Raw genomic sequence first — 144179 nt, 5'->3', positions numbered from 1 at the left:
GAAAACGAGGCAACAATGAAGTGACACGTCTCTTTAAAGTGAATAAAAAGTACAGCTCGCTCGCGGCGCCTTTTGCATGTTGCGCGCCTCGTTTCACGACGGGATGAAAGCTCGAGTTATGAATGTGTGTTGCAGAGTAGTCCAGCTGCAATATTCGTCATCGCCTGCGGCAATTGTTGCACGTGCTGTGCAACGCGCGCGCATAGTCAACACGGGCCGAAACTTTCGACTCGGGCGAATAAATGAATGTGCACTGTTTAGTCGGCGAAATGTTAACAACAGTTCGATTAATATTGCACGTGCAAATATATCCGTCGTATCGATCGAAACACTCGGCGATTTTTCTCGCTGCGACTTTTGTGACACGTTTGATTTGCTTGTCGACTACGTCGCGCGCGCTCGCGCGATTTAATAATTGTATATTCGCCCGATCAATACGCTATAACTTTTATCGGGACACGGGAGAAAGAGAAAAAGAAAGCGCGAGAGAGAGTGAGAGGGGGAGGGGCGGGTACATGCTGTAAATATCGTAACGAACGAGATATTTTCCGGAACTCGAGCGAGTTGCAATCGGCGAGAGAATTATAACTTCGCGTCTCTATTCAGTGGACACGATGGCGACGATTATCGCGGACCCCAGGAGTTAAAGCCGAACCTATTCAGACAGCAGAAATGGAGAGCCGCAAATTAGAGGTCTTTATCCCTTTTGTGGTGGCTGGCTCTTATTCTACATGCGGCGTACACAATCATCCGCGAAAATGCAGAAATGTGCGTGCGCGAAGAATAAAGAGAGTTCGCTTGTAATCATTCACAGAGGGGGCCCGGGGAAGGGTCTTTAAGATAAAAGATAATCCAACACAGCATCATATATGATATAATGCCAGATGTCATACATCGTATACATAATATGATCGCGTATCATATCTGTACGATAAATATATCAATATATATATTATATTACGCCGGATTAAAAAATATTTTTACAATTTCAACGGTTTCTTTTGTAATATCAATATGAAATATAATATAATACATAAGTTATGTTACATTGCACATAACATAATAATCTGAGAAATGGAATGGAATATGTAGAAAACTACCAAGCGACTTAATATTTCACGTGTCGGACGAAATCCACCTCCCTGTACATCGCGGTGAGAATTTCTAACCGCAATTACGATGACGACTTCCAGACGAACTCGTGGCGGAAAGTGAGGGCACAAAGGGGTTGCGCAGTGCCTCGAGGTCGCAGAGGCCACACCGCCCTGGTGCACCGTGGACAGATGCTGATTTACGGCGGTTACCAAGACTTACGCGGAAGCTCGCCCGAATTGTGGGCTTTTCATTTCGGTAACGATATTTTAGCTGCAGTGAAAAACTTCGCCCGAGTGCGCAACAACTCTAACTCGCTCGACGTTGCAGAGACCGAGTCCTGGCACTTGTTGTCGTCGAGCGAGAGCGGACCGGCGGCGCGACACAAACACTCGGCGGTACTGCACGGCGACGCGATGTACATCTACGGCGGCATGACGGACCTCCAGGAGAGGAACGACTGTTGGCGATGGGACGTCAACAGCGCCTCGTGGTCCATGCTGAAGAACAAACCCGGGCCTGGGCCGCTGCATGGCCACGCAGCGTGCAGACTGCCGAGCTGCATGCTGATCTTCGGCGGCGAGAGCGGCGGTTTGGCCACGAACGAGCTCTGGAGGTTTCATTTCGGTAGGTGTCGATTTCACGTGACATTTCTACATTTCTTCGTTTCCGGTGTCCATTTTTTTTTAATCGTCTATCGTTTATTTCTTGAATTATTATTAAAGAGGATATCCACATTTTTTTTATCAATATATCGCTTGAATATATCGGTCTCACTACATACATATACATGTATATACAGAGAACTCCCTAAAAAAATATGGAAAAATGTTGAAGACTTTGATGGTCAACAACAAAATGAAAATGTCAATTTTAACTTAAGTGAATAAAATTGGAGAAATAATATCGTTCCTATATTACCGAGCTTAATTAAAACAGAGATAAAACAGAGATGACCTCCCCTTCCACTGCGATATTTTCGTGAATTGGACGGTTTTTCCGAACGAGCACTTGTCCGCAGGCACGGAAACCTGGGAGAAGCTGTCCGTGCCGGGGCCGAAACCACAACCGAGAGCCGAGAGCGTCGCTCTCGCGGTGTCTGAGCTGCTGATTCGCGGCACCAACGTGGACAATCCGAAACCGCGACCGCGGGGTCAAAGGCCAAGGCTCTCGAGCAACCGGATGTCGCCGAACGAGGCGCCCGCTCGGCCGAGCTTCCTCAAGGAGATCTCGAAGCTGTCGCAGATCAATCTATCGCGACTCAGTCATCCAACCAAATGTAGCTACTCGGTACTGAGCGGACACGACGACAACGAGGAGAGCCCTCAGGAGGTACAAGGAACTAGACAATACACCGTGATTCGAATTCCGAAAGACCGAAAAAGGCGGGAAAATGCACATGCACACTCCTGTCTTCCCTTAATTTTCGTTTTCGCCTCGTTCGTCGAGACATGTCAATCGAGCCTGCGTGCAGGCGAACACGTATTATTCTTTTCAGCAAGTGGACGTCGAGGTGGTGGAACCGTCCACGGGCATGGTAAAGTCTCGCAGTGCCAACACATTGGCCAGGCGGAGACAGAAAGCGCCGGAGGGCACGCCGCGCTCGACGGCTGACGTCGTCGGCGGTGTCAGCAACGCCGTCGCCGCTTCTGGTATGACCAGAGATCCTATATCGGTGCCAAACTTTCGTGCTTTGACGTTACCAACACCTGTTCTCACGCCTGTAGAGGCCGCGCGATTAGTATTCGTAGACCCGGACGAGAACAGCGACGAGGAGCGCAAGGAGCCGCCTACGTCGAGACTGATCGAAGTGCAGGAGGAGAGGCGGTAATTACCGAGATATCACGCTTGCGATTCACACGGTCGGCCCGTTAAACGCGCAGAAAGGATGAAAAGATCTGAGTTTCAGGGTTGCGCCAATTTTGTAGCGTGATCGAATCAAATCGAATGAGGATCGAGTCGAATCAGCGCTCTGACGCGGGAATCTCAACTGCAAAATTCAGCCGACGGTAGGAAGTCGGACGATAAACGTGACCGATGACGCACTACGTAAATCGCCAAACTTTACATTTGCTTCATATAAAAGACCGAAATAAATATCGAAATTTGGCTGAGAGAGTTAAAAGAACGAAAGGAAATGAAAAACTCAAGAAAGGACAAATCTACAACCAATATAAATCTTTTTCCAAGGATCGAGAAGTTGATTTAACCGCATAGCATGGTTCGCGCAAGAGATCAGAACATGACGCAAAAATTGATCAACAAAATAACAATTAAATTAACAAAATAAAATAAACATAACTGGAAAATTTTCGGGACGGTCATTTCGCCGTGCACAACCTTGAAACTGAATTCTTTAAGCTAGACTCAAATTTCTTCGACATTAATTTCGCGCTCTTTTTTCCTCTTTGTACAACGCGTTCTCGCCGCGTCATACATATCATGTCCATCGCGTTTCTCTTCGCAGAGACTTCGCAGCGGTGCATCAAGCCTGCCAACCGACCCGCGGCGAGAGCTACAGCTCGCACCTGTACGAGGCTGCGCTACAGACGCCCAAGACCCCGACGACCACCAAGATCCCTACTTCCGCGTCCGTCCGATTCGCCGACCTCGAAGAAGGCGAGGAGTCGACGTCGGACTACGCGAGCATCGAGGCAAGGAGTCCAGGTGACCCGCTCGCAGATGACGACTGGGTATCTGGCAGGAAGTCGAAGCCGCACCGACCCATCGTCACCTCGTCAGCGATACGGGAAGGCCAATTCGGTTTCTGCAACCCGAACTACCTCGGCCTGGACGAAGCGAGGAGCCACCACCAGCAGCAGCAACAACAACAGCAACAGCAACAGCAGCAGCAGCAGCAACAGCAAGACGGCAAATACGCCAAGCTGCTTAACAGTCCGCCCGACAGCGTGCTCGAGGACGAGCCCGGCAGATCGGCCTCGCAGACCTTCGCCGAGCTCTTGGAGCTCCAAGAGATCCGGAGGGTGCCGCGAGCACCCCCCAAGAGCCTGCCTCTGGGCTCGCCCTCGAGAAGAGCGGTGAGCGCCTCCAGGGCCGAGAGGCAAAGGGCGAAGGTAGCGGCGGTGGATGTGTCCGACACGAAGACGCCCTCGTACGGGCCCGCGCCATTGTACGTCTTTTTGGTCGGCGGTAAAGAGAAGGGTCAAGTGACGGTGTTCGCGAGACCGGTCTCCCTGTGGAAGCTACAACTGGCGCCGCATATCTTCTAAGGCCATCGCGCATTCCGTTTCAATCGACAGTCGTCTACGCGCGTCAGTCGGCGATAAGGGAGAGCGCGAGATTACCGATGAGACAGCTTCGTGCTTTTCGTTGACAATGGGTTCGTCATGTTCTATAGCCCCGGCGGGAGAAGGATTGCGACAATTTCTTTCGTTCTTTTTCAACGACCTTCGCGACGGGTACTTGACGGGAGAATTGCTTTCGATAATTCTCAGAAGATATATTTTTGAAATTTGACGCTTTCAATCTGAGACTTTGAAACAAGAAACGTGTAAAGTTGCGAGTTTTTAGTTTGAATATTTTCAATTAATTTTCAGAAATTCATTTAACGTCGGATTTTCGACTCGAACATTTAGAATTTTCACGTTTTTATTGAATAACTTGCGAGATTCATCCATTAAGCGAAAGCGTATCGCAAGACCATTTCTCTTTCACCGGCTATATGTCTTGTTTTTTACCTTAGAATCATCGCTATTTATTTAATCGTTAACGACTCCGACGAGACGTGAATTTTTTATGTACGTGTTCTTTGTTCCTTCGTTCAATTTTGCGATTGTTGACTGTTCTCTTACGTTGAAGTTTGAGTTTCGTTATCGTTTCGCGTCGTGACCGCTTTCGTATGTTCTCACTCTCGAGGTCGCGAGGAATTGGAAAAATCGAAGTATCACGTGACACGCCGGACGTGCAGTTTTTTCCTTTTTTCTTGAGATGTGTCAGTGTGCAATTCAGAGGTACGCTTCGGAGAGCAGAAGCCTATCGCGAAAGATGGGTAGCCTCGCTCGGCAGAATGAGAAATATATAAAGGTCTTTACGTCTGATTTAATAATGCGCCGTGGGTAGGTAGGTCGATAGATAGACAACAGAGTATAAGCACGTATCTATAACGTAGACGTTAAATTCGCGCGAAAATTTACTCTATCGCGCCGTTCCTCCCACCGCGTTCTCGATTTAACAGTCGCGTTGCGATCTAATTCTTCATGACGACGCAAACGCGTCGTATCCGAGCAGCGCTGTCTCTCGACCTTTTTATACGAAAAAGATCGACATTAGTTTCCTCACATTAGTTTCGTGCAAAAGATTCGTCGTTTGTCTCCGTTAAATTCTGACTCGCGTAGGAAGGCGGTGATTGTGAAAATAAATTGGTAATGGCAAATCCTCCTTTTAGGCCGACATGTTTCTAACACGCCGAGAGTCCACGCTTGTTCCATTCATCAAAATTGTCAATTGTAAAAAAATACCAAAAATTATCAGATGGACCATTTTCTTGTAAAACAACAAAAAAATTAATACCTCGAAATTGAATATCACTTCGGATTTTATCTGACGGATGCGACCAAGCTTTTGCACCGACCTAACATTTTTGCCCGTAGAGAGATCGCGTTACAATACGTTGAATCATTCGCAAAGAAATATTCGTTGAATCGATACTGCTGCCGCGTGTATATGTGTGTATATGTATGGATGTGTGTATAAAACGCGCGTATTTTAAGGTGATAGCCGTGAAACGATACTTGCGGGTCGCGGGGTTCATATTGAACCCCAGCCGATTCGAGACGCGAGTGTTTCCAACATAAGTTTTGTAAAAACACAATGAATGTTTAAGCAGCAACGTACATCAAGTCAAGATGCCAAGGAGGCATATGTGTGTGTGTGTGTATGTGTGTGTGTGTGTGTGTGCGTGCGTATGTATATGTATGTGTGCCTGTACGTATGTATGTATACGTGTGTTGCATCGATCCTCCATTCTACTACCGATGAGAAAAATGTTTTATCGACAAACTGCCGCGTCGCAATCCTATTATTTATCACCATATCCGTCTTTCACTCTACGTAATAGGCGTAACTTATTTGTAAGATGATAAACCACAGACTTCCCGATTGCCAAAGCTTCGTGTTGTTCGCGGATAAAGCGTTAGAACCGGTTAGGAAAATCGACTAGCTTGATCTGCGCCCGACTGCCATCGTGATCATGACAGAGAAAAAAATAAAGAGAGACAGGGGAGAGAATGAGAAAGAAAGAACTCGACTTACGTGCGCGTAAAATATAAATTAGAGTTAACGTCGGTGCCGCAAGCTTAAGTGAATAATAGCGTCGAGGATATCGATCGAGGATTAACGGTCGATTCGCGGTTGTGTCCACTTTAGAGATTATTAAGTGATCGAACCGAGCGATTCTACTATTCTGCGCAGTAGGTAGATTTTTATAAAGGAATTTTATCGTAATCGTACTCTCGATACGAGAGAGAGAGAGAGAGAGAGAGAGAAAGAGAGAGAGAGAGAAAGAGAGAGAGAGAGAGAGAGAGAGAGATTTGTGAACTGTGACCCTTTAGCACCGAACTATCGTTCTTATGACTGAGATAGTTAAAGAGAACACGTCCGCGAAACCGACAGGCAATTTACAAACGCGTAATCAAGATAGGCATCAGTCTACATCCTTTGATAATACCTCGACAAATTAGTCCGGGAAAAAAAAAAAAGAAAAATTGCTCCCCACTGTTGTCCAGCCATTGTTTGTTCGAGCGTCTTCGAGTACTCTTTCGGTCGTACAAAAAAAAGTTCAACGAACAAAGTCTCAATTACTTCAACTGTACCTTAAAATGTGATACGATTGATTTCGAGCTATATTACGTTTATAATTTTAAGGAAACGAAGCACAAATTTTTTTCCCGCTTTCTTCTTTTGACGTATTCATTTCTTATGAGGCGCGTCAAGATCTGGGAATGATTAATGCATAGGGGAAGTAGAGAAAATGAGAAAGAGGGAGAGAGAGAGAGGGAGAGAGAGAGAGAGAGAGAGAGAGAGAGAGAGAGAGAGAGAGAGAGAGAGAGAGGGAGAGAGGGAGAGGGAGAGAGAGCGCGACGATTGTGTTCCAAGAGACTATAGTCAGCGTATGTACGTAAGCGTCCAGAGGTCTCGCGTCGGGTCGTTGCAGAATCGCGCGAATCGATGAAACCGAAAGTTTTTACCGCGATTGTATCTATACGATCGTGGATAAGTTTAGTCCGCGTAAGTGAAGCGTAATTTGTAAGTAGAACGAGACGAGACAAGCCGGGCCGTCGCCGACGCCGACGTCGACGCCGACGCCGGCGGCGCCAGAGGCGACCAAGTGGAAGGGGCGCGAGACGGAAGAGCTCTCTTGTTCGTGTGCGTAGAATTTTTATGTCCGTTAAAGGCCCGACACATGTAATCCATCCATAAGTAGCTGAGAAAGGTTGACGTGGGCTTATCATGGGCTAGATATTGAGAGATATCCTTCTTTTTCATTCGCTATCACCGAACTTCTCGCGGTGGATTTTTTGCCATCGTGGGTTTCATATCGTGCATTTCTTCTCCGTCAACACTGCCTGTCAGTACTGTCCCTCAACTATCATTTACCGTTACTAGAAGATAACCACACGCGAGGACTAACTGACGAACGGATCAAGTAACAAATAGACGATAACGAGGACTACGAAAGATAAGTTGAGTTGAGTTTCTCACAAACGCGTACCGGGCGAGTGCAATATTAGAAATTAACCCCGACATTGGGACAAGGATTAATCACGGTCTTAAACGAAAATTCATCTCGCGACGGCCTCTCTCTTCCTGCGACGACATGGAGCGGCGAAGAGAGTCGTCGCGCGAAATTTTGTACCTGCTACGATACGCAGTCGCTAGTTACGAAAGTTGGAATGCGTGAAGATAGAGAGGAAGAGATTATGAGAATGTGAGAGAGTGTGTGTGTATGAGAGAGAGAGAGAGAGAGAGAGAGAGAGAGAGAGAGAGAGAGAAAGAGAGAGAAAGAGAAAGAGGGAAAAAGAGAAAACGAGGTGTCGCCGCTACGGAAAAGGGTCTCCTGATATCTAGTCTCGAGCCTCCAGCACCCGAAGAAGGAGAATCAATATTTTCCATTTGTAGAGCTAGTCAATTACATCTCAGTGTACAAACAAAAAAAGAAGAAAAGAACTGTGAAGCTAAATGTTTCGTAATGACTTTGTCCTCGATTTGCCGCATATTTACCCTCATGTAGACACTATCATTATTATCATTCCACTATCCTCGAACGTATTTGGTTTCGGCCGCAGAGTCATCCACGTTACCGTGTATTTTAGGGGAGAAAAGCGTCCGCGACTTCGTTCCGCCGCCGACACATACACAGACATTCGTCTCAGCCAGGGCTGGGAAGAGAAACAACGATATTACACGTCAGGGCTATGAGCTAACGAGCTTGCGTCGTTTAGGAATTAAAAAAGCATGGGTAAACGCGAAGCTAGCCTGATTAGTTAGCTAACGTGTCCCCGCGCTTGCTGTGAGCTTAATAAATACGCCTCGCGTCGCCGTTGCGTTATATTATCGGCGATCATGAGAGGCGAAGTCTTTCCCGCAAAACAAAGTTTTTCCATATCATAAAGCGCAGTATTTTTCCAGAGACCAAACTTTCGAGTAGAGAGAAAGGGAAAGAATGAGTGAGAGGATGAAAGCGGGAGAAAAAGCAAGAATGTGTGTGTGTGTGTGTGTGTGTGTGAGAGAGAGAGGTGGAGAGAGAGAGAGAGAGAGAGAGAGAGAGAGACTCTTGTTCCGATTATTTCTATGTTTAATACCGAGACAATATATACGCGAGCGTGTCGCGCGGTAACGAAGCGTTGAGAATATTAACGGCCGAGTCGCATGAGAAAAATAATGTTGATAGTTTCGTAAAAAAACAGGAAGTGTGTGTGTATGTGTGTGTGTAAGTGTGTGCAATAACAAGACGTTCCTCCTGTTCCATCCATGGGAAACCAGGCGAACATGTTTCGTGCGATGTACACGCGCGCATGAGCGTTAAGTGTTACGCGTTGCTGTGTTCATTAGCTGTTTCCACCCACCCTGAGTATCGATGCGAAGGTAACGCGCGCCCCTGTACGACCCTCGGCCCTTCGGCTCTTCAGCGCGACCGATCCCCCAGATCGTCGGTCTCCGGCCAAAGTGTTTAATTCAGCCACATTGTAATTAATGTAACAATTATTAATGGGACAGTATTACTATGATTAGGAAATACAGTATGTATGCATATGTGATTCGGTAAAACACGAGAACGCGTCCACGTTCTTTATCATCCGACTTATCGCACGCACTTCCCCCTTCTCATTCTCTTTGCATTTCTTTTTTATCAACGTTATCATCGTTATCAATTTCGTAAAAAAAAAGCCAGAAGCGAACAATTTTTTCTCAGGTGTTCGCGGTTGGTATTATCGTTCTTGCTCCGGAGCTACCGGGGGACAGCTCGGTGGAAAGGTCAGTCGTACAAGACAAAAGAAACTGAAACGGTAATCTTCCAGCCGTAGCCGCTTGATTCCCGACAATAATTTACGACGAAACGTTCCGAGATGAAACGGTCAGCTAATCCTATGTTCGTTATCTCGCGATATAGCCGTGGTCCACCCTCGCAGATCTGAAACGTCACGCGTTCATAACGCTCGCAGCTACCGTCTGTATGTTACGCGTCCGAGCTAACTGGAAGCGGTTCTTTTCGCGTCAGAGAGTCTTCTCCGGTGATCAGATTATTATTACCATTATTATGACGAGCCAGGTAGTCTGGCTATTTAGTTGTGTAAGAGCAACGTATAGGATGTATAAATAACATAGGAGGGAGTCCCTATAGACATGACCTATAGACCTTCCTTCTTTTGTTTATTCGCCTTATGCATACACACTAAGAGCCGAATGAATAGTTCGAGGTAGTAAACACAAAAAACAATAGATAGCATAACGATAATATAATTCAGACGTCCGTCGGTGGAGGTCGAGCGGGATACGGAGACGCACTGAGTGCCAGAACACCTTCGAGTCAGGCTTTCGCGCAATCACCTCACACGATAATTGATTAAAAATGGCGGTCCGAATGGCTATACGCACATTCGAACCGCTGGCGGGCAGTCGGAAATTTCCAAGAGAAAGCGCACGAGGAAATTACCAACGTATCCCAGCCTAAAGCTCACCATTCAGCACCAAGAGGTATAATGGACATCAAGGGAAAGCGCACGAGATATCTTTCTCAGCTGCTGGCTCAGATCACTTAGGTCATACCGGCCCCCCTCCCCCCCCCGGAAAACGCACAAGCCCAGTCTGGTGACCAAGAAAGTCTGAATCGGTGTCGAAGGATAAACGCACGACGACACCGGTATTCGGAATCAAGAGAAATTAACTAATTGTGTAAGGGAACAATGCTCGACTCCGGTCACCCGATGAATATTAAAAAACAATGGTTTGATTAACACTCACCAACCTTCTGCACGAGCGGCGATGGCACGTCTATTTCGGGCGTCCAACAGCGACTAACTGCCTACCTCTATCGCGACATTGTTTTTATAATCCGCGTCTCTATCTTCGTAAACGTAAACACATCGTTTTCCCCACCATTGACCTCACTGTGATCGTTATTGTTTTTCAACGCTCCGAATGCCCATTTCGGATTTTCATATGCAATACTCACACCTCGTACGATATGAATGGTTAGGTATCAGAAGCAAGAATAAATTCAATATTTTTATTACAATTCTGTGCTTTTCTTCAAAGGTATACGCAACAGATCGACGGCATCCTTTAGAAAAGGAAAAAGGAAAAGAGGTGAAGAAGCAAGGAAAAAGAAAAAAGAAAAGAATATTTGTCTCACAATTGTGCCTATTTTTCCACTCAACAATGACTAGTTTTTCCAATAACACAACACTTATCGACTTTCCACAGAGTAAGGGTGCTGCGGACTAACGAGAGGTCGCAGCACCAGTTCCATCGACGCAAAAGAAAAAAAGAACTGGTGATAGAGGGTTTACAGAGTTTCACAGGCTTATATAGGGTAAACTAGGGTAAAGTGGTTATGACATTCACAATATTATTTCGAATAGTGTACGCACATGGATTATATTATAAATATCAATTATCTTTAAGGATGATTACAAAAAAACGCAACTAATCGTTATATACGCACAGCGTCGTTTCGAATTTCTTTTATATATTCTCTATTATATTCTCTCAAATATATACACACACACACAGTCTAATTTTCCTTTGAATTGTCCTTGACTTATACGATGGGGACAACTCATCTATCGGGCCGACGACTTTTTAAGAAAAGTTGAACAAAAGGGACGGGCCTGATTATCTGGCTACTTTGCGCGCTCGGCTTCTCAGAGCTGTAATTTCCAGAATTTAAGAGATATTGCTTTGAAATTTGAAATTACATTTTCAAGTACATTTTCAAAGAGTACTACTATCAATTAAGCCAAAAAAAATTTTTGAAAATTTTTGATTTTTTGAACTCTCTAAATCGTTCGCGTTTGGCGCATGCGTACTTCTTCTGTGAAGGCATCAGTCTCGTTATTTTATAGCCGCACCTCGTATAACGATTAGTTGAGTTCAGAACGCCGGCACGTTGCTATGCCTTTATAGACGCCAATTTATTTGTTTGTTTTATTTTTTCTTAATTGAAAAAATGTCAACATATCCGAAATCTCATGAAGAGCGACACCGTGCTTCAGAGCCACAAAAAAAAATTCACGGCAATCGTTTTATTAAGCAACGTGAAAGTGAAAATGTGATTTCGAGTGCATCTAAAAGAAAACTTAGCAGTGCTGATAGTCACGACATATGCTTAGGACGACATTGTTTCACCGAAAAAATCGTATTCTTAATTTTAGAAAAATTCCCTCTAAAGCTTTCTTCTAATCGAATATTGTAAAAAGTTCAGAATATTCCCCTCTAAAAGTCTTTTATTTAGAATAACATCTAAAATAAAGAAAATATTCTAAAATATATATATATATATATTTCGTCGCCAGTTGGTTGACGAACGACACTCGCGCTCGCGCATGCATAAACTATAGTCTACATATATACATATATATATACATATATATATGTAAATATATACATATATATATCTACATATATATATAGTACGCAGCTTTTATTGCGTTGTCGTATCGTGTCCTGAACGTGTCCTGAACGTGTTTCGAAGGAAGTCTAATCTAGTGATGTAGTGCTGAAAGGAGTGGAAGAAGTGAAAAAGTGGCTGCTTGAACATAATTTATCGGAATTAGTCTGCCGTTTTGAAAGTAAGTACGAATTGTTGAAAAAGTATATGAGTATTACGTAACTTAGACTGAAATGATTCGTCAAAATAATAGCGAAACAACGTTGAAACGATGTCGATGTTGTTTCGACAAACCGTTTCTGACTGAGAAGTACTGATGCATACTCAAACCTCGTCGACAGTCTATCCATCCAACAGCCGAGCGTGTGTCGCCACGTGAATACAACGTGCATTCCACGTGGATTCGACGTACTTTTTGTGAGGCTACTACTATTTATCCATGTTAGAGGGATATTCTAACTCTTATTAGAATATCTCATTAGAATATTTTCTTATACTTATATTAGAGGGAAATCCTCTCTTTTTTATAATATATACTTGGCGCGTATTTTAATGGCAAATACTCTATACTTTAGTTACTTTTCTATAATGTAGAATAAAATTTTTTCGGTGTTAGGAGGTCATACAAAACATGAACGAGAGTTTTAACTCTACGAAGTGGGGTCTTGTTCCTAAGCACTTGCATTCGGGCGCCAAAATAATTGAAATTGCTGTTTTTATTGCTGCTTGCATCTTGAATGAAAGATATTATTCAATATTGAAGATGATGAATGAATTAGAGATTAGAATTGGTCAAAATGCGAAATTTTTTGCTGAATTGTACGATGACTCACGTATCAAGAGAGGAGAGCGCCACAGCTTAAGCAACACCAAAGAGACTAAAGCAGCTCGTAGAATGGAATTGATCCAAGAAAACGAGTTCCACGGAGAAAGTGAGGGACTATTATATGTCCCTGGAATAGCTGATTAGTCTCAGATTGCTGTAAGTTTAAAAAAATTACTACTCTTCTTAAAAAAAAACTTTAGACGCGTTTTTCTCAAAACCGTATTTTTCAGTTTGGCGCCGGTGATAAAAAAAAACTACTTGACAGATTTAGTTGTTCCAAAAAAAGTTAGAAAAATTATTAAATTCTCTTCCATATGAACTAAAAAAATTCAGAAAAAAGTGTTTTTAAGTATGTTTCTTTACTAATTAAAGACAAAATTTTTGGGCGAAAATCGATTTTGTCTCTTTAAATCACTGAAAAATTATAAAAATGTTAACTTTTAGTTAATTTTTTTAGTTCATCTACAAAATATGTAATAATTAATATTTTACTTTATTTTTTTGTCAGACAAAATTACGCTCGCTATTACCGGCGCAAGCAGACACCGTGACTTCTTTTTTTATTGTCTTTTCCAGCTTTTCCTACATGTACAGAGTATCCTATTTTAAATAGGATACGGTAGAAATACTTGCAGTTCAATGTCTAAAAAATTCTTTTCTTTACTATTAAAAAAATTTTTTTTATCTTTCAAATGTTAATAAAAATGCTGTAAAAGATTCATGAATAGAATATCAACTTTAAGTTAAAAAAAAAAAATTCATGAAAAACATTTTTTTTGGCCTTCTAAACCAGGCTCCCGCCTTAAACACTGAAAAGGTTACTAAGTTTTCCTTAAATATCTCAAAAAATATAAGGTGAATAAAAAATGTTTCAAAAGTTGTTAAAATTAATTGACAGAAAAAGATGATATAATAAAAAGTTGGGATTTCCATTTAAGAAAAGTAATGATCAGTGAATATTTCAAAAATGGCGCCATCATAACCAAACTGATATATTTTTATTTTATGTCTCTCTTAAAACCATACAATTTTTGTCTGAAATGTTTTTCCGTATCTTTCATATTTTTCGAGATATTTGCCTGGGGAATTTAAAATAGGATACTCTGTACATGTAGGAAAAGCTGGAAAAGAAAAGAAAAATAAAACATCTAACGTGCGCGTTAGAACGATCGGTGATGTTCCTGCTTCGTTGCACTTTTCTCAAACGAATTAATAACCGTTTCATTTCTATTATGTTATTCATTTCGGCAGAATAGTCAACTACGGAAGTGTCGCCGTCGGCGTGAAATTCATTTAATTTAAAAAATGTCCCTTTTATACATAAAAGTGGAATGCGTAATATAATGTCCAGAATTCGAACAGAAGAATACGAGCGGCTTTCTTTGATCAAACTCTTCTCACGGCCATTGCAGCAGACAAAACCATTTCGATCAAACGACAATGCCCAAATCTATAATACAAATCTATACGGTCAATTGTTATCGTCGCTGTCCTCTGTCTCATCTTTGTCCGATGACGACGGCGGGTCTGCCTTTGCAGCAGGTCGTATTGTATACGAAAATATATTTCTTCGGAAATTGCCAAGCTATTCTTTGCAGAGGGACCCTTTAGCACAATTCTATCGTCCTAAACACGATCTATCTTATACAAGGACATCAACCGCCTACACCTCAACGCTTTAGTTATAATCCAGCAGATATTTCCTGAGCATTCGCCTGGCCGTCGCCCTTTCAGCCAGGATGATGTATTTTATAATATAAAAATTTATTTCTATGAACTTTATATAATTCTGATGATTTTCGTGAAGTTGTAGTTTTTGAAATTAGTCAAAGTTTTCAAGAATAGAATTTTTATAATTTTATAAATCTCATTTATTATAAACAAATTTCAATCGAATTACACATATTCGTGTATATTAAAATTTTTATTATGAGACCAGTTAAATAGGTAACACTCGTGTACCTGAGTAATATCCGCGTATATGTGAGTATTTGTGAATATCTAGGTAGCGCTTGAGTGGTAGCAGTGAATTTAAATACCAAGTAGATACACAGGTCAATATATCATTGTAGGAACCTAGTTTCTATTGACCTGGTTCCCATTGACAGCGCTGATGTGATTTACTGAATGTTTTCACACCCACTTGTTATCCAAAGAAATATATGTAAAAGGAACAACTTCCTGGAAGCGACATAATACAGTTGTTTACAGTTGCCTTCATCCAAACAGATTATCGACAATGAACACGAGACTTGACCCGAGTGATGCAAAATGTGGTTAAACAATTTGTTGAATGGGTCTCAAACAGCTGACGCTCCCTCTCAGAAAGGATAATAAGCGTCTCGCTCATTGCACAAATAATGACCGCAAAGTCCGAAACTGCTTGAAACGGAATCCAATCATCGTTGTCCGGAGAAAGGACTCGAGTTCGTATATCTTTTCTGCCCTTTGCAGCAATCTGACATTCATCTCTCTTTCTCTCTTTCTCTCTCTCTCTTCTGTTCTCGCTCCTACCTTTGTCACTTCTATCTCTTCCCGTCGCATAGTTTCACCATTGGCTTTTACACGTTCCGCCATATCTCAGTTGAAACACCACCGAATTAGGCGCGTCGCATTTAAAATTGATCCACATCAGGAGAAGAGACCCTTCGACCCTTCACGGCGATTTAACGATCCTTGAACCCTCATCAAAATAGAAAATAGGGAATGTCTGGCAATCGTCATTGAAGATACAGACATGCGGTTTTCTTTTGCCTTGACAAAACTACTCAATCGAAATGAAAATTACGAATATTTGTTGGCTCTGCAGGTATCTAAGGAAGAGTCAACGGGAGGGCCGATCGCAAGATATTAGATATGATAATCTGTACATGAATTTAACAGAAAAATATCTTAAACAATTCAATTCCGAATTGGAAACATCCGTGTTCCGCAAAAGTATAATAACTCCCAATTGCACCGCGAATCGTGCTTGAAGGAAATCAATGAAACAGTTTCCGCCAGTTTCTCTTGGCGAACTCGGGGCGAAGGGGAGGGAAGAATACAAATTATTACGTTAACAAAATAGAAAAGGACAGAAGTTGCAACGATCCTGACTGCCGTAGTATGGATTCTGAGTCGGTTTTCCGACTTCGGAGTTCGTACCATGAGCGGTCGCAGGTCCTTTGGACTTAGGTCCTTTGGATAAACTGGGGATAGCTGGTCCGGGCCTGTCTGATCACGGTACTTGTACCGCTGGTCGGACTGGGTCTGTTTGACTGGTTAGGGCCAAGGGGGGAAGGGGTGCGCAGACTCCAGTATAGAGGGCCATGGCATGTGTGCCGCGGGGGTGACGGAGAGATTCAGATGTCATAGCGAATTGACTTCGGTCAGGGCTGTTCCTGGATCTCCCTGTCATGAGCCACGCGGTTCGGCCGGGGGAGGTTTTAGTGGGTGCGAGTCCCACACTACCCCATGGTTTCTGCGCGGCCATGGGATGTGCGTAGGCATTTCCTCCTCTGTAACAAAAAAGAAAAAAAAAAAAAAGTTGCAACGATCCGACGACTAACTGATCGTTTCCAGTCCAGATAAATTCTGATTGACGGCTAACCGTTTAATCGCACTACCGAGAACATATCTACACGTTCCCCGGTCCACGAGAAGGAGGGTGGCAGGGGGAGAAGGAGAGCAGCCGGCCCAATGAAATTAAAAGTGTCCGGGCGAATGGACGGCAAGGAAAGAAGGGAAGGGGGAACGTAGGTATCCGTAACATAATTCTTCCCGGCCATAACAGTCTTTCGGCAGTCTTTTGTAAGCCGCGGGTCGTGGATCCCATGCAGCGTATAAATATGAGATTTCGTGTTTGAGAAACCGATACTCCCGGAAAAACCTCGCACTTTCCGAGAATGAGAGAAAGAGAGAAGATGTGTAACGACGAGAGAGAGGTGGGCAAGAAAGTTCGCCATAACTTAGACACATTTATGGTTTTGTTAGAAGTCGGCTTGCCTTCATGGGTCCCCCGTCGTGTCAAATGCCGCTTAGGGACCGCGGTTTACGCGGTTTACATTTGTTCGATAAAAGAAATTCCGTATCCCGTCGAGAATTGCCCACAAAGCAGACGAATAGGGCGCAAGTTAGTTAACATGGCAATTTTTGATCGCGCGCCCGACACGTGTGAAACGTTGGCACGTTCCGCGCGCGGCGTCCGGTGCGAAAGAGACGGAAAATACGCTGTTTGTGGGCTTGATTTTACTGATATTACTCCAAGTTGAACTACAAGTGAGGATCGATTTCATAGACAGACGCAATTGAGATCTCGACCTGGAAATTTTAATTAGTACACTTGAAGTAAAAAAATTTATCAATTCTTTCGTCTTCGTAGAATAAATCCAAAGAACCTAAAGCGATATCTTAATTAGCACTTCAGCTAAAATTTACCATCTCACTTTCGCGCGGTTGCAGTATTTTACGTACAATATATACGTCCCAATTGACGCTAATTTAATAAAACGCTCGCAAAGATTTTCAAATCGCGAAAGCACACGTCGAATGGTGCATCGGAAACATAAAAGTGACCCGAACAGCAAAAGTTAACGGCTTCTATTTCAGGATATTTGATTGTTTTGTGTGCGGTGCGAATGTTACAGTGAATTATATGTTTTCAAATTCGCCACTTCACACAAAATCACACCAATAATAATTCTGTCCTACTGTTGGCAGTCCACCTGACAAGTTACTCTGATTACAACAAATTCATAAAACGATCATCAATCAGATGAGGTGAAGACATCTTTATACGCATGACCCTCGCAGAAATGAAATGTGAGCGACTTCAGGTAGATACATTACTCGACAGTAACGAAAGGAGGACGACAGATGGTTGCAAAAAGCTTCATTCTTTACAGGGAGTCTATTACAGGGAGTGTTGCCGAAAATGTCATATTGTATATCAAATTTTTTTCATAAAATTGGAGACTCTCACGTCTCTTTAAAAAACATGAAAAGCTGGGAAGAAGGTAAAAAAATATGCAGATCCCATATCTATGAAGAGGAAATTACAAAGACAGAGAAACGTGGAGATTATCTTGTAATCCGACCGGACTTTCGCTTCCCGAGGAGATTGTTTCGTTCAAACTCGTAACTCGAAACAGTAAGCCGAAACGATGATTGCAAAACGAACGTTCATTGTCTGTATATCACTTACGAAAATAACAACGTTATCTTCGTAGCTTCTAAGTGAGTAACCGTATATGCGACACGTGCTTCGAAACCGAAAGTAAACGATTTTCCCTTCTACTCTATCGGAAGTCTAATTATCTAGAAGAAATTTTTTCAAATGTGGCTCGCACGTTTCACTTGTGCGATATGGAATATCATTGACGATGATTAATGATATTATAATTATACTCGTTTTAACACTTCCGAGATAAATACATGAGCTTCTTTATCGTAACCGAGATAAAATTTACCCGTTTCGTTGAACGTTCGAATTGCGCACGAGTCTCAATTTGCAATTTGTAATTGAATCAAAAGTATTTAGAGAACTTTTAGCAAAAGATGAAAACATTAAACGAACCTGACAAGTTTCCGATGCTTTTTCCACCGTAAACAAAATTTCACATTTTTCGACCTCTATCCATCCCCCGAGGATACCTGCCTCGTATATATTTCGGTTCCAACCCCTCTCCCTCTCTCTCAGAGCTTGAACTCCTATATAAGATCCTTATAGATCGTTCTCGCCCAAGGTAACGTCGTGCCGAGAAAAAGAGTAACAACCACAAGCACTTGCGTGCGATTCAAGGGGACAGGGGGGTAAGGGAGGCAAAAGAATAAAAGATAACATTACGTGTGATCGTCGTCGGCCACCATACGTAATTACACGAAGAGCACCGCGAGTAGGTGATACGAGCGGTGGCATTCGCATTTTTGGACGCAACGATATCGACCACGCGGGACCGCTAATTAAACCCAAAAGCCTCGTCCGCTAATTAAATCCAAACGATTAAGGCTGTTACCCCCCTTTTCCGCTGTTGTCCGTCGCTGCGTTGCTGTTTTTGTCGATAATTATTACCTACCGCGGGACATCACGACCGCTGTTCGAATCTTGGGCGGTCAAAACGCGAGGCAATCATTGCGCCTGCGGCATTGCCGCTCAAACTCGATACCGGAGCACAAAATTCGTTATTCTCCCGGAAGGAAGGAGGAGAAGGTGAAACCGTGAGAAAGGGGGAGGAGAGAAGGAAAAGAGGGGTGAAAGAGAGGATGGAAAGAGGCAGCGCAAAAGATTAGTTTGGTTAGTCCATACGTAGCGCTAGTTCGAAATTTCTCACACGCGGAGTGTCCGTCAGAAAATTATAATTCATTCTCAGGAAGACGAATTTCCGAAAGTTTCTTATGAGTTAATTATGAGTGTCGCGATCGTTGCGAGTGTAGTTTTGATTAATGCCTCATGAAGAAGACTTCGAAATTTTTATATATATCATTAGGTTATTCAATAAGTTCGTAAGAAGTTTTACGAAAAAGTCCAAGCTGATAACTCAATTAATCAGGCATAATTTTATCCTTCTTGTTTCTTTTTTTAATGATTTGTCATTGATCAATATATTATTGAACAAAATTATGCCTAACTAAAAAAACATCGGCCTCGAACCATCGCAGAAGTTCCTATGTTCGCTGTCTGGCTCGCTGTTCGTCGTCTGAAGCGAACTAGAGGCCGGGACTGTTCAGCTATGAACGCAGGGTTCCACAAGCGAAAGAAGACACCGCCGTTTTGAGTTTCGCGGGATCGTTCCCTTTTATTTCCTCCTCTTAGTAGATGCTCGTCGAAATGCTGGGAGGACGATCCTGGCTGATCGGCGATCACCGAACCCGCGATCCAATTTTTATTACAAAAAAAAATACAAAATAAACTTTGAAAATGCGGACGATCCTCCACCACGCACGTGGCACGTTCGGTTGTCGATTAAGCGGTTTGAGGCCGCAACCGTGGTTTCAGAAATCGGAGGTTCGACCTGAGCGGTCGAACAGCTGAGTGAACGACGGCGCGGAGCGAAAGTAATCTCTAATTGTAACCGGTCGTGTGCGAATTTTTGATCTGATCTGAGGGGTGAGGAGCAGAATCTAGCTCATCACCTCGGTCTTACAATGATTATATGTTTTTCGTTGTTGCTTGGCTCGAAGACGGGATGTTAGCAGCTTGTTTGAAACGTGATTAGGCCGTTAGAGATCATATACGGACAAACAGTAACGATAACAACGGTGTTTGTCTCGTTGCCGAACAAAGTCCGATCATGCGGAAGTCACGCACAATGTGTCGTCGTTTCGATGGTCCTCGAGTCTACCGAAACAATAAGCCGCGATGAGACGACGAATCGCGAACACCCTACATATAACTGTCTATACAGAGTGTGCCAAAAGTTCCGGAACAATAAAATATTTCAGAAATGAAACATAAAAAAAAAATGGTTTCATACAAAAGTTGTAGAATTTCAAGTGACGCATTACATAGCAATATTAATATGATCTTGAATAGTGCAATCAAGATCATTTAAGGTTACTTTGAAATGTTTAAATGGAAAGCTTCATTTTTAATTATATCATCTCTTACGAGGGCGGTCCGATAAGTACTTAGCCTCACCGCCCGATCGCGTCACTATCGCAAGAGAAATTTACTATCGTGTAGTATATTCTCGCAGACGGCTACTGTCGAAATTTCAGCCGAATCGGACTCGTAGTTTTGTTTTGACCGCGTGTGGAAGCGGGCGTGTCCGCGGATTTTAGAAAAATGGAGAAAGAGCAATATCGGTCGGTGATTCGATTCTTGTTTTTGGAAGGGAAATCGCGCAGCGAAATCAAAGAGCGCTTGGATGCTGTGTACGGTGACTCTTCTCCTTCGATGGCGACTGTCAAAAATTGGTTTAACGAGTTTCAACGTGGTCGCACGTCGGTTTTTGATGAGCCACGCCCAGGTGCCCCGAAAACGGCTACCACGGAGGATAACATGACAAAAATCCACGATCTCGTATTGGCAGACCGCCGATTGAAGGTGCGCGAGATAGCTGAGACAGTAGGCATCTCAAAAGACCGCGTGAGTCATATCCTGCATGAAATTTTGGGCATGAGAAAGCTGTCGGCGCGATGGGTGCCGCGTTTGCTCACTCCGGACAACAAGCGCAACCGTGAGACCACTTCAGAGCAGTGTTTGACGCTGTTTAAGCGCAATCCGAAGGAGTTTCTGCGTCGTTTCGTGACCGTCGACGAAACATGGATCCACTGGTACACACCAGAGACTAAGGAACAGTCGAAACAGTGGACTTCACCCGGCGAACGTGCTCCGAAGAAGGCGAAGACTATCCTATCGGCCGGAAAGGTGATGGCCACCGTTTTCTGGGATTCACAAGGTGTGATCTACATCGACTACCTGGAGAAGAGCAAAACGGTCACAGGGCTGTACTATGCTGAATGATTGGGCCGATTCAACGCCGAATTGTAGAAAAAACGGCCCCATTTGGCGAAGAAAAAAGTGCTCTTTCACCATGACAACGCACCGGGCTCACACCTCCGCCCTCGCCACGGTCAAATTGGTCGAATTGGGCTACAAACTGCTGCCCCATCCACCGTATTCTCCAGATTTGGCCCCGTGCGACTTCTTTTTGTTTCCAAACTTGAAAAAGTCACTCGCCGGGCAGAAATTTGAGTCGAATGTGGAGGTCATCGCCGCCACGGAGGCCTACTTTGCAGACCTCGAAAAAACGTACTTTTCAGACAGGTTAAAGAAGTTGGAGCATCGCTGGATCAAGTGTATCGAGCTAAAAGGAGACTATGTTGAGAAATAAATCGCCACTTTTCCAAAATTTTCGTTTTTCTTTTGTAGGCTAAGTACTTATCGGACCACCCTCGTATATCATCTTATTTTACTAATTAATTTGGACAACTTTCATTTGAAACATTTTTTTATTTACCTAATATTGTTTGAGATATTTAAGGAAAATTTGGTAATTTTAATATTTTATATCAATGCAATATATTAATGTTATATTAGAACATTTTCCTTTTATTTCTTTTACCACCATTAAACGAGTTATATTGTTGCAAAAAATATGATCTTAATCAAAATTCGAATTTGGGGTCTCCGATCTGTGCCAAATACTTTAAACTTTCACCATTCATTAATTATGCACAAGTTCATTTTACTTATTGTACAATAATGGCGAACAGTTAGTTTCACAAATGCCAGACATAGTTAGTATATTTGTGGTTCTGAATTTTCAGAAAAAAAGTGCTTCATGATTAAAAAAGAAACATACAAAGAAAAATGGTTCTCTTTATCTTCTTTTTTTTCCTTTCTGCTTTCAATCCGTGCAAGTTGATTTATGAACTAGGACGATAGAACAGGCGCATGCGTACGAACCGCAAATCCCTACTTTTCACAAAACCTGTGTCATAAGCTTTTCCCACTACTACAGAGATTCTTTCTCACTTCAAAATTAACCGACGAGACAGCAGGTCAGACCACACATTATTTCTTCGACGGAATTTTACTGCTTCGCACGAGCTGTGTGTGCTGGAAGAAAGAAGAGTGCGTGCCAACGCGCGAGTAAAAACGCTCAGTGGCGAACAGAGGATCACAGACAACGCACTGATAGTTGAAATTGGAGGAAAATTTCGAGCTAATAATCTCAGTAAATAATAATACAAAATTGTTTCATGCACGTGATTATTATTCTTGGAAAGATTATCTGGCATAAAAGACAGAAGCTGCATATTCTGATAACAAAAACAAAATGAGAGAAACATAAAATTTGAGCATACAATCGTTTTTTTTTCTTTGTTTCATTGAAATTGTGTTGAAAGTCGATAGACAGAAGAGACGAGATTACGCATACGCGCACGTGCATGTGCTTGTGTGTGTGTGTGTGTGTGTGTATATGTGTAAGTGTGAGTGTGTTATACGTGCGCATGCATGTTGCTTTAATTTTCAGTGAAATTAAAACGAAATTCAATAAAGATTCGATAAATAAAATAAAAATTCAATTCAAAAGGATCTCAAATCCAGAATTGAAGACTAAATGCATGGAATATCTGAATGTATTCAGCGAGAAAGTCATAAGGACACTTGTGGAACAATTTTCTCCAAAATCGCAAAGAAACCTCGTTATCTGCATGGAAACAAATTTGCATTGTTGCTTTATCGACTATCTTCGTGGTCCAGTTACCGAGTTTACTAATTTCGTAAATAAATTGTCGCATTATAAATCGCTCTCCGACCTTTAAGGACTGACTCAGTAGGCTTTTATCACTTTTTTATCTTGTATGTGTGTGCTTGTATGTGTGTTGTATGTGTGTTTATACAGGGTGTCTGAGAAATTTTGGACCAACCAATTTGTACAGGTAAAACAGGTGAAATTGAACAATAAAGTCATATACAATTTTCTAAGAATCGTAATAGTTATTGAATTATTAATTAAGTTATTAATTAGTATATCTAATAGTTATTAATTTGTCAAGTCCGATTTATCGTTTCCCGTGCGCTCATTGGCTCAGACGTTTTAATTAATGACTCAATAACTATCACGATTCGTGGAAAATTTTATATGACTTTATTTCTGTTCAATTTCACCTGCTCTACAAGTTGGTAAAAAATTTCTCAGATACCCTATAGTTTTCACTAATGTAGTATCACTTCGATATGCTATCTATTATTTTATCTATTTTATTTACGTATTTATTCAACGGGAAAGTACTTTTTTTTATACATAAAAGGAAGTAAGTTGCAAAGATGTCTGGATGTGGATAAATATGTGAAACATATGAGAAATATCAATGTATAAAGTTAGATCTGAACAGAGGAAACACAATTCTAAATTAAGTAAACTCTTGTCAATAGACATCGATGTCGATTTATATTGTAGATATACATGGCAAAAATTATAAATATAAATAAAATGAAAAAATTGCGGCACATACTAATATTAATAAGATAACATTAATAAGACTAAATAAATTAAGACTAAATATTCAATGTTCGAGTATGAACTGTTTATACATGTCATAGGGCAGACATGATACAATATTTATCGAGCAGTCAGACTTTGCAAGTATGTACGAAGAAGGATTGATAAAAGATTTCAGCTTGTAAGAAAGATATCTTACTCCTTAGGATGTCTTAGCTATCAGCTGATAGCGAGGGGGAGAGAGGGACGCGTTAGATTGCTATGAGATCCTACGAAGCAAGATATTCTTCTTACTTTTCTTGGGACACTATATATATTTTTATACAATATGTACGAAATAAGTAAATAAAACGTAGATAAACAGTAGATAATAACAATAAATCGGGATAAATAAGAAAAAAATTGGTATTTTGCTGTGGGTTATACTCATGAAACCACAAACGGCAAAATATCGAGAAAGAATACTTCTAATTAACTCTACGCTATCCACAGGTATTACAGCATAAAATTGGGCAAAATTGGGCAAAATTGAATAATCCAACTTATCTTACTCATTCGCCTATGACGCAGTCAACAAATTATTATACAAATCCCTCGACCACTTCTCTGATGCACTTCGCGACACCGTGCAACAGTTTGTACCACCAACAAAGCCAATGCAACGTACCGGGAGTTTTCGAGTGTGTGCAAATGAAAACTCCAATTACGCCAGCGAACAATATGTGTCACGTATCGGAAGTCGGCTGTCAAACACCTTTGGACAACAGCAATTATTACACCAGTCATCAGGAAAACTATTCGGGAAACTGTAATGTCGGATTGAGTGAGCCGTTCAATGGGGCGTTAACACCGACGCCGACGTATAACGCATCGCAGAGCTACGCGAATCATACGGTTTCTCAAACCAATTCAAATATGTTTCGAGCGCACTTGCCGAGAATGGCCAACTCACCGACATCGTCCTTCCTATTCGTTTCGTCAAACTGTGAGAGGGACGAAATACGAAACACGACGTTGCCCTGTTACGAGCCAACATGTTCGATGTATGTTCCATCGGTGGATACGGATGTCTTCAATGTGAATTGGAATAAGTTGAACAGAAGAAAGGAGAAATGCCTATGTATCAATTGCGTTTCTATGTCTCAATGCGACGCAGATGGCAAACGGTTACATGTGTGTCACGTAGAGAATTGCGGGAAAGTGTACTACAAGATGTCGCACCTTAATGCACACCTGAGGGGACACAACGGCGACCGACCGTTCGTATGCATGTGGCAGCAATGCGGCAAGAGCTTCACCCGCAGTGACGAGTTGCAACGTCATTGGCGCACGCACACCGGCGAGAAGAAGTACAAGTGTGACAAGTGCGAGAAACGGTTCATGAGGAGCGACCATTGTAAGAAGCACGAGAAGACTCACGACAATAAGAAGAGTAAGTAAGACCAAATAACGAACAAGGAGCAGAAAACGCCTATGTGTGGAGTAGCTATGCCATCGACATATATAAACGAATATAACCCTACTGGTACCGATTGCGGAAGAGTATCGGTGCAGTCTGAAAAGGAAATGAGGCATCAGTTCCCCCAGCTCCTCCACTCCGGTCCACTGGTAGAAGATTTTAGTCAGTAAGAGTCCGGCATAGTCTCCTCAAAGCAGCGAGGGTATCCATGAGAATTTCCCCCTCGTTAACAAAAGAAGATTACAGAGAATGATTAGTCATGTTTCCTTCATTTTTTCTCTGTTTCTTTTGTTAAAAGTTATAAAAATATTATTTCATTTATTTCTGTCAGAGGATCATAGGATTAAGGTGACGAATGTATTAACATTTAAAAAAATAATTTTCAAAAAGTTTAAAAAAATAATTTTGCTATTTATTATAGAACTTTGTTCTTGAAAGTGAAGAGCAATCTCGCTCTTCCTTCGACCAATCATATTAATTGGCCAGCTAGTCAATTAAAAATAGATGTATATTCATGCGCGAAACTAAACACATTTGTTCTGTCGAAATTAGTCGAGATTAGTAGGCTGTATGATCACAATTGTAATTATTTGCTAACTTGCGCGGTTATCCATTATGGCAGCAGCCCAAGTGACAATAAATGAAATATTCGACATATTACATCTTCTTCCTTATATCTCTTTCTTCCTTGTACTTCGGAAATCACTGATACTTCGATTCTTTGTTAAGGAATATTTTTGTCAAAAAACGATAAAGTAAATGAGTCGACTTCTTGCAAAACATGGGAGACAAAAATCAAAAATCAAAAATATTTTTTATTAAAAAAAATTTGAAGTATCACACTACTAGCGACTCGCGACTGCGGCTGCGGCTGCGATTGCGATTGCGACTCTTCCTCGATCAATCAGAAAGCAGCGACTCGCGGCTGCGACTCGCGACTATCGTTTATCGAAATATATAAAAAATATATATTGTGATACATATAAAAGTAAAAATTACATTTCATATTATTATATGGTACTATACCAAAGGTAGAAATATATGATTTATGTAAAAACTACATACCGGAAGTTTTTTTCCATAAATGCGTTTTTTCTGAGTAGATTGTTTTGTGAATCTCACAGAAAGAACTACTTTGGACGATCCTTCAGTAGAACATTATAAGGCTTTCATACTACAGAGGCGAGAAAAAGGGGCGTATACCGTAAAAATTCACATAATAACAAATCGGCATCCCCCTTCCCTCCCACTCCCTTATACTTACTCTAGATGCGCCCCTAGCGATTATTACGGCATATCGGGTTCATTCCCGACATCTTCCTGTCACTCGATACGCTCCGCCCGAGGGAAGGATACGTTGGACGGGATAAGTATTCTAGAAACATGTTTCTCCTCTCCCCAGTCCGAAGACGTGTCGTCTGGCAGGTGTTTTAACTCTCGCAACGTTCTCTCGCTCGGGGTGTTCAAGATCGCTGCGAGATCGCTCGAGGAACGATTAAATATCTGTTTTCTCCCATAGGACTCACAGATCTGCACAACCATATGCTTGTGATCATAGGAGAAACCACAAATCACGAAACATTCGTTTCGTTTATGTATTTTTTGTGAGGGGATCAATGGAGAAGGAATATAGCAAAATGTTCTCTTTTGGAGCGTAAAATAAGTATATAGGCCAACATATTATTAGGATATTTTAATCCTACATATGTTAATATTTTAAATGGTTAATATTTTTAATTGGTCTGGTATATCTGCGTTCTGAGGGACATTTCGCGATTTTTCTCGGACTCAGTCCTGCATGGACGAGGATATAATTATAACTGAACCTTGTATCTTCTTTTATCATTTCCGCAGGTTTCATGAAATGGATGAATTTATATTTGCAATGCGAAAGCAACCAGCTCATAAGCAAGCTCGTTGGACCAAGGTGGCAAAATGGATACATACAGCACTGTCACGTAAAACCTTGCTGCCTTCATCTGGCTGCCAACAGATGGAAGCACGGTGAATGGAACAGGTCGCCGGAGCGTTATTAAGGGGGCGGCGCGCTGTGCAGCCCCCTGGCCCTCCGCCTCGGCGGTGGATTCATGGCTGGCACGAAGAGGAAGAGGTACACGCAGGCGGACGCAGAGACAGAGGTAGAGATAGTGACGGTGGCGGTGGCGGTGGCAGTAGCGGAGGCAGAGACAGAGAAAAAGAGAGACATCGCAGGCAGGATGAACCCAGAGGAGGAGAAGGAGGAGGAGGAGGAGGAGGGGGCGGCGACGGGCGAGCGGGTGAAAAGGGGCGCGAAGGGTAGCGGCAGAGTCGCGACGACGGTAACGGCAACGGCGACGGCGGCGACGAAGCGGGGTAGAGAGACTACGAAAATGGAGTAAAGGGAAAAAAAAAGCCCGGTTGCCGGGCAAATTATAGGGAAAAACGAGGTGGGACGCAGCGTTGCGCCGCACGGAGAGGAGGCAGTCGCGGTACTCACTTCGTGGAGGAGGAGGACAAGCGGGAAGGGGGAGAGAGAGGGAGGAGGAAGAAGAGGAGGAGGAAGAGGAGGAGGAGGAGGAGGAGGAGGAGGAAGAGGAGGAGGAGGATGACGACGACAACGACGTGCACGACGTCGATGACGACGAAGACGACGACGAGGACGCGGAGTACGAGGTGGTAGAGAATGGCGGGGCCGAGAGGGGAAGAGATGGAGGAGGAGGGGTGGCGCCACGGCAATTCCGGACTGGCGTTCAACGTTCCCTGCGGAGTACCGAGGATACCCGCGAGAAGCCAACGCGCGAGGAGAGAGACTCTCGAAGAAGGCCCTGGCCAGTGGAAACTCTTCTCGCCGGTTGTCTTCCGCGCGCGCGGTAATTGACGAGAAAGTGACGAAGAGAGAGAGAGAGAGAGAGAGAGAGAGAGAGAGAAAGAGAGAGAGAGGGAGAGGGAGGGGGGAGCGCAAAGGAGCGAGAGAAAGAGCACGAACGAATGCAAGGTAGAGAGAAAGAGAGAGGCCGACGACGAGCGGATAGCGCGCGGAGGGCGAGCGCATGACGGGAGGGAAGACGGACGGAGAGCGAGAAAGAGAGAGAGACAGAAGGAGGGGGTAGACACACAAGTACAGTACGCACCTCTCTCTTACGTGTTACGTGCGGTCAGTGCGAGAGGCTGCGACGTGCCGCGAGCATGCGTCTGCGACGAACGGCCCTTAAGGCGAACGAGCAGCACGCCGACTCGCCGACGTCGCGATCGTCGCCTTCAACGTCACCGTCGCCGTCGTCGACGTCGTCGCCCTGCGATCACGCGTGTAGTAGTAGCCGCGAATGACCTTACCACCCACCAGGATATATCCATCAGGTAGCCACCTGCCGCGCCAAAGGAACCACGCTGGCACCACGAATGCACCATCATCGTCGTTGTCATCGTCGTCAACGTCGTCGTCAGCGTCATCATTGTCGTCGTCGTCGTCATCATCATCATCGCGATTTCAATTGACCAATCACGAGCAGCGGACAAGCGGACCTCGGGTACCGTGTCGCCAGTCGCTTGTCGTCCGGTGGTGTCCGTGAAAATTGATTGATTGACGTTCCGCGCCTCCTCTCTCACGGTTGCGCGCCTCTCCTCCTCGTCGCCACACGGTCGCGATTCTCTCTCTCTCTCTCTCTCTCTCTCTCTCTCTCTCTCTCTCTCTCTCTCTCTCTCTCTCTCTCTCTCTCTCTCTCTCTCTCTTGCTCTCTCTCTCTCACTCCCTCCCTCTCTCTCTCTCTCTCTCTCTCTCTCTCTCTCTTTCTCCCTATCAGTCTGTCGCGCGCGCGGGCTACTCGCTCCACCGCTGGAGCGGCCGTCAGTCAGTGGATATGAGAAGCCGAGAAGCCACGGCCGACCGCGCGGGGTGCTGCCGCACGTCGACGCTGCTATCCGCCGTGCCCCGACGAGAGCGCGTCGCGAGTACTGTGCGTATTACGTTTTACGAGTGCCATTCAGCCGTTCAGTGGCCAGCTAGCTCGTCGTCGCGTTCAATGTAACCGAATGCCGCTGTTGCTACTACTACTACTACTACTACTACTACTGCTGCTGCCCGACAAGAGTGGCCAGCGCGACCCGCGCGCCCTGAGCGCGACACGTTGACAGGTTGAAGCAGCACTCGCCGCTCATCATCGAGACCGACCTCGCCGAGAGAGCGATCCGAGGAACCGAGTCGGCCCGGGATTCAGGCAGCTTGAGAGAGCGCGTCTCGCCTCCCGGACGGGCAGTAATCGCGCTTCCGAATCGCGACGGGACGGAACTCGAGCAGCCGACGACGCGCGCGCTCGTCGCGACCGTCGAGATGGAGTCGTGAGCGCTTCAAGGCGCCGCGTCGTCGACCTTACGAACACGGCAGAGGCGCCACGAGATTCTCGTCTGGTCGGCCGGCCGGCGAATGTGTGACGCGCGTGCACCCGCTCGTCTGTCTCCGCGCGCGTTTTCAGCAGCGAGCGAGTGAGCGAGCGAACAGCTCCGACCTCGAGCCGCGACTCCAACTCCTCCGTGGGACCGACTCGGGAGTGGTCAGCTCGGCCGCACCGCAGCGATCAGGCGATTCGGCAAGCTGGACGCGGAGGTCAGCGGAGGTGGTGGCGGCGGCAGCGGTGGCCGCAGGGGTGTCAGTCCTCCGACACCCCTCAGCAGTATAAACGTGAGTCTCATTATCCACGCTGTGGAATCCCGTCGCGACGTAAGCCGGTCGCGAAAACACGACGTTCGTTTGTCGCAGGACTCGCAGGACTATCTTGCGCGGTAGACTTCCCCCCCCCACTCCAGCCCACCCCTAACGCCCGGGTCGCCGCTACAGGGGGTTTCATTCGCGAGAGTATCATCGACGTCCCGATGCGGAAGGCGAATCCTCGTGTCGCGCGAATCCGACAACTATCCGATGACTGTCCGCTCTCGCGAGGACTTCTCGTGGTCATTTGGCGGCGCCATCTTGAGCTAACGAAGAGCCGCCGACGTGATCGCGCTCGGGAAAGCACGATTTGACGGAAGATTTTAAGGAGGCCGTCTTTTACGGTCGACTTCATCTCCCGCGGGTTCCGCGCGATCGCACTCAATCGACCGCCTACTCGAGCCTGGAAACTTGGACTTCGCGAGGACCTTGCGTCGCGCTAGAGGATCGCGACCTTGCATTCTCTCGCTCCGATCTGACCAGAACTTGGCGAACCGAACGAACGAGCGAGAGCGAGTTCCGGTACCGAGATGAGCTTCACGCCGGCTTGAAAATAAATCTTCCCGAGGCAGAGCCTTCATTGTTTTCTCACTTCTGTGGGAATGCCAGCGCCGATTTTAATCCCGTTAATACGACTTCCGAAGATTGTCTTTACAGCCGCCGCCATGAGAATCCGCCGAGGACGACTGCTGATTGCGAATCGATACTCTCTCTCTCTCTCTCTCTCTCTCTCTCTCTCTCTCTCTCTCTCTCTCTCTCTCTCTCCCTCCCTCCCCTCCGTTCCTCTCTTTCCTCCTCGCCGTTTCATGTCTTCCCTCCTTCGCCTATCACGCTCCGATTACATAATTATATTCCAAAGGATTTTCGAAAGAATATATTTATCGCACACTTCGATAAGAATGTGCGTAATCGGCGGCGCCCTGTTACGCACGCACGCACGCAAGGAAGCGCCTTCGCGATGTATCCTGAGAAATTAATGCCGACAAGTGACACGTCTATGGCGGTGTGTCTCTTCACGCATCCGGCGGCCTTTCGTCTTCTTCTTTGTCGCGCGCACGGAGTCGCCTCTAGTTGAAACGCGACGCGACGCTATGCGGCGACAGCTCGTGCGAAAACGACGACGACCATCCGCGCCAGTGCGATCGATCTTTAGTCGTGGAAGTGACCCGCGAGCGAGCGAAACAATGGGAATGGAACATTCGTCGCGAGCGGCGTATCGACTACCTCGTTTACCTGCTTCGCTCGTTTCTCCAACAAATCGAACGAATCCGCTTCGACGGCGCACGGTAAAAGGGAGACTCTCCGCGAAAAACCGCCGAGCGTCTCTGTACGTGCAGACGTACTGACGTCGCCGGACTTTACAATGTTGTTCGTTTGCAACGACACACAGCTCTCTCTCTCTCTCTCTCTCTCTCTCTCTCTCTGTCGTCTCGAAGAAAGTCCTCTTTGTTCACTGCCTCGTGATCTCGAGATCGGCTTCGGTGGGATGTCTCTCGCGATACAACTGAATCGATAAATTCGCGATGAACGCCGTGCATCGGAGGGGCACCGCAAGGTCTCAGCACGTCCGGTCCTCCGGAGAAAAAGAAAGAGAGAGAGAGAGAAAAAGAGAGAAAAGAGAGAGAGAGAGAGAGAGAGAGAGAGTCAGGCAAGGTTCGCTAGACTCGCCGGCCAATGTAATAAACGTTACTATGTTGCTACGCCCCGTTCACGCCCCCCTGCCATACGTCGGTCGAGGAGCGATTTATGCGAACAACTATGCGTCGACGTACAAGATGTTCCTAAGACGGTCTACGGGCGCGATAAAAATCCGCCCGTCCGTCCGCGTTATGCTTTTAATCGTGCGAGCACATTGACGGCCAGCCGCTAACAATCTCGCTCCGAGAGGAGCAGAGAAAGAGAGAGAAGGGGGAGGTATTGTTCATCAAGGTTCCCTCAAGCGTCAAGCAAGTACAAAGGCGAGAAACCAGAGAAAATTTTAATAATATAATTGAGAAGGAAGAGAAGAAATTTTAGAAATATAACTGGGAAAAGGAAGAGAGAACCAACGATGAGAACGTCGAACGAAACGTTTCAACTTCAACGAGGGATCTCACCCCAACTTGTTAGCGGGCTCGCAAGAGACTAACATCTCTCTCTCTCTCTCTCTCTCTCTCTCGCGAGGATCGCGCGCGGGAAAGTTATTTAAAATAAACAGCGCACACGCGCGGAGAGCACGAGTTGTCGGGTGTGTGCCAGCGCGCAGCAACTCACGCCGGATTCCAACCACGCAGTGCTAAATCGTAATAACGATGTACTTGGAAGCGATTAGCACCTGTTCAGGTTGTAATTAGCAGCACGATGCAGCGTCGTATGAATTACATAAGCCGCGGCGCGATGATGTTACACGGCACGGAGCGCTGTCGCGCCGCCGCCCGTTGCTCCACATAGAGCGTGATCGCGCGTCGCAAAACAGAAAAAAATCGTCCTCAAAGACCTAGAAGACGCGGAGATGAGAGTGCGTGTGAACTGGCGGTAGAGGAGGCCCTGTTGCTACCACTACTACCACACACTAGCGCTATTATTACTGCTCCACCATCACTAGTAGCACGTATATCGAAGGCCGCGAGAACTGAAGGCCCTGCCGAGAATTATGAAACGAGCCGTAGCGCGACTTTGGCGAGCGAGTTCGGGCCAGGGTTCGACGGCGCGGCGGAGCCGAAGCGGTTCCCGAAGACGGTCGGAAGATGAAGAACGCCGCACTGACACCCGTCCGCGCACCTCCGCGCCGGTTTAATTAATTTATGGCTAGCGAGAGGCGCCATCGGACAGTTACGATCTCGAGGGCGGACTGAAACGGCGGGATAACATTGGCTCTTCGTTCATTGTGAACCGCGGGGGGAAGGAGGAAGAGGAAGGGGGAAGACAGAGAACAGAAGAAGTTCACGGAGGACACGACGATGACGGCGACGGATTAGCGTTGTCAAAGACGACGAGTTAGACTGTAGTGAGAGAAGGAGTGAAAAAGAGAGAGGGAAAGAGAGAGAGAGAGAGAGAGAGAGAGAGAGAGAGAGAGAGAGAGAGAGAGAGAGAGGGGCCGATTCCGACCAGGCGGACGTAATTAACCCGTCCCGCTGAAAATCCACGCGTGCAGGTTGCGTCCTCGCGAGGAAGCAGCCCTCATTAGCGGTCTCCCCCCGTGAACGTCATGAACTTTGCACCTGCGAATCGCCACTGCCTGTTCTGCCATTTGCGAGGGAAGTGCGCGCGGAGGAAAGTAGCACGGTCCTCCTCGCGAGGAAGGAAGGAAGGAAGGAAGTGGAGGAGGTGGGGAGCTGGAAATCAGGGTGCGACGGATAGAGTAGTAGTCTCGATCCGGCAAGGAGAGCCTCCGTTGCAGCTGTTACAGATTACCGGCGATACCGTCGGCCAAGGAGAAGATGCACCGGCCGGGTGCACTCAGACGGACGAGCGGAGGAGAGAGAGAGAGAGAGAGAGAGAGAGAGAGAGAGAGAGACAGAGAGAGAGAGTGAGAGAAAAAAGAAACGATGCAACGACGTAACGACGCTGGAAAGGTTATGAGCTAAACACAACGACGACGCGGAAGCTTCCTGCGAGTTGCTGCGAGCGCAGGAAGAAGTGTTGTGCGAGAGATAACAAGGATACGATATTGTAGGACACGATAACGCGCGAGAGAGAAACAAGGACGAGAGGAAAATCCTCTGAACCATCGGAAAACACCAAGGAGAAGAAAATGCAACCGCGTGTTCCTTTTTTGCTCTTTACTCGTCGCGGTATGATGCGTGTGCCGCTGTTATTATGAATGGACAAAAAAATAATTTATCCTGCGTGCCCAACGGCGCGACGCGGCGTGGCGCGGCGCGGCGCAACAACAACGCGTAATAATTCGTTTTTCCAACATCCAGCGAGCTACGATTGGTGAAAGATAGCGGTAATAGCGATTCTAATTAAAATGCCATCACCGATCACGCGCACAGATATCTCCCCCTCTCTCTTCCTTTCTCTTTCTCTTTTTCTCGTCTTGTCCTCCTCTTTTCCCAGCATTCCTGCTGCATCTTCTCGTTCTTGTTCCTCGCATCGGTCGTTTCCCATTAAGTTCGCGCTGGAGAGCGTCCTTTTTAATCGAAAGATCGTATCGATCGCGTAGGATCGTCGAGCGCGAGAGCAGCGCGAGTGCGTACGCGTGCGCGCGTCTATCGGGGAGAACGATCGTTGAATTTTGGAAATATCCGACGATAAGATTGATTAATAATTTGTTTAGGGCTACACCCTTCCCCCGCGCAGGAGCCTAACCACGACGGGCGGGTCGATCGGGGCACGCGCGTGGAATAAAACGACCGTATTATGCAAACGAGGATTCGATTCTGTCACTTTTGATTTATGAGATTTCTTACGACGATGATGACGAGGACGACGGTAACGATGGAGTCCCGAAAGCGAAGAAGGAGGCAGGATGCAAGACACGCGGGCAAAAGGCGAATAGACGAATGCCGCGAAATATGAGAGAGAGAGAGAGAGAGAGAGAGAGAGAGAGAGAGAGAGAAAGCCTCTCCGCCACGAGCGGAGAGACTGCTGACTATTTACATTCTCCGGATAAGTGCACTATTAACTAACCTCGCGCTAATATCTACGTTTTCTGCCTCATTATGTTAATTGTGGGATCAGCGACTCGCCACGCAAGAGCGCACCCTCCTCGCCGGTCCAGCTTCGCGGTGCGCCTCGTGTACGCGTTCCGCACGCGGTTCGCGAATCCGGCTGGCGGCATCGAGAATGTCACTTCACTTCGAAAGTGCAATTTAATCTCAGAGGATTCCTGTGAAGAATTCACCTCCAAGAGAATACGATTTAATTCTAAAAGATCTCTATGGAATCTATCAAGAGAGTGCAATTGAATTTCAAGAAATTCTTGCGAAGGATTCGTCACAAAAAAAAATGTAATTCAATGATCAACGAGGCATGCGAAAGACTCAAGAATCACATGACAAGAGTTTGCTATTCTCGCCGATTATTTTGCTACTCTTCCTGTCACGTCGCTACATATTTTTCCACGATCGTGCGTGACGTTACATTTTACGCGGAACATCTCGGCTCTTGGAATATTTTTGCAGGAATTCTCGCGTGACATCGAGTTATTTTCTTCCCGATCCAATTATATTTACGTCATAAGCTAATGTCCGGAGTGTCATGAGTAAGATGCAGGATGCCGGAATGCGATATCTCATATATTTCAGCACGGAGAAGAAAATCCAGTTTATCTAACAGACTTTCTGTTGCAGGAACGTAAAGATTCCTGTATGAGATCTCTGTTTAGTTTTCTATGCAGTCAATTATCTCAATAGAATTTTAACGCAGACGAATGTTTCCGTTCGCGATAACAAAGATATCGTTTCTGGTTATCGTCTGGTTCCTATTCTGTTACTTAAAACGGGATTTTCTCTTCCCAGTGCAGATATATAATTTTAAGTGGCGCAACGATACCAAAAAAAAATAACAGATGTTCTTTCCCCACGACAATAAAACAAAAAATAAATAATAAAAAAATTATGAGTTGCTTATGAATTGTCCCTTAGATAAAAAACAAGAAGTCGGAACTCTTCCCCTCCTCTTCAGGCTCTTTTTAACAATGGTCTCTTTAATAATGGGGGAATGTTTTGATGATGGGGGAAAGATTTGAAACGAAAACTTCCGCCCTCGTAAAGTTCTCTTTCATCGAGATACACAGCGAGAAAGAAAAGAAACAATTATTTATCCGCGATCCCGATGCGATTCTCCTCACGATCGAATGACCGCTCGCACTCGCGCAGGATGTCGCTGCGCGGTTTCTGCGAGATACAGCCGGACAGCATCGCGTCCGCGATAGCAGCCGGCGTGCAGCGAATACATGAAAACGAAAAGAGAGCGGCAAAAACGGCGCCTTCGTCGCCCCTGGCGAAGACTGGAAGCTGTTTCGTAATCGCGGCCTGGATCATTTTCTGCACGACTGCCCGGGAAATTAGATCACCTACCTCTCTCATCCCGGTAGCGAGAGATCTAGGCAGGTTTCATCGCGCGATACAGGAAGGGGTTTCTTATTCTCCTTTCATCCATTTTTCCTTCTCCCGCTTCGTTTTCTTCTCCTTCGATTCCCCGACTGTCTCCTCCACCTCCTCCCGACCGTTCCCGTCCGCGTCCCGTCCCGACTCCTTTCCGCCATCAGCACTTTCCATTGCGACGGTTTTCTCTTCCTTCCCGTCGTCGTCGTCGTCGACTTCCTACGTCGTCCTTCGTCGTCTTCATCGTCGTCGTTATCGTTATCGTCATCATCGTAGCAAAGTTGCTATTCAATATTACTTGACATCAACCACTTGTTGCCGCTGATTTAGCAATTAGCTACTACTAGGATTCTCTTCCTTTCGCTTCTTTTCGCTGCGTCTCTTCTCTTTTTCTCTCTCTTTCTTCTCTTTCTTTTCTTTTTCGCAGGATATCGAGCAGTGAATCGATACGCCGGTGTATACCTGTTTCTCGCCAATTTTTTCTATTCTCATCGCCGTCGTCATCTCTTCACGCCGCTCTCGGTGAATTCGCGATACCGTTAACACACGGCCCCGTTACCGGCCGACGAGCGTCGAGCGTCGAGTCGTCCGGACGACACTTCACGCACGGATCTCTCCCGACTACGTGTACATTGTCAAAAGAGAACAGATCGAGCGACGCGCAATCGCGTATACTCGGCAAATAAAATCGGCCGCTCGCGAGCGCGGGTTTCGCGCGGATTTCTGGTCGGCGGTCGTGTGTGACGATGATGCAGTCGACGGAACGGAACGACAATTAACGCGGCAACTTGCAACAAGTTAATGAAGCCAGCCCGCGGCTGAAACTCTCCTCGTAAGCAGAGACTTCCTCGGGAGCGCGGACAACGGCAGTGGCGGCATAGAGGCACGTCCGGAGCTGCTTCGCGAGACGCACTCGTCGAGCTGTAGTTCGCAGCGGGACAAAAAATATCACCGCAATTATCTGCCGAAGAGAACGCCGCGTCGTGCGGGCAAACTACTACGAACGCACATTATGCGCAAATTAGTTGGAATATCGAGCGGCCGCTGAATTATCGGATCGCGGTACGACCTATGAATGCCGCATTCTCACTCTCATCCGGTCTCTCCTTTATCGCCCTGCCCTTCCCTCTCTCACTCTCTTTCTCGCGAAGCTACGATCTGCAGGATTATAAGCGACTTAAAATCTCTCCTTCATCACTTCCTCCCCGCCGATCGCCCCTCGATCGATCCTCTCCTCTGCCGACGAATTCCGCTGCTTTTCTTCGTCGTCGTCTTCTTCTTCTTCTTCTTCTTCTTCTTCTTCTTCTTCTCCTTCTTCTTCTTCTTCTTCTTCTTCTCCTCCTCCTCCTCCTCCTCCTCCTCCTCCTCTTCTCCTCCTCCTCCTCCTCTTCTTCTTCTTCTTCTTCTTCTTCTTCTTCTTCTTCTTCTTCTTCTTCTTCATCTTCTTCGTCTTCGTCTTCTTCTTCGGCTTCGTCTTCTTCGTTCTCCTACTCTACCTCGGTTCTTGGGGTCCGACTTTGCTTTTGGCTCAGGTCGGACGTAATCGGTTCCCCGAAGCCAGTGCTCATTATCGACCCGCCGGCCTGGCAATTACCTGCGAAGCCTCTTTCGACTTCGTGTATGCCAGCCAGCGCAGTTTCCGACTCTACGCGAGAGAGACCTTCCGAGATCCGTCTCGACGGAAGTTCCAAGAGCAGGAAGAAGCAGAGCCGCGAGGGAGTTTGATACTTCGTATCGTCTGTAGTCGTCGTTGTTTGTTTCGCATAACAGTTTGTACCGACAATAAATAAAATACACGCCAACGGAATGGAGAAAGAGAGGAGAGAGACCAGAGAAAGAAATAACGCAGAGATTTCTCTGTAGCGAGTATATCTCGAGTAAATCTGGTCGCGGAGTATGCGCCGACTGCTCAAATAACAGATAATTCGTGGGGAATAGCCGCGTCCGGATGGATTGATCGACGAAGAGAAGCCGAGTAACACGGCGAGACGAACGCTGATAATTGCCGAACGAGTCCGCGCGCGCGGTACGCTATAATTGCGGTGGCGGCGGCGGCGGCGGCGGCGGCGGCTGCTGCTGCCAAGTTCGCGCCATTTGCGCGAAAGAATTTTTACGGCCGCGGCGCATAACGTGCCATCGGCGGACGCGTTTTCTCGCGGCGACCGACGCTGATCGCGGATCAGCCCACCTCGTGTTTCTCCGTTGGAGATGCACACGACTGTCAGACGAGTGCGCTCGCGCGGAGAACACGATTCGTTCCTTCGGCTTAGCCGCGACTCCCTTCGCGCGTTCACGCCGAGAACCTGCACACGCACGCACACATACATGCACACATTGCAACTGCAAACTGACATTCACGCTTTCGGCTGAGGAAAAGACGTAAAAGTGACACGCGGCGATGTGTGATCCCCGTCGTGCCTCGCGAGGATACAATGTTGCACAGGCAGCATTTCTCTCGATGTGATTCAAATTCGCCGCGGAATAATCAGGCTAAGCGCAAGTTACGCGAATTATCAGTCAATTACCTCCCGATTCATTTCCTCGCGAGATCGGAATCGCGAGGAAGGCAACTATCGGAAATTCAAGACGCGGCTCGTTTACATTGTAATCCACCTGACGGTAACGCAATGCGAATAGACGCACGTGGCGGCGGCGGTGATAAGCAAAACGAGAATGCTCCGTCTTTGTGGGATTAGGATAGAATTTTACGCTACATTGATCGTCGAAATGCGACGCGCACCACGCTTGAGTCGTCGGGATAATCCACTAAGCGTTAAGCCACTAAAGATCCGCTGCTCGATTTGTTTTCCCTCCTTTTCTCGGGTCCGTTTGATTTCGCCGCGATTTTCGCCCAGAGAGATTTTTCGTCAACCCGAGAGATGACACACTGGCGTGTGCACGCCAGTGTTGTTTTGCGCGTGTCGCTTTCTTGCCCGTGTTACTTTCCGCGCGCGCGCGTCACTTTTTGCGCGCAGTCGCTGCATAAGTCGATTACCGTACGACTTTCCAGTTTCCGCTGCGTCGCGGCGTCGAAAAACTTTACTCGGACGCGGCGGACGTTCCATGTTGTTCCACTTCGTGGAAGAGAGTGCCCGTTAGTTAAGTGGCCGCGTATCGCGCGCGCGAAGTCGTGAGAGCACGACCTCGCCGAGAGGAGCGAGCGGGTCGCCTTAGCAAACGGCAATTTCGTTGACAGCGAGTCGTCGCGTAGGGCCGATGAGCCGACTCCCGTCTCGCGTCTTCTGAACTTGAGTCGAAAGCTGCTCCTCGAGCGCGCTCATACGTCACCGGCAATCGGAGGGAAAACAACACCGTTGGAGGAAAGTTTCTGCAACTTGTTCGTTTGACACCTCTTAACTCTTGAACGATCGCATTTATCGAAGGTGCACGAGTTTCTGCTCGCCGCCGAAGGATTTCGAGATCTCGGTTAAATCGTAAATCTGAAAGGACGAATATCTAGCTCGGATTTAAAAATCCATGGAAATCTCTATCTCTGCAATATTGTAATCATCGACTTTTATCTACAAACATTTCTTCATAAAACGAGACTCTCCCTCATGAGTAGTGACATTTATTTTTCATGAAAGTCACATGTGCGTGACGGCGGCTGTCAAAGTGTTAAAAATGATGAGGCCGAACATTTTTCGTCATTCCTGAGCCGTCTTCAGGACGCCTGGAAGGTACCTGCGCGGAGGTAAAATTCTTATCAAAGTCGCGTGGCCGGCTTGGCGCGATAAAAGCGGCGAGGGCAGATCGGACGGAACAAGATGAAAAATGGAGTGAAACAAAGCGATGGAGAGAGAGAGAGAGAGAGAGAGAGAGAGAGAGAGAAAGAGAGAGAGAGAGAAAGAAAGAAAGAGAGAGAAAGAGAGAAAGGCAGCGATCGCAGATCTCGCGTGGCTATCTTACGTGTCGTTTCCGAGATTTCCGAGAAGTCGGCCGGAAGGGACAATAAACATAATCACATCGCAAACTGAATCCAGACTCCGGCACAGAGAGGCACGACCGCGCGCGGCTACGTGCGTACCCGTTACCGGGCCCGGTAATGACGTGTAATTACTCGCCGGAGCGCCTCGCGCGGCGAGTACAGAACCGCCGCTCGATTTCGTACGCGACGTCGTTAATTTGCGCGCACGGGGGATGTCGGCGTTTAATTAATACCGGCGCGAGTTCCGCGACACTGCGCGCGTCAAAAACGTAGAAACGTTATAAAATCGCCGGCTATTCGCGCACGAGCCGCCAATTCTCCCTGTCAAGGTGTTCAGAGAGAAAAAAAGAGAAGAGGGAAAGCCATTGTTAATATCGATACCACGATGCACGAATCTGACGTCCGCGTCGCGAGGGACGTTGCCTCAGCCAGGAGGAAAGAGAGGGAAAAGTCAACGCAAGTCCGCGTCACATAGCGACGCATTCACTCCTGCAGACCTACTCTGTAATTTTTCGACGTGTTGTGACGCCGGTTGGCTACCGGCGTCACAACACGCGCGACGTGACAATTGGTCTGTTCTTTTTAACTGCGCTACTGAACCGGTGCAATAAGTTAAAGTGAGAAAAAAATATAGTTGTCTCATTCTAACTTATATTGCACCAGTTTCGCAGTGCAGCTAAAAAGAACAGACTAAATATCTTTCGCGAGAGAACGTGAGACGGCGGAAATTCTCTCTCTTCTCTACGTCTGCAGTATCAAGGAGTTTGTCGCACATAATCACGTAAAAAAATACAAGGCTCCCCAAGTAAATCTTCTGGAGAGGGAGGGAAGCGGCTATTGTACAACTTTCCGAATTGGTTTCTGTTCGGGAAATTATTCCGTTCTTCGTAAAACGCGACGCGATAGAAATCTCAGGAATAATTCGAGCGATTTCCGCGATGGCAGACTTTTCCGGATAATTTCACGATTTCCGTCCCGTATTCTCTACATTCTGTAACTTTTAACGACCTTATCGTTATCGTTATTACACGGTCGTTGCGCAGGTGGGAAAGTACAACGAGGACAACGTAAGAGTGACGAATGATTGTCATTCAAATTTATAGAATTGCTCTACTCGTAGCGAACGCGTTAACCGCACCGTCATCGTTACATTGTCGTTGATCTGCGGTACGCGGATCTCATACATGGCGGAAAGGCCGCGCGACAACCACCGTAATAACGATAACTTAACGACGCGGTACTTACAGATAAGTCTATGTGTACAGCACGTGCGCAGCAGGATTCGCGATTCTCGCGACGCTTCATCGCCTCGCGATCGGCTGGTTCGACAGTTCGGTCGGAGGCGCCAGACGCGAGAGCACTCTTGAGAGAAAGAGAGAAAAAGAGAGAGAGAGAGAGAGAGGGGAGGGGGAGGAGGGAAAGGGAGAAAAAGAGAGAGCAAGAGATACAAGACGGTGTTTCTTAAAGCCTGAGAGACTTGGAACTACACGGGTTTCCCGAGAGGCCCGTGCTTGCGGTTAAACGTAGAGCCGCGCGGCGCAGCGCAACGAGAAAAGTGGCACCACGTTCCGCGGTAATAAACTGTGTAACTTGCGTTACACGGCGCGTAATACGCGCATAAAGCGGCCGCGTGTGTAATAACGCGAGAATAACGAGAGAAAAGTAGAGAGAGAGAGAGAGAGAGAGAGAGAGAGAGAGAGAGAGAGAGAGAGAGAAAGGGAGGAGAGGGAGGAGAGGGAGGCAGAATTGTACGCGAGAAGGCGGCAAACTCGCTCCTTGTCGGGACCGCGCGCCTCCGAAAGCGAGCGATCGATTCTTCGCACGAACGCGACGACGCCACTTCGATCGCACGCGAAATTACCGCGGACGTTGATCCGCAGTCTCGTCGCCTCGGCGTTATTGGCGATTTATCCTGTTTTCGGCCGGGCCGCGCACAGACCGACGCGAATCTCGCAGGAACACGGGCGAAATCGCGAAGGCGCGCGAGAGCGGAGGCGGCGAAGGCGGGAAGCGAGATTGGGTGTGGAGGAAGGCGCCAGCGGTTCTTGGTACAGCCGGATCGTGTTCCTGGTGCGGCAATACCGGTATCCCTTCATTCCTGAGTAATCGCCGGGCCCAAGGCACACACCACATTCGCCATTTTCTAAATGCGTCGGCTTAATGTAGGCGCGTTACGAGAGAGCCCGCCGCGCGCACACTCGAGTTTCCCGTCTCGCCGACTCCGACGGACACGAAGAAGAAAAAAAGACGGCGAAAACGATGACGAAGGAGAAGGACGAAAAGAAATTTTCCCGCGGCTTTCCGCGAACGTCGAGAAGTTTCCCCGCTCGGCCGGTCTGCGGCCGACCGCGTAATTATTATGCGCTCGCGGGAGAACACAGATCGGGGAAAATCGATTTCGATTACCGGTCGCGCGCCGACTTTCATGCTCCATAAACTCGCGATTCCGCGCGATCGTTTCTTCCTCGTATCTCGTTTTGTTTCGTCTCGTATTTGCACAGCATCTTTTCCGCATCGATGTCTCTCGCTCGCTCACCGTGCTTCAAGTTGTCAGTCAGTCAGAGAGAGAGAGAGAGAGAGAGAGAGAGAGAGAGAGAGAGAGAGAGAGAGAGAGAGAGAGAGAGAGAGAGAGAGAGAGAGAAGCGTCATTTATTGAGCGCTCTGGGACACGTCCCCTTAAGCGCGTCGGCAGAAATTACAAATAAGAAACATAAGTTAAAATTACAAAAAAAAAAAAAAAGAGAAAGAAAAAAGTCGTTAAAAAAACCACAATATACAACACGAGAAATCGGTTACAAAACCTCGAAATAAAATAAAATAAAAATAAAATAAAATAAACGTAAACATTACCAGACAGGTTAAGGATAATATAAGTGTGTATACGCATACATGATTATTCGCATGTCAAGAATATGCTCAAGATTTCTCAATTTCAAGGCAGTCGAGAAAGATGCCGGCAGCGTCGTCTTAGTATTCGCATATGTGTGGCGGGCTCACGCTTGGCTCCCTAGGAAGAATTCATATAGGACCGCTTTAAATGATTGGACAGAATTTGAATTCCTGACCACTATATAGGTAAACTGTTCCAGAGTGATGCAGCGGTAACTCTAAAGGAACGCTTAAATATTATTGTTCTGCACTGAGGAACCTGAAACAGGTCAGATGCCGTTCTCGTCCGCCTTTCCGAAACCTCTGCTCGTGAGGCGATCTCCTTAAACAGTTCTTGTGGATATTGTAAATTAATTAGTGAGAGAGAGAGAGAGAGAGAGAGAGAGAGAGAGAGAGAGAGAGAGAGAGAGAGAGAGAGAGAGAGAGAGAGAGAGAGAGAGAGTGAGTGAGTGAGTGAGTGAGTGAGTGAGTGAGAGAGAGAGAGAGAGAGAAAGAGAGGAGCGTGACACGTCGCCACTTTGTTCGGTAAATTCACGACGTTAATGAATTAGCTCGAAGCGACAAGCACAGGATTCCAGAAATTCAGAGGCCGAGGTTCCGTGCGGCGCAAAGACGCGGGAAGGATCGGTCGTTCCCGGAATGCGTTCTCGCGTCTAACGAGGCATCAAGCCTAATAATACTCTCGCGCGCGGTTTCGGCACGCTCCGGCGAAAGTAAAGCGCTCGAGATTAATGAATTAATTGCGCGCGTGCGACCACGCTCGCACGTTTCGCGGGGACCGCGCTCGGCTCGGCTGCTGCTCGTGGCGTCCGCTCGTTTCAGCGGCGGCATCGGACGGCTCACGACGTCGACACGTCTTCTCTCTTTCTCTTTCTCTCGGTGACCCTCCCCCCCGCGTGCCGCGATCTATCGCGGCACCCCCGCCCCGGCTCGCGTTTCATCTCGCGAATCATCCGCCGGAGGAGGAGTGTCTGGCCGACAATGAATGAGTGAATGAATCGAACGCGTAATTTCGTGGGAGGGTCATCCACCTGGCAGTGTGCCGGATATTATGACGACTAGGCGCCCTCGCGCTCATGTGCGAGAAAGAGGGCGAGAGGGAGAGAGTGTACGTGGCCTCTGATGGCGGAACTTAATCACGAGGGGGTCGAGGGGGATAGCGCGCTATCTGAGATAGCGCGGCGCGCTGACTACGCTTTAATTACTCGTCGCGTCGGACAGAATGTAGAATGACATCAAGATGACCGGGAGGACTGAAAGGACGCGGCGAGAGCACGGTGCATTGACCGGCCGTCCCGTGGAGGAGCGCGCTCGCTGCTTTTCCAGGTTGCTTTTAATCGCGACCCGATGCTCGTAATAGGGACGCGCGACAAAAGGAGACGACACTCTGGTGCTGATATTCAGCCGCTCGCCGATCGTTCGCGCGAGTTTTTCACCGCGCTTTTAGCCGCGGGAAATAAATTTCATGGCCTTTCCGAAAACGAGATCGAGCCACGTGTAGAGTGTGTTCAGCGAGTAACCAGCGTTATGACATTTGACTGACTCGTTAAATTGCACATGAAGTATAATTAACGATAAGATGTAAAAGACCAGAACTCCATGATAATTATCGATTGCATCTGAAATGTTGACTCCGGCTACGGAGAGAGAGATAAGAAGAAATATCACCGAAGAAATCGCACCGAATGGCAATCGTTTCTCTTTTAATCTAGTCATTATAATCAAACTCTTGTACGATTCATCATGTGGAAATCGGTCCAGCGACAGTTAGTTAATTACCGTTGCGTGAAACTTGCCTCCTGTAAGATATTCGTACTTGAATTTAGGAGTGTGTGAATTTTCCTGTCGAGCTGCATTTACAAATATCGCAGCAAGCTTCAATTAACTCGACGTTTATATCAAGCGAAAACCCACTTAAACGCTCATACCGTGTCTAGATATGCGAATGAATTATGATCGCTGATTAGCCGGCCAATCCATCATTTTGACAATATGACGTATCAGACCGTATCAAATCACATCGGACTATATTATACGGAACACATCAGAGTTTTATCGAAGTTTAATGCATGCCGTACGATTCAAACGAGAAAAAAGAAAACTCCAATCTGTCTGTACAATTCGGACCTGAGTATCTCGCGAGTGAGACGATTATCAGCCCCGAGAGTCTCTTCGGGCGAATCGAAACGGCCTCGCGTCACAAAGTAACACGTCCCTGTGGCCGGACACGTCCTAGCATTCGACTACTTTGAAAAAAAAATATTTACTATTTATTTTAACAATAACAAATGAAAGTAATAATTACTGTAAAAAGAATTCCGATATTTGACGATTAGTGGGAAAAAAAATATACCTAATTTGATACTTTTGTGTTAAAATAAAAATTAATTAAATAAGTATGCACGCACCTATGGTTTGGCAAAATACTGGTCAATCGTTAATAAATTCACAAAGAGATAGCAGCCTATATTTATATTACTTCCCATTAGCGCATACTTATTTTCTAATTGCGGTCAGACAAGCTGGGACCAAAATATCCGAACATTGGACCACAACCTGTTTCAACTGTCCGGTCACTGGTACATTAATGCGCTTCATTACTTATGTAAATATTTCATTAGTAATAGATAGTATATGTTGGTTTAAATCATTTCTCTCTCTCTCTCTCTCTCTCTCTCTACTCAAGAGAATCTGAAGTTTTCGAATAAATGCAAATAGTTTATATCAAAACTATTCTCGATATTATATATTGTACTTTTTGTGACGACCAACGCTTAAACGTCCGGTTACTGGCATTTACCTCACCGTCGCGTCGAGGATCACAGGATCGTTCGATTCGCGGTATCGCGCACGGATGGTCCTCGGCGTAGCGACGCTCCTCGCCGAGCACGCTGGAGAGAGCGTTCCGACGTTTCGAGAGCGCGTCGCGCCACCGGGAAGCATCGGGGAGCCCGAGAACGAAATCGGCGGGCGAGATCGCGTGAAATTACACGGCAAGGGGGAGGCGGCGGAGGACCCGGCTAGATAGCCGCGGCGGAAGTGCATATCGGCGAAGTATGCAACCGGCCGCGTACAATTACCTCGTTTTCTACACGCCGCGCGCGAGAAGAGAAGCGTTTTCCAAGGAGATTGACGGTAGCACGGAACCGAGCGCGGCAGCTAAGACGCGCGCGCACGCGCGTGGTGCAACAAGGTGCACATATAAATACACGTGTAAATATGTACACGCACACGTGTAACGTACGCGGAGAGCCATGGCCGGGTATTAAGTAGCGGTATTTACGGGGGCACAATTATCCTCGTTTTCATGCCGATGATCCTTCGACGTAGCGCGCGGCTTCGGACTTGGACTACGTGGGAACTCGTCTCGTCTCGTCACGGAGCCGAGCGACGCGGAAAGAGACTCCTCGCCGTGCGTTTCACGGCGTGCGCGCGCTCGCGTTTTCCACCATTGCCACCTCGCCGTTATCTGCGAGCTGTGCAATTATCATGCCTCGCTAGCGGAGAGGTCTCTCTCTCTCTCTCTCTCTCTCTCTCTCTCTCTCTCTCTCTCTCGAGCTAGTACAACGTCGAGATCTACGACGAGTCTACTCGTCGCTTTTATACCGCTGTACGTTCGTGTATATGCGTGTGTGTGTGTGTGTGTGTGTGTGTGGAAGGGAGAGGCGGGTAAGGAAAGTTCGTGGAATTTGGAGCGAAAGGGGCAGAACGATCTCTCGCGAGTGAGAAGACGACGGCGGGCGGCGGGTCGAAGCAGTCGCACGAAGTCGAATTTAGACCTTTCCATCGGCTTAATCGCTCCAAGGTCGCCGCGGATGGACACGCGATCTCTCTCGCTAAGCGAAGTTTTCAGGTAGAGCGACGACTCTCGTGCCGGCCGAGATTAAGATGATGCTCGCGCTCGCGCTCGCGCCCATCACCGGCGACCCCAGAACAAGTCGAGGGGGAAAGAGAGGAGAAACCGATCCGCGGTCGTGTATCGCCCGCGTTTCGCAGCCCCCGAATTCTTCCGCAAGTATCGTGAGAACGATCGAGGGGAGGACGCAGAGGACGCGAAGAAATTCGCCATATTCTCAAGTCATTCTTGCGCGAGGTGGTCGCGCGCCATCGGACCTCCCGTGTGCTCCATTCATTTCAGAAAGAAGTCCTTTTTGTTCGAGAAAAGGCTCAAGCTGATTAAAATGTTTGACTACCGGATATTTATTCGCTTATCAGTCACTGGATGTAACTCGCTGTATGTAAAAATTGCAAAAGAATATTAATATCTAAGTCAAAGGAAACGTTGTGTTATTCTATTCCAAACACGAGAGAGAGAAAGAGAGAGAGAGAGATAACAAATACGTCGAAATTTACGAGGAAGTGAACTCTCTTCGCTCTTATCGCGACCACCTCGGCATGCTCGTCAGGGAAAATAAGTCAGGGGTTGAAAAAAATTCCAATATGGGTTAAAAGAAATCTCAAGAGCCGTTGAAAAGTCATCGACCACGATATCTGGCGATCGCGAGATTAAGAGACAAGCAAATGTGAGAGAGGAAGAAACGACAATTCTTTCGCGTCTCTCTACATGAAAGAAACTCCGGTACCGCTCGACGAAAACGAGCAACATCGAAATAATATGTATGTATATGTGTGTGTGTGTGTGTGTGTGTGTGTACGTGGGAGTTACGAGGATTAAAGAAATTACACGCGTCTACAATTTGATGCGATCTCAATCGCAGAGATTAAGCGCGGAACATTTAATCGCTGTCCGCGTAACGACACATCTCGCGGCATGGGCGAACGCGCGCGACGCGTCAGGGATTATTATTAACCGGTTCGAAGGTGTGTTGTTACATTGAGCTCGATTTACGTAACAATCGTAGTCGCGAGTCGTTTTTTGCGCACCGGTCGAGCGGACCTGCCGCCGCCGCCGCCGCCGCCGCCGCCGCCGCCACCGCCGCTGCGGTTAGTCGGCGCAGTAGTCCGTACTAGCGTAACGATCTCGCAAACACCACGATCGATATCGCCAGTCGACGTCGGTTGCTTGTTACTTTTCTGCCTTGTGCATGCGCCGGAGAGTTTGCCGAGTGAGAACTCTTTTCTTTCATTTTTCCTCTCTCTTTTTTCCTTTTTTACTGCTTCTCTCTGGGAGTCGCGCGGATAATCGCGTGTTCCAGTTACATTTCCTTGGCAGTCGAGATATATAAATAAATATAACTGGTTCCATTAATAATGTCAATGCAACATATGCGAGCGTGATTTCAATGAGACAGAGCGAGGGGGGAGAGAGGGAGGGGGAAGGAGAGAGAGAGAGAGAGAGAGAGAGAGAGAGAGAGAGAGAGAAATCGCTGCGCTCCGGTATTCGCTTCCACTGAGACGCGACAAACTTCGCGGCGCTCGCCGAAAGTCTGTCGCAAGACGCGGAGGAAAACTCCTTCCTCTTCGGCGAACAGCGGTTAAATTTCGAAATTTGTCGGAGAGAGAGAAGTTTCGCTCGGAAAGTAAGATACTTCCGGTCGCTCGGATTTCATTATTTCCGCCATTGTTTCTAAACTGTCGAGTTGATATCTTCGATCGAAACCGAGCAAGCAAACTAACATATTTCACGATTGCGAACACAAAGGCACTTGTGTGGAATGACAACACACTCAGGGCTTGAGCGAAATGTCCACTCTAACGATCTCAACAGACCGGACTTTCGACTATGGCTTCCGATGAAATCTCCATTCGTTTTGCGCGAGAGATTTTTCACTCCAAGAGACTTGGAGAAGAGCGCGACGACGGATCGCCTTCATCATGCTGTTGAATTCCGAATCGCGAAGGCGACACAAACTTCCCAATTGCGGATTTCATTTCAACGTGACCGGACCGAGAACGATATGCGGGCTCTATCGCGGGGAAACAGACATAAAGATTATTCCTGTGATTGCGTTCGACTCTGCGCGATCATCGCGCGGGACCGGTTTCCACTGAACGCAAAGTAACGCATACGTGTCCTCTTCCTTCGAGGCGGCAATTGCCTATTATCTTTCGCTTGCAACTATGTCGACCGATTACGGCAGGTAATACGAAAAGATAAGCGGCGGTAACGGCAATGGCCGACGACGAATGACGGAATAGTGACAGTCGACACGAGGCAGGTTCGTTCTGAGCAACTTCACACGGGAAAACGTCGCGTATGAAGCTTTCGCGAATTTTTCGGGTCCTCGTCCTTTTCGGGTTGAAGCAGATTATTACTGCGTTGTTCGTGGCCTTGCGTCGTCGCAGGGATCGCTCGAGTGAACGTGGACGTCGATCGGTGCTGATCGGTGCTGATCGGTGCGGTGCGGTGCGGTGACAATCCGTTTCGTCCACGCGTGCTTCTTTCGCACGGTAGGTCGAAGAACGAGATAATGCCAACGCACGTATGCAAGATAGAGAAGTTGATCTTGAGAGCTGAATTTTAATATTTATGAAGATTCGACTGCGGAAACATCAAGCCGCGATCAAGCACGACCGAGAGAATGATAACGAGCTTCAGCGAAGCATCAATTATTTATTATGTGCTCGTTATGATGATGGATAAAATGACTGGAACGAAAGAGACGGCCGAGACGTCAAGATCAAGATACATGCGCGCTCGTGTTCTTTTTTTTTTTTTGCGGAGAAGAATATCGCGTCCCACGCAATCTCCGACCGCGAGACGAAGTGAACAATTAAAATGAAACACGTTGACCGTCATCGCAGTCATTAGTGATCGGAGCTGTGATGTCGCCGGATCTCGCTGTTCTTCTGTCTGATTAGAATTTCTTTTCGGAGCGGGCAGAGCGAAGTTATTTGTGCGGACGAATCGTGAACGAACGAATGTCGTAAGAATTCGAAGCCACAGATTCCAGTTAACTCATAAAACGTAACCAACGACTGCACATAAAAAGTTAAATACAATCGCGGATCGCATTTATTCACGGCGTACTCAGCGACTGAGAAATCGCAGTGGAAATCGGTGCGGTGCCGATTCAACGACGGGCCGACGGAAGGAGAAGCACGTGAGAGAGCTCGTGAGAGATGGTGAATTCGGGAAAGAGAGGAACTACCGAATACCTGTGCGAAGAAGAAGGTGGCTTCCGCGTAACTGAGCTACCAACCACCACCCGATCGTGACGCTTTGAAAAGAGCCGACTGAAAACGTCGTCATTATACACTCCGAGGCTGCGTGTGTATATCGACGAGCGGGAACTTACAACGAGCACGCAATCTACGATTCTTCCGTGGCGTCCTTGGAACGCGACTAATTCCCACCCTCGGTGTCGGTCACCTACGGTCTCTCGCCCCCTCTCTCATTCTCTCTTCCTAGTTTTGTCTCTGTCTCCTGGCTTCTTGTCGGCGACGACGCGGTTTCTGGGAATTAAGATTACCTTCCACTGAGCACTTTTCTGCCACCGACTTACGCAACGTCGCGAACGAGTGAGCGAGCTGAACGAGCAAACGAACGAGCGAAGGAGCGAAGGAGCGAGCGAGCGAGTGGAAAAGCGCGGGAGAGGAAACAACGGTGGAATTCGTGACGGTGGGCTCCCATAACGACATCGTTAGGTGTCTCCCGGTATCTCCGAGCAAGAGATCGCTATCACAGCCGCTGAACACAGCGGCAGCAGGTGACGTACAAAAAAAGGTCATCTTTTCTCTGTCTCTCTTCGAGGCTCGGTTGATGATGTGCAGTTTGCGTATTAACACCTCCGTGGCAATGCGTAGCGCGCGTTACGACGAAAACGCACGGCGGGTAAGTCGCAACTCGGTGAGTGAGGTAAGTGAGAACGCAGCTCGCACACGGAGATTCGCGCGGACTCTTTTGAGTGATGCACACGCATGACATCGCGTGATCGTCGTTATGAATACTCCCCGACGCGACCTATAGCGTGCGACAAAACGACGAGGTCGTGGAAGAAACGACGTGGGCGAAGAGCATGCGGGAGAGGAGAAGGACCGAGTCGCGACTCGCGATGACGATCGAACGACGGACGACAAGATCGCTGGCCATCCACGCTAGCGATCTCTCGATAAATAACGATCTTTTTGATGAAAAGATGCCACGTATGGATTTTTTTGCGAAACAAGATCGAGATTCAGTGTGATTTCCCAAAAAGATTGCGGGGAATTGTCCGGGAAAGCTTTTCCAAGTTAGATTATTCGGTTTAGAAGATCTTCAGCTTGAAAGTGTAATGTTTCAAATATATGCGCGAATTCAACTGGGAAATTTAAGTCAATTCCATCCGCCCTTCTTAATATTTTCCTAGAGATTTTTTCCTTTAATTTCTGCCTATTTATTTCAGTCTTTGCTTACTTACAAGGAATATCCGCGAAGTGTATGTGTGTGTGTGTGTATGTGTGTCTCCGATTTCGACGAAACTTGGCATATTTGTAGAGTAGCTAAAAATAAGAGAGCCATATCTTTTTTATCAGCAATGGCTCAGGTTTAAAAGGTGAAACTGCCTCGCCAAATTTCATCCCCTTTATGCTAATTCGATAATTACTACAGATAAAAAAAATTGTTAAACAAAAGTTGTACGGTTTTTTATGCCCATATATACATTCTGTTTAACAAATTTTTTCCTATCTGCAATAATTTTTGAGATAACATAAAGAGAATGAAATTTTGAGGGACAATTTCACTCCTTAAACCTGAGCCATTGCCGATAAAAAAAATATAGGTCTCTTATTTTCACCTACTTTGCAAATATCGTCGAAATCGGAGACACACACTTCGCGGATGTTCCTTGTTAGTCCGATTTTTTATTTACTTGATTGATACCGATTTGATACCGATGATTGATTTACTTTAGTTTCCTCCCCAGATATTTTTCTGGTTTCTATTTATTTAATATAGTTTTTATTCATTTATTCTTGTTTTTACTGGTTGGTTCCAGCTTTTATCGAGTTTAGCCTTTTCCCAAAGATTTTTCTCCCTCTACTTTGCATTAGCATCGAAAAATGCTTACAAGTGACAAGGAGATTTCGCGGCGGTGCTCGGCGAAATATCGCGTAACGCGCGGCCGGTCGTGCCGTTACCGGTGCGTGTTGCAGTTGATAACGCGTTTCTGTTCTTCGTACGTAGTACGAACCAATCATATGCGATTGCCTAGAGTCAGAGTGATTAGCATAATTGTCGTTATAATTTGATACGGTTGCTACCAACCAGCTCCGACCAATCGAACGGCCAATCGGCCGGCCGGCTGGTCGGCAGCGTGATTATAAAACGATCGTGGATAATTACGTTTGATTATCGGCAGACCATTGCGAGTTTCGGCATCGTTTCCTCGACACGCTAATCGCTCGTACGCAGGAATGCAGCGGAACGAGGTGACAAGGTTCGCGATCGCTGGCTGCGATCGATCGAATGACGCGGGTGCGATACGAAAGGAGAGTGACTGGTCAATTTTCACAATAGCGTACGACACGAGCGATCCTTCAAGTCGATCTCGGAAAAATCCTATGCGTGTTCGCACGAGCTTCGTTAGACTTATCTTACGGAAGAGATACAACGAGACAAGTATGGTGGGCAAGAGGAGGAGAAGGGAGGGAAAAGAAGAAGGAGAGCGCAAACACGATAATAAAAGTTCTACTTTGCGTTACGGCAAGGCAAAGGCAGCACACACAGGCGGTGAGCGTGTGAGAAGAGGGGAAAGATACCGCCAGCGGCGAAAAATAAAAGTCCACTCGAGTCCCAGGAGTGATATACGGTGTTCTCGATTTCCGCGCACGCGTCCGTCCCGCCCTCATGAATTCCCATCGACTCGATCTTTCCCCGAAAGCACTCTGCCGCGATCAGCATGAATGAGGCGAGGAGAGTCGCGCTTAACGTTTTGCGAATAGAGAGAGAGAGAGAGAGAGAGAGAGGGAGCGAATAAAAAGAGAGAGACGTCTGACGCGAAAACTGGAGCGTCGAGACTGCGAGCGAATTTGCCGCGCAATAATGAAAAAAAAAAGAGAGGAAGAAGAGAGTCAGAAAATTGAGGAGATCAACGCAAAGCTGTGTGAGAAACCTCGCGATTCTCGGCGGAAGCTCGTACGATTTTTCGCGCGCTCGTCACGTCTCATAACTTGCCTCACGCCTCGTAAACGCCCGACCAAGCAAGCTCGATATAAACCCTCCGGATGGCCGATACAGCGACGGCGGCCAGGAGTCGCGCGACGAGCGAAAACACCGCGTCAGCAACGGCGCGCACAATTTACCGGAATGTCCGCATCGATTCCCGCAGTCACGTCGCTCGCAGAGAGAGAAGAGAGAGAGAGAGAGAGAAAGAGAGAGAGACCTCTTGCTCTCTTTGGCTCTTCTCTCCACCTCGCCCTTTGCCCCTTTCTCGACCCCTAACCGCAACGAGATCGAGCCCTCCACCGCCATCCGCGGACGAATCCACCGCCACCGCCATCACCACCCCCGTGACACCCGACGGCATTCGCCGACTCAGTGCCACTCAGGGAAACCATGATGGTTACCGCGTCAGCACTTGGAGTCTTCAAGGATAGTCCCGTATCCGCCCGCGGTAATATACGCCGAGCGATCGCGGTAACCTTATTCGCCGGCGCTCGCAATTTCGCTGCGGCGAACGATGCGCGCGTGCTCGCGACTTCATCGCCGAAAAAAGAAGAGGAAAGACGGGAAAAAACGAAAGGGGAAAGAACAGGGGGAGAGACTCTATCGAGCAAACGAGATCTCGGCGTGTATACGCACGGTGAAATTTTTATTTCGCGTTTATTCAGTCCCCCCGCGGATCCCTTCGATCGGCCTGGAGAAGACGCGGATTTCTTCACGGACATCGAGTAACTTCTTTCTCTCCCTCTTCCCCTCCCCCCCCTCTCTCTCTCTTTCTGTTTCTCGCTCGTTCGCTCTCTTACTCGCTCTCTCCAATCGCGCGACCACCCCGGTTAGCAATAAAGGAGCGATCAACGGCTCCAACATTATCGCCCGCCGTTCATTCTTGCTCTCAACGCGTGAGATCCTTCCTCGAGAGTTAATTTCTTGGGCAGGAATTTAATTTGCGAGCTCGTCTGAATTTTTCCCCGCACGTTCGCGCTCGCAAGACTCGACGCGACGCCGAAAATTCGTCACGTCGAACACAAAGGAGGAAGGAGGAGGACGGCCTACACATTATCGCTCGCGTAGTCTCTTGTTCTCGACGGGTGAAACCCTTCACCGAGTTATTTTCTCGCTCGAGGATGTGACCTGCGAGACGAACTTTTCCCCTTTGTTCGAATTTTTCTTCGAACATATTCACGAGAATGAGAAAACTCGCGGAATCGAACGAAGATCAACAGCTGCAGCGTTGTCTCTCAATACACGTGACCTCCTTCATCGAATTGATCCTTCGCTCGGGAGTTTAATCGACGAACCAACTTTTTTTCGTCTTAATTTTTCGTCGATTGCATCCGCGAAATTCGCCGCATCGAGCGAAGGATGAAGGAAATCGGCGACCGTGTCTCCCAGCATCTCCTGCTCTCGACGAGTCAAGTCCTTCCTCGTGTTGACTGCTCGCACAAAAATTGTATTCACGAACCGAAATTCTTCTTGCCTGATTATTTCCTCGAGCGAACCGCGATCGGAGACGCAGCACGATGCTGAAAATTCACCAGGACGAGGCGGAGTCACGACGGACGAAGGACGAAGGAGAGCGACACACGCTCTCGCGGGATAATCGATCGAGCCATCCTTCGCGCTGCCGCGTCTTCTCTCCTCTGCCGGCCCAAGAGGGAGACAGAGAGAGAGAGAGAGAGAGAGAGAGAGAGAGAGAGAGAGAGAGAGAGAGAGAGAGAGAGAGAGAGAGAGAGAGAAAGAGAGAGGAGAAGGGAGAAAGAGAGACGGAATACACGGCGAGGATCGATGCCGCGCGCATCGCTGGATGGAGCGCAACGAAAAGCGGTCGCCGGGGCGAGGCGGCACGGAGGGCCGTTAGGGGGCACGGAGAGGAACGTTTAGGATAGCTCTCTCCGTCGAACGGCCGGATAATAATCCGTGCCGTGTACATCCTCCGTTACCGCCGCGGCCACGCTACAGCCAATTAATCCGGCAATCACGAGCGGTTCTCCACTGCGCTCCACCTGCTTTATTTGCCATTAAGAAGGGAACGGGTACCACGCAGGGTACCACCGCCGCGCCATTGCGTCCATCGACGGTACGGGCCGCAGGTACGAAGGATGGCCGAAGGAGCGGGAGCAGGAGCAGGAGGAGGAGGAGGAGGAGGAGGAGGAGGAGGAGGAGGAGGAGGAGGAGGAGGAGGAGGAGGAGGAGGAGAATGAAGAAAAGAGCGAGAGAAAGAGAAAGAGGGAAAGGCGAATGGAAGGGTACACTCTGGTCGCCGATACCATGAACGATGGGGGAGGGGGGAGAGTAACTAGCGAATTTCGGGGATAAAAAATAGCGACTGGAAAATCGGACGTCCCGAAGCCGCCATTTCGTACAATTCCAGAGAGCCCCATTGTGCACTTTCTTCCTCTCTCTCTCTCTCTCTCTTTCTCTCTCTCTCTCTCTCTCTCTCTCTCTCTCTCTCTCTCTCTCTCTCTCTCTCCCTCTTTATTTCGCTTTCTGCCTCTCTTCTCTCTTGCGTCCCTCCTTTCACTCACTTGGCTTCTCGAATAACCCTCCTCTGCTTCGTTTCCTCGTGGCTCGTTAACTTTCTTCCTACCTTCTCTCTTTCGCGGCCTTCCTCCCCCCGCTGCTCTTCTCCCCGCCGCGCACTTCTCCTTTTTCTTTTCCGCGATTCTTCTTCCTCATCTTCCTCTCCTCTCGCCGGTTTCCTTCGCATCCTCCTCCTCCTCCTCCTCCTCCGTCCATTTCGCCCGGTCTTCCACTCTGGTGGCCGACCAGTTGCACAAACGAAGCTATCGCGGTGCTATGACGCGCAAGTGGAACAACGTGCTCTCGAGGGCCGTCATTCATCTCTTCCACCGCGTCGACCCGCACACCGCGCCGCCGCGGAGATCGCCATCTCTCCATCCGACATCCTCGGAGGTTTTCTCAGCCTTAACGCGTCATATCCGCGGCATCTTCACCCTCGCGGCGAGCCGCGTGCTCGACGAGTTACGATCTCCGTAGCCATACGGCAACTTCGACGAGAGGCAACTCCGCCGCGCGGCGACCTTATCGCGCGCCTCATTAGAGCAAATTAACGCACCGTTACCCCCGCCGAGCGTTACCCATCACGATCGACGTCTCATTCTGTATTTTTCTGCGACTTGCCTATTCCCCTCCCCTTCTCCAAGGTGCCATCCTCCGGGGGGGGTGGATCGTGATCCGCGGATCGCGATTCGCGACAAACGGCTCTACGTGTGCCGGCAACAATGACGTATCCGTCCGTCGTTCGAATACGAAGTGCGCGCGAGCGCGCGCGGGCAGCCGGGCCGACGGTAATTTTCGCGGCACTAATTCGGCCAAAGCTTCATTAAGCCGACGTCGTGCCCGGTACTTAGGCGACGCGGGGGTATAATCATAGTTTAAATTCGGATCCCATCCATTGAAAATCAGTGGCTCTGACCCGCTTCGCAATCAGGATACCGGTTAGGGTGACGGTGGGTGGAGGCTATCATAGGGCATTTGATCCGCGGCGGGTCATCAATATTGCATGAGGGGAGCCGACGAACGCGCGTACGATCATGCCAAATGCTGGGAATCAAAATAGTGACGGAGTTTATAGTTCATGAGAGGGGAACTGCGCTCGCTCTCTCTCCTCGCCGCCCCCCTCCCCCTCTTTCTCTCTCTTTCCACGTCGCCCACCTCCCCGCAATTGCGAGAGTACCAAGTTTGGACTCGGAGCCGTACGTCGCTCGTCCGAATCGAATCGAGCTCGAGTGCTGGATACGCGCGGTAATGGTGGCGGTGACGACTCTCGCCCGCCAATTCCAGTCGCGAAACTTCGATACACACGCCGACGCTCACGCGGCAATTTTCCCAACGCTCGTTAAACTAGCTCGCGAAGCATCGCGACGTAGAACCACGCTCGCGCTCCTTCTATCCTCTTATCTCCTTCGCACTCTGCGAAGGAGAAAAAAAGTGTCCGCTTTCGCGACTGTATAATCACGCGGTGAAATAATTACAGCCGGCAGACCTATTCTCGTAGCGACTATGTTACTATGACGCTGCCGATAATAACTTTATATAAGCATTATTACTATTACCTTTTTGCCGAGAACGACGAGACTGCATGATAACGGTGCCGAAAATCACTATAATCTGCAGTGAAATTAACACGTTCGCCGGCACGCTGATTTCTATCGGTCGTACAAAAAGCTAACTGACAATTAATGTCTCTGAGATACCGTGAGGTAAATATTATTCGACATACGCGTGTCTTCCGTTTCTCTCGCGCGTTGCCTCGCTCACTCGCAGTATATACAGATAAATCTTACAGACGCGTTTAATTATATTTTATGCGTGACTTAATAAAACACGGTAATGTGAAAATGCCGGTCATATTGCTGATTAACGTGAGCTTTGATATATTAACAATTTCCTTTTTCTCTCTGCATCCGGGCGATATATGTATATGCGAAAATAAGAAAAGGAAAAGTGTCTCACTCGACGATTTGTTCTGCTCGTTAGCTGTCTCATTTCCACCCCCCCCCCCTTTGATCACACCGAGTGCGGTTAACTCTTTAACGGGCTCTTTCTGCTCTCCCTCCCTCCCTCCCCCCTCTCTCTCTCTCTCTCGCGTGCGCGCGTTCACGAAGTGGATCGAAGAAACGAATCGCGTGACAATGCGACGAACTGGTCGCTCGTTCTCGCCGGAGCAGTCAGTTCCAGAAGCTGTCCTTTAATAATTTATTAGCGAGCTCGCCCGGCCGCGGAAGGGGAGCTCCTGATTGTGTCGTGTCGTCTGTCCCCTGCAGTGTCGGGACGACTCGCGGCGGGTGGTCCTTGACACGAGCCCGGCTGCTTCGATGCTGTTGCTGTTATTAATATGGGAACTGCGAATCGATTATTCCGCTGTATCTCCTCGTGGCGCGACATTTTTCTCTCGGCGAGCACGTGGCAGCGATGACGATGACGTTGTCGGTCGATCGCGGTTAGTTCGTTGCAAGAAAGAAAGGAGAAAAGAAAATGCGCTCTCTCTCTCTCTCTCTCTCTCTCTTTCTTGTCTATATTAGTTTCTTCGAGATTTACATTTATGAAGACAGTCGAGTCAGTCAATCTCAAATGAAGAATTCAACCTAAGAGTGACTAAATTTCGATTAAATTAATCGACAGCATGGCCAACATCAGTTTTTATATAAATTCCGCTGTCCAACAATAAACATAAAATTAATGCACAATAAAATAGATTATACTCGATTGACATAAATTATAAAGAGGAAACTTTCTCCCTCGGCAAATTTCTTATCCGTTGCGGCAGCATTCGATGGTCACAGAGTGGACAAAAGTCCACTGTAAACTTGAGCGGAACATTGAGCGGAACGAGACGGGACAATTGTCCAAGTGGGGACATTTTCACCGACGGCGACGCCGCGAGTGTGAGTTTCACTCCGCGAAATTCGGAGAGCTTCTCGCACCTGGCTTCGACCGCTTGCGCCAACGAAGCGCGGCGGGATCAGCGGGGATAATCCGCTTCCGCAGCGGACGTCCATCATCGTCCCGGCCACCGTTATCCACCGCGGCGATCGCCCTTCGATCGCGCGGTGCGACCGAGTCTCGCGTTAATTCGGAACGTCGCGAGAGGTGGCTTAACGCGAGGTTAACGATCGATGAGCCCCGACGAGGCGAGTCGGCGAGCGAGCGAATGGCGAACTATCGGGCGCGCGCAGCGATTGCATCACCGATTATTTACATCGAATGGGCGCGCGCGCGCGCGCGCGCGCGAGAGAGAGAGAGAGAGGGGGGGCGAGCGTTAATAACTATTTCGCGGTATCTTTCGCACTTATCGCACATGCGCCCGCTCGTTTATACCAAGCTATCAATTACGCGGATCCTCGGGGAAACGTCCCGCCATTAGGCGGCCGGTTATTCGGCCGTAAGTCATCGCGTAATCGGCCCGCGCGCGCGTCCAGGACACATCAGACTTAGAGCGTCGCATCGCTCCGCGACTCGTTTCCATTCGATTCCGCGCCATCCGGCCCCCGAGAGACTTTCCTCTCGCGGGCCATTCTCCTCCCTTTCCCGCCGGCCGATTGTCCGCTCAGAGAGCTCGCGGAGGCGCGCCGATGAAACGTTCTTCATAAATCGACTTTCGTCGTGCGAGCGCGGCGCAGCGCGGCGCACCTTCCGTCGTCCTCGTCGCTTGCACTTCGCTTCCTTTCGTTTCGTTTCGTTTCGTTTCGCGATCGGGCCCGCCGTGTGAATTAATCCAGCGACAGGCCGTTCGTGCGCTCGCGCGAGCGCCCACGTGTGTACGTGAGTGATACATGCGTATTTCGGGCCGCGTGTATAATAACAGGTTGCCAGTACCGGGCCCTCTCTTACCCTCTCGTGGCCTCTCAAGCGGTGATGTATGCGCTAATTGTGAGGCCCCTCGCTTCGAGACCCGGTCTCCTCCGCTCTTTCGCCGGCTCCCCCTGCCTCCCGCCCCGCACACTCGCCCGGCCCTGCACCAGCCGACTGGCTGTCTTTTTCTCTCTTTCCTCTCCTCTCCTGTGCATCCTCTCGCTTCACCTTTCTTCCCTCGTATACGCGCTTCGTCCACGGGAATATCGTCCGCCTCGCGTATTTCGACTTTTCGCTGCGCGCGCGCGCGCGCGCGGCCCGACCTTTTTGTTTGATATTTCGAGTTTCTCGGCCGAACCAAGCCGAGCGCGATCCGCGAGATCGCACGTCGGACGTGGCCGCGACGTGGCGCGCCGAATTTAAGCTATTATTACGCGATAATAACGGAGCGACTCGCGCGAGCCGACGGCGGAGGCTGCATCTTTCACCGCGCCGGAAGAGCATTAAGGACCGAATTAACCCTCTGCGCTTCCACGTCCAGGGTGGCTAGACGTCGATTTCATCGCAGCGCGCTCCGTGTAAATCCGAGAAAATCTTTGCATTTGTATTCGCTCTAATGAAAATTGACACTTCGCGATGTTCTCGTTGCGCAATTAAATCGATGCCTTTACTTTTCGCGGATTTATCTCCAGCTAATTCAAACCTGATGGAATAATTTTTCATTTCTTTTCTCTCGCCCTCTTATTGGCGTAGACCTCTTATTGGCGTAAATTCATTTACAACGACTGCGGCGGCTTATTTCGAAGATAATTGGTAAGACCGTAGAGGGTTAACGGCAGAGAGTTGAGGGATGATCGACGCGACGCGATCTTATCCGATTTCGCCTCGACGTTATCCTCGATGCCCTCGAGGTGAAATTCCGAGGGATCGCTTAAAGCGGCAACATTCAATCGCATCTTCGCGCCCTCTGCTCGGGCGATCGCTCGGGCGTAGTTTAGGGTGGTGGAGGTTTCTAGGGTGTGCGAGCTTCGCGACGGAGGCCGTGTCTTTGTTGCATTTTTTTAACTCGATTGCGCAGAGGGCCGACACACGCACACACACAGACAGACAGACAGACAGACAGACAGCCGTAAGACATTCGTTTCGTATTCGTCCTCCACCCGGAGGCTCTCGACATCTGCGACGTCGAGACGTTACACATCGATGTGATGGGTGTGTGATACTCGGTCGTTCGCTTGCGCGCGCGCGCGCGCGCGCGCGCGCGCGCGCGCGCGATGCATCGACTGCCCGCGGCGCGGCAATTAAGTAATTAAACAAATCTGTCGAAGGTGTTACGGATGAGTCCGTGCACGCCTGGCGATTACTCGTCGTGCCGCGGCCTAGGGAGTAAAGTCGTCGCCAGAGACGTACGGTCGTATTACTCGGGAATCCCGTTGGACATTCATACGTAATTATTAAAGCGGCCGATGATTAATAATTGACGTAAGGAACGGCCGAATCGCCGTTTCGCTTTATGACGGGCGTTGCTCGCACTCGCGTGCAATACGGGTTGTAAGCCGTAATGAAGCAACAAATCTTCGTCTCCGAAGTCACGGTATCACGGTGTGCGTGCGTGTATGTACGTGTGTGTGTGTCATTATGCGATCGATATGCGATTACTTAAAACTACGATCCAGAAAAGTCGCGCGGAGCTCCGTCATCGCGAATGATAAACGCGCCGCGCTCGAATCTCGTTCGCGGGGAAAGCCATGCCCCATTGTGATCGACGTTCGATCGTTTGAAACTGCAGGCTGGAAAAATGGCACGCGGAGCTTCGTCGCGGATTATAAATCCGCGCCGCGCCCGGGTCTCATCCATGGGGGGGGGGAATAAATTGCATGCGTGGCGCGCCGCAACGATGTTGTGATTCGGCCCGACAATCTCGTTGGTGCGCAATCGGCCTTACCACGAACATTAACATCCAGCCCGATCCCGAGTTTAATCAAACGCTAACCGGCGAAGATTTAATCTACCGCAGACTCCCTCGAAAGAGAGAGAGAGAGAGAGGGAAGGAGGGAGAAGCCACCCTCTCTCCCTCTCTCTTTCTCTACGTGCCCCTTTTCTTTGTCTCTCACCCTCTCGCACGGTCTCTCTCTCTCTCTCTCATTCCCTCACGTCCTACGTTTCTCATACGTCCCGTTTTCTCTCTTTCTCGCTCATCCCCCGACCCGAGTAAGTAATATAATCACAACATCAGGGTGGCGTCGTTATTTACAGGCACTCCATTTGCGGGTAGCGAGCGTCGGCCAACGAGGTCGATCGTGGCGACGATATTGACTGCGCTCACGATTAGGGGATAGAGGCGAGTCCTCTCTCTCTCTCTCTCTCTCTCTCTCTCTCTCTCTCTCTCTCTCTCTCTCTCTCTCTCTCTCTCTCTCTCTCTCTCTCTCCCTCTCTCTCTCCCCCCCTCTCTCTCTCTCTCTTTCACTCTCTTCCTTCTCTCTCTCTCTCTCTCCCTCTCTCATTCGGGGTGGTTACGCACTCCCTTAATGCGCCACGGGGGTTGGATCTGGCTTTTAATGCGATTCGGAAGCGCGATGCCGCGCGATACCCATGCGCGCTCTGCTGTCGTGAAAGAAATCGTCGAGCGAGCGAACGCGTTTTTCACGTCCACTCGCTCGCTCGCTCGCTCGTTCGGCGATCGATCTTACGACGGCGCATTCGACCGCCGCAGCTGCGTCGCTCGCGTTTTAATCGAGTAACCGCGATCGCGCCTTCGGAAAAAGAGAATTGTAGTCGCGCGGCGCGAGCACGGCGATTTTAATACACCGGCCGGAAAGGCGATACTATCGGCGATACGAGGAGCGCGCGCTCTCCTCTCGATTGAGTCGTATTCATCGGCGATCGCAATCTCCACCACACCGGCGCGGCGCGGCGGAGCCTCGCGGCGAAGGGGACAGTTCCTTTGTCGCTCTCGGACCGGCGGAATCGCAGCGTAGCTCTGACCGAGCTGGCCGAGCCGGGCCGAGCTCGGCAATTAAGCAATTAAAACGTCGCACGTCCTGTCCGTCGGCGACTCCTCGACGGAACGGAGCTCTGTCTCTTTCTCTTTGCGCGCGCGCGCGCGCGCGCGATAACCGTCGACTATCTCGATGCGCGACTCGGTCGGAAAATTAAGAATCATTCCAGCAGGCCCCGCCACGACGCGACTAACATCTCGCAACATCGCCGCGTGTACCCCGTAGCGTCCAATATATCTCGCTCAACGTAATCCTCGGCGGATCGCGATACCCTTTTGCGTCTCCGACATGTTCCCTCACGACGAACGTTTTAATCTCGGGTTTAACTGATGGAGCAACGAGTGTACGCGGCGATCTGGTCTCTCGGTGAGGGGTGCTCTTTGCAGACCTCGAAGCGTTCGTCCGTTGTCCGCGGACGAATGAACCGCGTCATTAGGCAGCTAGAATACTTTGAGGCGTCTAACACAGATATGTACCCCACTCGTGATTCAAAGATTCGCGCGATGTCACGACGAGGAGGAGGAGAGACACGTCAAAATGGACGAGTCGCGTCGGATGTCGCTCGCTCGGAGCCACGAGCAGATTCGTCGGCCGCGCGAGCAATCCGCGCGGAGGCTACGCGCTCTTAATTCCAGTAATCTTCGCGTCAGAACCGCTTCCGATCGGCCGGACGGTGGCGCGATACACCGGGGGGATGCTGCTGCTGCTGCTGCTGCTGCTGCTGCCGGAGTCGGTCCGATAGACGGAAGAGGAGCCGTGGTCGCTAGCTCGGTGGAGGCGAGCGCGTTGCGAGAGCGCACCGAATAATAACACACGAGACCAAGAGAGCGAGAAAGAGCGAGAGAGCGAGAGAGAGAGAAAGGAGCACGGCCCGTTGGCCGTAAGACACCTAAGTAATACGGGACGAGGTGGGCGATGCGCGGGGCGTAGAGCGGGCCCTCTGCGGGGCGGAGGAGGGATTCGATAATTACTACCGGGAGTCGTGGAGGCGGCCCGCGGAATCCTCCTCCCGCAACGAGCGCAAACGCGCAATTATTCCCCATCGCCATCCGACGCCGGGATCTCCGATTCCGCGTGCCCTGCCCCGCGCTGATACGGTATACGCCGGCTTACGTAGAGTACAGACAGCATGAGCGCGCGCGCACACCACCGCACACACACACACACACACACAGACACCAGCGAGGATGCGCTCCCGGTGTTCGATCGTTATGCGCGCACCCGATATTATCTCCCTCACTCGGCCGCAACGGAAGATTTCCCGCGCGTGCCGGCGCGTGAAAAACCCAAGCGAGTCGTCGCGTAACGCGCAACGAACATACCCTCGGTGCACCTTCGGCGATCGTAGTTTCTGATTTTCTTCCCCTTTGCCCCCTTTCCCTCAGAAGGAAGCAGAGATACCTCCAAGAGGGAACCTGACGCCTACGCGAGCTTATCGTGCACGATCGCTTTACAGTTAATTGAGATTCCTCGAAGAACCTCGTCGTCGCACATCCGATTGGGTAAATGTTTAAAAATGCTATTGCGCCGAGGGAGAACTGCGGTCTTTCTCGCAATAATTAACGAAACAAGCCATTAAAGGATATATGTACAAATTTCTTTAGAAGGGGGAGCTTTTGTAGATTTTACAGATGTTAAGGTTTTATAGAAAAGGAAAAACCAAAACGACAACGTTTGCTCTACATCGACTGATGTTTTTCACGCAACGCGAAAATTTGTAATTTATACATAGCTAAATTTATAATCATACTATCTTACATAAATTTACAAATTTCCATCTAATTGAAATTCCCAACCCTAATGAAACTTAATCTTACCAAACCAAACCTGAATAAATATGAAACTTGAATAAAAATGAAACTAACTGGAACAAAAGTGAAACTAACTCTACGTTAGGCAATATCCGCTTCAAACGAATGATAAGAAAACAGTGTAATTTCTTTGTAGTGTTCCGTAGTTTATCACAATTACCGTAACCTCTTATCCGCAAAGTCTTATCATTCGTTTGAAACGTACATTTTTCGACTCAAAATTAGTTTCTTAAAGTTAAGCACATTTTTCGACCTAAAGTTAAGTTTAGTTTGCTTTTTGCTCAAGTCTGGTTAGATCCAATTAGGTTAAGGAATGAACTTTGATTCTTTGGATGGCATGAAAATTTGCAAACTTAAATATAATAGTATAATTATAAATTTAACTTTGCGCGAAGAGAGTCAAAGTAGAGCGAATATTTCTGAGTTTCTTTTTGCACGAGTCTCAAGCCTCCTCTTAAAAACTTGTAAATGTCTTTTTGTAGTTTCTTTTGCTGATTACTGCAAAAAGTTCTCGGTGCAATAGTAATTCTGAACATTTACCGTGTGTGTGTGTGTGTGTGTGTGACTCGCTGACAAGCGCGTGCTGGATCTGATGTATAACCGACGCACGCGGCGATCGTACGCAACGTCGCGTCGGAATGTCGTGACACGGGATCGTAAAGAATGAACTCGTTCCATTACTTTAGCGAGGACACACACGCACACATGCACACGCGCGCACGTGCACCGGGTCCTGGCCGCGCTCTTATTTCACAAGCCGTGCGTTTTCGTCTCTCCCGCACACGCCGCTTTTCTCTCGCTCCACCCCCGAGCCGACTTATTTTTCGCGGCGATCTCGCGTATTTCTGGCGACGCTGAAGACGAGGAAGAAGAAAACGTGATACACGCACACACTCTCCCCCCCCCGCTCTCTCTCTCTCTCTCTCTCTCTCTCTCTCTCTCTCTTCCTTATCTCTCTTTCTCGCACGACCGGCTTTCCGCTGCTCCGTTTTCGCGTCATGGACGGACGAACGCGCTCGGTCGCGATGGGCGTGGTGGCTCGGCATCGGAGAGGGTCGCAACGCATCGAGTGCGCGTTTATTTACGCGCGCGCGTACACGCACGCGCGCAGCCAGGCTCCGCGAGCATAACCCGACACGGGGTTGCGCGCTTCGTCGACGGCGGGCTTCGATTCGCGAGAGTTGATCTCTCATATCGCACGCTCTCGCAGATACGGGGCTCCTCAAACACGGTGACTTGCGATGGACAAATATTAAGGTAAACGTCCCAATGGCAGGACACGTCCCAGTATCCGAGCACAAAAATATTTATTATTTATTTTAACAATAATGAATGAAAGTAACAATTATTGTAAAAAAGAAACTCCAATATTTACGACGATTAGTTGGGAAAAAATATACCCAATTTGAGTCTCTTGTATTAAGATAAAAATTAATTAACATGTTGACTGCCAACTACGAGATATCTCGTCCCTTCATTATTTACTACGAGGAAACTCGTAGCATAACAGTGTAAATATGAATAGATGGCCTCACGAATAGATGGAAAGAAAAAAAAAATGTTTTAAAAAAAAAAAAACATTTTTTAAGCTTTTTGATTATTACTATGTACTATTATTAAAGTTTTTAATAATATAACATGATTAAATCAAATTGGCTCTTTAGACCGGAATCGTGAAAAATTCCGTGGCAGTCAACGTGTTAAATAAGCGTGTAAGCACCTGTGGTTTGACAAAATAATGGTCAATCGTTAATAAATTCATTAAGAGATAGCATCTATATTTATATTGTTCCCCGTTAGCACATACTAATTTTCTAATTGCGGTCGGACACTGGGGTAAATTATATGCGAACATTGGGCCATAACCTACTTCAACTGTCCGGTCACTGGTACATTAATGCGCTTCGTTACTTGTGTAAATATTTCATCAATAATAGATGTATACATTGGTTTAAATCATTTTTCTCTACTTAAGGGAATCTTAAGTTTTCGAATAAATGCAAATATTTGTATCAAAACTATTCTTAATATTATATGTTGTATTTTTTGTGACGAGCTATGCTTAAGCACCCGGTTACTGGAACAGGTTTATCTTACCCGGAGATAACCAACCGTCAGATTCCTCGTCATTGTCGTCATATTCATCATCGTCATCACGTTCATCGTCGTTCAACGTGGTAACGTCGTTACCATCGTTAACGCATCAAGTCGTCATTTTATCGTCACACGCTCGTAAGAATTTTATCATCGCTAAGCTAAGCTAACGTTTATAGGAAGCCGCTCGGCTAATTGTTCAACACACTGAGAGGACAAAAACATCTGAAAATTAAAATCATAAAAACAGGCTAAAAATAAAATTAAGGATTGGTAACATGTCTCTGCTTGTGCATTTTTCAATTTTTCGGCTATTTTTCTGCCAATGTATCCCGAGCCGAGCGACTCCTCGCAGGCGGCACCTCGCGCGACGTTGTTGCGTCCGTCTGCAAGTGACGAGTCCGATTACCGGCGGACAAAACGAGTTAACCGAGAAAAGTCCTGACGTAACCGTAGGCCGCCGCGCCGCGCCGCGCCGCGCCGGCCGGCATTGAGAATCATTGTCGGACAAACGTCTTGACGGGTTGTAAAGGCCCACGTTGTATCACACCGTGGGCCCACCCCCAACTGGGTTGGGCGCGCGATCCGCGTGGTCGGCCGCGTGCATTGTACACGCGCTGGGACATCGATCATCGACGGCGCACAGGTGTCCCGGGTTCGCGCGACACGCCTAGTATCTTTGCGAATTTCGCCACATCGGTCGTGCCATATCGATGTAACTTGTTACAATGGCACTCGACGACCGCTCCCACGTCGCGGAATGCCGCCGGCGATATGCCGCTTTCGGCAAGATAAGATAAAAACACACTGCTCGCCCGGAAAGAAAATTTCCCGAGCCGACAAGAGAACTGCTCGTGGATCGCGCGTATTGCTCGAAATTATTATTATATAATTATCAAACAGAGGAAGAACGTGTCACTCAAAAGACACGTGTCGCCTCGTCTAACCGCGACGACGAGAGAGTATCCCCGATCGCAAAGCGCGGCGACACGACCTGATTCACTTGAAAGAAAACATAAAACTAACGAGAGGAAAAGAGAGAAGACGGCAGTTTGCACGAGCATAAACATTCCCGACGCGAACGCTCGTTTTCCTCCGTCCGTGCGCCTCGCCGCGTTATCTCCTCGACAGATAATTCATTCCAGCTCACCGACAATGTCTACCTGGCTGTCCGCGATAGCCGATCACCGAACACGCCACCACCAACGAGAGAGAGAGAGAGAGAGAGAGAGAGAGAGAGAGAGAGAGAGAGAGAGAGAGAGACACAGAGAGATAGAGAGAGAGAGAGAGAGAGACACTCGGACGCGATCGATGACGTGACAGAACTGCGCGCGAGCGCGTGTTCTCGAAATTTAAGAGAGTGTCCGACCCCCGCGGCGCCCAACGACGTCGATCAGCTTCACCGGCCGCGTGGTGTCAGTCGTAAGTAATGACAATACGATGACTGGCCCGGTCGCTAAACACCTGCATTCACCCCGCCTTATCTCGCGGTTCCCGCTGTTAGGACAGGTTTGCGCTATCGTTATCCCCTTACACCGATAGCCCGCGCGCGTTTCCCGGCCGCTTTGGGTGGTCCCGCGCGGCGCACCGGGACAACGGGACGCGACTCTTGACGCCTCTCGCGCCGCGTCCTTTTCCATCACCGCCAATGACCCGATCGTGACTTCGCCTTTGACCGCGAACGTGTGCATCGCGCCGACGACGACGGTCAAACGTGGCCGTTTCGCGTGTCATCTCCACGATTCCGGGCTTCTTCCCGATGTTTCCGCAGGGGTGTCGTTCGTCGCTGTCGATCGGACGAACCTGTAATTCTTTCCTGCGACCGGAAAACGGAGAGCTCTTCGCGCGAGGAAATTTCAGCGACGCCAGTTCAGCGATTCTATAATGTTCCGAATTATGGAAACAGGCAACTTCTCTCCGTTCCTCCGCGTTTCCCGAAACACGCCACTCTTGGAGAGTCGAGTTCGACAGTCCAAGTGGCGTCGCGAGTTCAAAGTCGCGTTTACATGACTTCTCGCGCGGTTTCCAGCAGGCTTCACTTCCTGGTAAGATGTCGTTTCACGACAGGGTCGCGCGCAATGTTCGACGCGAGAGAGCCGAGGCGACGCGCACGAGAGCGAATACGCGGCGCGAGTCAAGTTGAAGGAGAAAAAGGGCTCATGCGGAGGAGTCGAGGAAGGTTGACGTAGCCTTCCGTCGGGCTCGTTGAATATTTATCGCCCGCCGTTCGGCCGCTCGCTTGTTTGTGTACGCCGTTCTGCCTCGCTCGAAATTTAAATACCGTGCCCTTCGCGTAACACCGCCGCTGATGCGTGCGTTTCCTTCTTCGTTCGCTCGCGCGCTTGAGCTCGCGTGCGACAGCGAGTCAACGAGCGGCCGGCGATTCTTCTTTCTCGCCTCCCGATATTATTTATAGAGAAGTGACGGGGCCATGCGGCGCGGCCTCGTTGCCGTCTCCGTAAAAAAGGAGAGCCGCGACAGAAGGAGAGAGAGAGAGAGATGAGCCTTTGCACACTCGCGAACAACCACGTATTCGCAGAGTCATCGCGTTCTCTTTCTCTCTTTATTCCCCCTTCCCTCTCTCTCTCTCTCTCTCTCTCTCTCTCTCTCTCTCTCTCTCTCTCTCTCTCTCTCTCTCGGTTGCTTCTATGTATAGAAGTCGAACTTCGGCCGCACGCAATGCACCTTCCGAACCAAGTCGTCTCCTCCTCTTCCCCCGCAACCCCCCTTCTGGGTCGCTTGTTACATATTCTAACGACATGTCGTTTTTTTCCCTCTTTTTTTTTTTACTGCCGCAGGTAGTAGAGCACACACATGTAGTCCACTTACGATATACTTGTTCCGTCGGGTTATCTAAAGATGTAGTTATCGGCTGGCTTCCTCGCGGCGCATAAAACTTGCGAGCGTACCGCGTGGTCGTCATCGTCATCGTCATCGTCGTCGCCGTTATTGTTGCCACGAAGATACACAGCCGAGTCCGTTCCGCGCCGATCCCTTCATTCAGCCCGATGATTGACATTAATTACCGGAACACAATCGGTGCCTTATCTGATCCCGACGCGAGCCTATCTCTTTTGACGGCGAGATACGACGCCAAGTTTGCCGGGATTCGCATAAAGAAGCAAGACGGCTGCGGCGAGAGAGAAAGAGAGAGATAGACGAAGAAAAGGGGGGAGAGACGCTCAAAGGAAAATCCCTCTCTGTGCGATCAAGCACCACCAACACGAGCTGGAGCGGCTGTCCGCGAGAGTCTTCGTCGAAGACTTGGAAGGATCCGAGAGCGAAAAGCGAGAGAGACAGAGAGAGAGGGAGAGAGAGAGAGAGAGAGAGAGAGAAAGAGAGAGAGAGAGAGAGAAAGAGAGAGAGAAAAAGAGAGAGAGAGAGAGAGAGAGAAAAGGGCAGAGAGGGAGAGTACTTGCACACGCAACTGAGTTTCTTCTCCCGCGGCAAGGCGTGGTTGGTAGACGCGCGACGTCCATTTGTCTCGGGCGCCTCCCGCACCAGGAACGCCCTCGCATCCCACGGGCATCGATCACGTCTTCCTCTTACCGGGCGCATCGCGCTGCGCCGCGCCTCTCTCTGTACACTTTACGCGCACACGCTCGCCTACACGCATACCCCAGCGCGACGACCCGCCAGCCAACCACCCTTGTCCTCTTCGTCGTCGTCATCGTCGGAGACGGCGGTCTCCGATAGCAGCGGTCGCCGTTGCCAACTTTTCGAAATGGAATCCCGCCGCGACGTCAACGAGATATTATAATATTTCAGGAGGAGGGAGAAGGGAGGAAGAAGACACACGCGAGACGCTACGTGTTCGAGCGGCGGGAAAAAAAACACCTGTTCGTGTCGCAGCCTCGCGACAATGCCGCCGAACCCTCCCCGTCGTACGCGGAGGGTAAGCTAACTTTAGCGCGCGGCTAGCCTCCGCTTTGTGATCGGCGGCCGCGGCAAGTGCGAGACGAGCGTTTTAACCTCCGTCAATAAATTGTCTTTGAGTTTCTTTCCTCAGTACTATTTCACGACTTCGACGACGCGGAATGCAATGGCGGGAGTATCGATCATCGATTCTCCATTCATCGAAAGCGCTAAACGATAAACAACACACACTCGGGAACAAGTAGATTTGTCTACTTCTGGGCGGGCATAAATATCGGCCGCGAGCCAGACATTAATTCGAGGGTTAGTTTCCTCGTTTGTCATGACTTTAATCACGACCAAATCTCGACCGTTCATTGATTCTCCATACATCGAGAGCGCAAACGATAACTACTAGAACATTCGTCGGAAAGAATCGTCGAATCTGTCTGCTTCCGGGCACACATGAATATTCGCTACGAGCAGACATCTAATTTATTTTTCACCAAATAATGGCATTGGGGAGGAGAAAGGGCGATGCCGAATAAACCGATGAAGATACCATAATAATAAATCATCGAATCCCCATTCATCAAAATCGTTAAGTGACAAGCAAGATACTCGCCGGGAAAAAGTCCAGTTGTCTGTTTCCGGCCAGATACAAAGCTGCGGTTACGATGTTAGCCCGGTTCATTTTTCAAGATTCGATGACTGAGTGACGACGTCAACGACGTAGATAAACGCCGAGCGATATGAATGTCCATTAATCGTCAAGTCTTTATTCATCAGGATCGTTAAATAAGCCATTTGTCGGAAAAAGCGGAATCGCCGGTTCCGAACGAATGTGGCTCTCGCTTACGAGAGTGGGCATTAGTTTGAGAGCCATCTCCGCGTTAGATACTCGCGCAACTCCACCCACCGGACCGCTTAACGTCGCTTTGTTCTACTCGCAGTAGAACCGAGCGTGCGAGCTTCCCCCGAGCTCTCCTCGCCAGAGTCTCTCTCTCTCTCTCTCTCTCTCTCTCTCTCTCTCTCTCTCTCTCTCTCTCTCTCTCTCTCTCTCTCTCTCTCTGTCTCTGTCTCTCTCTCTCCCCCTTTTCCCTCTTTCTGTCTGTTAGCTCTCTCTTTTGTTTTTAAGAAAAAATCCAGTTTCCTCGGACGTAATAAAGTTATTCCCGTAATAATATATATATACGCGCGCCCTGTCTCTCCTCGCTCGCCGAAGACGTACACGGAGAAAGTCACGGGGGTTTGCGCGTTGCGATTAAAAAATTTAACGGCGCGCCGTTCCGCTCGATCGAGATCTCACGATCGGGCGGAACGACGAGCCATTAAGCGATTTCTTTACGTCGTCGTGACTCGCGGAGCGAACGAGCGAACGAGCGTCCGCGAGGAGAATCTCAGAGATTCTCATAATGTGATAATATAATAAATAGTCCGTTATGATCGCGGAAAGGCACCCCCGTCTGATGATTTCGTTAGTGAGGCATGAACTTCTTTAAAATAACACGTGGATTAATTGGTGGTCGATATTAACGATACCATAATGTATTATTAAACAACACATTAAGTATGCTCAATTGCGACGAATGATAAAATATAAACATTTCTTTTTTAATATACGATCGAAAAAGATTAAAGAGAGCAAAATTAAAGAGAGACAAGCAGATGAGAACTGACTGACACTTTGTAGTGAAATGTCCAGATTCCAACCGTTGACATAACATTAATTTAATAATGTTAGTAATTTATGTTATTTAAATAATTTTAATTTAATTTATATCTTTGGACATCTCGCTAAAAATCAACGTCGGCTCTTAACACCTGTTTTTTTTTTTTCGCAAAACACAATTAATTGCATTTGAGCGACTTGATCGTCACTTTACTCTTTAAGTGAAAAACTTCCCTTGAGAAACTTCAAAGAACACCTCAGCTATTCCCCTCACGAGCGAAGGGCGGGAAGTCGGATTAGCGGGATAGCCCGACGTCGTTTCACGCGTGCGATAAGTTAATGGTTTCTGGATCAATTACTCGAGACTTGTCTCCTTTGTTATTCTGTTGCAGCCGGTAAGTGTGCACCGATGACCAGCTTCTCCGCAGAGGCGAACAATCGCAGACGAGTGTTGATCGTGAGGATGGCTGACGCGTACGGCGACTTCCAGCAAGTAAGCGATACACACTATATTTTACGGCCGCTGTCAACACACGCGGCGGTCGCACGCGCATTACGTTAAGAAAATCGAAGGGAAAAAGCGCCCCTCTCGTCGCACTGATGCGCCCATTCTGATGCGGAAATCCGGCGCGGTAATTGCAGCCCGGCGGCGCGCGCGCGCGCGTTCTTCAACCTCTCGCGATCGATCGACCGGGTCAATCGGAAATATAGGATTGCGGATTGGAGATTAGACCTCGACGAGTCGTTGCGACTAATTGCGATCGCAGCTCGTTGACGAAACTTTCTCCCGCGATATTAAAATGGTCGCCTTTACTCGTCTCTCGCGTGAAACCGATCCTTCTCTCCCGTATTATTTCATCATTCACTCTTGACTCTTACGAGCCCCTTCTCTTTTACCGACTGAATGCCAGAGACTTCACCTGATGTTGTCTAATTAAAAAAAAAAGTGCACGTTAACGCGATATCGCGAGAGATTCGCAGCGGCCTCCGCTACGTAATATACGCATATACGCGCATACTTCCTTCCGCGGAGCTCGCGATCGGCGAGAGTCCGAATGGAAGAATGGTCGACGTTATCTCGGTCCCTTAATTTTTGGTAAGCTGGTGGCGGTAATTAACGGGTGCGCGGTAACGCATGCCTACACACGCGAAACGTACGCGTCGGTGTCTTCTTCGCTCTCTCCCTCTCACCCTGTCTCCTCCCTCTTCTTCCTTCTCTCTCCGTCTGCTAGTTGCACACGCGCGCGAAATGCATACCGGTAACGCGCGAGGCGAGATGTTGCATATGCATGTGTCGATCGATATGAATGCATCGTTGCATGCTAAACGGCCGCGAGCCTATCTGATGCCGTATTCCTTTCGGATACCGCGAGAGAGAGGCCCGCCGCGTCTACGACCGCGGCGGCGATGCGGAAACTCATCGTGTGAATCTCTGATTATCGTCTGTCTGTCTGTCTGTCTGTCTGTCTGTCTGTCTGTCTGTCTGGCCGACCGCCACCGCTTATTTATCAACTCCACTCGCTGCGCAACGCGCCGTACGCGCTCGACCTCGCGCGCCGATTCCGCGCGAGTCACGAGTGATAAATCTGCCGTTTAATTTTTCAGGTCGAAACTTGCGAGCTTAGAATAGGAGCGTGATCAGAGAGACGCGCGCCAGGCATATAGACAGGCCCCCGAAGAGGGCTGAGATTCTACGTGAGAAAATAAGTATGAGATGTAAAGTAACTTTCCGTTCTCTTTGACGCGGGCGCTTCGTTCATATCGACGATAATCGACGTCTCTCTCTCGCGCGCGCGCGCGAGACGCGTCTGCCGGACGGGCAGACTTTTGGAAGCTGGGCGGTTCTCTCGGCGCGAAGGACGATTTTATCTCCGGGGTTTCAGGGCTCCCACCGCGTGGGAGGATAAAAAGTTCTCTCTCTCTCTTTCTCTCTCTCGCCTATTTTCTGCCGCTTTCTTCCTTTTTCTAAAGCGAAGGCCCGCCGCCACTTGGAGCAGGTATCCGCGGCAAACTCGCTACATCGGGCGAGACGTGGCGAGACGTGGCGAGACTTCGCCGAGTGCCGGGTGCATGAAATGATCGAGTTCGCCCTCGGCCTCTTCGGCTGGCGATTTGCGCGATTACGCGCGATTTAGACGTCAATGCGACCATGCGCGAGGGAATTTCGCGTCGAGAGCGACGTGAGCTGCGCGAGAATCGTCGTCGGCGATGATAGACGTATCGCCGCGATCGATAATTGAGACGCTAGACCGACTCTCCGCTCTCCCTCTCTCTCCGTCTCGTCGCGCTCCCTTTTATCCGAAGGGTATCTTGTACAATTATAGAAGGCATGCTACTACTTTATGGGCGAGGGTATCTGTCCGGAAGATCGATACCTAATTAGGTCGACCCTCGCGAGGATACAACGGCAACCATGTATCCCTCCGCGTATCGCGCCTAATTATCGCAGAAATTGACTAGCTCTATTGACACGTACGGAGATATCCCGCCGCTCGATCCCGCGAGGGCTGCCCCCGCGCGAAGAAGCGCACCCGCGCCGCCGCCACGCCAATCGCTGAACGAACGTTATCTGCTCGAGTCGCAGGATAGCATAATTCGATATTTTGTGCAGGGATTATGTGTAAAATATCGAGACGTTCGTTAAGGAAATGAAGATCTATCAGGAGATGATTTTCTATTTTACACGTGATATATTTTTCTGTGCTAATTATATGAAAACATTAAATCATACTCGCTGAGGAAATTTATTAGAAGATGTTTGCTCGAATTGCATAACGTGATTCAATGTTCTATGTGTCGTTTATGCAAAACGTCGAAGCGTACGTAAAAAATAACGTATGTTAAGAAGAAGGTTTATAAAAACCTATTGGGAGGTACTTTTTATTTTTTTTTTTATATGTTTACGTGAAATATCGGATCATATTTGTCCAGGATTTATCGCAGATTTCTGGAAATTTATCAGCAAATATTTCTGGTCCTACTAGTAATATTTTTTACGCGCCAGTTACATAAAATATCGAGTCTCATTGAGAGAGGATTTATATATATATATATATATATATATATATATATATATATATATATATATATATATATCAGTATTTATTAGAATTTATTTCTCTTCTATATTATTCGCATTATTTTACATGCGTCAATTGCACAAAGCATTAAATGGTTCACGACGTATCGAAATCTATTAAACAATGTCACGAAAGATATAGAAATATGAAATCACAGTGCCTCCCCTCCCCTCCGCGACACTCCTTCCAAGCTCGTCCGGACATTCCTCACGTGCAGGACGCGAGAGTAATTTTTTAATTGTTGCGCAGCTTTCGTGTGCCGCTTTTAATAACACCTCGCCGGCGAGTCGCCTATTACGACGAATGCAAGACTATCTCGTTTCGGCCCGAAGGGGCCAAATCTCTCTTCGAAACTGACTGAGGCTCGCTCGCTCGCTCGCTCGATTCTTCAAGTGACGAGGGTACTCGGTCATATATCTCCCTCGTAGGTCCACGAAAGTTTCGACGTTTGCACGGCCCACGAAATTACACGTTGCGCGAGAGAAGCTCAGGCTGCGGTGATGCTTTTCGTCATTACGAATCTGCGCGTTCCGACCGTCCCGGCGCGGCGTCCCGATCGACGACCACGACGACGACTACGACAGCGTCGAAATTCCCGTGAAAAAAGGCACATACACGCGTCACTTGAACATAATCTATCAAAGGCCGACACACTTCATCGTACTTCACGCGACGCACCGCGTATCTCGCGCGTCCGCTCCTTCTCCACGCTTGTCTCGCGCACATTCCTTCTCAGAGGATAATGGCGACGACAACGACGACGAAGGATCGAACCGATCGAAAAATCGTAAACGAGATTAATGGACAATACACGATGCTCTCCCTTTCTCCGCGCTTATTTACATGCCTCGTTTCTCTCGTAACGTTCGCTCGCTCTCTGTCTCCCTCGCTCGCACTCACTCGATGCCCCTTCTTCTCCGCATTATCAATCATCGCGTTAGCGTTCTCGCGAGAGAACCTTAAAAGCCACGAGTTCAAGGAGGACGGGCCTTGCTCCTCGCAGCGGAGCGTTATCGTGGCTGGCTTGTCGCGCTAACGACTGGTAATATCCCCGCGACTCCGGGACTCGCGTATCCCACACCGTCATCTTTACATCTCGCGCATTTCCATACAAGAGTGGGGCCATTTGAATATCCCCCTGTCGCCCCCGTCCCCGTCCCCGTCCTCCCCCATGACATCGCCGGCTGTCTCTCCTCTCTCTCCTCTCTCTCTCTCTCTCTCTCTCTCGCTCTCTTCCCTCGGAACCAGACAGCGCGTATTCGCTCCGGCGAATTACATAGCCGACATCGAAGCGTGGCGATCTGATATCGACCTCGGCCGACGTAACGGGGTGAAGACGCGGGGAGACGATCGGGGGGTGATGACTGGCGAAAACATATTAAAATCCTCCGCGACGGAATGATCGGTCCTTCCTTCCGTCCGTCCGACGCGATTGCGCGACGTTGCGAACAACGCGACGATGTCCGCGACTGTTGCGAGTTTTCTCGGAATGAAAAGCAAGACGATCGGCCGAGAATCATCGTTATCGACATCGACGAGACTTTGCTTTCGCGCGCTTGTTGATACTTCCGACGACAATTACGCCGACTTCCCGCACGGCCGCGAGTAACGGAGGAAGAGGCGGCGGATAAAAAGATTCAACGGTTTCCCCCTTCGTAATCGATTCCAGAGCCGCCGGTTCCAGAGCAATGCCTTTCCCTCGCCCGCCCGCCGCTAAATCCCGGACGTCTCGCGGCGCTCTCCCTCTCTCTTTTTCTCTCATTCTCTCTTCGCTTCTTTCCACCCTGCGCGTTTCTCCTGCCGCGGCGCGAGATGGACCGGTCGAGATAACGCCGCGAGCCCGGTAACCGCAGTAATTGTCGGTGATTAGAGGAGTCATAATTACCGGTCCACGTATAACGTTACCGCGTTCATTCATTCCACCGGTCCCCGTACGCCTCCTCGGTTCACCACCATCGCCGCCGCCGCCACCGCCGTCGCCGCCACCTCCTTCCCATCTTCCCCTTCGTCCGCTCTCTATTCTCCGGCGAATAGATCCCGGCACGGTCTCGACGCCGCGCGGATTCACCGATTTTAACACCCGGGGCGCGTCCCTCCTCTTCCTCCTTTTCCTCCGTCGACGCGAGATTTCGTCGGGGGGAATCCATGGACTTGAAACGACAGACACATCTCTAGCGTAAAGAGTCGATCTCGAAACTGCAGTCTAAACTACTCGCTCGCGAGCCGCAAATCCGACTTTTATTTCGACTCCTTTGATGTTCCAATCGCGTGTCTCCTAATGATAATCTGAATTCGCGCGAGCGTGCTCCCCTTCAACGTCGCTCTCGATGTCCTGATTATAAAACCACGGCACAATACATCCTAATGATAATACATCCTCTCTTTCTATCTGTCACGTCGCACCACTTTCTTCTCTTCTATGTATAACGAACTCGGTGAGCTATTTTTGTTAGCCTCCTTTCGAAGCTTAGTGCTTCAAACCGGCTACGAGATATCGTCGACATCGATGATGATGACGATGATGACAATGACGACGACGACGACGACGACGACGACGACGACGACGACGACGACGACGACGACGACGACGACGACGACGACGACGACGACGACGACGACGGGCAAACGTGCCCGCGCGTCGATGTCGCCGCTGATGACAGGCCAAAGGCAATAATTATTACAGTGCGCGAATCGCAATTACAGGGTAGGCGCTGGTCGGCGAGTACGAGGACTTGTCGTTGTCGTCGTCATCGTCCTCGTCGGTATTCGGTATACGATATCGCGGAGCGTTGATGCACCCGACTAACGTTACGAATGAAAATACGTGCATATATTGCGTTTATATTCCAACGAAGTGCGATATCGATCTTCGCGAATATCGATATGTACGGCTCTCTCTGTGTCTCTCTGTCTCTCTCTCTCTCTCTCTCTCTCTCTCTGTCTGTCTCTCTGGCGCTCTTTCGCCCGTAAACCGTGGATCCCTGCGAAATGAGCGTGAAATCCGAAACTCAGTTCTCCGGAAGAGCGCGAAGCGCGCGTGTTGTGCCTGTATTCAAATAACGTAAAGCGAGTATCGATTGTGAGCGATTCAGTGATGGTGGATTCGCGTCGTTTTGCATTATTCAAATTCGCTTATAAGAGCCTATGAGAGCCGAACGCTGCTCGATCCGGTAGACTTGATAAATGGTCAATAATATAACAGTTGATAACTTATATCAACGCAAATTATATCGATAATAAGGTAGATAACTCACAGATATGAATTATATCAATAATAAATTAGTAGATCGCGCACATTTGTCAGTTATAGTCAGTCGAAAAGTAATGTACCGGATGACTTATTAATATAAAGAGTCGGTAAGGTAGTGGTAGTGTGTAGTGATGGGTAGTTGATTAGCATAAATTAACACAATAGACAATTTATTATAGTGGCAAACACCAATTAGCGTTCGCCTCTAACAGGCCCCGAGCTGAGCTTAATTTCCACCGTAAATCCAAGTGCCTTCGGTTTCACTAAATTCACATTACCCGACGTTCCTAATCGCGACACCGTTTTGCATCGCTCGTCGCGTGCGCGCCCGTCATTATTCTCTCATGTGAAGCTCCGGAGAATATTTTCGCTTCATGTAAAATTTTCTGCACATTCGTCACGACGCGTTGAGGGAAATTGCGTTTTCGTGGGCTAACAACGCGAGATCCTCCGGCAGATAGCCGCTAATAGACATCTCTCTTTTCCTCTTCCCTCCCCCTCTTTCCCCTCTCTCTCTCTCTCTCTCTCTCTCTCTCTCTCTCTCCCGTTGCATCATATCGATAATACCATCGTCATCAAACGTCTTGAAGAATGCGACGTTACACGTCCTTGGAACAATGTCACGGATCGATGGTCACGTCGAGCGCGACATGACGTGCTCGGTGCGGCGTACAGCATACGTCGCTCGCTCGATTCATTTTGACAGTTAACGAGTGCGTTATAAGAGTCACGAGGCAATTATACATCAATACTTGTCGCATGCACGCGGCAGCCAATTTGCCGCAATTTTATAATGAGCGCCGGCAAAAGATGAGCCGTCCGATAAGCGAGCTGCGCGTGCGTCTACTTTATTGCATTATAATTAAGGTGATACTCGCCGAGCATAAAATTCCGTCTACACGATGCCGGTGTGCTAATATCTGGCAAACTAACGTCGGACTAACATATGGACGCGTTTGCGTTGTTACAATCCTTTCGCGGAGACAAAGTCCAGTCGTAAGTCGCGAGTATACTATTTTACGACGGAATCGACGATCGGTTTTTGCCGGCTCGCGCGCACGATATTTATGCGATAATAATAATATATCATTAGCCTTGTAACATTGCAATGTCAGCATAAGGATAACGACGTTCGTTGTCTTCGTTATTTTCTTATAATTCAATCACGATGACAAATCTATGCAAAAAATGTACCGTCTATTAGATTTTAATCTGTAAACAATTATTGATTTATATCGCTATATATAAAGTGAGAAAACTTCTAGTCTAGTCGTCTAGTTCGTGAAAAAGTCCACTAATCTTCTAACGATCGAAGGATAATTGAGACTGGATAATTTTTTAATTTTGCCCGACCGATATGACAGGCTTCCTGATGCAACTTGCGATCACGTAAAATATTCCATTTCTCATGTAATTCTTCACGATCTATTCCGTCGTTCAACATAGTTTTACAATGTTACGACGCCAATCATTGACCACGTTGTTTCTCCCGTCTAATTGCGCGATTACGTAGTTATCTTTCTAAAAATTATTCAAAAGACCATCCGTCGTTGATCGCGTCGGCTCTCTTAGCGTCGTAGGCGACACGAGCTCGCCGCCGGGTCGTCTACTGGACCCCTGCGCGGAGTCCCGCTGGGGTTACTTCCCAATCTGGTGTCGAGCGTGTAAGCGCGACGCAAGCTCTACCCGAGTCGGCGGACACGCCCGCTAATTGTATGAATTATGTATGCGTCTTCGAGAGACTCTTGCCAACACGCGCCGGGAGGATCGACGCGACGCGGCGCGGCACGGCACGGCATAGCGCGTGATGTCGATGCCCGTTTCTTCACCGCATGAACGTCCCTTCGAGAGGAAGCCGTTCGCGTCCGTGCGCGGGAACGACGACGCCGGCGACGCGAGAGCGGCCGATCAGAGATGAAAACGGATGGAATCCGGGGAAAAAGGGCGAAACACGGCGACCGGCGAGGGAAAAGCGCGTTTTACGAGGCCGCGCTTCCGCCGGGCGTCCGACGTTATTGAGATTAACAGGCGGTCGTTTCGCCCGAGATGGGACTTGGATGGGATCGCAGTCGAGGAAGTCGGCGCTCCGTCACCCGGGGAACAGATCGACGGGGAGAGGAGAGGAGAGGAACGCACGTTTCTGTTCAAGGGTGTGGGTATGGCCGTGTCGCTTATCCGGAAACACTGGCGATTCCGCGCCGCGCGCTTGGGGGAGACCGGGGAGGGAGGGAGGGAGAGAGAGAGAGAGAGGGAGGGAGGGAGGAAGGGAGAGAGAGAGAGAGAGAGACGATTCTTTTCTTTTCACCGCTTCGGTGTTGCAATGTCGCAGACGATCAATTGTCGCGATACAGTTTCTATGCTGAGAAAGTGCTTGACACATTCGTGACGGTAATTGTGTGACATAATTACAGCGGAGATGATTATTTTTTTTTCTTTTTTTATTGTGAACGCTACTTTACTTACTGCACGGCGATATCGACGTTACGACGATATGCACGTGTCTCTACTGTTTTATTTCGTTATTCCGCCAAATTAATATTTCGTTATTTTTGCGAGATAACAATAATTTTAACACACATTTTGACAGGATAACAAAATATTCCCTTTCCCGGGACACACACTCAAGAGGAGAAAAACTGTTCAGTCAACCGTTGAAAATGATTGCAATTTTCACGAAGATTTAGCTGCCTTTTTCTCTCAACGGAGGAAGAAACACTTCGCGATGTCTCTCTTCCGCTGTTTCGCAACCAAAGGAAACGCACGACCAACGGTGAGCCCCAACCGTTGGTCGCCCGCCCCAAGCGTCGTCGCGAAAAAGCGCGACGCGCATTCTCTCCTGCCCCTCCTTCCCCTCGCCCTCCATCTGCTCCTCCTCGAAGAGGTGGCGGTGTGTAATTATCAATTTGACGTTATTAGACGGTCGCTGATCGCTCGTGATAATTCCGAGCGACTCGACGCAACATGCAACGAGAGGAGACTCCTCTCGCCGCTAGATAGCCACGTATCGTAGCCGTAAACGGTATTCTTCGAGTTTGTGGACGTTGCATTCGCGCCCACCAGGCTCGCTCGACACGGCAGGTGTAGCGTGATCCCCGATCATGTTTCACGCTTAGTGGATATTCCGCCGCGATTATCGGGATGACAAATAAAGGATTCGGCGGAGAGGGCGCGCGCGATAATTCATCGCGCGATCGATCGCACCGTCCACTGATCGATCGGCTGATTGATCGATCGATCGATCGGTCGGCCGACCGATCGACCACGTACATCGCACGCGCGGTCTCCACGGGGACGGTGGAGAGAACGAGACCACGTTATAACGAGCGTGATTACAAAGTTCGTCGAACGCCCGTCGAAGCTCATCGACGGAGCGTTATCGTTTCGTCGCGCGGCCGCGGAACGAAGAGACAGCCGAAGAACCGGCCGATAATGCCCGCGATCAGGCAGGACTTTTACGGTACTCGCGAATCGCCCCGCGATCGGCAATTCTTCCTCCTCCTCCTCCTCCTCCTCCGACCCCTCCGCGGTGCCCCTTTTCCAGCCCTTGTAACGACAGCAGGTAGACGTTTCTCAGAAAACGGTGTGAAATATGCGCGTGTGTCGTGCGTCCGCTTACGTAATGGCCGAACACGCGAGCAAGGGATTACGAACGAGCGGTGAGATTTATGGATCGCGTTTACGCAAACAATAATGCGCCAACGCCGCCTTCGCGGCGTACGCTAACGGCGGCGAGTTCCGCGAGTCACGAGAGTCACCGCGTGATCGCAAAGCTTCGCGAGAAAGAGAGAGAGAGAGAGAGAGAGAGAGAGAGAGAGAGAGAGAGAGAGAAACTTGAGGAAAAATTTGGACGAAATTGTGCATTGATAAGCGCATCAACGAAAGTGTGAGCGACCACTGCTGCTTTCTTTCGAGAAACATTCGATGAAAATTCTTAACAAGCGCAAACGCAAACACCACTCTGCGCATTCACGACGTTCATTCGCATTCGCGTCACTCTCCGCGTGAGTTTCCCTTTCCACATGTAACTCGGCAATTACCGCGCGCGCTACGACATAATGACGAGCTTCGCCCTGGACAACCGCTATTGGGACGCGAGTAAATACCGTAATAATATGACTAATGGCGCGTTATGAATTACAAACCGGATAATGAATAAAGTATACGTACACGCCGTTCTGCTTGCGTCTCGACCTACCTTTTTACCGTATCGCGCGCGAGCGGTTATAAGCGCGTACCTGTTGCCGTTATCGTTGTGACATAGAAAAAGAGAGAGAGAGAGAAAGAAAAAGAGAGATATAGAGAGAGAGAGAGAGAGAGAGAGCGTACAGCAGGAAGAAGAGGACGAAGGGAAGAAGAAAGAAGAAGAACGAAAAGAACAAGAAGACGAAGACAAAGGAGAGCGAAAAGTGCACGCGAACACGCGAGAAAAGTTTCGTCGAATCCTTATCGCGTAAAAGAGAGAGAAAGACAGAGGGAGAAAGAGAGAGGAAAGAAAGAGAGAAAGAGAGAGAGAGAGAGAGGAGAGAGAGAGAGAGGAAGAAAGACACATCGCGAGAGCCGTCCGGCCGTTCTGCGGCCGCTCGGCATTCCGGCCGACCGCGTTTACCGCGGACGGGGGATATACATATAATCGTGCGCAATTTCTTGCCTCTTTGCTTTCGAGCGGTTTCACACCTTCGTCGTCCTCTCTCGCCTCCGTCGTCCGACCCCCTGGCCCCGGCGCGGCGGCCTCTCCGTCGCGTCGCGCTACGCTGCGCGCCGCGGCCGCAAACCTCATCGAGAGCCGCGGCTCTCTCCGAAAGGTAAAAGGTTAACTTGATAACCACGCGGTAACCGCGGACCTAACCGCCGGCGCGGCCGAACCCTCCGGCGGGTTCGCCGCGCGATGCAGCTCGCGGAGGAGACCGGCGTGTGTTGCCGTTGTATACGTTGCATGTGGCACGTTGCGCGTCCGCGGCCGCAAGTTGCGCGCCGACACGTACCGCCAACTACCGTAAGAACCCCCATCGTCGTACAAGCCGCGTGCGTCTCCTCTCCTTACGCTACTTAGACGTAATCGCGATATTGCGGTCGAGAGACGCGTAGGTACCTTCGTCTTCTTCTTCGTCTCCTTCGTCTTTTTCTCCTTATTCTTCTTCTCGCCGCGAGTCCCGCAAATTTGTCGGTAATTCTGGGTCACGCTCGTGCGTTCGATCTGATAGACGCGCCGGGGCGTTTACGGCCGCGTGCGCGAAGCTGCGAACGCCGCGTAACGAACCGTCCTCGTCGTCCTCGTCGGGGCCCGTATTGATTACCGGCTTCGTGATCGTGTATCCCGATACCGCCGTTTCGGCGCATTTGTTATATTTCCCGAGTCTTGGGGGTCATCAACTTCAATCCCGGGCGTACAAAGTCCGCGTTCGCGTTCACTAAACTTCAATGAAATCTCTTAGCAGACTCACATTTATTAGTCTTTCTGCTCTCATCGCGTCGCTAGATATAATTTATATCTGAAGAAAGATATGTGATACGATATATATATATTATTAAAAAGATGAGTGAGTTTCAATCCGGTGAATGTCAAGACATTGTTAAAGATCAACGGACGCTTTCCGGGCGTTCATTTCAAGAGGGGGATTCACATCGCGTCGACGTGTCGAGATTTTGTATCGCGCATTCGATATTTCTTGACAAAGTTCACGAATGCGCGCGTAATAAAAGATGCCAGAACTCGCCGCGTTTCCGCGAACAGCGCCGCGCGACCGGCTGCTCAACGCTATTCAGCCTCCATTACGCCGCGACTTGAAGAGCCTCCTTCGCCTCACCGCGAGTCTCTCTCCGCCGCGCCGCAATCGTTCTCTCCGCTGCGAGAACGATTGTACGTGGGTACGCACGCGGTAATCAATTAATTCACCGCGCCGCGCGGCTACGAGAACAACCCCGCCGCCCCTCGCCCTCGCGCTCGTCCTCCTCCTCCTTCTCCTCTCATCGTCCACGACGACGGCCCGCGCTCACCTCGTGGGCGTATACACTCTCTCGCGCACACGTACGCGAGCTACGAGGATATTAGTCGAGATTGAGTCCGGAGAAGCAAGCCTCGCGTGGATCCATTAGCTTTTATACGCGTATAGAGAGAGAGAGAGAGAGAGAGAGGGGGGGGAGAGAGAGAGAGAGAGAACCCCAGCTATACGTACGCAGATGCCACACCGAGATAACGATGGCACGGCGTATCTTCTCTCGATGGCAGGAAGGAGGGAAGTGCAGGGGGAGAGAGGTAGCGTCGCGATAATTAGAAAATTAAATTGTCCGCCTAGGATGGACTCGCTCGTATAGGCGCAAAAAGCGTGAGTCCCTTCACGCGATCACGTCGACTCCCTCTTTTTGTCGCCGCAGCGCAAAAAATTGCGACGTCGACGCGTCGCCATCGATATCGCGCGACTCGCTCGCCGGTTCCGGAACGCGTCGCGAATCTCCCCGGTCGTCGGAAAAAATCGGCCGGGGCAGCATCGCTCATGACTAATATCAGCCGGGGAATAGCCGGTCGGTCGCTCGGCCGTGCGCATACTTCTCTCCATTTTTCTCCCTCTTTCCTCGGAGAGCGGCTCCAAGGTACGTCCGCGAGAGAGCGCACGTCGAGAGAGGGATCGTGTAGGCGCGCAACGAACGCAACGAGTTCTCTCGCACAAAGCACAGCGACGATATCTTAGCCGGTCCACAGATAGGCTCTTTAGATAACCCGAGGGCTGGTGGGTGGCTGATTTAATGCCAACGCGGCCGAAAGGCCGAGGGGGTGAGGACCGGCAACAACAGCAACGACGGCGGCGGCGAAACCTCCGGAGGGTTAGCCACGCTCGACGGCGGCCGCGCGGGGGTGGCTCTCTGATATTTTAATACGACGGGGAGCGTGATGCTCGGTCATCCATCTAGACGCGCGGCATTCTTTCCCCCTCCCCTCGCCCTCTTTCTCGCCCTCTCTTCTCCCTCGGTGCGTGTGCACAGACCGATTTTGCATACGCGGATATCGCCGGCGCATCGCCGCCGTCGACTTCACGTGCCGTGCAGCACGAGCATGAGTACCAGAAAGAGAGAGAGGGGGGGAGAGAAGGAGAGAGAGAGAGAGAGAGAGAGAGAGAAAGAGGGAGAGAGAGACGCGGGAAGCGGCACTGTCGTTCTGTTACAGGAAGGAAGACTGTTTGTTACCATTATCTTCCTTTCTAGCCTCACCCCGTCCGTCGCTCTTCATCCTCCTTCTCCCTCTCGACAGGAAGTACTTCGGCGATGGTGAATATTTCGCGGTCGACACGAACGCGTGTCGGAGAAAGCGCGGCGAGATTTTGCTCGAGATTTAGGAGGGCCACGTGTCCGCGGAGAGATCGGATAAACGTCTCTCTCTCTCTCTCTCTCTCTCTCGCTCTTCCCCGTCTCATGCGAAGCCGCCGGTACATTGATTGTGTTTGTCCTTCGCTTTTTCTTTTTTTTTTTTGGCCGCAGAATTCATTAGCGTACATTGCACGCTCGATTAAGTCTAATTACACCACGCCGTGTGTGCGTACGAATGCGGCACGTATAGCGTCGCAACGTCGGTGGGTTCGTTTTTCCGCTTGCTCACCGTTCTCCAGTAAAAACTTCTCTTTGATTATGCAGATAATATCATAATAAGATGTATCGCTCCTATTACTGTAATCCGGTGTGCGGCAGTAACAACACACCAAGGATAAAATATCGTTAGCCGTTCCGTTAGCCGCGTCGAAAAATCCCGGGATCCCGGGAGGTGCTCCGCGCAAACGCCGATCGTATATTGCGAGATGTAGAAATTCGCAAAAATCGCTCGCATATCGTGCGTAACCATCTCCGCAGAGATGTCGACTGACGCGTCGTCCTCCTCCTGCTCTCATTCCTTCCCCCTTCCTTCTCTTCCTCCCCCCTTCCCCTCTCTCACTCTCTCTCTCTCTCTCTCTCTCTCGTTCATTCGGACGACATAATTCAACATGCTGCGTCTCGATCGCGCGCGCACGATAAGATCGTCAAACTCGTTTCGCCGATTAAAAGTGAGTCGCCCCGACGTGACGGCATAGGCGGGATAATTAATTTCGCGCTGCACTCCGCGCGATATACACGCCGGCGCGCCGAGCAGATTTCCCTCGACGTTAGCTTCTTTCCGCGACGATGCAATTTTCAATGCATCAGAGCGTGCGATCAACCGCCGAGACTCTCGTCTTTCCTTTTTCCTCGCGTCGACCTCGTCGCGCTCGCCGCTTTGTAATCTCGCGCTCACTTTGTCACGCTCTCGACGTTCCGTCCGGACGAACCCGCGCGGCGATTGACACGGTCGTTCGATCTGAAAACAGACGCGCGGCCAAGCCGACAAAATGTCGAGACGCACGAAGCGGCAGCGCGACCGGCGTGTTTCGCGCCGTATATAATGCGAAGGGCAGGCAGAAGGACGAGCAGGGAGGGAGGGGGGGGGGCGGGAGGAGAGGGCAGCAAAACGACAGTCGAGTGTGTTTTAGGGTACGAGGGCAGCCTCCTCGCCGTTTTCTTCCACCCGATTAGGTTCCCACATGCTACGAAGCCACCCCCGCGATATGCACACGCGCACGCACACACACTGGGACGCGGACACGCACACACGCAGTCGAACATGGTTCGACAGGGTCCCGGGGCTCGCTCTCGCACGTAGCACGTATAGAGAGAGAGAGAGAGAGAGAGAGAGAGAGAGAGAGAGAGAGAGAGAGAGAGAGAGAGAGAGAGAGAGAGAGAGAGAGAGAGAGAGCCCTACGTGTGCGCTTGGCTCTCGAGCTTGGCATAAGCAACGTTTCGACGTTGTTTTTTGTGTCTGGCGGGCCCTTCGCTGGCCGGGTCCGGGCTCCGCCACGATTTAGTGGCCCTAATTGCAGGGTACAGCTATTTAATTACCGGGTTCGGGGCCCCGCCGCGGCCCCGTCTCCGGGCCCCTACACGCCCGGGCTAAAATGCGAGTACATTCGTACGGCGAGAACACGTAGATACGGCGTCCACGGTCGCGCGCGAGTCCACCCACAAAGCAGCGAGAGACGATGCCCGAGACGGTCCGCGGCGCGGAGGACGCGAGGATTGTACCGATAGGCGCCGCGCTGCGCCGAACCGAACTTTTAAATCGCGCCGCGCCGCGCCAGGCCGCGCTGCGCCGAGCCGGACCGGGCCGGGCCGGGCCGGGCCGAGTCGCTTGCTCGCGGGCCCGGCTCGCTCAATTTCGATCGGCACTGAGATTTCGATTCGAGATACCGAGATTTCGTGCGTGTGTATGATCGCGCGCCGCGCCGCGCCGCGGCTAATCTGGACTCGTCGGCACTCTACCCCCCGATTGTCCCGAGCCGAGAGCGCCGAGAGCGTCTAAGCGCGATCCGACGCTCCGAGCTTTCTTCCACGCGCGTCTTACGTCCCGATCGAAATAATCGCAGACTGCGATGGTAACGCTCTAATGTTTGATGCAGATAATTGTTATTAGGTGACTGTTTGTTGACGACTCTACCAGTTGCCACCGATTGCTTCAAAGCTCAGGCTTGAAAGCTAAGGTTTGAATATTATACGGTAAATAAATGCAACTCCCCATGTATCCGTTCGAGCGCATGTCATTGCTTCGGTATCGGTCGAATATTTCATTCGTCTCATGCAATCGATCATATCTTATCTCTCGTCAATCATATCCCTCGAAATCTCTACCTTTATCTAGCTGTCTTTCAATTTCAATTTATTAACAGGAAGAACCCTTTAATTGTACAATACCGAAAGATAATAACGCGAAGAGGGAAATAAAACGAAAATAGGAATAAAAAATAATAAATTGTCAAATATGAATAAGGAGCGCATAAATAAATAAATAAATAAATAAATAAATAAAATCTTAAACATACCGTCGCGGACGGAGTTGTCAACAAAAGGGGGGAGCCACACGATAAGAAGAAACGCGGGGAACGAACCGAGAAACGAGTCTGCGGAATGACGCGCGTCGAAAGGATGCAAGAGTGCAATCGAATTCGCGGAGCGCGAAATGGGGGGAGGGCGGGCACCGCGCTGCGGCTTCGCGACGATGACGTTCCACCGCCGCGAAAAGGAAGACGCGTTCGACGACCTACCTCGGGCAAGGTGGAAACCATAAATCCCTGTCGATGAAACGAATCGAGGAAACGGCACTCGATTCCGTCCGCCGTGCGGAATCTTTTAATCGTCGCTAATAACAGGGTGCGCGCGGCCGGTAAGAAAAACGCGGAACGCCGCGCGCATCTCCCCAGCGCCGGGCCCTATCGAGTGATTGATAAGTCCATAAAGCATCCTTCGCCCCTCTCGTAATCTTCGTTTGGTCCGCTGGTGTCGATCAACACCGGCGCGGTGGCGGTGCTCTCGTGGTGGTTGTGACGGTGGTGGTGGTGGTGGTGGTGGTGGTGGTCGAGAGAGAGATTGCGGTTATGGCGAATACGCAGCGTGCCCCGTGTGCGTGCTGTGTTTTTTGGCCGCGGGTGACGCGGTGACGAGATGATGACCCACCCGAAGTCGGAGAATCATCATGATTACTCCGCCCGCGTAACTCGTAATGCGAACGAAACCACCCGAGCAACTGCCACCGTTGCGCGCCCCCCTCTCTCTCTCTCTCCTTCTCTCTGTCTCTCGCTCTCTTCTGACGGTATTCTCTTATTTTGCCCCCGTCACCCGTTGCCCGCTTCACGCTACCGGCCGTTTCAACGCAGATTTCTATTATTAGGCCGACAGGAACTAACTATCTATCTGCCCGAGCTTTCGTCTTCCGACCCGCGCGATCGCCGCGCAGTGATCGCGTCGACGAGAGCGGCCGGTCGAGAGGACGCTCAGTTTCATGGGCAAGTTCCGCGACACGTTCTTCGATCCCGATGACGAAGCTCCCCCGCCGTCGCGACGTCGGACGCCGTCTCGGGAGTTCCTTCTCGCCGATGAGAACGTACGCATTCGGGGAATGCGCTTTGTTACGCAAACGACCATCACCAACGTCCGCCACGGCGACCTATCTATCCCTGCCGACCCTCCCGACCCTTTCGCCGCGGCTTTCTGCGAAACGTCCTGCACCAACGAACGAGCGAACGAGCGCGAGCGAGCGGTCGATTAGTCGGTACATAGCGACGAGAGAGCTCTTCCCGCCCTTGGAAATACGCGAGAGAGTTTTAATTGTAGACCACAGTCCACAGGGGGAGGCTATTATTCTTTCTCTCGTCGGTAACGCGGCGATCCGCTTCTCTCCTAAGACGCGGAGAACAGGAACGGGAGAGGGAGAAGGAGGGTTGAGAGAGCGCGCGAGAGAGGGAGAGAGAGAGAGAGAGAGAGAGAGAGAGAGGGAGAGAAAGAGAGAAAGGAATATGTAATAACAGACCGTCGGCCCGTCTCCGCTCGGAAGAAACGACCATTCGTTGTTTTCGTCCGTCTGTCCGTCTATCCGTCTGGCAGTTTCATATCCATGAGAGAACGCACGAGAGAGAGAGAGAGAGAGAGAGAGAGAGAGAGAGAGTCTCGGCCGACACAATTTTTCATCGTTCACCCCCTCGCGCTGCGCGTACTGACCGTCCGTCGCCTCGCGCGCTGCCTCCGCGGAGAACGCGCCTCTCTTTCGCAAAGCCCCTTTCTTTCTCTTTCTCTCTCTCTCTCTTTCTCTCTTTCGCTCGCTCTCTCGCCCTCGCTCCCTCGCTTAACCCGCCCGCCCTCTCGGCGTCGTTAATCATCCCTTAAATGCGATCGACGCGTTTGTTCCCTTTTCGGGAAAGCTCGTTGGCGCCACCTGGCCTCGCGCCACGTGCGCCGATCAACCCTGACCGACACTTTTCGCTTTCTTCGCCCGAGCGCGACCCAACTATCGCTGGATAGTCGCTTTTCCGAACGCAAGATCTCGTCCGATCGATGGCAACCGCCGCTTCGGAAAACACTGATCGTGAAGGCCGGACCAGATTACCGCGATCTATCCTTCGATTTCCCAGTCAGACGCAACATTGTTCATTGTGGAATGAGATAGAAATGTCGAAAATACGCCCCATGTAGTTTCTCCGACACGAAGAAACACGGCACACACTGCGCGTGTACACGCAGAAGACGCGCGAGGGGGTGGAACAAGAGCGCGGCGCACCCTTGGCGTCGGCGAAATAATCCTTTGAATCCTTTCGGCCGGCGGCTCAATGGAGATCACACGCGGTTCCCACTGTATCGAGTTACAAACGCGAAAGACAGACGGAGGAGGAAGAATAAAGTGCCGTCAGTATTATGCGTTCTCGAAGGGCGGCTCCATTCAAGCGGCGATCCTTTCGAGGGATTTCGCCCTTCGACCCTCGCACTCGCTCTTGCCGGCCGGCTTAAAACGTTGCAACTTGCCGATGAATGTCGCTCGCATCGAGTTGGCGATGTCTCGGCGACGTTTATCGACGCGAGATCGAAATCTAATCGCGCTTTCCGAGGATCGAGAAGGATTTTAATACGCGCGAGCTAAGTACATGGAGAATCGTCTCTCCTCCACCCTCTGCCGATTCAAGAGTTTAACAACGTTCGATTTCTCATTCTGACGGTCAAGTCGTTCGTGGTTCGCGGGATCGCTCGCGTTGATTTTCTATATCGTCGTTGAAAGATCAATTCCGTCACTTTTCGCGCGCAACGTTGCGATTCGCGAGTACTCGCATTTCGATGTGACCGGGGCAGCACACAATTCTCCGCGCGCCGTGGAAACTATCCAACTTCCACTTTACGGTGTATGTGCAACCACCTTGAATGGGACATCATAACCCATTCACACCCTCAATGACCACAAGTATTTCAATCTTTATCAGTAATTTATCAACACCAATTGATTTGTCTCATTGATCAAAATTGTAACTCACTATCGTCCGAGCAATAATATTGGTAACGATCGACCTTGATTGATATAAGAGAGTAAGGGTAGATTGGGCATATTTCTCTGAGGCGTACGTCGTCCTCAACAACGAAAGGGTTCAAAAGAGTCGCTTGTCCCCGGTGTACTCGCGCGTCCTTTGCCGATAACGCGCGCCATGACGCACTCGTGATTAACTCGTGCGTTTGTGCTCCATGGGAATTTCTTAAGAAGCGCGTTAATGCTTCCCCGTGATGAACGGGTGATTTCAATTTATCCGGGCCGATGGGATTCGCGGTGAGATAACCGCGAACACTTTATGCCAACGTACGTACGTTCGCGCTCGTTTACGCGAGAGAGCGAGCCACCGGCGAACCGTTATTATTGACTCGGCAATAATGCATCGGGCAACAGTCCCGCAGCTGTAATTTTGTATTAACGATAATTATATCGTTAAAATTTATGTGTACCGACAATATATGTGTATGTGTGTGTGTGTACGCGCGCTATCTCGTTATTTATGATATCAATTTAGCGCCCGGAGACCAAGGAAGAAAGGACCCGTATGTGCGCTGCGCTCGCGCCGCGCTGCGCGTAATCGGAAAGAGTAAGAGCGAGAAGGCACTCGACTTGTTATTAAAACCGATACGCGACAACTCGTGTTTCTCGCGTCTGTCTCTTGCTGTCTCGCTCGTTTACCTATTCATTACTAGATCATTAAGCGGCGCATGCACCCGCCTCGTTACGGACCCGCGTGTTAGAAATGCGTGTTTTTCGAAATTGACGTTTCCATTATCGCTTGGGGAACTGTCACTTACATTGCCCGCTCGGAAAACGAATGCTCGTCGATAGAATTGCAGACTCGTGGCGAAGAGGCGACTATCGAACTGCGCGATTATCGAATTAGTACACGGGGATAATTGGAGGGTAAGAAAGAAGCACGAATGTGGCGTAGGAAACGGCCGACACACGTTGGCTCTCAAAGTATACACCTTCGAGTAACAGTATCAATGGACACCCAAAGAGATAGAATGGAAGAGAGAGAGAGAGAGAGAGAGAGAGAGAGAGAGAGAGAGAGAGAGAGAGAGAGAGAGAGAGAAAACTCCATTGACGTGTCGAAGGCGTCGCTGGGCGCCGCAGATACGGTATCATTTTCCAGCAAAGGATCGCTATTAACTAATGTAAAATCAAGAAACCTGTTCTTTCTCCGACGTAACGACACACTAATATTTCCAACCTAGTCATTGTAAATCCCCCCTCTTCCTGCTCCTGATCCTCAGGCTGCGCAACAAACCCCGAAAAAAGTCTCTCGCGTGACGCCGTACGCGCTCGCTCGCTAGTATCAGGCGGAAGAGAGTAACGAGGAGGAGAGAAAGGAGGAAAAGATGAACGAGAAAAAGAAAATGAAGAAGTGTACAAGAAAAAGAGAGACAGAAACGCGAAGACTCGACGGACAATGAGATCGTGAGAAGGGAAAAGAGATGCGCGAATGTAGAGGGAGAAGAAGAAGAGTCGCGACCGCGAAGGAGCTATAGAGGAAGACCGATGAAGAGGAAGAGGACGCGGAGGACAAGAAGAGCAGAAGATGAGGAAGACGAAGAAGAAACGGCGGCGGCGGCGACGACGGTGGCGGCGGACGCTGCGCTGGAACCACGTGATCGTAGAGCGTTTTAATTGGTCGGGAGCGCGATCCTCACCGCGATGGAGGGAGCATGAGAGATAACCAGGCAAGAAGGAGGGATATAGACGGGGGGCCGAAGTGGAGGGACCGAGGGGGTGACCCGCTGCTGCTGGCGGCGGCGGGGTAGGGAAGGGCGAACACGGCGTTCGTTAGGGTTGCAACGTGGATTAGACTATCGCGAGGTCGACGAGGAGGACCATTGCGAGGGCGGGCGCTGTTTCTGCCCCACCAGCAGCAACACCTTCCAGGATGGAAACGTACTCGCGAGGTTCCTTAGGAACGACCACTCGACGCATTCTCCTGGGGCACGCGCGCGCGCGCGCGTACGCACGCACGGCCCACGCATACACACACGGCCGCGTACCCGCGCCGATAGGAGCCTGGCCGCGATAGGAGGTTGCGGCGGGCAGAGGGAGGGATGTTGGGAGAAAGAGAGAGAGAGAGAGAGAGAGAGAGAGAGAGAGAGAGAGAGAGAGACGAAAGAAAGGGAGAGAGAGCGAGAGAATGAGGGAGAAAGAGGGATACACCGATCCGGCTCGCCTCCGTAGCCGGGCGCTCCTCTTCTACGTGCGGGACGAAAAAGCTCAGTTATAATTGTTGCACGCCGCGAGGTGCATCTCGGCTCCCTTCGATAATTGTTACCTCCTTCCGCGTGGTAGCGAACGCGCGACGCCCTGTGAAACACGTACCTGAAGACGACGGCGACGTTGACATTGACGACGACAACGACATCGTCGACGAGTGAGAATCCGCGACCGTCGCGTGTCCTCGAACGACCTCGTTATCGACTGACCGACCTCCGCCACCGTTCATAAGCGGTCAACGAGCGGCGGCGGCGGCGGCGGCGGCGGCGGCGGCGGTGGCGGTGGCGGCAGCGACAGAGACGGCAGCTACAGAAATTACTGTGATTACAACAGCGGGATATACGAGGGCTCGCGGAGGAGAACGCGTTTCGTGTTGCCGATGCACCTTTACATTGCCCGGAGAGCGTCTCCACGTCGCGCTTCTTCAGCCGGGCGGGACACCGTGATCTCACGGAATCGAGCGGCCGCGATCGTCGGTGGAACGACAGACCGCAGACGAAGGCGGATGTAAACTCGAAACACCGGCCGGAAGAACCTTCGAGCAACAACAGCAGCAACGCGCACGGTCCCGCGAACGCAAGTACCGGAGATGAATTGCGCGTACCACTATTCGCACAACGGCCATCCGCAGAACGTTATGACGATCGCGCCGACGGCACCGCAGCAAGGTCTACATCCTGCGCAGGACGCGGAATATCTCGAGGTAAGAGAGACATCGAGGAGAACCCAATATGCACGATAGAAATTTTGCTCGAGGACGACGCGCGATGCGAATGTCTTTCTCCTCTTCCTTCTTCTCCTCCTTCTATTTCTGTCCTTTCTCTCTTTATCTCCATCTCGATTCGCCGAAGCGATAGACGCCGACGACAGATGATGTCGATGATGCGAAGGAACGCGTAAGAACGAGCGAATCGGCCGATGCCTTCGCGACATCCTCCACGGCGGATCCTGGGCGGTCCCGAAGCGTCCCTTCGTTAATTGTTCATCTCCCGACACGCACAATCGAGGGTGCCGACTCGTCCGCGCGCGCCAGCCGAAACCAGCCATTTTCGATCAACGCGATCACTGGGGCAATTCGCCGGGGCTCGCTCGCGACTAGGAAAACTCGATTCGCCCGATTGCCAATCGAACGATCGTTCCAATTGAATTTCGGGACCTCGCGGGTGGAGGTGTGGATAGCGAGTCGTCTTTGTCGGCAGCCTCGACTGCCGCTTGACTGACAAACGCGCGCTCTTGATTGAATTCGCGAGTTCTCGTCGCGCGCGAACGTGACGTGGAACGCGACGGGTGGTTCACAAGTCGCGAGTGAATTTCGATTACCAGCCAACTGCCCGAGAGAGAAGGAGAGAACGAGAGAGACAGAGAGACAGACAGAGAGAGAGAGAGAGAGAGAGAGAGAGAGAGAGAGAGAGGTGAGAGAGAGAGATTTCGTTTACTCAAAGCGCTCGTTAATGATCGGGGAAACGCCAAGCGACGTGCCAATAATAAATCGCGGTCGATCGGCTCGCGCGAAAGGCCCCGCGAAAAAAGTGGGCTTTCACGCGGCCGAGCAGGCGACGAACGAGCCGAATCGACGGCGGCCGTGGGAGCGAGCAAGAAGGTGGAGGAAGATGGAAAGAGAGACGTAGCTGGGGGATATTAATATAAGGGCTCGATACGTAATTATAGTGATTACCGTATTGCCGGGGGGCGGACGAGGGCGTCCCTCAGTTTGCACGTCATTTCGCGATCTCAACTTCCAGCGAACATGCGCGCGAATTTGTCGGCGGTCCTCGGCCGAGTTAATTGTTTCCCCCTTTTGCGCCCGACTTTCGCGACGCACCGCCGCCTCCCGCGGCCGCGCGCGGAGACGAGACTTTCTTCGTATTCCGGACGCGTGCGCTTTCGACAGGGGAGAAGGGGTGAGCAGGAACATATGTGCGCCCAAAGGATACTCTTGAAAAACGCGACAGCTCGCTCTCTCGGAAGTCACGCCCGCAGTTTCCCGATCATTCCCCGAAAATCGCGGTATCCGGCGAGACACGATCGTTGCATAAGCGTCGAATCGGACGTTGTTCACTCTCTAAAGTCAGTGCTAAGTATGCCACTGAATTTTTCAGTGGCATATTTAGCACTGACAATCAGTGCATAATCGCTGACTGACAGTGAGTTTCACTGATTCACTTTTAGAGAGCGCCTATCGGGATCGCGAGTCGAAGGGTCCCAGTGGCGCAGTGACTGTTAATTACATTAAGCGACCGTTCTAATTCCACGTTCCGTTTGTTTTCGCGTACAACATGTTTTCGCTTGAGAATCAGAGGAGCACATTTGGTGTTCGGACAGAAATTTCCGACTTGCGCTGATCGCGTGACAATCGCGGCTGCGCGTAATGCGACGACCGTCTCTTGGTCCGCCTTTCGAACGATGCTGAAAACGCACGAGGATAATTTCTTCGATCGGGCCGAGTTGCCCGGCAATTATGATGATCGCAGGATCCGCAATGTTGCATGCTCGCGCATCAAAGTCGGCGTTTCAGACGTCGCGCGTCAATCGACAATTCCGATGTGCTTCGCGGAATGGTTAATCGTCGACGGGACCTTCTCTCTCTCTCTCTTTCTCTCTCTCTCTCTCTCTCTCTTTCCCTCTCTCTTTCTCTCTCACTCTCCCACTGCCTTTGCTCCATTATTATCACGATTATCGTTAATTACAGCGGAGCGTGCACTGGGCCCTCTCTCTCTCTCCTTCCCCCTCCATCCTTCTGTTTCTCTCGCAGCTTTGAACTGAGCTGTTTAAACGCCGACGCCTCTTACGTCATACGCGCTAACGCAGAAATCCATCGCGCGTACAGCGTGCCACCTTGCCAGCCGCAGCCGACTGTGTATAACTGATCTGTATTACTTTCCGTATTACTTTCTCTGTCCGCGAGTTATTAAGGAATCACAATCTCCTTCATGCTCGCATGCGTTTAAATGTCACACCTAATTTACCCCGGGATTATGCATGCGAGAACGTGCTCTGGCCGGCTGGCCGTACTAACAGCGAGAATAAAAAATCCATCGTGCCCGACACCCGAGATTATATTAATTGCACCCGCGCACACGGCGCATTTCGCGTATTCCCATGCGCAAGCTACGTCAGCGGCGGCGGCGGCGGCGGCGCATTAACGGACGAGAACCGCTCGCGCGGTTGGACGCGCGCGGAACGAGCCTCGCTTTCCAAGGAGGCAGGCAGGCAGGCGGTACTCGCGCGGCGCGAACCCTACCGAGTGTACGAGCTAAATTTACGCGGCTGAAAGCCGCGGACGCGAGGAACACGTCCGGTAACTCGTCCGATACGATTATTTATCTTATCTGCATTCGAAGCGCCAGACAGCGAACACTCCGTGAACACGAGCAGCGGGAAAAGCAGGCCGATAACGGGGGGAAGTGGCGGGGGGACGCACGAGGGGGTAATACAAATCGAAGGGAGATATTTATTCCGATCGAGCCCTTCCTGAAATAGGGTGCGCCTTATTTGCGTCGCCTCCTGACGTCGCCGCGGTCGCTCGCTCGCTCGCTCGGTCGGTCGGTCGGTCGCTCGGCGGAAAAGAGCGACGCGTGAATTACGGACGGGGGTCGTCTCTCTCCTCCACCTCCTCTCCTCCTTTGCCTCTTGCTCCCCGTGGAACACCCCATAAATCTGACCAACGGGAGAGGTGGAAGGAGAAAGGCGGACGAGCTCGGGAGAAAGAGAGGAGAGAGAGATAGATAGAGAGAGAGAGAGAGAGAGAGAGAGAGAGAGAGAGAGAGAGACAGAAAAGTTCTCTCTATCCCCGCAGCACGATGTAGACGGAATCTCGACTTACTCCCCGACTTACATCGCAGCCACGGCGGCGAGTTCGTAAATCAGTCCTCCCCGGGATGAGTTTCTTCTCCTCGTCCTGTTTTCCCGGCGAAGCGTGCTGCGCCCGGCTCTTAAAAGCCCCCCGTATCTTCCGCGCGCGTACGATCTCGCGATACCGCGCGCGACGCGGTGCAACTGGCTCGCGTAGTCACGAATATCAGCGGCGACGCTGGCGGCTGATATGAGATATCGAATTTATGGCTGCTCGATATCACACTCGGGATCAGAGTTTACCGTTGCTCTGTACGCGTAATGAAGGGGAAAACTGGCGCGCGACTGGTGACTTTGACGGTTTTGCTTTGAGCGCGATAGATTTCGCGAGACAATCTCTCGTCTCGAGATTCCGAGGACGCGGAATTTCGAGGACGAGGCGGACCCGACGACGGCGGCACCGTGCGCGTAAACTGGAAGTTCACGACGGGTGTCGAGCGCGTCAATGAATCGCGTCCTTCAGCCCTTCACCTTCGGTGAAGCCGACTTAAAAACGCACGCTGTTATATAGTAGATAGTAGACAAGATCTCGCTCTCCAACTTGGTAAGGTGAATCTTCATTTTCGGCGCTGCCAGCCGTCGCGCGCTGGCGGAGTTGGCTCGTCGGTAATTATTAGTCCATCAGCATCTCTCGATGGCCACATGGCCGTGTGAGAGAGCGAGCGAGCAAACTAGCCAGCGAACGAGCGGCGAGGGCCCCCGGAGAAAGAGAGAAAGAAAGAGAAAGAGAGCTGCTTGCTTGGTCCCAGCGCGAGACCATCTCCTCGCTACGCGAGGCCGCCCTGTCATTATCCGCCCCCGTGAGGCCCCTAGGCCCCATTTCCCTTTCAACCCCATGGCCCATCTCTGCCAATCAACGATCCATCATCAAGAGATCCCCGATGCATAAGTCGCGGCGACGACGGCGGCGGCGGCGGGTCGATCCTACCTATCTGTCGCGCCGCCAAGGAAACGCGTCGCGTCGCCGCTGAGTCGATATATCGACGCTAATCAATTTTTCAACGAGACACGCGCGAGCGCGCGCGCGCGCATCCATACATTAACGTCGAATTAAACGTCCGTCCGCTGTGTGAGACAGAGAGATAAGCAGAGAGGAAGTGAGATAGAGAGAGAGAGAGAGAGAGAGAGAGAGAGGGGGGGGGAGGAACGGAGAGAGAAACAGAATACCGAGCGAGCGATTTATCTTCCGGGGGTTCGTTCGCGTGCTTCGGAAGCGGAAGGGGGTTCACCGTCCGCGGTCGCAATAAATCCGGGGGAACGGCGCGGGCGCGCTCTCTCTCTCTCTCTCTCTCGCGAGAGAGAGCGCGCGTGCCCGTTCTCGTTCTCGTGCGGGAGAATCTGAAAACGAGGAAACTCGATAGCTAGCTGGCGCGCCGAGAGCGCGGAAGCCGCGCTCTCTCGCCGACCCAAACGCCATTTGTCCTTGCCGCGAGCGTTAACGCCCGTCTTTGATTCGGTTCATTGTAAAACATCCCTTTTCGCACCCCTCCCCCTCCTCTTGCGCGCCCGCGAGAGCGAGAGAGCGAGCAAACGAGCGCGCCCACCGCACAGGCCCTTCCCCCCCCCCCCGCGCGCGCTGCTCTACTCCGTGATATGCAAGGGCGTGGGCGGGTCGCACCTTTTGTGCGCCGGTGGCACGCGATGTACGCATAATCGCCGTCAGGATTCGTAGCGGGCGGCCGATAACGTCCCTTCGCCGTTCCGCGCGAACCTATTCCTTTCTCGCCTCCTCGCGTCCTGCGTCTATCGATTAGCCGGACGCGCGTCCATCGGAGGCTGCCATCTCAAGTGAGAGCTATCCTCCGACCGATGCGACGGTGCACGAAATCACGAAATCGGGCGAATGACTCCACTTGGTAGCGGACGACGATACGTCTAATCGGGATTCTCGGGAACATGCCGACGCGACTGAGCGAAATTCGGATGCCAGGGACGGCTCCACTTTTCTGCATTTCGTTTCCCCGGTTTCCTCGCTTTCAACGCATAATCAGCGCGTGACTTTTCGATATGAAGGAAATGGAACCAAGAGTAAAATTAGTCCCTTCCGTTCCTAATTGTTATCGACCAATGATATTAATTAAAGGTGTATCGATTGCGATTGATAAAGAATAAAGACGAAACGCGCATTCCAATTGAGAGAGATTTCACCAGTACGATGCGTGTTTCTGTTTGACGATCGCGATGAGTGGCGTTTTATCGGTCAACCTCGAGTTTGCACAGAGATTCGCGTCGAGAGGCATGATTCATCATCGAATTCGACGTCAACAACCCCTTCGGACGAGCTCTCGGCGACGTGTCACCGAGAGCCCGATGAAAAATCGCGCCTAAATTGCCCGCGCGAATCACGACGGGGACTAAGGCGAGCGTCCTCCGCTCGTTGCGCGCTCGGCCGGCCGGGAATGGTTATGAATGGACCACGATTAGCCGGTCGCCTCGCCGTAGTGGCGCCGTACCACGCCACGGACTTCTTCCATTATGGAAAATTAGGTCCTAATGCGACCTCGACCCGTCGCTCGCGTCTCCATCGCCCAATGGCGTAGGACGGTGCGCGCCGTGCATCTTCGTTCAATGGCGAAAAAGTATCGCGCAATAATCGAAATATCCAGCGACTTGAACGCCACGAAATCGCGAGATCGAAGAGCGACGCGCGACTTCAACGGCGAGTCTGAATAATCCTTCTTCCGTGTCGAATCTCGAGAGAGAAAAAAGGCAGCCGGCCACGCTGCTAACGAGAAGAAGAATGAGCTGATTAAAAGACTGCTGGCATGCTGCCGGTTGCTGAGAATCGCCAATCCCACGACGCGATTCCATTTATCGCGATTGGATCGCGAACGCGCGAGGTGGCGCCGCGCAACGACAGAATTCATTTGTCGAGTGACAAACGGAATATATAAAAGTTCGATAAAAGATGGTAATCTAGATCCTTGAATTATAGATAGCGGATTATTGGCAAACGATACGTAACAAAGTTCCATTTTCCTCGGCAATTTCCGTCACCGACAAAGACAAGCATATCCGTGACTTTTTTCTCTACTCGAGAAGTCATCGTGGCGCGTACGCGAAGTTTTATACGCCTCAATACTGTAACTAGGGTTATTTCCACATCTTACATATTGCGACCTCGTGCGTATACACCAGACTGAAAGTCGCCGCGATAAACTCCGACGACTGAATGTCGACACATTGTTGACACATTGTTGACCCGTCGCGGGGAAGTTCGCCGGCTAAACACTGCCAACCCCCAGGTTTCACGATTTGAGGGAAAGAGTAGTACGAAACAGGGCTTGAAAAATGACGCTTGTATTGACGTGAAATTGCGCGAAAAATGACAACCGGCGGAAAACAACAGTCGTTCGTCGATGCTTGAAATGGCCGGTCGACGACGCGACGAGACGAGACGAGACGAGACGAAAGACACGCAGAGAGAAAACGGAAATCGAACGTGTCGCTCGCACGGATACGCCACTGAATGCGCTTCCCCGAGCGTGTTCCACTTTACAAGACAGAGCCGATAACATTTGAAATTCAAAGCGCACGATTAAAATCGCATTAGGTTCTTCGGCGTGTATTCTCTCGCGGTTCTCGTCGTGGACGACGTGGCGCTGCCGCTGCTTTTAATACGGCTCTTCCGTGAGCTCTCGGCGCCGCTCGTTCTCGCAAAGCGCCGAAGAAACGCGAACGAATTACGGTCGTCGGTGTTGTTTTCCTCGCGCATGGCATCGCGCCGTGTGTCGATCGAGGCTCGGGCGTGTCGCTCTCCATAATGCAACTTTGATTTTCACGACGTGGCAGCTTGACACGCAAGCTCGCATCTGATTCTATCAAACGGCGAATACGGCCTCATTGCGCTCACAAATGCGCTCACAAATGCGCTCATTAGCGCGAGATATCTAATTGGCCAGCGCCGGCCGCTCGGAGGTTTTTCCGCATTATCAATAACGCGAATAGCGCTTTTATCGACGCGAGACTCTCGCGATTCGCAGCTATTTTCGCGATTGATCGCCGGTGGATAATGTCATCGAGGTAGCATTATCGCGGCTGCACGGTCGAAACGTTAATACCTCGCTCGCGCTTAACTCAAGCGCCCAGCGTCGTAACGCGCGGCGAGAAAACTGCTCGAGAGAGCCGCAGAGATCCATTTGTGTTGTAATAACGAGTTAACGCGTGAATGCGCACGGAACGAGTATGCGTGAGTGCCGTTAGAATACTAATAAAGTTAAACATGCACGATCAAATGAAGATAAAATGGGCTGTAATAGCTTTGCTGTAATTAAGTGATTGTCCAAGGGAGAGAGAGAGAGAGAGAGAGAGAGAGAGAGAGAGAGAGAGTGTGTGTGTGTGTGTGCTCGCGCACGATTGCGGGAAACGCGAACATGTTAAAATATCGTGTTTCGATTTCCAGCCGCAATGAGCGGCGAATATAATTCCACGAGTATTACATGCTCGTCTGTTTATGTACGCAATCTCACGTATTCTTCTTAATAGAGATTTTATAGCCCCGATTTATGAAGTCCCGTGTACCGATCTAAACGCGGCGAGATACGTGCGCGCACGCGCGCACGATGTAAGACTCGGCGCGCAATTAATCGTTGGGCGCGCCTGGCGACTAACTCGATCGCGGATCAAAGTTAATACACACACACACACACATACACATACACACACACGGGAAAAGGAAGAAAAGAGAGGCAGGAGGGAAAAAGTCGTCCCCGGGCTGCTCTCGCGCAGCGCGGAATTAAATCCTCGCCTATCTGCCGCCGATTCGCATCAGCGACCGAAATAAAATCCCATTAAGAGCACGATCGCGACTCGACTCGACGCAACCAACCAACCAGCCAGCCAGCCAGCCAGCCAGCCAGCCAGCCAACCAGGCAAACAGATAGGCAAACAGCCGGGCAGAGACGCGCTGTACAAAACAATTTGCATGTAATTTCCTGAACGCGCCGCGCATTAAGGATAATCCCAAACAAATAGCCTGAAACATTTAAAAAGCGATTACGGAGACGCGAGTCGTCAAACGCGATCGCTATTGCGTGACCTCTCCTTTCCTCTCCTCTCCTCTCTTTCTTTCCCTGTCTCGTGTGACCACGGGGTCTGCTACCCGCCGACAACGAGGTTAATATACTCAGATGCCTTCTCTCGCGTTCCTCCCTTTTTACCCTTTACCATCGGCACCGGGCGGCGCACACGACACGCACACGAACGCGAGTGCGAACGCAAACGAAACGGGACGGAGCAGCGCGAGCGCATGCGCGCGAGGAGCCGTCGATCATCGGCCCGAATTCCCGATCGTCGCGTGTATCCCCGGCTTCACGCTATATCGCGGCTGCTTGGTCGTCGCGTATCGGTATTTAAATAGAGATACGCCAGCGTAGAGTATACCGTTATGTCAGACCGCTGGTGCGCGAGCGACGGAGGAGCGTCGATACGACTCCAGGTCACGTAAGCGAGCGAGCGAGCTTGCGAGCGAGCTCGCCGACGGATCAGCGAGGTGGAGGAGAGGCCAAGAGGTGGAAAGTCCCTCCGGTTCGTTTCTATACGCCGAAGAGAAGTGACGACCAGAAAAAGAGAGAAAAAGAAGGAGGGAGAGAGCAAGAGCGAGAGGGGGGGGGAGAGAGAGAGAGAGAGAGAGAGCGAGCGAGCGAGAGAGACAGAGAGAGAGAGAGAGAGAGAGAAAGCGAGCCGCGCTTCCAAGTCGCCGAGTCGTGGTCGTCGCGCGTGCCTCCTTCCTCCGTCGGCGAGTTGCGCGCGCAATTCACCGCTGAATCGGGTCTATCAGGGTATCGCGCGCGCGGCGGGGATGGCCCGATAGAGCCGACAGAGAGCGAGCTGAAGAAGCGAGGCCGAGTGGGAGCGAGAGGGCAAACCGGTACACAGCGACGGCGGTCCGGCGCTCCGCGATGGCTCGGCGGAGAGGGAGCGAACCCTGAAGAGAGCCCGCGCACTGCGAGCGCACGAGGAGGTGGTGGAAGCCTGGTTCGCGGAGGGGACGAATAAAGTCGAGGAAACCCGGCACAACATGTAGGCGTTGATGGGCGGCGACGGGTTCCGCGATGCCATTCCCGCCCATTCAGGATCCAGCCCCTTTTTTGCCCGGGGGTCGCCGAGTCCTGGGCGATTCCCTTCCACCATATCCTCCCGTCTCACCGGTCGAGAGACCAAGCCGTCCGGGTAGTCGGCAGTCTGTCACGGGGCGAAGAACGGGTACCACGGTATACCCCGGCAGTTTTCCAGCGAGAGGACTTTTTTCATTTCCGAGAGTCGCGCGGAGGCCGCGAGAGGCCGACCGGGGTCTCAGCACAGCGCAGCGTGTCTTGGTACTCTGCGACTGCCGCCGAATCTCAGCAGCTACCGTTGTTCTCCAGAACTAACAGCTAATTAACTAGCCGTCTACTTATTATTCTCTCTCTCTTTCTCTCTCTCTCTCTCTCTCTCTCTCTCTCTCTCTCTCTCTCTTTCTCTCTCTCTCTCTTTCTCTCTCTCTCGCTCGCTCGTCCGTGATCTCGAGAGTGTAGTAGTAGTGCGCGATATCTAAAGCAACGGCCACGACCACGACGACTAGGACGAGCAAGTAAACGCGACTCCAAGAGCGAGCGGTCGCGAGGGACCACTCCGACTGCAGCAGCCACTCGTGTCAACTTTTCATCGAATCGCGCCGCGAAATCCGCCAGGCGTCGACGCCGAGTGCGGCACCCCCGGGTCGGCCTCGAGATGCTGACCGACATGACGCCGGCGGCAGCTGGTCAACTCTATCCCCAGCTACAGTCTATCACGAAATCACCGGTGCACGGACACGTGGTGAGTCCTCGCCTATTTTTCCGACTAGTGACGCGCACGACCACGTCGTCATCGTCGTCCTGTGGGTGTCTCTGTCTCTGTCTCTGTCACTGTCGTCGTTTTCTGTCTCGTCTACGTGGAGACCTGCTGGTGTTGCCGCGAGACGAATGTTATTACGTGTGACATCGCGAATCGGTTGACCGTCGTTCGACCCGAGAGAGAGAGAGAGAGAGAGAGAGAGAGAGAGAGAGAGAGAACGACTTCCCGGGTCGACGGGGTAATTTCCCGGTGAGACCGAGATGCAGGAGAGAACACCCGTTAATCCCCGATAAAGATCTTAAGCCGGCCAGGTAGAACGCAAGTCGTCGGTGCCGAGGACCGCTACCGTCGGATTCTCTTGGCACCTTCGATAAGATCGCCGGGTGATCTCCGTCCATCTCTTTCTCTCGACCGAGAACTGTTTCGGACACCGACGGAGTGCACGCTCACCTCAGCCAGCTCGAAACGTCAGAGGCAATTCCCGGTGTCGATTTGCTAGCCGATCTCCACGGCTCGTTCTCTCGCGCGAGGACGAGTCCGTCGCGCGCAAATCGCTCGGAACGGCGAGACAAAGCGGTCGTTCGTCGATGAACGAATGAACGACGTGAAACGCGCAATTGTTGCACCGGACTGTTGGTAACAACGAACCTCGCATCCAATTAACGACTCCAACGACAGCAATCTCCTCGCGATCGGCGGCGATAAAAACGGTGATTTATTTGATGTATAATGTTATAGTAATTTTCTATTTCAACGTGCGATATTATCGGAAGTGACAAACGCGGGATTGCAATTATTATCCGCCCGCTTCTGTTGCACGCTATATTTACTCATAGTGCGTTGTTACACACAGCGTTGTGATACCGACCGGCTTTTAAATAACGATTATACGTCGGTGCGCGACAATCAGAATGAGAGAGCCGGTTGTAATTATCGAGTCTGGTAGTAAAGTTTGCCTATTGGACCAACACGTTAATTCGCCGTTGTACGGTCTGTCGTGTATTTCCTAATCGAGTAATCGCTCCCGAGTTAAGTCTTTGTAATTACTTAACGTTCCTTGCTCCTAAGGCCAAGAACGCGCTGCGCGAGCTTCACCCGTTCACGTAACGTGATTGTTCACGAGTCTCGTCCGACGATGAGGAAAAGAGAAAAAGAGGCGAGCAGGAGAAAGCTTCGAAAATGTTAAACGCCCAGGCGAGAAGCATAAATTCAGTCGCCCATGCCGGGCGACGTGGCCGATTCGCGCGAGCCCGATAACCTTTAACGCGGTTCGCGAAGTAAGAGTAAGATCAATGCGGAGAGTGTCATTGTGTGTCTCGGAGAGGAAGAGGAAAATCTCATTGCAACTCGCTGCGGCATCGCGTCGTATCGCGACGCGTTACGAAGGCGTCGTTACAAGCCTCGCGGATCAGCGCGAATACCTCAATCGCGCCAACGCGCAAACGTTAAATCAGGACCCTGAATACCTCGAAGGACGCTAAAATATGGAAGTATTTTCCTCAGTGCAAATTCTTTCTAGGGAGAAAGAATTTGCACTGAGGAAAAAGTCAACAATGATTAAAATTACAACCGTTTCCGGCGTCAATTGCTGACAAGAATAAAAAATAGCATAATTCTATCGCGACTATAGTCGCAAATAATATTATTAAACTCTTAACTCGTAACTGCTGTGAAGCCATCTTAAGTACGCGCACACTGTTCACCGGTCAAATTGACCGGTAGGAAACGGAATTGATGAATATCTTGACAAATAACACGACCACACAACTGCGCGTATATCAGTCGACTGACATTCAGAATGTAAGAAAATACACTGACGGATGAATACGCAACTAGAAAATTAACCGCGTTATTTAAATTTCAAACAGTGCAATGGTCAAATTGACCGGAGAACAGCAGTTACGGGTTAATTCTCACTCAATCAGTGTAACGAATCAAAGTCGCATGAACGCTAAATTATGTCGGACGATTACGAATTTTTCCGGCCGAGTAAACAGAGGGAGAGAGAGAGAGAGAGAGAGAGAGAGAGAGAGAGAGAGAGAGAGAGAGAGAGAGAGAGAGAGAAACGTAAATTTAGCGCACAAGATCACAGTGAGATTCGCGATTTCAAGTATGGGCGGAGGTTTCCGTCTCGCCGATGGTTGCGACCCGCCGACGACGACGACGACGACGTTGGCTTTCGAATCCGGATGAGGATCTCGAGTATTCCGGGGCACGCGATTGCGAAAGGCGTATTATCGAAAAATATCGCAGATAATCTGACGATGATAAGGCTCGAAAGAGCGAGCGTATCCTCCGGCTGTCGCGTATCCGCAGCCGGGCAACCAACACGTGTTCGCTGCTTGCTCCGAGCTCTTTATTTTATGACTCGGCAGGAAGGACGCGCGCGGTCGCCTTGCCGCGCGGGGCCCCGCGGGGCGAGATGATTTACGAGTCGACGTAAAAAAGTAATTAAATCCCCGCCGTCAAAAAGGAAGGCGTGCGTGAGCGCGAGCGCGAGAGCGAAAGAGCGAGCGTACGAGCGGACGAACGCGAGTATTAATTAAGTCAGGCAGAAAGTTTCCTGTGCGCCGCGCCGAATATTAATGCCTGCGAAAAGTCGCGCGCATCCATCGCCCGGATCGACATCGCGCTCGCGCGCGATCGTCCTTCGGCCCCCCTCAAGGGAGGAGAGCAATGGTGTGTGCCCCCCGGCTCTTCCGGTCCGGCTTTTTGCGAGCTCTCGTTACACCTCGTACGCGCTTCTCGCGCGTTCATTCGCTGTTTGTTCTCTCGGTACCGGCGCTTGTCCCCTTGCCCCGTTCGCGACGACGATCGAAGGAAGAAACGAACGCGAACCTGTTTTACGTGATCCTCGTCCTGACCAAGCGGCCGACCGTCTTACCGTGTCGTCGCTCGGGTCGTTTTTGCATCGCGTGAGATTATTCATAGACAACATCGCGCCGATCCGGGATCCGGGTGGCTCTCGTCGTTTCTCTCGCTCTCTTTCTCTATGATCGACGCTCGCGAGAGAGACCGCGTCGTTAGTAATCGAAGCTGCATCGCGAAGGAGCCGAGTAAATTTTTTTCCACGACTATATCTCCCTCCCGGCTCGCTATTTTTCTCCATCTATCGGAACGAGAGTGTACTTTGAGCCCTACGAGAGGTCGTACCAGAGGTCTTTTTCCTTCTTTCTGGAAGGTAACGGACACCGAGATCTCGCGAGAGAATCCTTTCAGGGCTCCTCTGCCCACGGAGAAGCGCGAGGTGAAAAGCGCGCGCAAGATTTCCCTTCAAATCGGGGGATGTCCCGTTTGTCCAAACTCGAGTTCGCGTTCTCTCTCTCTCTCTCTCTCTCTCTCTCTCTCTCTCTCGCCCCTGCTGAGCCACTCGATCCGAATGTATCGAGTGTCCCTCGCACAATGGTCCTTGCGCAAGGTTCTCAGGACTCAAAAGGACTGCTCTACCTGTGTGTATCCGAGGAGCCAATTATTTGTCAGATCCTCTTTGTACGCCGGGGGAATCCACTTGACAGGATGCGTGGGATGGAAACGCGATGCCTACTTCCTTTCGCCACCCGATCCCGCCAATAAGATACTCTCCTACGGTAAGGGTCCCCGGGTTTCTTTTGTTTCTTTCGCCCGCCCGAGGCTCGCTCCCTGTCTCGTGTCTCGTCAATGGGGGTTGCGCGCTCGAGGGAGCAACTCTCGTCGTGAAACTTTGACGGCGACGCGTCGCTCACGCGTGGGACACGCGGACCTCCGCGACGTCGATTAATACGCACGACTTAGCACAGCGACCAAAGGGAACGCGAACGGATTCACACGTCGACGTTAACTCGCGCTTTACATGCGCGCCTAACACGCGGCTCTCGTGCAACGCAGACCCGTCAGCTTCGATTTGTCGGGGGACGTTTAACGCCTCGCGAGTGTCGCGGTTAGAGTCGGTGATAATTCATATAATCGTGCGGTTGTTTAATTTGCGTACAATCAGAGCCAATAATAATGCAATTGTCACGAATGTGTCAATAATAACCAGATGTATCATCTTATAATAATAACTCCCTCCCTCCCTCCCTCCCGTCGCCCTCCACAAATGTTACAGCGAACGCACGCGTCTCATCGCATGTCAGATTCGTCGGGCTCCACGTCGGGCGACGTTCCACGTTCCGCGAGTGTCGCGATTAGAGTCGATAATAATTCATATAATTGTGCGGTCGTTTAATTTATATGTGATCGGCGTCTCTAATATTGCAGATAATCGTCATAGGTGTGTCGATAATAATCAGATTTACCATATCATAGTAATAATCTCCCTACCGCAAGTATTACAACGGAACGTGCAGATCCCGGCACGCTTGATTTGTCAAGCGATGTTCAACGTTTTGCGAGTGACGCAATTAGAGTCGATAATAATTCATATAATCGTGTAATCGTTTGATTCATATGATCAGAACCACTCATAGTGCAGATAACCATCACGACGTGTCAATAATAATCGTAAATATATCATCCCATGATAATAACCATCCCCCTTCCCCACAAATATTACGATCTAACGCACGGATTCCATCGCGTCCGATTTATCGAGCGACGTTTAGTGTTTTGTGATTGTCGCGGTCAGCTAGTGTCAATGATAATTCATACGATCGTGTGTAATCATATGCTTCGTATGATAAGAGTCAATAATAATGCGGATAATCATCATATAGGTGTATCAATAATAATGATAAATATATATCATCCGATAATAATAAATCTCTCTCACACAGGGTGTCATTGAGCCTGACACGGGTTACATCATCCGATTTGTCGAGCGATATTTATCGTTTCGCGGTTGTCGCGCGATCGGTAGAGTCAATAACAAATTGTAAAATCGCGTAATCACTTAATTCCGTACACGATTGGAATCAATAACAATAGAAATAATAGTCATATCAGTCATATCAGTGTTCATATAAATCATTATACCAGCGTGTAAAATCGTCATAAATGGTCATAAATGGTCATAAATTGCAAATTATCAATAATAATCACAAGTATATCATCGCATAATAAAACACAATTCATTCGTTGCTTTGTGCAACAAAAAAGAAACCATTCAATACGTAAGACAGAATGGAAGATAAAAGTGAACATGGTTCGAGTATCGTTAACAGAGATATTCATCGAGAAAGGAAAAGAGAGGCAGTGCCCGAGTGCGCGTGGCAAGTCTCGTTGAAAGAGAAAAAAATCGACGATTAAATCTACATTGAATTATATTGAATTTCGCAAGTTCCGTTTTGCGTGTGTGACCGCGCGCTTCACGGTTAAAAATTCATCCGGCCGTAACAATCGCGAAAAGAAAAAACAGAAACGGGAAAGAGACTAGGCTATACATTATATATCTATTTGAGAATATAAAGATACGTTATCTCTTCCTATTGCTCCAATGTCATGCATAATGAATGAGCCGTACGCAAAATGGCACACGCTGAGCCGTCGCGCTCGTCATATCGCGGCTATACATAAAACTACCGGCGAACTTTGAGAGAATTTTCTTTCACAGAGTTACATGTCGGCACGCTACGTACGACGCTAAAAGACGCGAATCCGAGGAAAAACCGATAAACGTGTCACGCTATGAAATGACGACGGCTCGTCGCGATGTAAGCATGTCGTCGTCGTCATCGTCGTCTTTGTTGCAATCGATTCCGGTTCGCCATCAAGAATTAATGTCCGATCGACAAAGCCCGGAAATATTCCTGAAACCGCCGTTACTAATTTACGGACGACTGCACCGCGCTCTATCGCTTTTTTCGTTGACATAATATCTCTGTTTTCAGCGGGCTATGTTGCTTCCGCTTCCCCCCTGCTAGTCGCTGCAATTTCGCGTAGTTATAAAATTCGTTAAAGGATATTGCGCCGAGATGTCAACATTGCTTGCGAAAGATAAGAACTGATCCGTGACGCATGACGGATTTGATTTCAACGCGTGGCGGAATAGAAGCTAAAAATTTCAGACTAGAATTCTAACGTGGACGATTCAAAGGCCGGCATCATCGCGTTGATATCACTCGTTAATATTGCACCATTACTCTTTTCCTTAGCAATTAATGCGATTTTTTTATGCATGCACTACATGAAATTTAATAACGTTTCATAAGTGTTCAATTTAACGCTCACTACTTTGAAGTTCTGCGGTGTCCAGCTTAGCCCAACGGTCTTGCTCAACATCTCTGTCTGGCCTCCTCAGTGTGCTCAGCATCCAGGCTGTCGTTGCTTACACTTGTTTCACTCGCGATCGCGATAATTTCAACGACGTTTCAACGGTCAACGATTTGACAAGAAATGTGAACAACCGCGACGCTTTACGACGTACAAACAAATCGCGTGTTAAAGACCACGGTTTAAAGAACGAGTCACTCTCAATGAAATCGAGAGGAAAGAATATTCAATTCCGCGAATAATTGTAAGTGTCGAGAAACAGGATTTAATTATTTCTATCGACAATTTCCACGAATTCTCACTTGGGTCGTGATGACTTTGATACACGCGCGAAAAATATGTAATAAAAGCCACGAAATTTAAATTCGCAAACGAAGTAAATTCGACGCGAATAAAATACCGATCATGCTAATCGCACGTTCTTTCAAGGCGGTTGTGAATAACCGCGAATGGCGTGCGTTTCTCACGCATCACGGCTCCGCAGTATCAGAAGGCGAAGCCTTCTTCTGGAATATCTCCGGAAATTTTAGCTCACGAAAAAAATCGTGAGAGTCTGAATGTTCTCCAGAGTCGCGAACGCGGATTCAAAAATTCGAAAAATCGTGGCAATAAAAAAGATCTATTAATTATGCAAGCAAAATATAAGTACTAAATGCTTCTCTTGAATGAGGAAACACGACGCAATGTAAACAAACAAAAAACTAACTCTACGTCCGTTGACTTCTGAGAAAAGGTTACCGGTTACCGCGGTGGCGTCGTATTTCAGGCTAGACGCTTCGAATTTACAAAAAAACTAAAAACAAATGACAAAGATCGCGAAATCACGCGTCCGCTTTGTTTGTTTGAGCGGAGTAATTATTGAATTTACAATATCGATCGATATCGCTAGAATATTGCGTGATAATAAATTTAAAGTAACAAAGTTTGTCGTTTACGGAATGTAATCGAAGCGTGTATGCACGCGAAAAAGATTAACGAACGAAACGAGTTCCGACGATGGCGCAATTTTGACGCGCATTAAATATATTGTTCAAAACAATGACAGGATCGCACTGAATAAATAGCTTGATTAAATCACGTTATTATTAGTATCAGATATAATAAGAGTCACGACTTTTGCAAATATTCTATAAATGTGTTTGCTAAGAACAGAGAAAATGCGGATAAAATAGATAACAAAGATTTAAATAAAATAAATAATAAAGATTTAATTAAAATAATATATCACGATATTTTAGATATTTACAAAGTATTATATAATCATTTAAATATATGATCCCTCGGCTGTTTTAAACAATATATTTTATTCGGACAACACATACATACATATAATTCTACATGCAAAATTCTACAAAGCAAATCGCATTAATTTAACATTATTAAAAAAACCATCACCTTAAATCTTTAAACGCGTTATCGTAGAATTTTTGTTTCTTTTAATTTGTCATTTTTGACTCACCGAACTGCCAACAGCACAGGATCGGCCACGTTCTGCTCTCAAATCTGTAACAGAAATTACGTAATTTTGCTGATTAATATAAATTCGGCATTTAGATTAAATTTATCATAAAAAAATTGATCGTAACGCGAGAATACGAGTACGTTAACCTCTTACATCATAAATCAACGATTTTTATTCTGACAACTACGTCTTGGTTTTCAACCGCAAAGAATTAAACGGCGAAGTACGTAAGAATAAAAGATCTGTAACCTTACCTTCGAGCCGACCCCGCTCAGCAAGAACCGGATCCTCCGGTGCAGCATTCGCGTCTTTTAGAACAGCGTCCTCTGGCACATCCCCTACATGCCCGCAATATGGCGAAGCCCATCAAAACTGAAACAAAAAGATGATTTCAATTCGCGATTAATCAATCATGACGAATCAAAAATATGCGAAGATACTTCGCGATATTCTGTGTATAGTTTAATATTTTAATATAAATCAAATATAATAGGATATGGAAGATCTACCTGTAAGTTTCTTCCAATATCGCCGCAGCCCATGATGACCCCTGCGACCGCAGTATAAGTGTGTTGTCACGTATCCGTTTCGCGTAAGCAGATTAGGTTAGGTCCGACGAAGTCGAGACGGATTCGATAAATTTGAAAAAATCGCGAATAATGATCGACATCGTACGAGATGTGATCTCGTCAAGAACCGATATACTAGTATGCATGTTAATTACGTACGTCGAGATGCACTGAAGATCGCGCGATCTATCGCGTAACAACGAACACGTCTGTTGCTATTCTCGTGGGCAATTTTTTTGCAGCATGCCCGAAGACGATCGTACGACGCACTACGAGCGCAAATTCACGGTCGCGGAGTGATGAACGAAAGCCTTTCACGGCAGCTCGAATCGGCTCGACGAGATCGACAATGAGGACCGGTGTCGTCCGCGTCAGAAAGCAATATAGCGCTGTGTCTGTTCAAACACGCGCTAATATATATACGCGCGATATCATAAACAACAAACAGGTTAGTTGTTTTCTCGTCGATCGTCTCCGCGAGACGTGAGATGCCGTCTTGAACGACTGTACACGTGGCAATGTTGGTAAATTCGATACCGGAATGAACGGATTCGAGAATAATACCTTTCACGCTAGCTCGAGTCGATTCGACAAAAAGTCAGACGTGACGATCGGTACCAGCCGAGGTGTTGACTCGCTCGCGTCAAAAACCAATATGGCGGTACGGCGGTATGCGCGGTGAATCGCGTGAACGTCGGAGCATGCGCAGTCAGCTGTGTAACAACAAAGGAAATCCATTATTATATTCTCGTTAAACAATTTCTACCGCGTATCCCAAGACGATTCACAATCCGGGTAAATTCGTTTGTCTTATTTTCGATTAATCGCGCGAACTCGACCTGAGAACGAGAACGAGAAAAAGGGAGAGAGAGAGAGAGAGAGAGAGAGAGATAGAGAAAGAAAATTCTAAAATCGGAAAAGAATACGTCCACCTCGTGCTCATGCCGACGAAACGGATGCTGCCAGGCTGGCTCTCTTTATGCCAATAGCGAGCACGGTTGACACCTGTCAATATTTTGCACGACGTCGCGGCGCGTCACTCGCGTGCGGATCTCGAGTAACCCCACGACGCTCTCCTCTCTCTTTCTCTCGCTCGGCTTCCACATCGGTAATCCGATAATCCGATTCGCCGTCGAGAGGCCAAAGGTGTCCTTTTAAGCGACGTCCCGTTGACATTTTCGAGGGCAACAATAGACTGCGAACGGCCGCGGCGATCGGTAGTCTACACATGTATAAGTGCGTGTGTGTGTGCGCGCGCGCGCAGAAAAATGCAACCCCCGTCACGCCGGCGGAGAAGGAACACGAGGGGGAGAGGGGCGCGCGCTCGAAGGCTTTTTACGTGACATAAGAGGATTTACCTGAAGCACCGGATGCGGAGCACGAGGAGTGAGAGATGTCGTCCTAATTTGTACTATGTACTGCGAGCGAGCAAGCGAGCGAGACTGAAGGGGAGGGAGGGAGGGAGAGTATTTCAAGAGGAACGATATTTCCTTAAACGACCGCAACGTCTGCTCTTGCGAAACACGCGATGCGGCGCACCGGTTCTCTCCTCGTTGACCACGAAAGCCCTTCCATACACCCTTGAGGGACGACCGCGAGCCCACGGGTTCCCTTCACGCTCCGAGGGATAGAGAAATCTCTCTCTTTCTCTCTTTCGCTCGGCGGGTGTGTGGTACCAGAAAGAACGCGGCGCTATACTCGTCGCCGCCGTTGTGCCTTCGCAGCTCCATTTTCCCTTTGGAACTGCTGTTGCTGTTGCCGCTGCTGCGGCGGCGGCGGCGGCGACGACCGCGATTCCACCGTGATTCGCGCCAACGTCGCGCTATTGTATTAATCCAATAGAACCGCATACGTGCAGTCAAAGACACGCTTAATGAAGCCGCCTTCCTCTCTCCTAAGCCAAAAGAACGTATCTTTCGCTTCTCATTCTTCCTCTCTTTCGGCATCGCCAAATTATGCCAAATTTATAAACACGAGAGTCGCGATTACTTCCCAAGCTATATTTTCTCTTGATATAGTAGACGCGATTAAAGTCGCGTATTAAAATAACCCTAGAATCACTCTAAAACGCAATTTTACGACGTGAAATTCAATTAATTTCTCCGAGGAGGAAGAAAACGAAATGTAAGCGCGATCCGAATTTTTTCACCCGATGGGACTTCACTTTTCGATTCATTTTAGCTTGTCAAGCAATATATTTTGTCTCGTGAAAAGTCGCTCACGACGGACAACGACCGACGAGCGCACTCGCCCCTCCGTCACGCCCAAAATGTGACGACGCCTGTACCCTAATGAATTATTTTCGTTGAGCACGTCGTATAACTCGCGACGTGTAAACACCCTTTCGAAAGCTCGCTCGTACATACAGCTCGTACGCGTCGCCGTTCGCGCGGGGTCCGAAAACTGGCAGATGTGCCGGGGCGAGTGCATCATGGCCGCCGGGTGGCCGGGGTCTGTGAAAAGTCGTCTTTAGGAAACCGTTATTACGTATGATCGATTGATTTCAGTATCGTTTAAACGTCGACACGACCGTCGCTGCTGCGACCGCGCGCGATCGTCCCTTTTCTCCCGGAAGAGACGAGCGGCGCAAAAACGGCCGGCTGTAATTTGCGTATGCGTGTTCGCGTGGAAAATTCTCTGTGTGTGCGCGCGTGTAGCACGTTTGAGAGTAAGACCATATTGGCGAATTAATCATAGTTTCGACACGCGCCGGGAAAAAAATAGCCTCGACGAAGAGAGCCTCGGCAGAAGTAAACGGTGAGACGACGACGCGCGACAAATAGGGTGGCAAATAGGTTTGCCTGTTTCCTTTCCTTTTCCACGTAGCGGGCATCGCGTGCGAATGTCAGAGGGTCCTCGGGGCACGGATGCAGCTCGACAGCCGTGAAGGACTCCGGACGAGAGGCGGGGAAAAGGGTCCTTCTCGAAATCGCGACAAATCACGTCGACGAGATCGCGTGTAAACTCCATTCTCAATAACGCGACGCGATAACGCCAAAACGAAGAATCTGCGACTTCGAGGGCGGTCTTTTTTGCTTGTTTCTTTTCTTCAGCCGCGGGTCCGAGAATCGGAAAAAAAAGACGATGTTGTCCGAGAGCGTGATCGATTCTAAACACCGGGAAAAATATGCGATGGATGAGGTTTGGCGCGAGTCGGATTGGCACGTCGCTTATATATTTCAGAGAGACATAAATTGTGCGCGAGATTGCAGAGAGAGGCTGGGAGAGATATTACACGGACGATATATTTATTGCTTTTTCAAAGTCCGTCCGTATGGACGGATGATTTATGCGTTTCAACGTATTAGAAGCCCGAAGAGAAGTGAGCCTTTCTCGAAACCGGTCGCGGAACACGATAACTCGCCATTACCCTTCATCTTCGCTTTCCCGAGCTTCGATTAACAGCGTGCGCGAGCGCGCGGGCGCCGTGTCTGCGAAGTGAATCGGCCGAAAAAAAGCGCCATGGAAATTAATCTTCGGCCGATGCTTACGTTATCGATCGGGACTCTCCGCGTTTCTCGTTTCGCGGCCGATCGCTCGCCTTCGCGCTTCCCTCGCAATAACGAAATCGTATGACTGTCGACGGAAACGCACACCCTACAATTGGAGCAAGCCGAGTGCTTTCCCCGACGCTATTCCTTCAACCTCCTTTCAATTGTCTTAATCGGGAAAAAAAATATGCAACAAAGGCAGAGATTCGTTTCTCCATTGGCGATTTTTTTGGATCAATTTCCTCGATTACCGATCCATTTTTTCACCTTTCCACGTGTCCTCGAGGTATTAATATGTTTCTGTCTGTCTTTTATCGGTCCAAATGTTGAACGAGGAACGCCAAAAGTCTTTCGTGCGCGAAAGACTTAATAAATTGAACTCGCGTGATCGTTAATTTAAATTCTTTGCTAATTATGCGAGTCGCTTTGCAATCTCCCGTATGAAATCTCTGCTCCGCGTATATTGCGTCGACTATCTCCCTCCTCGGCTTCCCTACATCTTGTACTCCACATGTCAAATATATAACACATGTGTTGTTACATAAAATATATAATGACAGAGAAAGGGAGGTATGTTCTTTCACGGCGATTGCTTCGAGCAAACGAGAAATTAACTCAATAAATTCCTGATTAAGGATTTCGAGGAGGGTTCGGCAGCGGTCGTCGAGATTAGGATCGCGTGAATCCGCAGGAATTTCCAGGGCTCGTGTTCATGCGTCCGAATATTACTATGCCGTCGTGGGTTCTCTAGTCCGTCAACGACGGACGCGACCGTTATTAGCCTGGCATTTACTTATCTGTTTGAACAACGGTTGTCTCTCTTTCTCTCCGTCTATCACCCTTTCTCACTGTGAGCGTTTTGTGATGCAATATTGATGCACTACTAGAGACACACTTAGCGCGCGAAACGCTACCGCATTTTCTTTGCGGTTTCAACGCGCAAATACAATTGCGTATCATTCGCCGGCCGAGACACTCTTAAAGATGACAATGCGTTTCCTTTCTCTCCGCCCCCCCCCTCTCTCTCTTTCCCTCTCTCTCTCTCTCTTGCACTCGAGGAAAATAATAGAGGCCGGCCCGTTGCTGATAAACTGCGAGGGATACAAGAAATCCACTCGTATGTACGATATTTTGTACTCACGTGAAGTCACGAACAGGCGCCGGCGAAGGACACTTGTGAAGGGTCTCCGGGGTGAGTTCGCTCCTTCTCTCTGGCCCTCTCTCCGTCTCGAACAGAAATATATATTTTTACATGAGAAGCGCGTACCTCTTTACGGGAGAGACTCGTGCGCGCGGTCGAAGCGACGATTTTTAGCAAAAGTAACGCGACCGGGGGCGGGGAAGAAAAAGGAAACAAGATTATTAAATATAAAGTAACCAAGTTCCTAAGTGAGTAACAATCGCACCGTACGTTCGCGATCAACGGAACGAGCTTTAATCGGAGGAGGCCCGTGCTGGGAAACGAAATGTGCCGAGGCACAACAAAACACATAATAGTATCAGCGTCGCGGGCGAAATCGTTCCTTCGACGAAACTTGGCGGATGCTAATCCAGTTGTCGAGGGTATCGAGAAGCCTCCCGCGCTCTCGGTCGCTCCGGGTCGGGCGGACGCGAGCGAGATACATATCGGAGAGAGCCCCCTTGAGAGAGAAAGACCAGCCGACGGAGCAGCGTACGGTGCGCTCTCTCGCCTGCCACACATCGTACGTGTACGTACACGTACGCGCGCTCGCGAGCGCGCACCGGCAACGATCGAACCTGCAATTTGGCGTAGATACGCCCGTGCGTGTGGGTTTACCGGCCGCGTGCAGCGGCTCGCACCGGGGTTTATACGTGCCTTCCGCCGGCCATCATCGTATCGCTCCAAGGTCCGATAATTGAAAAGCCAAGACTTCTCTCTACTCCCATCGCGCGCGGCGAAACAATATTCCTCCTAGGCGCGCACGAGCCCCGATGCTACGTCGAATTACCGGCCATTATCGTGACGTATCATCGCAGCGGGGCAGCGTCGTCATTCAGCGAGCGCGCGCGAGCACACCCCGCGCCCGATGGGAAAGGACGAACAATACTCGATCTCCGCTCGAGTACGCTCGCGCGTTCGTTCGTTCGTTCGTTCGTTCGTTCGTTCGTTCGTTCGCTCGCTCGCTCGCTCGACACCTCGAGGCTTTAACGTGCGCGACCAGCCATTCGGAGCGGTAAAGTGGAGGACGATTATTAACGACTCTCGCCGCGAGATTCCGTTTAAACTGCCCTCCCCCGCCGGTCTCATGAACTGCGTTTTCCCCGTGCACTTTCCTCGCGATTTTTCCTCCTCTTTCGCCTCGTTTCTTTTTCCCGACACAATGAACGCGTCTCTCTCTCTCTCTCTCTCTCTCTCTCTCTTTCTCTCTCTCTCTCTCTCTCTTTCTGTCTCTACCTCTACCTCTACCTCTCTCTGCCTCTCGACGCGCAAGAGAAAGAGATGCTCGCGGCGATTGCACGGAGAATCGCGGGCGAATTTTCAGAACCGTCGACGGAACGCACGTGCGCGAGTATTCCTTCCTCTCGGCGAGCACCGAGTGATATCGATATCGCGATAACGACCGCCCATATTATTCCCGCTGATCGCCGTAGGTACAATCGTTCAATCGTACGGTATCGTGCGCGAACGGGGCGAACTGTGAATAATATGCCCGTCGACGCGCGACTACTCCGACGTAGACCGACGACGCCGTGCTCCTGTCCGCGCTGAAAAATTACAGAGGGACCGTTAAAGAGGGACGGTATCGCGACGATACTTCTTGCTTTATAAATTCTCAAATGGTCTCGCGTAATGGCGCTTATTAGCCATAGATATCGCGAGTCGTATATGGAAATATATGCAGGGCGATTTTCTTCCTTTTCTAAATCAGCGTGCAGCAATTGCGTGCGATTGCTGCGTACGTGTATGTGTGCGCGCGCGCGCTTCTCTCTCTCTCTCTCTCTCTCTCCTCTGCCCCTCTCCTTCTCTCGAAAATACCGAGCGATCGATCGCCGCTATTTTCCGAAAAGAAAGCACCGGCCACGGTCGGCTCGATAATAAATTAGCGCGAGCGGGCGGAGAGAGGGGAGACGACGCGACGCGCTCCGGCGGCACCTGTTGTGCGGTTTTTCGCGCTTTTACACGCGCGAGTAATCGTCAGCGAGAGCCGAGCGGAACGAGCTGCCGGGGCGCTCGTTGAAAGAGCACGATGAATGACGGGCACCTAGGAAGCACGGCGGGACGCGGACGCCTCTACCCTTTATCCGATCGAGCCGGCCTCTCGGCGCTCGGCTCGAGGGTAAAAGGGCGTCACTGCGGGGTGCCGTCACCCCCGCGGCGACCAAACCAAAACACCGACGGCTGGACGCGCCCGGTGTCGACCGCGATGATTTATTGGTCTTCCGATCGTGTCTTATCGCTCGCGATTTCGATCTCTTCTCTCTCTCTGGGCGAGAAGATTCGGGAGGGAGGGACGATTTTACGAGGAAGTATCTCGGATAAAGCTCACGTTTCTGGAGGTTCTTCGGGTTTCGAGACAAAGTTGTCCTCGATTCTAAATTCACATGGCATTTTTGCAACATGAAGAGTTAATAAATAAATACATATACACGGATAAATAGATAAAATAGATAAAATCGACATTCTAATTTGAAACGACGACAAAATCTCCCTGAGTCACGTTGCGTACAGGACGAGGCAGGACGAGGTGAAAAAGAACGAATATCTGGCGGCTCTTTCGCGAGAGATCGCGCGCGTCGTCCTCTTCCCGTGATTTCCAGCGCTCGCAGGAGTCATCGCGAAAGCCGTCGCGTCTTCGCTGCGGCTTGAAGCAGACGAAGAAGGAGAAAGAGCAGGGGAGGTGGAGGAGGGAGGAAGAATTGAAAAACGTTCGCGTGACGAACATTCGACGCGTCTCTATACGCGGTGCACGCTCTATTCGCTTGATCGACCGTATTTAGCGTCGTCTCTTTCGAGCAATTTGAACCTCCTCTCTCCGCCTCTCGCCCCTCTCTCATTCTTTCTTTCTTCCCCTTTTTCTCTCGCGCGAGCGTGCGTGAAACGTTGGCCCTTCCGGGATCCGCGCGATGACTTCCGGCATATTACGCGGCGTGAAGACGCCGAGACCCGCGCGATTTTCCTCTTAGCGGATACGGCGTACAGTCGCATCTTCTCGCAGCCGCCGCGCTCACCTCCTGGAGATCGCCTCGGGTGCCACGTACACACACACACACACACACACACGCACACACACACGTAACACATACATGTTGCGTGAGGCTCGCGTGCGAAAGAGGAACCAACGAGTTTCGAGTAATGGCCGGGATAATTGCGCGGCGTATTATTACGGCGGAATGCGGCGGATTCGATATTAAATCGAGCGAGCGCCGCGCTCGCGGGACGAACGTGTACACGCCGCGCGCGTCTGCCTGTTTGCCCTGCCTGTTCGCTTGCTCGCTCGCTAGCTTGCTTGCTAGCTTGCTCGCTCACTTGCGCATTGCTCGCCTGCCTGCTCGGCTGTCTTTCTTTCTTTCTCTCGCGACGATCGGCGACGCGCGTAATCGTTCCTCCTAACCGATCCTTATCCACGCTTACGCGTCGAGCCGCTAACTCGAGAGGATATATCGCGTTTTAGAAGCGTGCCAATAAAAGCGTGCTTGCTGGCGTAATCGTTACGCGTAATGATACTTGACCCGGCGTGAGCCCTCGCGGCCCGAAGAACCCTCGTGCTCGTCGCGCTCGAAAATGATTTCGCGTCACGCCGACGCCGTGAATTGTTTCGACGGGACGATTCGAGGTGAGGCGAGGCGAGGCGAGCGGGATGACAGCTGTGTGTTGCGTATCTATTAATATTACGAAGGGACAGAACGAATATACTCGTCAAGTCGGAAATAAATATGTGTGCGATGGACTCTGTTCATCTCTCTCTCTCTCTCTCTCTCTCTCTCTCTCTCTCTCTCTCTCTCTCTCTCTCTCTCTCTCTCTCTCTCTCTCTGTGTTTTTCTCGCACTCTCGCTCTTTCTCTGTCTCTCTCTCTCGCCGACTGTCTGTCTACGTGATACACCGCGTAATAAATTACGGAACTAAGAGGAGCTTATTTAAGTAACGAGGCGTACGTGATTAATGAGTTGATGTTGTATCGATAACTCATCACGCTTTACGAACGACGAGTCGAATGAAACGTCTGACGGCAGTTTAAGGACTATGACTCGGAGCTTCGGCGCGCATTTAGCGCTTAATGCAGCGGCGTCCGCGTCTCCGCGTCTACCGTCTCGAGTCTCACGACAAGCGTCGATTTCGTCGATAGTCACCGTGCGATCTCGCAATAGCGAGAAACAAACGATCAAACGATCATCCGAGCGCAAGCTCCCGAGAGCTTCGCGCAAAATTCGAGACGTCGCGCTTCGTTGTTGACAACAGAAGGGAAGATAGCAAAAAATAGGAAAAAACCAAGAGAAACCCAACGGAGAAAGTCTATGTGGCACGTGCGAATCGAGCCTCAACCGTCAGCTCGAATTCAGTGAGAATTCCGCTAGATCTCCCAGAATCCCGGCGGAGCAGGACAAGGAGTCGCTGCTGGCTATCGAGAGGAAAGCGCGCTCCGACGCGGAAAATTGATGTGGCGTTGGCGGTTCACCCCTATTTTCACGGAAACGATTTCGCGGCGAGAAACCGCGTAGTGGATTTAGATCATATCGGGGATATCATGCGTAGTCGTCGTAACGAGAAAACGCCGCGGAGAAACCGGACCCTGGCGAACGAGGGGGCCGGTCAACAGAGACGCGACTTCGATTTTCCACGTTTCGCTCGCTCGCTCGCTCGTTTCTCGCCGTCCGGATAATTTGCATTTCGGTATCGCCTATCGCACCACGCCAGATAGCCCGAGGTGACGAATTATCCTCTCCGCGCATTACGTAACGACCTGCTTGTCGTCGTCGTCGTCGTCGTCGGAACGGGTACCGTTAGATTTACGGATCGGCCAACGTTCTCTCTCTCTCTGTCTCTGTCTCTCTCTCTCTCTCTCTCTCTCTCTCTCGCTCGTTCATGTTCCCTTCGCGCGCGAGAGAGATACATACGAGCGCTGAATTAGGAAAACGAAGTCCCGCCCGTGAAAGAGACTACCACCTCGCCCCCGCGCTCTGGAGGATTTATGGCGCGTCCTCGAGAATCGAGGGAACGCTCGCCGCTCGTTTATGAATTTTTATGCGGCCGCGAGGGCATAGCGGAGGGATTCATAGCTTTTCGTGTTTAGCTGCTTATTTACGAAGCTCTCTATCATCAGGCATCGCTGTATCGCCGTCTCGTCGAGAGGCAACATCTCTTCCCCCTTTCCCTCGATATTTAATTTCATTTAACGACACGAGGGAAGCTCGCTCTCGCTATCACGATGTACCACGAAATGTTTAACGCAATCACATTACCGGCTCTCGCCGTCCGCTGTCCGACGCAGCGAGTCAACCCTGGTCGGGAGACCGACTTCGAGCCCGATCGGCTCACGTTAACGGCTCACGCTAAACGCATCCCGCGCCACGTATCACAGCCAGAAACGAACGACGTAACGCACCGACAGTCGGTGATTACTCAAACTTCCGTCGTCGCGATAAAATCGCCGAGAGGCGCGACGGTAAGCGTCCACTCGCGTGCTCGTGAACATTACCGCGCTTCTCGGCAACGCCGTCTCTGATTGCTCGCGATCTTTCCGCGACGGCGACGGCGACGGCGACGGCGACGGCGGTATATACACATGTGTCTGTGTGCATTTGTGCGGCTTGTCAATGCATAGCTCGACGAGACAGACAGAGCCGGCGGCTCGCTGGCCGCGGTTGAGGTCTCCCACGGCTCGCACGACCTCGTTCGTTGCTTCGTTCCAAATCGCGAAACAATAAATCGGGAAGCACCCTCTCTTCACGAGGTACTCATAGCACCGCGGGGATCATGTCCCCTTCCGCGGGGGAAGCCTAATATGTCACAGTCTGTTGCAGCGCGCCCCGCTCCGACAACGAGCGAGGGCCCACCCTCGTTTTCAGGGTCGACTCGCGATTAGATGCGCTCCTAATGGAGCGATTCAATAGCGACGATCTGATAAACCGATCCCGAGGCCTGCGTTGCTCCCCGCTCGAATCGAATTAAGCGCGATCCTCGGTCCCGCGGGGTCGGGGCGAGTTTTCATGAGGCTGAGACGTCGACGAGACGACGGAGGAGTCGTGTCGTCATCTCAGCCGAGTGAACTCGGCCGCGAGCGGCGTTCTGGAACGAATCAGCGGACAATGATGATCGTCGAATCATCCGCGGACATTTTCGCTTATGGAGTCGTCGGGAAAAATGGCTCGCGTAATTTCGGAGGCGCGATCCGCGCGAGATACGACGGCCGAGCGTGGGGCATCGCGGAGCTCTGCCGTGCGCACGCGGCCACGATGAAGCAATAAATTTCACGAAGTTGGCGCGGAAGACACGCGAACCATTTTGTTCGAGATCCGGACGACCGGTCGGCTCATGTACCGCTTAAGCCCCTCTGCGCGCCGCACGTAAACGCTCGCTTGCGCGATATTGGCTGCGTGGCCGCGGATAACTAACGACGAGCGCGATCGAAGGCGATAAATTCAGCCGCGATACTTCGATACCTCCCGATTCGATACTTCGCGGACGTGCGAGAGAGAGAGAGAGAGAGAGAGAGAGAGTTCCTGACGCTTGCCTGCCACTTGCGATGAAGCGCGAATTTTCAGATGGAACGCGTTTTGTTGGTTACGGAATTTTTAATATTCGATTAAAGTTCCCGGGTTAATTGAATATTAGAACAAAGATAATAGAGAGATAACTTGCAGTTCTTCGTGCTCGAATGTTCGCGCGCGGTTTTAAGTGCCTGCAGCTGTCGCGCAAGACTCAAGCAGCCGCGACGCACGAACGTCGAGATGCGAACTTCGATCCGAAGATCAATCGGAACTGGAAGGTATCATCGACGTTACTCGTTGTTCCTCAGCGCGGTTGACTCGTGCGAGCCGCGGCGATTAGCTACGTGTCGCGAGAACTATGAATAACCATCGCGCTGGTTATTCATCTGGGTTGATTCATCCTCGTATAAAAGATAAACGTCATCGGCGCATACCGCTCTATTAAGTGTAGAACACTAATTACGGCGCTATGTTGGTCGATGTGTAACGGCAATGCAGAAAATACGTAGATATCTGAAATTACGATCTCTCCCTATCTCTCGTTCTCCTCTTTCTGTCTCTTTCTCTCCTAATAGAAAACGTGAGAAATATTTTTAACGGCGCTGAGTCGGGTTTAATAATACAGTGACGTGCGTGTCGGGTAAATTTTATCGCTTCGTCGAACAGCACCGGCGCCATTAGACGTATTTTTCATCAGATCAATTACACACACGCGCACACATACACACACGCGCGCACGATCGGCAAACTTTCTCTAAGTATGCGCATGCACATTCCCTGCGAAACTATTCCGTTTTAATAAATTCGTATAAATTTTCGTACATTTTTCCCCTTCTCAAGATCGATCGTACCTAATGATCCGGAAAGTCGGGCGTCGCCGCGCCTTAATTAAATTAAGGCAAATTTTCCTCGCGTCGTCTTTTCTCTTTTTTTTCTCCCTTAATGACACATCTTCGACCGTACGAATTGAAACTGCGTCTTTCGTCTCAAAAAAAAGAGAAAGAGAGAGAGAGAGAGAGAGAGAGAGAGAGAAAGAAGTAAAAAAAGATGAGCGGAGCGTCCTACGCCGGCGAGCGCTAACGAGATAGAAAGCGCCGGTTCTGCCCGAGCACGAATTACACGCGCGACGATTATAGGTATTACGCGCATGTACCGATCGTAAAGCGTCTCGTTGCCGGCCGCCAAAGGAGAGGAAGAGGAGAGGACCGTTTAATTCTGCCCTCACTTTAACCCGCCTCGCGATCACGCCGCGCCGCGCGCAAAATCTCGCCGTGTTCGGTCGTTTGCGTTCGAGCGCTGTGCACCGCGATAATGCAACGAGACATTCATCCCACGAGAAAGACAGAAAGAAAGTGAGGGAGGGGGGAGGGGGCAGGAATTGCGAGTTCTCGCACTGGGTTTCAAATATTTCGGACAAAGAAAGAGAGGGAAAGAGCGCAACTCGAAGCAAGAAGACGATCGATGATACCTGCTATCGAGCGCTCACGCGCACACGTAGCTCTCTCTTTCGTTCCGCGTCGCACGCAAGCCGCGGCTTCGGCGCGGCGTCTCGCGATCTATTCCGATGATCTTTGCGTTAACCTCTTGACATTAACGTCTAAACATCGCCTGTAGATCCCATTATACCGCTGTTCGATCGGCCGAACGGTCGCGATCTACGCGGTGCTCCGTATGCTACGCCCGGGCTAATAACGATATCACGCCCGTAACACGGTCGTTGGATAAATTATGAATCAATAGTACAAACGCTGAAAATATGTTATTACGTGGAGTAACGAGTCTCAGCCAGAAATAACAGCGAACGAGCGAGCAGCCGGCCGAGCGGCGAATAGTCCGCGCTCGTACAGCTACCGGCTGTATAAAGGTGCAATTTCGCCGGGAGAAAGAGGGGGGAGAGCGTCTAGAGACGACCGTTTCGCCGCTACGAGGTGAATTTACAGTCCCGTCGTGGTCCCGCGGTGCGTTAAGCATGGCTATAGTCACCTGCTTAAACGCGTGACGGCTCTATGGAAATCTCGCACGACTTCGCACGAGAAAGGGTCGAAACACGAGCGCGTGGCGGCCGGAAATCTGCAGCGCGTCGTTATTTCTATTTTTTTTTCATCGCGCTACATAACGACGAGCTACGTAAAGCCGCCGTGGCGCAATAGGATGAAAAGGGAAATGAGAGAAAGGTCAAGCAGAATCGTACAATTCGCCGCGGTCGGCTCTCGCGATGGACTGTCGCGGGGCTGCTCCGCGAGTTCTCGAGATATTTGCGGGCTCGCGATCACTCGCGAGTCGTCTTTTTGCTCGGAATATTATAACGCCGGCAAAGGTAGAGGACGACAGAGGGAGAGAGAAAAGAGAGCGCGCGCGCGAGAGAGAGAGAGAGAGAGAGAGAGAGGAGAGCGCGGCTCCTCGAGATTGGATCTTTAACCGCTTTACTTTAGCGGCAGCTGCGTCTGGGCGAGATGAACGGGTTCACGTGGTCGTCTGCCAAAGGTGATTTAGTGCCCGGTTTGTTGCCGTAACGCCGTCGGTAACACGTCGCCCCGTTCGAAGGCAAAGGCGGCCACTTCGCTATATTACACGGCGTGGGACGCGAGAGGATTCCGTCCGCCGCTAAATTACCTTCGTCGGCTCTCTTTCTCTCCTCCTCCTCCTCTTTTGCTCCCATCGCTCGATTCCGCGCGGCGCTTTTGTTTATCCTGCCGAACGACCGCGATAAGGGAGGCCGGGCTGATTAAAACACAAACGTCTGAAAGAGAAAGAGGGAGAGATAGAGAGATAGAGAGAGAGAGAGAGAGAGAGGGAGGGAGAGAGGGAGAGAGAGAGAGAGAGAGAGAGAGAGCGAGCGAGCGAGCAGAGGAAGAGACAGAAAGACGCGGAGGATCGCAGCCACGGACCGGCCGTGCGTCAGATGCGTATCTACCGCGGTCTCGAGAACATGACGACGATCCGCCACGTCGGTGGCCGCGATTAGACGCCAATCGCGCCGGCATCAGCGACGATGATGATTGGCGGCGGCGGCGACGACGATGGCCACGGCGCAGTAAGCAGGTGCGTCTGTGGTCAGCACTGGTGATCGTATCTATCATCGGTCCCGCGAGAAAGGGGGAAAGAGAGAGAGAGAGAGAGAGAGAGAGAGAAAACGGCTGTTTAGGATTCCGGTTTTTTCTCGAAATTTTGGTGCGTACCCCTCTTCTCATCCTCCCCCAATGATCTAATCCCCCTCGCGATTTCGCGAAGCGCGAGGATGATGAGCGGCGAAGAGACTTGTACTTAACGAAGTCATATTTTCTAAAACAAATACACACACACACGTATACTATTGATAAACTCGTTTCATGTATCGCGCGACAGCATTTCCGTGAGATGTCTCACTAGAGACCATGAAAGAAGGAGGGCGTACTAGGTGGCGACGGGACGTTCGGGACCTACATCTTATTTTCATTCCGAAGAGAGAAAAATATCGAGTGCGCGGTTAGTCGCTATAGACCGAAAATCGAACCCAGGTCTTTCGTTTGCCGGGCGACTGCTCTACTAAACCACTGAGTTACCTGACGCTTCACGCTCACGACATTCTCCTCTCCTTAGATAACGTTAAGAGATGTCGTTCGGAAGCGACATGTCTAGTCTCTACATTGGCGGAAACGCGAAAACGAGCGTTGTCGTTTAGATTGCGTGTGCAGAATGCGGTGGAACCCGCTTTGGCCGGGTCTGCGAGAAGCCTGTTCGCGTGTCCGGGGATGTTAACGCGGGTGTGGGATTGTGCGTTCGCGGGAGCGTGTTCCTCGCCGCGAAGAACGGGTCCATCGCGAATGCATCTAAGGAACGCGAATGATCGTGGCCGCACGGCGAAACATCGTCATCGTCTCCAAGGCCGGCAAGCCTGGTGTCGTTCGGTCGCTCGTTATCACTCCGGAGAGCGCGCCCTGCAGATTTACTTCGAAGCGCGCCGCGGCTCTCTTTATGACTTTTTAAGTGAACGTAAATATTTGCAGGTGCAAGCGGCCGCGAGGAAGAGATAAAAAGCGAGAGAGAGAGAGAGAGAGAGAGACGTTCCTCCCGTCGGTTCTTCGTCCGCCGAGAGATATCACGCTCGTAATCGCGCGAAACGCGGCCGCGTATCGTACGCTGTCCGGCTTCAATGTAACCTTTCGTCGTAAAAGAGCCACTTATGGCGGATCATCACAGGCGAGCCGCCTGAACGTAAATTTATCGGCTCGCGGGCGAACGAGCACGCATTTCGCTGTCCCCGTGCGAATTTCGCACCGCGCCGCGCCGCGGCGCCCGTCTCACTCTCTCTCTCTCTCTCTTTCTCGCCCTTTCTTACATCGTCGGTCGGGGCGCGCGCTACTTAGCGTCTCGTAAAATGTCTCCGCATCTAAATTACGGCAACCTCGCGTATATCGCGTCTCGGAGATGCGGCGAATAAGTAATACCGCGCGGCAGCAGGTGAGAGACGGCCGAGGGTAGAAGGGCGGCGTGTGTGGTCGCGCGAAAAAGGATCCGCTCCCTTTTCCTGCTCTATTCGCCGAGTCGCTCTCTTTTTTCCTCGTTTTTCGTCGCCGCTGTTGCGAATCGCGGGGAGTTTTCGCGCGACGGGTTCGACGGCGACGTGACCTCCAGAGTTGGAACACACGGTTCGCCCACACACACACACACACACACACTCCTCCCCATCGCCCCACATACACACACGTGTTCACGCGAACGCGGAGCAGCGAGCGAAAAACGATCTCGACAGCCTCGTACACGCTGCCATGAATTATTTAAAACCGCGCGAGCGCGCGTGTACGTCGCGCCGAGCAAGCAAGCAGGCAGGCAGGCAGGCAGTTCGTCTACGAAATTCAAATCACGAACCGTGAACGTGGGAGAGTGGGTGTGCGCGCGTAATTACCTCGCCGCGCTCATCGACGCGCGATGCCGTCAAATATTAAGACGACGACGCGCCCTCGCCTATTTCGCCGTCGCCGCGGCGACGAAGCCAATCCGCGATCGAAGAAGCCGCTTCCCGACTCATTGAAATCGCGAACGCTCGGCCCGCGCGATCGAATGCGCGCGGTGTACCGCGAGTTCTCCTCCGTCGTCGTGAGCGCGCGATAATTGAAAATTATCCACGCGACGGGAGGCAGGGTCCCTCCTTCGTGGGAAAATCGCTTCCGACGATTACTACTCGCGAATATCGGCAATGGAATTTTCTTGACTACCGCGAATACCTGAGGGGGAAAGCAATGGCAAACGCGACGATGAATTATTACGTTCCTCCGCGAGTTTCGAGGCTGCATGACGAGAGAGGAGGCGATTCAGCGTTTAATCGATGATAGCACGAACGAATGGGCCCCTCGCTCGTCTCTCTTTCCCTCTGTCTCGTTTCGCGTCTCTCGTGGTAATCGAGAATCATCGGGATCGTCGATGGACCGCTCCATCGTTTAAATGCTAATACACTCCTAATTTATCGGCCTATGATTCTGCCAAGCAACCCCGCGTCGACGCTATTTACACGTCGATTCTACGTGGAACTTTCGTAATTGAAAGAAAGCCGCCGCCCGGGACCACCGGTGTAGCGGACCGGCTATAAAACCCGGAATATACGAGGACGGGGCGACTTTTCGGCAGACTCGCTGGTCTAGGATGGCGAGCGCAATCGAGCGACGAGCGCTGCTTATAGCGTCTACCTGAGAGCATAGCACAGCCGCTCTGATAAAGGGGCGCGCTGCTGTGTTGCTGCGCTCCCGCCGTCGCCGCGCGATGGACCTTTCACGCGTCATAATGACCCGCGGCCCGTCGCGCTATGCGGGAATTAATGTCGCTGCGAGTCCTCTCTCACGAGTTACGGCGCATCGACGCGGAGACGTGGGCCCCGGGGCCCGTACCGACGGAGGATATTTATGAAAACGCCCATCGAAATCGAGCACCCTCCCCCCCCCCGCCCCTCGCTCGCCAGAGGAGCGTAGAATTCTGAAAATTAAACGCGCTCTTTTTACGACTGCCGAGCCGACGCGGCTGACGCAATTGTGAGCGCGGCTCGCGTAAATAGTAATTGAATTAACACACCGGCGGGATGTAAATCGCGCCGCGGGAGAAAGTCCACCGCCGCGATATCTCCGGCGAGGGCTTTTCGTAAGCCGACGATGACGATCCCCGAAAGCATGCGCAACGGCTTTTTCGAAGGGAGACACGGCGCTACCTTCGGCTCGCGAACGTCGTCGTTATCGTTCCCTCGTTCCCCCGTTACACACGGCAAGAGAGGGGCAGAGGGAGAGCTTTCGGATCGATCGGATCCGAAAAATTAAATAGCGCGTCAGGGAGTTAATCAACCTGTCCGGCTTAGTCATCCTTTGACCGCTACCGCATGTACGCCGCGCTCCCGTCGTCGTCGGTCGAATTGCTTTTATTTAGTAGTAGTTCCGCGCCGCCGCCGCCTTCGGACAGCGGAAGATTAGGCGTAGAGAAAGAGAGAGAGAGAGAGAGGGAAAGAGAGAGAGAGATAGAGAGAGAGAGAGAGAAAGTGAAAGAAAGAATTAACGAGAACAAAGTGAACAAATACGGCGCAGCGGTGAAGAATACATCGTTAATAAATACGAGCCCCTCGTGGCGACTAGCTACGCCGCCTCCGCTGCCGCCGCCATCGCCACGAGGCAACTCCGTCTATATGCTAATGCATACAGCTTCCGACGTACAACGTTTTGCACTTTCCGCGCTTTCGGTCCGCTTCCGTACGGCGAAGATCGCGGCGCCGCCGCTGCGCGCAGCAGTCGTCAATTCCGATCTCGTTACTAGAAACAAAATCAATGAACGCCGGAGCGGCGAATGGACGCGGCGTTATCACCGGCTCGCTCACTCGCGCTGAATTAGAAACTTATTTATGGGAGCTCGTAATTAACACGTTCAACGTGGCGGTGGTCACCGGCGCGCCGCCGCCACCGCCGACATGTCTCGTTAATTTACGTGCATAAGCCGTAGCTAACAGCGCGTGTAACAAATTAGACCGACGGAGAGCGAGATCGAGCGAGGTGAAAAAGAATCACAGGTCCGTTTGCCAATGTATATCGCGAGTCCCAGAATTGCGTCGCGTGGTAAGAATCGCAACGGTATGTTTCGCGTGGCGAAACTTATAGACTTAGGAACTATAATATTGACTAATTTACCGGTATCAATAAATTTGCACAACTCATTTAGCAAGCCTCGCTTGCTAAATGAGTACGGAATTTAAAGGAGCTTGTTTATCTCGACGAATTAATTAGCCCCTACAAATTTAGCAATTCCGACAGCTCTGCTCATTTTCACAAATTTCCCAAGTACAACATCTTTCAAAATACTCGCGTGTTGCGTCGCATTAGCGCCCGGCAGATGACACCGAAGAGCAGCAAGCAGCAGCCGCCGCCGTGCGAGGCGGACATTGTAACCGAGAGAATCCGCGCGCATTTCTGCAACTCGCTCGGCATCATCGGCCGCGCGTCGCTGGTATCTTAATTAGCCGCAATTCGAGATTACTCGCGAGATTGCCGCGGCGCGGCGCGGCTCGGCGTATCGCCGAGGGCATAAAAGGGAAACGCCGCTTTTTTCGGCGGAATATCGCGAGTGTTAGCGCGGGTGGCCCGGCCGCGGCGGGAGAGACGTAAAAGCGACGCGGTTAGTACGATCGTCTGACAGTAAAAACTCATATAGGACGATAAAAGCCCCTCGTGATGACGCGGCTTTTTAAAAAGAACGCGGGGGAGGGGAGTCGAGGGAGCTAGAGAGCGTGTCCCCGCGTCTTGCGCTCATGAGGGAGGGGAGGTCGCTCCGCTGTCTTCCCAAATTAGGATCGTTCCGCGGCGAGTGAACGCGGTAAACGACTAGCCGGGCGATAGATCGGACACTCCGGCGCTAATTGGCTGCGGAATTTTATGTAGCACTAAATTACTCTATGCAAATGCGGGGCCGCTTCCGTCCCTCGACGACGGCATTCTGGGAGTGCACCTTCCAGAGTCCACGTTCGCTCTCTCTCTCTCTCTCTCTCTCTCTCTCTCTCTCTCTCTCTCTCTCTCTCTCTCTCTCTCTCTCCCCCTCTCCCTCTCTTTCTGCCGTCCTCTCTCTCTCCTCCTCTCTCTTTCTCTTTCCCCCGTTCGCTCGCTCGCGCACGCACAACCGCCGCCGACGCTCCTCTCGAGATTTACGCCGCCCTCATTATCCTAATGAAGACGTAACGCTTGAAAAACGAGTCGCGATTTTTGCCGGAAACTGATCGCGGCCCAACGTCCTCCTCGTTACCGAGCTTTCCGTCGTCGTCGTCATCGTCGTCGTCGTCGTCTTCGTTGCGACGAGTTTTCTCAGCTCGCCGTGCGAGTCTCGAGAGAGAATAACCGCGTACATATGTGCGTAATATATAATCGAAATAATCGCGCGCGTGCGCGCGCAGCGCAGTGCGGAAGGTCAGGAGGATGATAGGAGTGTTAACTGACTGGCGACTTATAACCAGTCCGCGTAATGCCCGTTTAATATTCAACGCCGGCGGGGGCGACGGATTTACGAGGGCTAATGAATTGGAAGCCGTTCTCTCTGTCTCGTTCTCTTTTTCTCTTTCTTTCTCTTTCTCTCTATCTCTGCCCGTCCCTCTTCTACTGCTGCCCGTTTGCCGATATTTCTTTTCGATCGCAGACGGAAAACTGCGCTACTTCGTTTGCAAAGATTGCTCTTTCTCTCTCTCTCTCTCTCTCTCTCGCACCACTGATCTGTTCTTCTCTCCAGCAACAGCGACGACGCGAGCGCGGATCAACGATCGATTAAAAGCAAATTTGACCCGGAGGTATACGCTAAATATAGCAACATCGCGCGATGTGTCCCGAGCGTCGACTAACGTCCCTAATACTTTACCCGGAAATCGTTAGGGTCCACGGGCGATTTGAAATTTGTCGAGGGTCCGTGGCGAAAAAAGTGGACGCCGTCGAGGAGAGGAGAGGAGGCGGAGATGAAGCAAAAAGGAGGCAAAGTAGGAGATGCCTCTCGGGCTGCGGGATAGCCGAATAAATTTGGATAGCTCCCTGTTTTGGCCTGGAGCCACGGTTACCCGACGTAGGCACTTTCGGACGTACGACGTCTCGGGCTCTTTCGTAACGCGACGCACGAGAAGGGTAGAGGGCAACAGAGAGCGAAAGGGAGAGAAAGAGAGGGGTGTATAGGCGAGCCGCTCTTTTACGATGGATTTAATTAAAAAACATAATTTAGCAGGCAGGATAACAGGTAGCTCGGCTCCGGTGGGAACTAACGGAGGTTCCGTCACAGCGCGCGGCGCTCTTCGGCGCCGGCCTGCGGTCACTCATGAATAAGATTATTAATCCCGTCCCCGACAGAAAACCCTCCTTCTTCTCGTTTCTTTTCCCGCATCACGTACGATCGTCCTGGCCGCGCGTTTCCTAATATTAAGGAAAGCTCGTGTCGCGTACGATTTAACTTATTAACGCAGATTCCGAATCTCTCAACGAGACGACAGGCTGCGTCTGATCCATAGCCCGATTTCGAAAATTCCGATGGGCAATTTTTTTACCTCTCACCGCCCAACATACGAAGGACTTGCCGCAAGCGCTGAAATTCCGCTGTCTAGAGGGAAAATTTCTTAGGATCCTAGTGAGATTTGAAATCCGGTTTCTCGAGATCAGATTCGAGTTGGAAATGTATGATATTTCAAGTACACAATTCTAAGTAAAAGAGCCAGAGTCGTCTCGATATTTTTTTCTGATCTTCATCCCACGTCAGGATTTTATATCTCTTTAACTGTTATTCCATTGAATGAAATAGTTGGTATAAAAATAAGATCTGACACCTTAAAAATACACAGAGACGTTATCGAATAAAAACAGTGCTGCGAATTCCCGCAGCATTTCTGGACAGAAAATGTTTCAGATCAACCATCAGATAATCGAGTCTGGAAGAAATTTTGGGAATCTAATTGGAGACTGCAGCTGCGAAAATCCTGAGAATTTCCCATGCGAATGACAGTCGGATCCAGTCTATTAGACTGGCCTGTGGCGCGATCCGGATTTTCCTTTTGCACACGATAAAAAAGGGGGATTCGCTGAGCGGTCCCCTCTTACGAACTCACGAAGGCCGGTCGGTCGTTCGTTCGTTAATGATCGCGGCCGGCGATGCAAGGCGCGATACGCCGTTGCACACTCGGCGCGGACCGGCCGAGCGAAGTTGATCGCCACTGACGAGCACACACACCGGGTGGACCGGGGGTTCGCTTTAGATGGGCCGAGTTAAAAATCCATTTGTCGGGGACGACGCGGTCGCGGTGTCGCGCGCGAGATTAAAAGAGAGATACCGACGGGCAAGAAAAGCAGCGCCATTTTGTCGAAAGCGGAGAAAGAGAGAGGGAGAGGAAGAGAGGACCGACGACCTCGCCCGCTTACGCTCCTCTCCCGCGCGTGTAATAATAATGGCAGTCGCGTTGCGTGCGAATGTACAATTTCGTTCCATCGCTACCGGTCGATCGTGCGGCCGCTCCGTCCCGCCGCTCGCCAAGCCAAGGAGGAACGACGAAGCCGGGACGGAAGGAAAGCGGGCGCGCGAGAACGGAAAGATTTTCGCAGTTGGCCGTATACGGAAGAACAAAAACGTGCACGTCCCGTGACCGCGAGCGCCTTTGAATCGTGCGCATCGAGGAACAAGAGGAAACCGATTCCTTCGCGACGGAATTGCTCCGACCTTGAGCTCCTCAGAGTTCAAACTTCTTATTCGCGTTAACGTCACGGATTCTGCCGTACTTTAGCACCTGAAACTTCGCACGACGTGTTCCGTCATCCACGGCGAACTCTTCGCCGCGCTTAGCGTTATCGTTTATCGTTAACTTTATCGTTAACTTAATGCAACGAGGTCGGACAGATAGCGCGCGCTTTCGCACGTTTGTCGCTTCCGCAAGCTGCAAGTCCCATCGAGTCGCATGGGACTTTTCGCGTTTCTCTTATTATATTCTGGCGCCAGCATCTATCGTGCAAAATCGGGAAAAGGAGGAAAAAACACGCTATACTGTGTGTACTTGAATCCGCGATCAACCGACCAAGTGCCTTTTGTGCACAACGGACGTTTGAGAATGCTCATGAATGAAGGGAGAAGCCACCCTTCGCTGCGGCTCTCATCGGCCCCTCGCTCTCGCGAGTGGAAATCTACGGAATCTTCGAGTAATTGCCGGCGAAAAATAAAAACGGAGGAAACACGGACACGTTTCAAGGAAGGTGGGAGAGAAAGGGGGAAGCACGACGCGACGCAGAGTAGGAAACGACTGTATCGAGCTCGCGAGCAGGGTGAGGGCAACGGGGGGTGACGGAGCGGCCGATAACGCGAAAGACGAGCGAGCGAGGCGAAGCGGACGTTTTTATAATTGCCGCAATTATCCGCGAGGCCGAAGTCGGGTAGCACGTCGTATATGTGCACGTAGAATCTTAGAGCCGCGCAACAGCTTCAAGGGGGCGCTGTTTTTGCCGCTTATCGCGGGACACCGGCGCGCTGCGTGCCGCCTCCCGGCGGTTGCATGCGGAGGCTGATAAACAAATAATTAGCATTCGAAGTAACCTGCATTATCGCCCGGCATCGCTTCTCCTCGCGCGCGAGCCAGGCGAAGCGAACGTGGGGTCGAGGAAATCGTGCTCCTCCGCCGCGGTGGGGCCTTTCGTCGTTGACGTCGTCATTGTTGACGTGTACGCCCGACCGACCTAGCAGACAGACGTCAGGTTAACGTGCAACGGCATTCTGTGCCGACACTGCTAAATATTTTACCGAGCTGGTATGTAGTCGCGGGTAATTAGCGCGGTGTGGAAATCGCGTTTCAACAATTCGATCTCGGGCGTTTCATTCCCGCGAAATGTATGTTTCTCTTCGTAATGTATATGTGTGTGTGTGTGTGTGTATACGCATAAACGTATCGAGATCGGTGAACGCGGAGTCGGTAACGAGGACTGTTCTCAGCAAAAAAAAGTAATGCTATTTTAAATTATAATTCAATATTACGCGCCATATCTGTAACGTGTTGTAATTTGCATGGTAATAATAACTGCGCCGCTTATCTTACGGCGTTACGTGCTTTCACTCTCTCGCGGTTCTTTCTTCCTTCGCTCTCCTTTGCGCGGCACGTGAATGAACGTGCATCGTGCACGATAAATGACAAGTAGATTACATCATAGGATTACTTGCGAGTTTCCGTCTGATAACGTATAGCGCATGCTTAAATACACAAGTCAACTCACTTCGGTGCGTTTCTACGCCTCGTGTCGTCGTCCTGTTATCCGCTCCGGACTCGTCAAGGCGAAAACTGAAATTAATTCGGGATAACATTAATGTTATATATTTGATATAATATCACGTATCTAATATATTATAATATCAGAATTATTATAACTGTAATATGTTATCATAAACATCTAATTCTTATAATTATTATAATTCAATATCATACGGAGGAAAATATTACAGTAAAAATTCTCCCTTCTCTCAATTTATATTCTTTTCCTACAATTTTTGAAAAACTAGATTATATCGATATTATAGTATAAACTGCTATGAAAATAAAGCAAAAAAAGCAAAATATTTTTATTTAATTAAAATATCGTAATGTAAAATATCAGACGCGTGAAACATTTTAAACAAATATATAGCAATTTCAATTATATTTCTGTACGATTCAGAATTACGATTGAAATTATAATTCGTTGCAATTTTAATATAATATTCTCTTTCGTGTAATATATAATAACTGTGTTTCATGACATCGAATCGTGAATCGAATACCATACTATCCGATAATCCGACAATCGAGAAACCGCGATCATCTAATATCGTAACATCTAACATTCTCCGCGCCTCGCATATCAGATCGGTATTGTCGTTGGCTAAAAAAGCAACGCGTCATCGCGCATCGCGATCGAATCGCGGTCGTCACGCTGAACAGCCTGCCCGATATACGTACATATAAAAACGGCGAATACGCTCACATGTAATAAAAAAACGAACGGGGGTGCGCAAAGAGGGAAGATACATGCGATTAAAGTGGACGCGTAAAAATGGGGATTAAAACGGGATTAAAGTACGAATATCCGGGGCGAAGCGGTGGTCGATACCACTACCGCTCTGCGGTCGGGGGGGCTACGCGATGCAGGTGGATCCAATCAGAAACTCTGACCACGCCGGCTCGGCTCGGCTCGGCTCGGCAGGTGCTCACAGAGATCGCGCGGTCAATGGCTCTCGAGAACGACCGACAGTTTTTACACGGAAAGCAGAAAAGAGCGCCGACTAATTTCGCGCGGCGCTCCATTACGACGGAGCGCGCAACCCTTCTTCCGCGGCTCCCCGTCGTTCTTTTAATTGTCCCTGCCCCGGCAGTTTCGACGACTCGCTCGTGAGGGAAAAAATGTCTTCGAGCGTCGTTAACGGATGCAGACGGCCTCTTCGTTTGCGAGAATGCCGCGTGAGAGAGAAAGAGAGATAAATGTCTGCCCGCTCCGAAGGAAGTCGCGTCAATTATAAATTATTATTTTCTTTTATTATATACTCCAATAATTACGGATATATAAATCTCAGTGCACCGAATAAACATATACATCTTTTTACAATATTCGTATCTTGATTCTTTAGATATTTAATTTTTATTTTTTTACTAAATCGAAAACACTAACTCTGACTAACTCTGAGAAGAGGAAGGCAGAAAGAAAGAATGGGAGAATAGGGGAGAGGGATTGATAAGGTTCACCGCACGATGTCTCGTCGATGTCTTCGTTAGCACGCACGCGAAGCGGCGACGGCGACGGCGACAGCGACGGCGACGGCGACGACGACGGCGACGACTCGGTTAACGTGCGAACGAGGGTTCTGCACGCGCGCGCGCGACCAGAAAGGGGAACGAAAGTTTGACACGGCCGTCAGATGCGGTTTGCCACGAAGCTCGACCGGTGGACACCCCCACGGTTTGTTGCTTCGCACCCTCGCCTGTCGGATCTTTTACCTCCCTCACGTTCAGCTGTCACGCGGCTCGTGCAGCAACGATCGGCCGGCGTTTCCGCTTTATTTTCCGGCGGCGTCGACTCAACGTCGAGTCGAGGCGAGCCAGGTCGGCTCAGGGTGTCGAGTGCTCGATCTAGTTAACGATCTCGTGCCGGCGGTCGATACTTCCTGGCATGTACGGGAGAGACCTTATGAGAGAGACAGAGAGAGAGAGAGAGAGAGAGAGAAGGACAGAGAGAAAGAGAGTAGGACCGCGCGCGGATGAGTTCTCGGAAAAATATCCGACGCGGAGACGGGACGAGAGGCGAGACAGCGAGGATTCTTCGTTTTAATTTATGCGCGGCGTAGCTCGAGGCATTATTAGTCCTAGCTGGGTACGAGGGGGCGTGACGTCACGCGGCTAAAACAAAGGATCCTACCGGTGCCCATTTCACGTCGGCTCCCTTTTAACCACGCCGACAGGAGGGCGCGAGGGACTCCAGGGCCGGTGCCGACGTCGGCGTCGGATAGTTCGGTACTGTTCTTTACGCTTCGTCTACTTCGCACTATACATTTTTCACCTAAGCGACCGTTCATGCGCCGTTTCCGGCGAGACCTCGATGACGAGGACGATGATGACGACTCGCTTATTCAACTGCATAATCCCTCGCGAGAACGTGCGGCCGTAAAATACTGTCGGTCAAAGCGAGCGAAGATTCGCTCCAAGCGACGGTGGGGTGAGGCCATTCGAAATCATGAGACTAAATGTTCCACTTAAATTTCAAGTGGACTCTTCAACTATACGAATGGGTGTTTCAATCGATTGAGGCGAATTTTGTGAAACACACCAAGTTTCGATGTGTATATCACTGGCGCATTACAGCGTAACCATATAAATCTTCATTTAAATATTAAATAGAAGAGAAAGTCTAACGTGTATCGCGAGTTCACTCTTCAACTACCAACGAAACTATTTACCCGATCTAGCGACTCTGTCGCTCTACTTCGCGAGTGGAGTTTCACTCGAAGGAATTTCGCGAGTACGACTCGCAAAGTGACTCCATTAATATTTCCCGCGCGGGGAACAGATCCACGTCACTTCGAGGAAAGAGAGAGAGAGAGAGAGAGAGAGAGAGAGGCGGTATAGCGGTATAATGACGTATGTGATCGAGACGGTCCCGCAGCATAACGTAACGCAACGTATAACCGTGCAGTACGCGCTCCATGAAAGGCGTGTATCCACCGGCTTTCCGCGATGGAGACCGACCGGTCGGTGGGAGCTGATCGGAGGGACGTCGTTGTCTCCGCAGGCCACTGTCATATTGTCCCCGGCGGATCGATACGTGGCCTCCTGCCTACAACCTGCACTCATCGAGCTTGAAGAGGGCGTGGCTCGTACACCGGCGGAGAGACACTCAACCCCGTAGCGATCTTCCGCCGCGCGCACATCTCTCCAACCCCGGAGCCGCCGCCGCCGCCGAGAGTCGGGAGTGAGAGACGATTTCTCGTCGTCCTTTCACCCTCCGCGGTTCGCCCGGCGACCTCCGCCGCGTCGTCAACGAGCGCTCTCATTCGTCGAGAACGTCGTAACAGGGGAGCAATCACGTAGCCGTGCTCGCAGATTTCTCGGAATAATAACCTCCGCTCTTTCCGCCCTCTCTTTCTATCTCTCTTCCTCCCTCTGTCGTACCCTCTCCACCTCGTGTATTCATTATTTATAATTTAAGGGCGAGTGCAGCAATTTTGCACGAGCCGCGCGCAAGCTCCCCCTCGAGGAGTACAAATCGCGTTCGCGCGATACAGTCGCGTTTGAATTATTTGACTTATTACTCGCGTTTAAGCGCGAAAGACGGAGAGACAGAGAGCACCGGGGGATCCTGTAATGGCGCTTCGCACACTCGCGCGCCCTAAATAACGACCGCATGCAGCAATACGTCATGTTACCGCGGAGAAATATGAACGGGATATTTGTTGTGCCGTGCTGATGAATGATCGGGGCGCAACCGAGCAGGACCACTCCCGGTCCTTCTTCCTCCTTCTCTTCTTCATCATCATCTTCTTCTTCTTCTTCTTCTTCTTCTTCTTCTTCTACTTCTTCTTCCTCTCCGAAGGATAGAGTTCGAGCGACCACGGAGATAGTCAGTCGCGACTTTGCTTTCCGCTCTTTCTCTCCCCTTTGCTCTTCCTCCACACCTTCCCTCCCTCCCGCCCTTTTGCCCACCTCTCGTCGTTACCGTCCTGGAAGGGTGAGCGCGCGCGCGCGCGCGCGCCCGCGCGTTCGTTGTCTTTCGCCGGTGTTGTTGGCGCAAGGTTGAATCCACGTGGGGGCGTGTCGCCTCGATGGCGCCGGCTGCTAATGGCCGCGCGGCGGCCCTCCAGACCTTAATTTCCTGCCGCTTCCGCGGACCCTCTCGCTTTTACCTCTCCGCGTCCAAATCCGCCCGAGATCCGTTCTCGCCAGCCTCCTCTCCCGGGGCCCTTCGGTAGCCACCGAGCGACGTTCGCTCTTTTCCTTTCTCTCTCTCTCTCTCTCTCTCTCTCTTTCTCTCCTTGTCCTTTCATCCCCTGCCACCGCCGCCCCCGCGCGCGTGATTTGCATGGAACTGCTCTCTCTTTTGATGAAGTTCGTTATCCGAAGTTTCGGCCCGGGCTTCTGTCGTCCGCTCTAATTTTTCTCCCGCTCGAATTGGGCTCCCTCTAATTCTTCTCGCCGCTCGAACACGCGCGCGAGAGTTCCCTCCCCCCCCCCTCTCTCTCTCTCTGCCTTTCTGTGCCTTTAAAGATCGAGGATGACTCTGAGAAATTCGTCGTAAAACTCGAATCGTCTCCTTGTCAAACTCTCGCTCGATTTATATCGATAATTTGCGGTGGCCCCTTGCGAAGTCTCTCATCTCGTTACTTGAATATTCGCAATCGTAGTACACTTTTTCCCTCGTACTTCTCGCGTTGCTCTCACACGTTCCCCATTGATACGGTCGGCTTTCGCACGTCAATGAGATCGTATCATCGCGCAAGCAACATCCCGCTTATATTTCTCACTCGGAATACTGGACCGCTATCTCGATCCGCCGATAATCTCGCGCGCCGCGACACGCTGTAGTACCTCGTCTTCGCCTCGCGTCGCGTCTTCCCACGGAACAACGAAGACGTCTACATCTTGATACGTTTCGAGCCCGCTCTCAAATACGGCCTCGTGGAAAACGTACGTCGACCTTGTGCTTGATTCGAGATCAATTTGCATGAAACCGGTCTAGGGTAGAGAGAGACTCGGGCCCCACGAGCGCCTCCACCCGGGTCTCATTACTTTCAGCGACTAATCTCCGATCTCTCTTCTAGGATAGGAGCGGCAATTTAGTGTCATTATACGCCCTTAGGGGAAGGCGCTTTCCTCTTTCTCTCTCTCTCTTTCTCTATCGCTGCTAGCTCGGGCGGGCCCGGGCCCGGGTTGGGCTTCTTTTTAAATCGATTTAGACGCGGCGATTATGGGCGTCCACCGACCGCGCCAGATTTCGATATTACGAACCACGAAGCCAGCACGAAAAAGTATCCCGATGGTCGGTCCTGTGAATCGATACGCGCGATATGTAATCCGTTGCCCCTACTCCAGAGTTGTTATTACCGATTTGCGTAATCGCGCCGGCGAGATTGCCCGGTAACAAGCGCTTCCGACGTGAAAAATTTCGGAGAGAGATCGGTACGTGCGCGCACGCGTGCAGGCGTGTTGTTAACACATTGTAAATCGACGATAGAGATCATGCGAGAGCGGCCGACTTTGTCGGCCGCGCTTAATCGAGAATTTATTAACATAATACATGCCCTTATCCCATGCGAAGAAAATGTCTTGGAATCTAATGAGGGTCGAGCCCGCGGTTTCCTGGAAAACTTGCGGACTCTTTAATGGGGAGATCTATGGTTCAGAGTTGTAGTTAGTGTAATGTTCCGCGCAAACACGCGAATTCGAGATATGTGTGCACCTGCATATGTTGTTTCTATCTATACCACTAGCGAAGCTGTCAAGGTTCTGTTGTCAAATTCACTCTCTTCAGCGCGGGATGAAAATATTCGCTCGACGATTCTCTCTATATATGAGTGCGACATCGCTCGAATTCGAGCCGTCATTTCAAATTTATCGGAACAAAAATGCGCCCTAAAAAATTCCAAGAACATTGTAGCGGGGTAAGCAACGGAGGTATGAACAATTCGATCGAAGTTGCTGTATCTAACGAGATCTTGCGAAATTTCTATCCCACGATAAAAGCTCAATGCGGCGGACAGCCCCCAACAACAATCTAAACAACGATAGACGGACCAGACAGAGAGATCAGCCGATCCCTAAATTCGTCAACTGACTCTGATCCAACACATCGCTACGCAATGATCGAAAGACTGAGCATGGACCGCTGATTCCTCTGTTTCAGGATCACCCGGGACTACGAGGCACGCCGCTGGCCATGTTGGCGGCACAATGCAACAAGCTGAGCAGCAAGAGCCCGCCGCCGCTGGCGGACGCCGCCGTGGGCAAGGGTTTCCACCCGTGGAAGAAGAGCCCGCAGAGTAGCGGCAGCTCGCCGCAGCACACCGGCGGCGGCGGGGGAGGGGGCGGCGGCGGCGGCGGCGGCGGCGGCGGTGGCGGGTGCACAACGACGGGAGTGAGCCAGCGACCGGCGGCGACGAGTAGCGCCGGCAGCACGAGCGGAGGTTACGCGCGGGCGCCGGTCACGTCTTGCGCGTCGACAGCACCGCAATACGGTAGCGAGCTGTATTTCCCCGGGACAGCGAGCGCCCAGCCAGCCGGCGACCCGCACCACCATCAGAGTAGCTTGCTCGGCAAGGTCGAAGGCGCGACCCTGGGCTCGGTATACGGCAGGCACCCATACGAGTCGTGGCCGTTCAACGCGATGCCCGGCGCTACGCACGGCGGTATCAAAGCGAGCGACGGCTGGTGGGACGTGCACGGCGCGGCGACCGCCGGCGGCTGGCTGGACGTGAGCAGCACCGTCGGCGTCGGCGTGCACGCTGCGCAAATGGCCAATTACTCTGCCGACTATTCGACGAGCCTCGCATTGGCCGGCAATCACCTGCTGACCACGGCGACGACCGCCGGTCACAATCTATTGCAAGACACGTACAAGTCGATGCTACCGGGCGGGCCGCCCGGTTTCGGGCTGCACCACCACGCCGCCGCGACCGCCGCCGGCGCCGGCGCCGGCGCCGGTAGTCCCCAAGGCAGCGGCGGTGGCGTCGGTGTCGGCGGCGCCGGTGTGAGCCAAGCGCCGTCGCCGCGCTCACAGAGGCGCTACACCGGTCGCGCCACCTGCGATTGCCCGAATTGTCAAGAAGCCGAGAGACTCGGTCCCGCCGGCGTGCACCTCAGGAAGAAGAACATCCATAGCTGTCACATACCGGGTTGCGGCAAGGTCTACGGGAAAACGTCGCATCTGAAGGCCCACTTACGGTGGCACACTGGTGAGCGACCGTTTGTTTGCAACTGGCTTTTCTGTGGCAAGCGGTTCACACGTTCGGATGAGTTGCAGCGGCACCTTCGAACCCACACCGGCGAAAAGAGATTCGCCTGCCCGGTCTGCAACAAGCGGTTCATGCGCAGCGACCATCTCGCGAAGCACGTCAAGACCCACAGCAGCAGCAGCAGCAGCAGCGGCAGCAAGGGCAAGGGGGGAGCGGGGAGCTCGTCGGCAGAGTCCTGCTCAGACAGCGAGGACAACGGGAGTCAGCAGAGTCCCACTTCCAACTCGGTGCCGCAGCCGCAGCCGCCGCCGCAGCAGCAGCAGCAGCAGCAACCTCCACAGGCCCAGCAGCAGCAGCAGCAGCAGCAGCAGCAGCAGCTGGCGGCGGCGGCGGCGGCGGCGGCGGCGGCGGTGGGCCAGGACACCAGCAACACCACCTCCCCCCAGACCACCACCACCACTCTCGGCCATCAGCCGACAACACCCATGACTCCAATACAGATGACCCCACCGCCTCTGACCCCACACCATCCCCACCACCCGCATCTCCCGCCTCTAATGCACCATCCTCATCATCACGCAACCTCCGTACCGGCGGCCCACCACCCGCACGCGGGGATGAGCATGCACTGAGCCCGGTGGGGCCCGGAGCCGGTGCCTGCAGTACCGCTGCCGCAACGGCCCTGGGCTCCCCCCTATCCTACCCCCTCAACCTGAACCTCATGCAGAATCACGCGAATATCAATCCGTCTGCCGCTGCCTCCTCTACCACCGCCTCCCACCACCATCACCACCAACAACAACAGCAACACCAAAACCACCACCATCACCACCATCATCACCATCACCACCAATCGCACCAGCAACACTCCCGACAGAGTAACTCCTATTCCGTGCAACAGAATCCTGGCACGCCGGGGACCGCGCAGACTCCCTCACCCTCGTCCCCCGCGCCTGTACATAGTCTCTAAGCGGTTTTACGAATGAGCGCGCGCACATACCATACATACACGTAACACACACGTAATACACACACTCTCTAACGTCCAATTTACCATCAGACACTTTACCATCACTACTATCATCATTATCATTATCATTATCATCACCATCACCATTACCATCACCATCATCATCATCATCACCATCACCATCACCATCACCATCACCACCACTACCACCACCACCATCACCACGACCACCACTACCACCACCACCACCACCACCACCACCACCACCACCACCACCATCACCACCACCACCACCACCACCACCATCACCATCACCACCACCACCACCACTACCATCACTCTCTATCCATCGCACTTGTCCGTCCGCAGCGTTCACGTGTAACGCGCAGGCACATTATACATGACACACGTATAGACACGACGGCATACACGGAGAATAGACATGACGAATCTGGCTCCCCGTCCCGATTCCGAGTACGGAATACGCTCCTCGTAATACGCGGATATTTCAGGATATTTCTCGTTTGTACATAATATATATATATATATATAAATATATATAAAGTGTGCGAGAGGA

General features: G+C 50.4%; 3 protein-coding genes and 1 long non-coding RNA gene across 10 annotated transcripts in view; 3 read left to right on the top strand and 1 right to left on the bottom strand.

The window, feature by feature from the left end:
• The window catches only part of LOC105188807 (host cell factor 2), a 27898-nt gene extending 21089 nt beyond the window's left edge, over positions 1–6809 (top strand). The window contains exons 4-8 of one of the 2 annotated variants that reach the window (XM_011150453.3): positions 1194–1350; positions 1423–1719; positions 2114–2424; positions 2591–2919; positions 3560–6809. In XM_011150453.3, coding sequence (XP_011148755.1) covers positions 1194–1350; positions 1423–1719; positions 2114–2424; positions 2591–2919; positions 3560–4322 — 1857 coding nt within the window. In that variant the 3' untranslated portion in view covers positions 4323–6809. Of the gene's footprint in view, positions 1–1193; positions 1351–1422; positions 1720–2113; positions 2425–2566; positions 2920–3559 lie in introns of both variants that reach the window. The other variant, XM_025299847.1, reaches the window with a different exon arrangement.
• The window catches only part of LOC109504365 (uncharacterized), a 12087-nt gene extending 1275 nt beyond the window's left edge, over positions 1–10812 (bottom strand). Inside the window, exon 1 of the long non-coding RNA XR_002163004.2 lies at positions 10573–10812. This is a non-coding gene — a long non-coding RNA (uncharacterized LOC109504365). The remainder of the gene's footprint in view (positions 1–10572) is intronic.
• An 11702-nt stretch (positions 10813–22514) lies between these two features.
• LOC105188833 (transcription factor Sp3-like) lies at positions 22515–26084 on the top strand. Of its 2 annotated transcripts, none has more exons than XM_025299875.1 (2): positions 22515–22705; positions 24470–26084. In XM_025299875.1, exon 2 carries the CDS (start codon positions 24539–24541, stop codon positions 25415–25417), a length of 879 nt encoding a protein of 292 aa, XP_025155660.1. In that variant the 5' UTR covers positions 22515–22705; positions 24470–24538; the 3' UTR covers positions 25418–26084. The 2 variants fall into 2 exon arrangements, with proteins under 2 accessions (XP_025155660.1, XP_025155661.1); XM_025299876.1 differs by lacking the exon at positions 22515–22705 and adding an exon at positions 23114–23308.
• Positions 26085–29202: 3118 nt separating this feature from the next.
• On the top strand, positions 29203–143784 carry Sp1 (transcription factor Sp8). Of its 5 annotated transcripts, none has more exons than XM_025299852.1 (4): positions 29203–30090; positions 72150–72250; positions 141585–142632; positions 142701–143784. In XM_025299852.1, exons 2-4 carry the CDS (start codon positions 72167–72169, stop codon positions 143600–143602), a joined length of 2034 nt encoding a protein of 677 aa, XP_025155637.1. In that variant the 5' UTR covers positions 29203–30090; positions 72150–72166; the 3' UTR covers positions 143603–143784. The 5 variants fall into 5 exon arrangements, with proteins under 5 accessions (XP_025155637.1, XP_025155638.1, XP_025155635.1 ...); XM_025299853.1 differs by lacking the exon at positions 72150–72250 and adding an exon at positions 30135–30137; XM_025299850.1 differs by lacking the exons at positions 29203–30090; positions 72150–72250 and adding an exon at positions 93458–93887.
• Positions 143785–144179: the final 395 nt, after the last annotated feature.

Source organism: Harpegnathos saltator, unplaced genomic scaffold, assembly GCF_003227715.2.
Source record: "Harpegnathos saltator strain DR-91 unplaced genomic scaffold, Hsal_v8.6 scaffold295, whole genome shotgun sequence".
NCBI lineage: Eukaryota > Metazoa > Arthropoda > Insecta > Hymenoptera > Formicidae > Harpegnathos > Harpegnathos saltator.
Note: the sequence above shows the minus strand (reverse complement) of the source record. Positions and strands in the feature narration are given on the sequence as shown.

What these genes read in the sequence shown, in the direction of transcription:
- LOC105188833 (XM_025299875.1), top strand. Translation starts at nt 24,539, where the DNA reads ATGACGCAGTCAACAAATTATTATACAAATCCCTCGACCACTTCTCTG.
- Sp1 (XM_025299850.1), top strand. Translation starts at nt 93,774, where the DNA reads ATGAATTGCGCGTACCACTATTCGCACAACGGCCATCCGCAGAACGTT. An exon ending in AGGACGCGGAATATCTCGAG is followed by an intron (nt 93,888 to 141,584) that starts GTAAGAGAGACA and finishes CCTCTGTTTCAG; the next exon opens with GATCACCCGGGACTACGAGG. An exon ending in CCACTTACGGTGGCACACTG is followed by an intron (nt 142,633 to 142,700) that starts GTGAGCGACCGT and finishes GATGAGTTGCAG; the next exon opens with CGGCACCTTCGAACCCACAC.